Source organism: Vidua chalybeata, chromosome 3 (genome assembly GCF_026979565.1).
Source record: "Vidua chalybeata isolate OUT-0048 chromosome 3, bVidCha1 merged haplotype, whole genome shotgun sequence".
NCBI classification, from domain to species: Eukaryota; Metazoa; Chordata; class Aves; order Passeriformes; family Viduidae; genus Vidua; species Vidua chalybeata.
In genome coordinates, this window is record NC_071532.1 from 88,387,604 (window position 1) to 88,509,499 (window position 121,896).

At 37.4% G+C, this 121,896-nt stretch overlaps 1 protein-coding gene across 1 annotated transcript; it reads right to left on the reverse strand.

Annotated features, from left to right (window-relative positions):
• Window positions 1-32,024: 32,024 nt before the first annotated feature.
• Window positions 32,025-121,368, reverse strand: PRIM2 (DNA primase subunit 2). The gene is made up of 13 exons (XM_053938383.1): window positions 121,137-121,368; window positions 120,370-120,473; window positions 119,977-120,056; window positions 114,536-114,656; window positions 98,924-99,019; window positions 97,942-98,079; window positions 68,719-68,786; window positions 65,631-65,703; window positions 64,517-64,702; window positions 44,727-44,853; window positions 43,811-43,893; window positions 37,115-37,183; window positions 32,025-32,606 (listed from the first exon to the last, which is right to left on the reverse strand). The coding sequence occupies exons 1-13, from the start codon at window positions 121,288-121,290 to the stop codon at window positions 32,379-32,381; spliced, it is 1,527 nt and encodes a 508-aa protein (XP_053794358.1). The 5' UTR covers window positions 121,291-121,368; the 3' UTR covers window positions 32,025-32,378.
• Window positions 121,369-121,896: the final 528 nt, after the last annotated feature.

The following is a 121,896-nucleotide window of genomic DNA, read 5'->3' on the forward strand; positions in this document are numbered from 1 at the left end:
GTTCTCTAACCCTTTTATCACCTTCGTGGTTCTCCTCTGGACTCATTCCAGCAGGTCCACACCCTTCTTATGCTTGGAACCCCAGAGCTGGATGCAGGTGGGGTCTCACCAGAGCAGGGTAGAGGAGCAGAATCACCCCTTCACCCTGCTGGTCATGCTGCTTTTGGTGCAGCCCAGGATACAATTGGCTTTCTGGGCTGCAAGCGCACAGTGCTGAGACATGTCCAGCTTCTTGTCAACCAATACCCCCAAAGTGTTTCTCCTCAGAGCTGCTCTTAATCCATTCACCACCCAGCCTGTACTTGTGCTTGGGATTGCCCCAGCCCAGGCACAAGACCTTGCACTTGTTAGGTCTAACAAGTCTTGCCTTGTTAGACTTCATGAGGTTTGCACAGACCCACATCTCAAACCTGACAAGGTCCCTCTGGATGTCCTCCCTTCCCTCCAGCCTGTCAACCACACCACAACGGCTGGTGCAGTTGGCAAACTTGCTGACGGTCCACTTAATTCCACTGCTCATGTTGCCAATGCAGCAACATTACGTTTTTCATTTGTTCCTTAGCCAATGGTCTCAGATACCTCCACAACTCAGGACTTGAAAAAACACCCCTATGCATTCTTTGCAATCAGACATGAAACAGAGACACAAACTCAGAATTGTCATTTAGCATTGCAGTTTTGGCTCGGACATAGATATTTAATGATTTGGTGGGGTTTCATCTGTCATATCCATTATTGCTGTGCCATTATATCCACAAAGCATTTTCAGATGATCCAATAAACTAAGTAGCAGAAGTTCAGTTAATTACTTGATGCAACCACTGTCCACAGAAGAGGGCAATTTTTGTCCTTGCCATTTCAATCGTTTGAAATAGATATGGAAAATTTGAGATTTTAGCTTCTCATTTTGTTTCTGAAGCAGCAAAGTATCAGCCACAATTAGCTATGTGCAATGTGCCTGAATACAAATGAGAAGGGAAATTTCAAGTGAATCTTATCTATATTGGTGCTACCAGAGAATGCAGTAGTTCAATACCAATATGAACAAGAACAGACAAAATAGAGGCTACCACTGCTTTTCAACAAGGTAAAGTCCACGTAGTTCAATCTTTAAAAAAACCAAAAATTCTACTCAAGTTGTAGTGGCAAGTTGTAACCAATTTGTAGTTAATAGAGATCAATATATATTTATCTACTTCAGCTCTCCACAGATCAAAATTGATGTGAGAACAGTCATTATTAAAAGAGATGTTATGCTGAAAAAAAAAGGATTAGGATTGCAATTTTCAAAGGGCTCTCTGTTTACTTCATAAAACTTGTGCCTGCAAATGTTCATGAGGCTGTGATGTTTTGCACACAAGAGAAGTTTAAAGTAGGATTGGCAGGGCAGGGAAAATTGAGCTGTGAACTGCTTTTCTCTTAATAAGAAAGAGTTATAATAATTTCAGCATGTCCTGCTAGAAATATAGGTAGCAATACACAGACCAAACTGTGCCATGCCCCCTGACAGGGGGTCCTGTAGGGGGTGCCTGCAGTCCCGCTGGGGGAGGCAGGGCAGCCCCAAATCTCAGCCTGATGGACAAGAGATGCATTGAATCTTCTCCCACCTTCCCTCCTCTTTCATTTCCATTTTTAGTTATTAAAGCTTCAGTTTGCTAGGACATCAGCCTGCAGTTTCTCCATAAGTTGCTCTCCCTTCTGCAGCTTGTCCAGAATGGATTAGAACAGAACCAGGGAGGAACAGCTTTCCTGGGCTGCAGCTGGCAGCTGAGCAAAACCACAACTGCTCAGCTGGATTCATGAGCCCTGCATCCCTGAGAGGAAAATGTTCATTGCCAGAGTAATCCAAGGGTCTGAGAAACCAGAGTTTTCCCCAGGCATAGGAGTCTACTACAAGTAAATCAGTTTTCTAATAGCAACCTTTTTCATAAGTTTCAAAACTAAATTTCTCAGTCAAAAACACAAGAGTTTTGCTCTTCTCATAAATATTTTGAGAATTTGCAGGTAAGTCTGGAAAAGTTTACAAATTCCCATTTTTCAGTTCCAATACCTATGACTTGATATGATTTTGTATGTGAGTTTAAACAATGTTTTAAATTTTTTAAGGGAGCCTTAAAAGATGCCTGAATATGCACTCTCCTGGCTAACAAAACCCATATTTGTTGCTATTTTGCATACCTGATTTCTGATGCTGCGGCACAAACTAGTTACATGCTTTGGGAAATAGACACTAACAAAATTTTCTAGTAAGTCTGTGCTGTTCAAAAATGCAAAATAAACTAAAACTCCAGAAGCTTACACAGATTTATTTTCACTTCTCACTAAACTTGACAAAGAATTCCATTTTCTGTAGTGAACCCTGCATACCACCAAATTTTGAAGATCAAAGGTCTACTTTATGGTGGTAGTGCTGCTTGACTGTTTCATTCCTTTGCAAGACTGACTCTAGAGCAATGGAGGCTCTTTACTCACTGGAATAATGGCATTATGTCAGCATGGATGATATTAAACCTTGCCAATAAAAAAGTTTTAATGTATAGAGTGAAATAATCACTGTCCTTGCCTTCATGCCTCTTACCTGGAAACTACGGACATATGACCATGAGAAAAGGGAAATGTAGTGCTCCATATTCCTCTTTCTTATGCACATAATTCATTACATAGCTAAAAGACACCTAAAACTGACCATAACTTCTACAACAAAACTGCAATGCAGGGGAAATGGTCTCATATTAAGAAATGTTCTTCATCTGCCTGAAAGTTTTATTCACTTCAGGGTGGGGTGCCAGCATGTCTCTAACAAAATCTTGTTTCAAAAACAACTCAGCTTCACAGACCAATTCTTCATGAGCAGCATCAAAAGGTTTGTCATGTCTTTGTGATTTACATGAGATTGTCATTTCACAAATGAGAAGATGGGTGTTTCTGACTGTAGCTAACCCAGAGCTCTCTGAGTTAATTCAGACTCATACACACCCTTCATCACTGAAGTTTCCACAGGCTACATCCTTTCTCTGTGCCTTTAATATTCCACAGATCTAAGTAGGGGCTCAACTTGGCACCACAATCCAGACCTTATTTAATTATTCTTTTGTGTTGGGAAAGTCAGAAAAAAATCCACTTCAGTCCTCTCCAGGTGCATCTCCAGGGCAAGAGAAAGAAGAAAATATGCAGGGAAAAATAGGAAATTCACCTGCAATAGGCAAAACTAAATCCAAGTCTGTATACACACAGGAAATGAAACTGTAAGAATTTTACCACTTTTTTATATATTAGCTCTCCAGAGATAAACTGTCCTTTAAAACATGAATTCTGGGTATCACAGTTAACAATGAGAGAATGAAATTCCAATTACTCGCCTTGGACACTATGAGAAGAACTCAGAAAATAAACACATCATTTCTACTGTTCCTAGCAGCCCCACTTATACACAAGAGGCGGAGAGAATTTGTGAAAGAAGGGATCCCCTTCAAGGTCATGTCACCATAATGTTTTGCATTTTTGTTTTCCTTTATCTAGAGGCTATTCCACTTCCAGTCACTGCAGAACAGGGCATGTTGCTACTTAAAAGCAACAATTAAGCTAATACAGCTTTATGACCATGCTCTGGGAACCTGGGAAACAGATAAACAATGACTCAAGAAAAAAAAGCTTTTATCTACTTAATGTAGCAAGTGAGCATATGAACAGAGGCCAACAGGAGTCTCTGATGGAAAGCAACCAACTCTGAACTCTGGTCCAATGCAATGGTCACAAGAGACTTCCATGGGGACTGCAGCATGTTGAAAAACAAATTTAAAAGAGGACATTTCTCACATGGAAGAAAAGCATACAGGAAATATATTTGCCTGTTTGACAGAAATGCAATAATAGAGAAAAAAAGGAGTTCAGCTCCTCAAGATGTAAAGAGAGAACATCATAAAAATTTCCAGATAAAATGTTAAACTGTAAGAAAACTTACCAGAAAAGAATGTTTATGCTTAACTAAGCTAGATGCTACTTTATGTTTTTAGTCAACCTCCGTCTTCATCACACATTAACACACTCACCTGGGAAGAGTATGTGTTTGTCTACTTATAATCATTTCATGGATTAGCTCCAGGACACTTCCCACTGCCAAAAAGGTCCCCAGGGGTTCCTTCTGGCTGAAGAGCCACTGGTGCCTGGGTCACTCAACCCAGCATCACTGGTGACACTGCAAGGATAAGGCCATCCCCTCTTTCCATTAATCCTCCTCCATCCAGGCAGCACAGCCACTCACAGAACTGTACTAGGAAATGGATTAAAGAAATAATCTGGACTGAATTAACCCTCTCAGGTGAGGTAGGAGAAGCAATGGTGTAATGAACTTTACTTCCAATTATCTGTTGAAAACCTTTTCTTCCTATTTTTTCCCACAGTAGAGCTGTAACGAATGCGTAAGCAGTTTGAAAATTAACTTTGCAGATATTATGCTTTTTATGTAGCTTTGCACGTACCTGCTGGGAATTCTGCTGTGGCTATTCTGAGCTGAGTCCATACCAGAAAGGACTATAAAGGAGTGTCTGAAGGAACAAGCTAGAGAAATATGTGTAGTGGAGAAGTCTTCTCATCTTTCAATACAAAAGGTACAACTGCATTGCATTATCTTCTAGTTAGCAACACTTGCTGAATAATCATATTTTAGTGTACCTTATTCTTTTAATATAACTTTTCTAGAGAAATTAAGAGAATGCGTGATTGTAGGCAACTGACCTCATCTGCTCCAGTATATTCCATAAAGTAGCATAATCTATAATCACTGTTTATTATTAACCAGGTTCATTTCTGGACAGTTAGAGCAGAACCCATCCGTTTTTATTCTCCATGGCAGAGGATGAAGCAAACAGGACTGGCAAGAACAGCATCTCTGAATGAGCCACCCCATCTACATTGCACGAGGGAAGCTCCAGTGCTGCCTTGCAGAGTCTGCAGTCCTACACCAGAGCCCTTCCAAAATATTTTTTGCATTTCACCTGTAAACATACGATGTTTTTGAACAGTAGAGAGCAGGAAAAGGGGCAAGAGGAGATTTCTGCTTGGCATGAGAAGAAGTTTTCCCAAGGGCCACCATGCCAGGCCCAGTTACTCCAGAATTGACAGAAATAATTCACAGCTCTCATTCGCTTCTTTCCTTCTCTTATAAATAAGATAACAGGCACATCAGTGCTGGGACACTCCCATCCTACTTAAAACTGCTGGCATCTCATAGCTAAAGACAGGAATCACATGATGAAGTGGGCCATTAAATAAAGCAGATGCTTTTATTGTAGCACATTAACTTCTGTGTTATTCTGGAAAAAATGCTTATCCTTGGGCTGAGTACATGCTCTATTCCTCCAAAGTCAGCCACTGAGCTTAAACCATTTGTCAAGCATTAAGGGAGTCAGATACACAGTATCAGAGGTCATTGACTGCCTCATACCTTCATTTGCTATAATTTTATTTTTTTTAAGCAACCAAATCACTTCTTTACAGTAACCTGCACTTGGTACCTGGCTCCTGTCTCTGTAATGTCATATAGCACTTATGGCATCTGTAGCTGCTCCCAGGGTAATCTGGAAGGTTACCCTCAAGGAACAGTGGTCCTGGTCAAGGAACAGCTTAGGTTTGGGGACTTTGGGTTTTAGGTTTAAAGTAAACATGCTGTTCTTGTATCTGTCATCCCAGATGTTTTTTCCAACACACAGAGAATTCACAGAGCGGGTGGTGCAGAGAGGGGTCTGCGTAATGGGGCTGGTGCTTTTATTTTCCAGAAAAAACACAGAAAACATCTTAAGAAAGACAAGAGATTACAACACAGAAAATATAAAGGGAGATAATGGCGTGCTCACGTTTACACAGCATGCTCAGTGGTAAAATGAGATCCTTTTAGCTTCTAATAAGATGGATGCTTGGAGCTTACCTCTTTGTTCTGCTTGAGGAGACTCTGTTATGCTCAGGTGAATGTTCTTCCACTTAATATGTGCTTTCAGTTTCCAGAAATACAACCTTTAGCATTTCAACTGCTCATATCAAAAGTCATTCTGATGTCAGCATTGCTCAGCATTGTTTCATTGGAAGGGCTGTTTTTCCCCAGTACCGAAATAAATTTTTCATACCAAAGAAAAAAAATAATACAACAAAGGTAGAGAGAAAGTAACTCCACAGAATGGCTGTGCAGTGGGATTCCTCAGACTAACCTTATTAAAAGAATTTTGTATTGGGATGTCCACCCTCTCATTTTTCGGGTTTTTTAGAATGTGCCTCTAGATTTTGGCATTGCAATGGGTCAGACATCCATTGCACCACAGGACCAAGTCACAGATGTGCCACAGTCCAAGGAAGAGACTTAGAAATAAAGGTGCAGCAGCTTCATACACTACAGCAATGCCCTAAAGCCCAGGGGATCCTCATCAGGTGTTGCCAGGGCCACGTGCACATCTCCTTCTCCCTTGGCATGGACTCTACAGAGGCAAATTGGAAAAGCCACTGCCAGGTGAGAACGCAATTCCCCACAACTCTCCTCTTTGCACCAGGGAGGTGTGGGTGGTGAGGAAAAGATTTCCTTGTGAAAGGGAAGAGGATCAACACAGAAAAATAACTGCAGAAGCCAGAAGTCTGGCTTCTTCTAAGCATCAGTTGGCCAGGAACAGATTTCCCTCTCCATTACAGTAATTTGGATTTCACTCTGCCTGCCAGACCCATTTCCTCACTGCAGCATCGCCTCTTGCAGTGCCCAGGCAGAGGACAGGGCGGAATGCCTTGTGCCACCTGTGCTGCCAGCTCATGGCAGAACTTTCCACCAAAAAGTGGAAAATTTCCTGCTCTGTCTTCTCTTACAATAACCTCAGAATAAAACACACTGTTTAAGGTTGTCCAAGCCATCAAGTGTGGAGCTGCCTCGCTGCCTCTCAGTGACACGGGCAACCCAGTCCTATAGGATAGAGGAGTAGATGGGGCTAGGGCAGGGTGGAAAGCAGCTGGCCAGCCCAGGAGCAGCCTTGGAGAGCTTGATGTGGTCTCAGCACAGACAGAGGATAAGGGAGTTGTAGGAAAAGAAAGGGTGCCAGGGCTGCCTCTCTCACCCACAGCCCAGGGGTCAATGCAGCAGCTCTCCAGGCTCTGCCAGGGACAGAGTTTGGAATCAAGGTCATTCTCATAGCCCTGATTTTCTAGGCACACACCTCCTTTACCTATGCATCAAACTATACTTCCTGACCTTTTCTGGCCCCTTTTATTTTGTCTCCAGTAAGTTCATAAATCACACACAATGGGGTACAGGAGGGGTGGAGAAACTGCATGCTCCTCTTCAGTATGCTCCCAGGCTGAGCAGCATTAAGTTAGACAAGTCTGCTTCTCCGGTGTTACTCCTCAGCTGAGGTGGAAGTAACTGAAAACTGTGGGTTAGTACTTTTTAAGCCCTTCTAACAGAAGGGCAGAGTTCCTGGGCTCATACCCTTCCACAGCAAAAAATAATTATACCTTAATCCTCCCAGTTAAATGCCTATTTCTCCCCAATATCAAAAACTTTAGTGACTAACCAGAACCTTAAGCTTACTCCAACTAGGAGATTTAGTAACTGCTACTTTGGACTGTTGAAATATAAATTAAAATCTCTTAGGGCAGTTCTCTAGCAATTTAATTTCAGGCTGTGCAGAGCTGTGGAGGAATGCCAGGAAAAAATCTCCCTCTCTTTGCAGAAAAAAGCATATTAAAATATGGAAGCTGGTTTGCAGTCTACTGTGTTGTCATTCACCACATGCTACCTGTGCTAAATAAAGGGCTGGGAATTGGGCAGTTAACAGTAAGTCTCAAACATCAATGAATTTTACATGCAGTCTTCATGCTTTGTACTGGTACCAGAAACACTTGACTGCATGAGTCCTCAGAGATGGAGCAGAAGAGAACCAGTGCTTTACCCTTGTGGGACACCAACCTAGAGTAAAATGGGTAAGGCTTACTGCAGAAAGGTTATGTGGGTGGGAAGAGAAAATATTTTGTCTAGAGCTGCTGAACTTGTCTAATCCAGGGGCTTGGATTCACTTTATTTTAAGTCTCTCTTCATTGCTGTTTGAGTTCCAAAGGCCCAAAAAAGGCACTCGGGGGGAAAGTTCCAGAATGAGCAGTGCACCCTATTGCTTTACACAGTGCAAAGGATGCACCCATGCAAGGTGAGACTCAGTCCTCACCTGCAACAAGGACCTGGCAGTCCTTCTGCAGCAGAGTTTGTGGTTGCTGAAGACAGCAGGGTCCAGCCCGTGCCCTGCAGCATGCTGGCCAGGTGGCTTCTCCTGTGACAGCTGGGAGAAACTTTGGAGAATCTTGAAAGCAAGATCATTAGATGTGCATTTCACCATTGCCACCTTCAACAGCAAAAATATGTAATCACAATTAGTTTGTCTTACTGTGGTGCAAATTGAATATGCTGGAAGTACAGGGCAAAACAAGTAATCTGATTTATCACAACAGACACCAGTCCCCATTTATAAAAACTTGAACTTGTGCTGTACAGTTGTTCTACAAAAAGCCTCAGTAAGTCACTCGCTATCCAATAGCTACATTGAGTTATCACAGGAGCAGCCATTACTCACAGTGACAGTCTCAGCACAACCAACCCCTGTTGAGAGCAGGAGTTTCTGCCTGTGTGAAGCAGATGAAGCTAATGGATATCCACCTGGCTGAGCCCAGCACTGTGCACAGGGGGACAAATCCAGCACAAGTGCATTTTGCCAACAGCAGTTACTCTCAGCAGGAGAAAACTGACATGTTGCTGCTTTTCTTTAGACAAGCCTGGGTTTTGTTGACTTGGGGGTGGGGGATAGTTTATTTGTTTGTTTTTGTTGAGTGAACAGAGAAGTAAAAATAACTCCTATTTAACAGTCACCAGGCACATCAGACAACATGTGGGGGACAGGAGGTAGGGAGTAACTGTGGCAAGCACATTTCTCTCTCTCTCAGGATTTTTCATAGAGGTGCACAGAGAGAAAGAAAGAGAAAATTTCTATTTCTGCTCCTTGTTTTTCCTATGTGGAATGTGTTTGGAGAATTGTTTACCTGGGGTGATTGCTTGACTGCATTCTGGTGAGGATTGTTTGAGCCTGATGGCCAATCAGATCCACCCGTGTCTGGACTCTCAAGAGAAGGTCACAAGTTGTGAGTTAGATATGGTAGTTAGAACAAGTAGGTATGTAGTTTTAGTATCTTACTTTATATAGTATATTAATGTATCATAGCATAGTTATAATAAAGAAATAATTGAGCCTTCTGAACTGGAGTTGGACATCATCATTTCTTCCCACTGGGTTTGCCTGCATTTTACGATAAGTAACCTTTCAAAAGTGATGAGAGCAAGCTTGGCTTTGATGTGCTCCATCAGACCTGATCTGCCTGGAGCACTGGGGCACAAAGATAACCAAAGGCCTGGCTGTGAAGCCTTCTTTTGGGAAGAAAGGGGCTGTGCCGAGTTCTGGTGCAGGTTAGAAAAGGGGGCTATTCTAATCCAAATCTATAATCTTATTTAATTTACTCCCCAGACCCTCCTATATTATCAAACATCTTGAAAGGTAAGTTTTCTACAGCTGCTACCTGAGGGAGATCAGAATTTATTCCATGACTATGTCTCTTGATTAGGACATATTTCCTGGCTGCAGGCAGACAATGCTGCATTTGAGCTGATCCCAAAGTATTTTTGTTAAAACCTATGACCAAGCCTTACAGTGAAAAGAGATGATTTATTTGCTAACCAAGAATAGTAAAGAAGAAACAAAATGTACACCAGTTATTTTCCTACTGTCGAAGTTGCTTTGTTGTAATTTTATAACTATTTCCTCCTTCTCCTAAAAAAGTAATGGAATCCAGTGTCTGAAAACAGAATATTAATCTTCTGACTTTTTTTACTCCAGTTTTAGGATTTTATATCTTCACTGCTTATTAGGAGGAAGAAAACCCCAGTAAGTAGCTAGTGAGATTGATTTCTAGAAATGTCATTTAATCTCTGGGGGTTTTGCAGCTCATAATACAACACAGCCAGTAGGGAACAGTCACATTTTGTGTTCATTCATCTGAGTAAGGAGAAAAAGTCAGTTTCTAGTGCCATGCATTTAGCAGGGGATTAGATGAATTACTAAGGTCTGAGTCATCAGTCTCTGCACACCCTTCAAGCAGGGAGCTGCATGGCATAATCCTGCACCCCTGCACCCCAGTTTCTGCAGTGCCACCACCCCAGAGCAGCCTCCAGCCATGGCCAGCTTCCACCACTGGTAGCTGCTCCAATCCCATGGTGAGTTCCGCTCCCAAAGAGACAGAAGGAAAGAAGGGGCTGAGAAAGTCCTCCTCACCACAGACACCAAGGAAACATTGCCACTGACAACAAGGAGGAAAATTATGTCTACCTGGACTCTTTTATTTGAAGCTTTGTTTAAAAGGAATACAAGGCAGATGGGGACAGAATAAATCTGCACCAAGAAATGAAGCGGGATAACAAATAAGATGACCACACTGAACTCTGCTCTTCAGGAAGCATAACTACATTCTTTCCTAAGAATATGTCCCTTTAATGATAATACACTGGAAACAGTTCAAAATCACATTAATATGAAAAAAGAAGTTCTTACCTTCAGTTTAAATGACAAAGCTCCCTATGAATGTGAAATCCTTACTATCTCCTTCCCTGGATGCATATATCTAATTTGCAACTACATTATTCTGGGGATTTAAGCTATAAATGACCCCACCTGATGCTGCAGTGCTTTTACCCTCAGAGGGGTGGGAGGGTGAGAAGCAGGATCTCTTCTGAACCACTGCCAAACACCACAGCACAGCAACTTCAGTACCTGATCAGGCAAAACCTCTTTTAAAAGGCAATAATTATTTACACAGACAGTGAAGAGATGAAAGAACAGAGCTCTGTTGAGTGGCACAGACACAAGAAATTACACTATCTCTCTTTGCCTAAAGATGAAGAACAGCCCTTACAGAAACCACAGCAAAACTGCCCAAGTCATCCTCTATCCATCACATCTGCAGCTACCTTTGCAAGGCAGGCAAGATGATGATAAATATGGTGTGAGGGCATTAAAGTGTGTCTTTTTCCTGAACCACAAATAAAGCTGCCTGCAGGATCTGCCTTCCCAGAAATAAATGTCAAGGAGAAATCCAGGGAAAACAAAGGGAGCTGGTTAGTTGAGTGATGCCCACATCACACAACAGACGTGATCCTACAGAATGGACCATGCAGTTCCAATCTGGCACTGTTTACAAACATGATGCAACTGGCATCATTTCAATATTGTTGTAACAGGTGAGAACACATACAGCCCGGGGAGGAAATAGCATTTTTATTGACTGACAGATTGTGATACTACATTACATTGAACATCCCAATAAAAACAGAGTGAGCCTTGCCTAAAATATGGCACTGCATGGTGCAAAGGTTAGCAGTGCAGTGGTCGTTTTATCAAGGTTCAGGTTGTCCTGCAAAGCTTTGCTGGAACAGCTGTGCTGGTTATGAACATTAAATAAATAAGTAAATACAAATCACATCTCAAAGCTTAGCTCTCCTAACCCCTAGAGCAGGTACAGATATGATCTTGTCAGATTAGTTGGGCTGTTGGAGGAAGCAGTGTAACAAAAGCAGAACGTCTCTGTGTATCTGCTGCAGGGCTCAGCAGACACGTGGTGCCAGCACAGCTGCTGCTCCCACAGTCAGCCAGCCCCAGCACAAGCTGCATGCACCTGTGCATGTACACACAGATAATGTGTGTCTGCAGGCACATATCCTCCCTCGAGTCTGGTTACAGCTGTGCCCTTCCAATGTTTCTGGAGCACACACAGTCTTCAGCAGCTGCTGGCAGTGCCAACAGTCACCCCACTGCCACTCCCCTTCAGGCTGCACTTCTGGCCTGCCTAAAACCAGATCAAGGAAGTACAAAACAGATAAAAAGTTCTCAGGCACAAACATGACACCTAAGATTTTTCAGAGATCTGAATTGCATCTCTGCTAATTACACATATAGTTTTTCTTACTCTGACAACTTCATGACTGACATTTCTTTGTCTCAGATTTCTGCACTGATCTTCCACCCCTACAGCAGCCAGTGCTCAAGTATTCATTTGAGTAGCATTACTCATCAAATACCATTGAGAGTAAATGTGTAAATCTTGTTGCATGGCCAAATAAGTCTAGATGGAATTACTTTCTTGTCTTGCAAGATTTCAAAGGTCTCAGGTTTGGCTTTTTTTCATGCACCTGAATGAAAAGTGATTTGGAAAAAAACTAGAGATCACATATTTCACAGAAATTATTACTGTACCAGTCAGAAAATGTATCCCAGATTAGAAATATGTAAATTAAATCCCCCTTTTGATTCTTTCAGAACAGGAATTTCCTTCAAAAACAATTCCCTCTGAGAAAGACATTTTCACAAATAAATTTAAAAGAATAAATTTGGAAGTTTCTTATATTTCTGACAAAAAATTTTTGCTCTCAACTATCAAGAAGAAAAATTATAGCAACTCACATTTGCTATATTTAAAACAAACATCTATATTTAAACTAATCTTTCGCTGAAAGAAGACTCACCCTGATTGCAGACAGAGCTGACCATTCCATCACCTGCCTGTGCTCATGTATGTGTGAAGGTGGATGGCTTAAAACCTGTCCATTCCTGTCCCTAAAACAACAGCACAAGAATGAAGCTCTTAAAAGCCTCAGCCTCCCCTCCCATGCCACTTGTGCTTTCCCTGAATCCAAAATCTCGCTGTTCCTCCCCTGAATGACAATGCTGATGTCAGCTTCTACTGCTGAGCACCTCAGAGCCAGCCTTGACTCCTAACTGGCCAGGCAGACCCTGACTCTGCCAGGAATTTTGCTGAAATACTAATGAATGAAAAATTGGAGATATTTCTCCTGTTTGTTATGTCAGCAGCATGCATGTGGGCCTTGCATATGCTAAGGAGCAATAAAGAAACATCAGAGTATTCACATTTCTGCAAGCTGCTGGTACAGCAAAAGCTTTACAGTCTCTCCTGGATTCATAAATCCAAGGGCCCAGTATCCCTCAAACTCTACCTCACATTTAGACAGACCCAGCACAGCATTTCTTTCATGAAATGCAGATTACACAGAGCCATAAGTAAGACTTCTTGGATGAAGTACAGCTGGAATATATTCCGGGGAAGTAAATATTTCACCATTAATTATGACACTGCTCAGGAACAAGGACAGTGAACATCAATGTTTAGATGACTAAAAAAGCAATATTTATTACACATGGACATCCTTGTTCAGTTATAGCCAGTAACTTCTCCTGAGCTTGGGGCTTTGATAGCAGAGAGTGGGATCAGAAAATAAATCACTGTCTGGGAAGCTGCTCTCTTAAGCAGGATACACTGGTATTTCTTACAGGAGAGAGAAATGCTTTCTTGGCTTCACCTTTGACACAGGTAAGCCTGGAGGGAGCAAACAGCAGAAGGAAAACCCTGCCTCAGGTGTCATGCTGTGCCATGCAGCTCACACTCCATCCAGGGTCACCACTGCTCTTAGTTTTCAGAAGCCTGCACATTCTTGAAGAAACAGTCTGTTTCCATTAATAAAACCCCTACAGTGTGTTGAAAAGATGGAAAGCATAAAACCGTGCATGGAAAAGTTGGGGGGAGGTTACCAAAAGTGGTTTTCAGTCTTTAATTTCTTCCATAGTCTGAGGAAAAGCTAACCCCTCTGCAGGTGCTTCAGCCAGTTCCTTGTTCTTAAAATTCATGGAAATAATAATTTGCAAAAGAGCATTTAAAGGTCACACAGGATTCCAAGCCTTTTTTTAATCACGAGAGAGAAAAACCAACCGATCACAAGAGATAAAGCTAGAAGGAGCCAAAACTCACTGAAGTTTTAAGATATCTCCAGTAGATCTAGAAGGATTTGGTCCAGAGTTTGCCTTGTAGTCTAATCATCCTAAAGGCTGCTGGCAATGACAGAGTACAATTTCTCTTTTTGCATAGTGGAAGTCACATGAATTGATAAATGCTGCCTCTTTTGAAAGCTGGGTGCTTAGTCCCTGGCTCTAATAACACTCTGCAGACTTATGACTGATTAATTGACAGGCATTTGGGATACCTAGGGATAAATATCAACAACCAAGTGAAATGTCAGCGAGTGAGTGAAATATATTGCAAGGCTTGTGTGGATTATGAGAAGCTGTATTATCAAACAAGAAAATGAAGTCAAGGGATAAGCAAGTGTAGAATCAGAGCAAGCAGCAGGATAGTGATAATTAAGTCCAGGGAGATAATTCTGTAAACCTAGATTTAACAGCTTTAGTCAGATGCTCATCTTTTCTTGTATAACCAGTAGGTTTATTCAAAGATCATGTTGGTAATCAACTCAAGTAGAATTGGCAACGTGAGGAGAAAAGGGGTTGTACAGTGAAATGGTTAAGTTGAAGAAAAGCAGAGTTACAGTCTCCCTGCTGCCTGCTAATGATTTAACAACCTCAAATGTGATCCATAGAGGGCTGCAAAAGAAGATGTCTTTTGAAATTCAAGAAGTTCCACATCTGTTATGCTCATTTCCAGACATAATTGGGACCACATTAATATATAAAAAAAACATTTTGTCTGTCACTTTGGGCTCAAGTTGCAATCCTTTTCAGTATGTATATATATATATATATATATATATATACAACACACATACACACACACATATATATCTATCACCAAGTAAGCAATAATGTCCCTTAGGTTAGAATTGTGACCTCAGTGTCACCCCGAAAACAAGCTGTGTTAATTGCCCAGCTGCAGTGCCATGAAAATAAACACATCTATTTATGAGAATTGCCTGTTACTGGTACATACCTGTTACTGGGTGCCCCAGAAGCACCATCTTACTTTGATAATGAGTCTGGCCAGAAAAGAAAACAAAACAAAATGAAATGTTTTATATTTCACCACAGAGTTTTGCCTACCATAAGCATGAGCTGGAGCAACCATGCATGGCTTTGAGAGAGGACAGGAGAAAAGCAATAATAAGCTAATATGATAATTGCTGTGAATATCCAGTTTTAAACCACTATTCCTTGAGGTGCCTGATTTCCCAGCAGTTCCTCGGGCACAATACTGTGTGATCAATGCTCCACACTGCATGTACAAATTAAATGATGGGCTTCCAATTTGCAGCCTCCAAACTCATAAGGAGTCCATGGAGTTAAGATGTCCAAGAAAGGGGATTACAAAAGCATGGTCCTATACTCTCTGTATAGGTTGGAAAGAGAGTTTTTTGGCCCACAATTGCTAGAAATCGAAATTCTCTGAGTAAATTCTTTAAACAGCCTAATGGGAGTGATAACCACAATCACAAGGCATGACCTGGGGTCTCATAAGACCAGCACAATTGACTGACATCAGAGGACCCCTCAACCTTTCTGCTGCAAACACCAAACCAGAACCTGAGAAGCCTTTGCAACAGACATCTTGTTAAAAGGTGTCCCCAAAACTTGCAGTTCCAACAGATGATAATTTCCCTACATCCAAAACTTTTAAATTATAATGATAATAATAATAATGATGATAATTATTATTATTATTATTCAGTCTTTGGGTTTCATAAGCTTAGAATCAAATAGAAAATTGGAAAGAAGCTTCAGTGTAGTGAGAGATTACAACCAGAATTATCATAAATTACAATGAGAATAAATGTGTATTCATTTTAAAAATTGTAAAGTCTGATTTCACATTTAAGCTATTGTTTCATTATGACAGCTTTCAAATACCTATAATTACATGTTAGTTACTATTGTTCAGACCATTTTATATGGACACATAAGGAAAATGCTCAGAAATAAATCCTAGGCACTGACTATTTTTAATAGTGCAATGCTTCTTCTATGGTAATTACTGGGATACAATGCCTATTAACCCATTCAGCATTCCTAGAGGAATTTAAGTCAAAAGCAATCTGATTAAGGTAAGGGCTTCCTATCTCTGCTTTCTCTCCCCCTTCTCTGCTCAAATAAATACAAATGTGTATTAGCTATGCAGAAAATCAATGAAATTATATTAAATTTGCAATTCAGCCAAATGTCCGTAAATTCAACTAATTATTTATATTTTGAGTCTTGTTGATGCTGCAGTTAATGCAAAGCTCAACAGTCCATCTCTCTATTGTAACCAGTACCTGAGGCTTTTACATGTCCATTTCACTAAATTTGAAACATTTTGTGGCCTAGTTAAGTGGCATAGGCAGTTATCTAATTATTTACCAGAAATTGTGAAAAATTGTTTGATCTCCTGAAAGGCACTTGATAAAGTAGCATATATTCAATAGGTGCCAATAGCTTAGTACACATGCTTTATAAATATGTGGGTGTTTGGAAAATCATTACTGGCTGATTTTACATCCCATAAGACTTTTGTGGAAAGTTTTGGTGGTGGCTGGAGAGCAGAAGCTCCTTTCAGACTCCACACAGCAGGCCCTGCTGCAGGAAACTGTGAAAATACCCCAGAAAAATCCATCATTCTCCCTATTCCAGTGGTAAGAAAGCAATTAGCTTGATGTTAGCAAACCTTGACAGGGACAAGGAAAGCCTGCCCAAAGACATTGGGCAACAATTTTCAATCTGTAATATGACAAACATTGGTGCAAATACTTCAAAATTTATTTGAATCCACAAGGAATAGTTCAATACAAAGACCTGCCATCCACAGTTGCTAAACACCCTGCAACATTCATCAGAGGAGTGCAGGTAACAATCTCACTTTTCCTTGGCAGATATCCTGCCTCCCTGAACTCAGCTTTAAAAATGTCAGTGAATTACATGTTACTCATTTCCAGTTTAAAAGTGTCCATTATTAGCAAAAATGACATTTTGGTAGAAAGAGAATCTATTTAATTTTAACCTACAAAATTATTTGCAGGGATTTTAGCAAAGCAATTAGAAGAATTTCTGGACTACAAACACTGTAGTGTGTAATGTGAGATTTCATCTTGACTGATAGACCTGTTAGGATTTCCATCCAAAAATACAGCTGTGTTTCCCTCCTTGCCTTTAATGAATTATATGTGAAATGTTCTTCTTTCCTGTATTTTTTATTTGCACCTTACCCAACTTTAATCCATTTCAATCCCCCTGTTGTCCCACTGAGCACAACAAATGTCTAGCAGGACTGCAGAAAAAGGGAGAAACTGATGCCTACAGGGCTCAGGAGCCACCAAAAAAAAAATGCAAACCAAATTAAACCTCTAAAACTTACCAAGTGCTCATTGGGCAGGGGGGAAGCAAGGTGAACCAATTTTAAGTTCATAAGCAATCATAGAATGGCCTGGGTTGGAAGGGTCCTTAAAGATCTTCTAGTTCCAGCACCCTTGCTGCACTGGGACGCTTTTCACTGGACCAGGTTGCTCCAGCCTGGCTTTTAACATTCCCAGGCATGGGCATCCACAAGTTCTCTGGGCAACCTGTTCTAGTGCCTCACCACCCTCACAGTAAAGAATGTCTCCTTAATATCTAATCTAAACTATTCTCTTTCCCTTTAAAACATTTCCCCATTGTCCTGTTACTATGTGTCCTTTAAAAAGTCTCTGTCCATCTTTTCTGTAGGTTCCCTTCAGATACAGAAGGCCACAAGTAGGTCACCCCAAAGCCTTCATTTTTTTTCCAGGCTGACCACACCTGATTAGCCTTTCCTCACAGGAGAGGTGCTCCAGCCCTCTGATCATCTTGGTGGCCTCCTCTGGACTCACTCCAACAGGTCCATGTCCTCCCAGCTCTGGGATCCCAGAGTTGGATGCAGTGTTCCAGGTCCTTCTGACTGCATGGATGATGCTGCTCCTGATGTGAGTTCAGTCTTCTGTTCTGCTGCTTGCTGTAATAGTCAGTTCAGACACAGCCATGCCAGCTGCACTGGGAGGGAACACAAGCACGGATAAACAGAACATTCAGAATAATTAGATACCCACAACATTGCAAATAATTTAAATAGGGGTTTTCACACTCTGAAGAGTGGGATGGAGCTGTTCATGGCAGATGTTTAGTGGCTGCATCTGAACCTACTATTAAAGCAAACAGCAGAACAGAAGAGTGAACTCAAAGCAGGAGCAGCCTGCATCATCCATGCAGTCAGAAGGAAGATTTCATTTCCTGCCTTATGTATCCCGTGCTGCAGCCCTTACACACAGACCATACCCAGCCCTGATGGCTGAAGAAGAGGTTATGTTGTGACAGAGGAGTGGGAACAGTTCCAGGTGCACTGCTAGAAGTACAAAGATTTGAAGGTAGTATCAAATGACAGATGGAAATCCAGCATTACTGGATCGACATGAAATCCAGAACATGAAAGAATCAGCAACTAGGAGTGTCCCAAACACCCAGAACTTTTAGCATCAGGATGCTAGAGGAGGCTCCCATTAAAATCCAAAGTTATTGTTCAGGTAAAATACACCTTTATGTATCATGTGCCTGAAAAGAGAATTTTCATCATTGCTCACTGTCGTTGCAGGCAGATGAGACAGTCTTCTCCAGCAGTTACACAGGAGGAGATACAATACATGTGCTACAGACTGATGCAAATGGGCCAGAGTGGGGTAAGGAGGGATGGTTTCCTCCTTAGGGTGAGGCAGGTAGGCAATTTGCCACAAATCACCAGGGAAATTCAGGGCCACATCTCAAATTGAACATAAACTGTCCCAGGCTCTGCAGTATGGTTTCTGAATGGCAAGAAAGGAGATCTTCAGTGAGACAGCCCTAAGAGCAGCAGTGGAGCTGTGCCTGCTAAGTCAACATGAATCGGATACATTTATTAGGAAGGGAAAATAAATTAGTGAATAAATTCATTGTTGTCCCAACAAACAAGGGTGTCTCCATAAAAAAACACTCTGCTGCCATATCACAAAGAGATTAGTGAAGCAGAAAAAGATGATGTCAACAGCAAAATCTGTTACTGCAGCTGTACCATTCCAGAGCATTAAACTGCAAACCGGGCATTTGCCCCCTTCCCCACAATTTCCCGGGGAGACCACACTAAGAATACAATGAGCAAAGTCCAGATACAGGCTCAGCCCCACCAAAATTTCATTTAATGAAGAGATGAGAGAGGGGTTTGCAGTCAGCTTGTAAATCTTGAAATATTTGGCCTTAGGCTCATATCTGCCATTAAAATGTGGTAGTTTCTGGTAAGCAGGCAAGACTATGTTCTTCTCATCATAACGTACTGGTCTTCCCACCATCTTCCAGTTCACCAAGGCAAAACCTATTCTACCTATCTCTGACAGCATGTTAACCTTCTCTTTCTGGCAGGATTGCCCAGCTAGTCCCTACTTACCACCCTTCATAATGCAAGCTGGATACTGTACCTGCTTGCACATCCTGAACATGTGACTCCACAGTTTTCATTATTGTCTCTGAAAAACATTCTGTATCCCTTTCCAATGCAGGTAGATAAAACTGTTCTCTCCCTCCAGGCCCTATAATATTTTAATTTTTCAAATCTTTAGTAAAGCAACAAAAATGTGGTATAAGTGACTCTTTTTACTGCTATTTATACCTAAGATATGCCATTTTGTGGTGCATTCATAAGAAATATGTATGCCAGCACAAAGAATTCACCCACAGAACCAAGAAGAACCAAGTTTCACCCACAGTGCATTGTGACAATACATTTATTTTTGGCTGTATTCAGCCACCACCAGTGGCTCACAGTGCATCCTGACAGCTGCCACTGGTGTGTGACCTCCTGTGCAGTCCTTGTCAGTACAGTTTCTTAGCCTATCATTTCACAAAAAAAGAAATTACTATGGAACAGCTCCCAGATGAGCACCTCTCCCTACAACTCAAATTCAAGGGATGAGACAAGAGACAGAACATCTGCCAGAGAAGAGGATATTTTGTATGTTGATCAGCAGCGGAGAGCAAATAAACCATGCTCTGAAAATAGAAAATTGATTTCCTCCAAATCAGGAGAGCATCTATGCTTACCCTGAAAAGGAAAAGCAAGTGACTGACACTGCATTCAAGAGCACCCCCAGTCAAAGGCAAGGTAGCTCCCCAGCCTTGATACTGTTCAGCAGGCAGTGTTCCCTTTCCCACAAAGGCTGAGGTTTCTGGATGATGGAAACACTATCCCTTCAGTGTAGGCATTACTTTAAGGAGAAAAGTAAAAAAAAAAAAAAAAAATTAAAATAAAAATTAAAAAATTGCCTTTCTGACTTTTTTGGTTGGTACCTTTTAGAATCTTGGGTGCTCTGTCCTTGGAACTAAAAGCTCAAATGTGACTGCAGAAACAGATTTTTTTCTTCTTCTTCAGCCTTTTGTCAGGAATAAAAGCATTTGTTTACTGATCTACCCATAGAGAAACAAAGCAATGCTTCAAATACCCATTCCAAATCAGAAACAAAAGATAAAAGCCAAACAAGTGGGCACCTGCTCAGGGTTCATAAATTTCTTTATGCGACTTCATTTCTACAACAAGCTTCTTTTCCTGGAAGTACTATTTAAACCTGGGAAAAAAAATTCTCTACTTGAAAGCAATTCTGGAATGGCAGAAAATAATTAAGTGACCAGAATACTGTTTTGAACATGTTTCAAGTGTTTATCATGAAGTTTTTTGAATGTATTTGACTGGAAGCTCTGGAAATAAAAACTAGGGCTAGAAAGAGCAGAGCAGGAAAGACAATATGCTGGTTGTTTCACTCCAAACACATCTCTTAAGCCTAATACATTAGGGGAACATATCTAGAGTGCAGAAGACAGCTGTCATCATGTCAAAGATGAATAAAATATCAAGGTATACATTTTGGATATTCAAGTATTGAAAAATTGTTTGTCGCTAATTATTAGGCTGCATGTAAAAAGATAAATTAACAGAAAAGGAGTTATCTTATTCCCTATTTATTTTTTTGGCTGGGTAGTATTTTTGTATATTACAGTTAACAGTTTTGTATATTAATTGTTAACAGTTAGTTATGATTGTAAAATAATTACTAAAATATGAGATTCATTTTATATCATCAGTCCAAAATCATTTGCTACAGCACATAAACTAGTATATGAAATTTGCTGAAGCCAGGGTTTCACTCCAGCTATACAATCACAAGACTAGAATACAAAACAGACCATTCAAATACAAAGGCATTTATGAACCTTAACTACCCATATTTAGAGAATACGAGACCGGCGATGCTCAGAACAAGAGGAAGTGTTTACAAAGTATACACAATCCTATTCTTTGGTCAATCTGTAATAACAAAAAAACTTTCTATTTGGGGTATTTCATCCAATCTTCAAGATCTCTCATAGAGGAGTACAATGATAAAACATGGGGTTGGCTTTGGCTTTCACAACACTAAAATCAATCAAGTACCTGTATGCAGTCCAGAGGGATGATAAATTGTGTTTGTCACACCTAAAACCAATTTTCTGGGAAGAAAAAAGAAGTCTAACAATTTAGAGGAGCCTAGATGCCCTATATTTATTCTTTCTCTGAAAGACAGAAGTGAAGACAGAACACATCTCTCCTTTATATATATATTTTTTTTTTTTTTTAAATGAACATTTTTTTAAAATAGTCTTTCTTTTTAGAGCTAGATTTCTTACTACAGCTGAAGCTTCTGCTTGAGGCAGAAGCTATTTGAAATGTTTGAAACAGCAGTCTGGGCTCCATGTAGTGGCCTAGACTATACTTGCCTAGACTATACTTCATAAAATGAAGTTATATTAATCTCAGTATTTATCAGGAAGCATGAAATAGGTTAAAATGCCTTAGATTTTTTATGAAAAACAATATAATGAAAAATCTTTTCTATTATGTCTGCTTAATTTACTACCTCCTTGTACATATATATTCTAGTTACAAGACAATTTTGTTTTCTTTATTGGTAAATATTAGGACAATATGAGATTTTAGATTAAAAAAAAATATGTGCTGTTGTGAGCTCTTAGTTACAGAATTACTTGTTTCCACTAGATCTCCTAGATACATCACTGATCTGTATAATCCTAATAAATATTCAAGCAGGTCAGTCTCAAACACAACTGCTTACCAGGCAGATGATGTTTCTGGAGCTAAGAAAACACAGGAGAGTAATTTTCTCTGCATCATTTCCAGCCACCTTTGGTTATCCCCAGGCAAAATTACCAGGTACACAGAAGCATTCATGCAGGCTTGATATGAGAGGTGAACTTGTGCTCTGAGCACAAGGTGTGCAGTGAGACTCATTAGCTGCGCTGCAACAGTGACCAGACAAGTCTCTGGAGCACTGGGACTGAAAACACAACCTGAAGTCCAGGGTGGAAATAAGCCACATACAAAAAAGACACAAGAAATATGAGAGACACAGAAGAACATCCACGTGCAGAAATATCAAACACAGTAAGACTCTTCTGTTTACAAAAACTAGGAGAGCTAGGTCCTGCTATTTTGAGAAGGTGAAAACAACAGTTAGTTGTTCTTTCTCATCACACAACATAATGATATGATCAGGCACACAACTTTAAAAAAAAGAAACATTTTTTCATATAATACGAAATCACATCATGGAAACACAAGAATGCCAAGATAAAAAGTACAATTTACTTCAAAAAACTACTTTAAGATTCACAGACTACCCACAGACGGATCACTGCCCACCTGTTTTCTTCCTCTACTAAGCATCCAATGATTTGCAGCTGCCAGGGATGAGGTATGGACTAGAAAGTTTTAGGTCTCACTCAGCTTCATCAGGTAGCAAACATTCATTTCAATTCAAATGCTCAGGGAGTAAAAAGCAGCAGCAATAGCAATTTAAGATTTTAAGAAAATTTAAGATTTACCCATCAGAATAAACAATATACAGAATAGGCAATAAGAATATATCAAGCTTGTTATTGCCATTCTATGCTATGAGAATTAGAGCTGGGATTGAGAGATTGCAAGTAACTCCAGTACTCATCACCTGAGTTACAGAGCTACTTTCTAATCAAAGGTCTTCACAAACAGAGGGTATCATGACTAGTTTGTGTGCATAATATTTACTTATTTTTATTTTGACTGAAACAAAGAAAGAAATCCAGCCTTTAGATGCCTTTGTGATCAATCATAAATGCAATTGAGTGCACTAAAGCACAATATATAAAAATAATCTTTATAAATAATTATGAGCTGACACCTAAGAGCTAACATGGCTGAAAATGACAAATTGTTATCTCATGATGTGCATTAGCCCAGTGTCACTCAAAGCCAAAGTATTTTAACTCATATCAAATTAGAACTGCCAGCTACTGTGGACTTTTCTTTCTTGAACAAGGTACAGCTGAAAGGCCTGCCAAGAGAAACCTGCATTTCTTTTGGAGCAATCTACAAACCTTCTACATGTGCCATTAATGTTGGACATGGGAGCACGGCTGCTGTATGTCAAAATGCTGCTGTGGTGGGAGTGCTGCTTTGGAAAACAAATCAGGCTAATAAAAATGTGTAATATTTTTATAAGCTGAAAAAAAATATTACAAAGCTGAATTAAAGAGATTGGACAAGATCAGAAACAAGACCTGGACTGTTCAGTCTCCAAAAGTCCCAGGCAAATAAACAAGTAAAGCTTTCTGAACACTGAGAACAGGAACAATATGATTAAAGGTCTTGTCAGACACAAAAGCATCCTTCTCTCATACATGAGAAACAGGCACATTCCTGTGCCTTTTGTTGTCATTGCAATACCACATCAATAACCCAGAATTAGGAGTAAGAGAGTGAAAACTCGTGTTCATACAAGAGCTTCTGCGTTGTCAGAGATCCTGGAAAAGTTTGTGGACAGCAAGAGAACACAGAGAGTAAGAGAGGCACAGACTTCATCTCAGCAGTTCACCCTTCATCTCAGGGTTATTTTGCATATTATTTGATTTCATGTATTTTCTTACTTTGTATTCATTGATTTAAAATCCTTCCTCACTACCCAACTGCTCATACTGGATAGGCAAGAGGCCAGCAAAAACTATGGACATAATTAGCATCTGTTTTAACACCCCACCTCAAACCTTCAATTTACACAACAACACATACATGGAAAAATATCACTGGTCACAGTCCTTCCCATTTTATATTTTCATCATCTGCCCCTTATATTTGTTACATTCACTCATTACATCATCTCATAATTTAAACTGTAAACTGTTGGGGACAAAAAAATATTCTGTCTTCTATATTCTTGTGCAATGAATGAGACCCTGCCACAATAGCTGCTTTGGAAATTAATACATGTAACAATATTATTATATCCTTCCAACCTTTTTTTTTTTTTTTTTTTTTTTTTCTCTATTTTTTTTTAGGAGTAGCAATGGAAGCTGCTGTCTGGTTTGCACCTCTTTGCATTTTGCACGGTGTGCCCCTTACAGCACACATCTTCCAAGGGAAAAGTGTGTTGTAGCAGCAGCAGAGTGAATGAATTCAATAGGGTTTGTCCTTCAGGGGAAGATGCCTTGGTTTTGCCATGCTCCATGTTTTTGTGGTGCTCTAAAGTCACAGGACAGCAATCCACAGCATGCAGCACTCAGTATTGTGGTAGAGATCACAAAATGGAAATTGTGTTCTTTTGGGAAAAGCAATTTTTCACACTACATCTATTTACCAAAGTGCTGCAACTCAGGTGGCTCATTAGCATTTTAGCAACTTCCAGGTTCCCACAGCCTGATGGAGGAAGAAGGTGGATCCCAGACATTCCTGGTACATATTTTTCCTCTTTCTCATTCGTTGAACACAGAACACACAAAAAGAGACATTGGCAAAATGAATGAATGTCTCCTTTAAGCCAAAGCTATTTCTAAGAGCAAACCTGACAATAAAACCCCATCTGGGGAGTGTTTTCAACTGAAAACCTGCTCAGGGAGTGTACGCACAAAAAAGGTCTCCTGCCTACCAAAAGGAACTGCTTGTGGCATTGAATCACCCCCTTGTTAGTAACAGTGAATAGGAACAGCAGCATTTTCCTGTAACAGTGGAACACCATGCCCTGAAATGATCACTTGGTGCTATTTGGTTTACAGCCACGTTTAAGGTCACAATTCTTTTGATAGTGTGATTCTGTGCTTTCTTCAACGTGAAAATCTATACCGTTTGGGGGGTTTTTGGAGGTATTTGTATTCTAACAACCATGAATATTAAATAAAGTCCCTCAGATGTCACCCACAAGACCTCCAATTTTTCTAGGTACCTGATGGCTGTTGGCACACAGAGCCCATAGCCCACGTCCCATTTACTGTGCAACCAGTTCATCCATGCAGAAAACAAACATATTGATGCTTTTATCCCTCCCTTTTCTATTCCAAAGCCACCCTGTGACCCCAAGGACCACGCTGGACTCCTTTCTGTGCTAACAACTGTTCTGAGTCATGAGCAAAGCAGGACTGATGGCCAATAGAAGCCTTCTTTACACTGGGAAGCGAAGATTTTACCAGTCACTTACAAACACCCCACTGAGACTAGTTCAGAAGTATATCTTTAATTATTAGAGTTCAGTCTTCCACCTGGCAGAACAAATATGCAAAGTAACCCATGGCTTTAATAATTTACCCTCTGCAACCATAGTTTGGTCATACAGCTAATTCATGCTGTAGATTCTGCTCAGTGAAGCACCACAAATTATCCACACAAGGGAAAAAAAAAAAAAAAAAACCACCACTTTCAGGGAGTAGATTTAGGTTAAGCAACATTCAAGGATTTGCATGCAAGACTTTCACCACAGTGAACCATGAAGACATTAACACCATGATGCATTAAATACCCCAAATGCATTTATTTACTTAGAGCACAGAAAAGAGCCAAATTTTCATTCCCAAAACAGACATTCAGCAACTGTTAAAAATTAAGACTCTTCTAAAGTACCCAGGAATAGCATGTGTTGGTGTTGTTTGTTTGATTTTAATTGAAATATTTAGACATTTGGATTTTAAAGGAATGCCAGCAACCTTCAACTTACTGGTTGAAATAAGTCCAAACCAACTTGCTTATCTCCTTATGCAGCTATAAACTGAGCATTCAACTTGTGAATGAGTTTTCACATGAATTCAGCATGTGAGATCTGAGTTTTCTAAGCAGCTGGTCAATGCACACAGTACAGCCCACCTGCCTGTCAGACCCAAATTCCTACCCTCAGATGAAACCAGTCATGAAGTTCAATCTGATACTAGGAATATCAGCCCTGTTGAGACATAAGTTAATACCAATTGCAGAATAAACCTTGGAGTCTATTCACTTCTTTATAATCAATTTAACAGCTTTTAAAAGTGGTCCGTACTAAAGCTTGAGATGCCCTTATTTAGACAATTCTTCCAGATTTATGGACAACATCAGCTATTAGTAATTAAATGTTCTCTATAGTTATGGTGATTAAGAAGAGGAGAACTCTTCTCATTTAACTCTTTTTATTTGGAAGAATAACACTGTTTACAGGAGCACTACCTTCTGTTCTAAGATTTTGTTGTTTCAAGCTACAGAAAGCTTCTCAGGTGATTTTTGTCAGAGAAAATGATTATTGCAGTCACTCTCATTGAAGAAGACTCAGAGAGGTTTAGGTCTACTAACACAAAGGGTACAAAAAGTAACTTATTAGGAATAAACTGCTGGCAATAAGCTCCACTGAATTAAAAAAAATTCAGTAGCAGAATGTAATTTTAAAATGTAGCATTTTTTTTCAGTTCAAATGAAATTAAAACTTCTTTTTAACAATTCCTTCTTATTAAGATTACCACAAAATACTGAATCACTACAGCTGAAGAGTGCAAATGAAATTTTTGAAACGGCATTAAATTCTATTTAGGAAAAAAGCGTTTCTAGAGTTTGCTTCTTGGTGAAAAGATCAACTATCAACTACCCTAGAGAAACTGAATCTAAACTGTGAGCTGAGAGCGCTGGTGGCTAGCATTACTGCAGAGAACTGGGTTTAGTGCTTTAAGTCTACACAGTAGACAATTTAATAAATATTGAACTTACTAAGTTATGAAATAATCATGTGCTAAGAACACTTCTTGCAAAAGTATTACAAGCCTGTTACAGTACAGCTGTTGTTATTCAGACATAAAACCCTTTTAGAGAGAGCACTTTAGCAGAACCAGTTATACAGCTGGATGCCACACAGAGATATGATTTTTCCCTTCCAGATAAGTATTTAAGCACCTTAAGTAAGTGTCACACAGGCAAACTGGCTTAAATAGGTTCCAGCTACCTACAGGAGACAAGTGTCTCTCCTCTGCCATATAATTTGATACATGCTGGGAGCACACATTGCAGTCAAAAAGAGTGAATATCCCATCAAACTTGCTTGACGGCCAATTTAGATATTCCAGCTTGATGGTTGTGCTTCAGATAATTTTGGCCTTCAGGTTGGAAGCAGTTCAGCAGACTGAATATTCTACTATTTTCATTTCTGATAAGGCTACTGAGCTTGGTTTGGTTTTCCCTCACAATCGAAGTCCCATTTACATATGCTCCAAAACAATTCAGAAATCAAAAGAAAAGCTTTGCCTCTAGAACAGGCATAAATATAGTCATAAGGCTTCCTCAGTGTAATTACACCCTGCTGTTTAGAAGAAAATTTACTTAATTTCTTTATTTATCATTTCTTTTGATTGAAGCTTTAGAAGGTCAAAGGAAGGAGTTTATTTCATCTAAAAAAGGTCTTCAGAATTTTCATTGTGTAGGATCTTTTTTCCTAGGTGATGCATGAAAAAAAATTGAATGAAGTTGGATTCTTTAATCCAAAACTAAAAAATCCTGAGGTTTCAAGGTAAGGACTTACATAGCTCATAAGAGGGAGCTTAAACCAAACACAGAGGCAAAAGACATAAAATCTGTGAATATCAGTGATGAATTTAAAAAGGACATTTCAATGTATTTTTTCCATTGCACAATAAATTTGAAATTTTTACAAAACAAAATTATAACAATCTTTAAGTGAATAGTAAAAAAGTGAGAAATATACTTTTTAAGGCTCATTTCTAAACACACCAAGTAGAAATAACCTGGGAAAGGAGTACTGCACTTCTTTCACATATGCTTGCACTCCCCAGATTACTATAGCTGCACTACCAACATATTCGACTATTGTAGCTCTGATTACACACCCTACAAGTGACATGACAAGTATATTTAAATAATTCTTTTTATTTTTCTTATTTGAATGTTGATTCAGATAATTGTACCTGTTATTCTTAATGTACTAAGGTACTGATGAAACTGAGAAGAAGACCATAGGTGAATACCTAAATCCGAGTGAAAAGTTTCCCCAGCTGTAAAAAATTGTATTTCTATTAATGCTAGGTCCTGGAAAAGGAAGTTCTACAACCACTCCTTAGGACATGATAATAGAGAGAAAAACTGCATCACTGTAGATAAAACCACTCTTCAACAGTGCCTCCAGATTTAACTGAGAGACAATGCAAGAAAACCTTCACCTCCTTCCTAAGCCACAGCTGACAAGGATTCTCCTTTTCTTCCATTCAAAGTCATATAGTAACTGCAATTATTACTGATTTTCACCTACAGCATGTTAAGAACTTCACATATTTTTAATTATGCTCCAATACCAAAGATCAGCTCAGAATCAAAGTAATTCAGCAGGTATTTTTCTACAGCCAACCATTTCTCTGAAAACTGTAGCTGGCCAAACCACCGACAATTCGAAGATCTGAACATCGGGTGGGTGAATCACACATTTCTGACTCTTCCATCTCTCTTACACTGCTTCTATATCCCACCCAAAAGCACTACAGTAGCTGCCTGAAGCAAGGACACTTTCAGCTTAGAAGATTAAATTTGTGTTAAGCATAAAAATAAATCCACATGTCACAGACTCTAATGGCCAAAAGGGCCACCCAGGCCATCTACTTGGAACAGCACAACAGAGACCATTACATTTCATCCAGTGCATGCATCCATTTGACTGGTTCAGTCTGAGCAAAGACACTTCAATAAAAATAATTTAGATGAGAAGTTCACTTTATGAGTTTGGCCATTGAGCATAGCAGATTTTCTGTTTGGATAACATCTCCCATGATACAACTCTGATCCTGAGTAGAATGCAATATTCTTCTGAAAAAATAAACATTGTGCCATATCTTCTTCCACTTATACTGATTTCTTTTTCATTACCCCATGTTCACAAACCATCTCAATTAAAGTTTATGATTATATGACAAAACATCCTCAACTTGGCTGAAAACTTTCACCTAGAAACACAGCTTCTCATGATGCTTCCATTGTGGTTGTAACTTTTATTCTAAGAGAAACTGAGAGTTCATACATCTTCCTCTTTTTTTGCAGCCTAATCACCAAGTCCTGCTCTCCCCCAACTGATACACACTGATATCACCTTCAAGTCTCCAGCTACTGATCTACTTTTCACCCTCCCTAACACTCTTCTAAAGTCTTCCAGTACTTCCTCTGTTAAGTTAGTATTTAGGTATTTATTCCTAGTATTTCACTGCTATAATTCATTCTTGACATTATCCCAACCATTTTTATACTTGTTTTTAATCAATTTACCTATATAAACACTTCAGGTTCCTTGTGGGATTGAATTATACCCATTGATCATAACCTTTGTCCAATTCAAACACTGTAAATCCTACAGCATTTGAGGGATTTAGACAAATCTCAGCAAATAAGTGTGTTAAGGGGTGAAAGTCTTTATTTTTCTGCCAACTAGATACCACAGGTTTTGATGTTGAGATAATACCATTACCAAGAGTAGTTCATGAGTACAAGCAGAAAAAAAAGTGATTCTTCTGTGGGTTTTTAAAGGACTTCAAATAGATATCGATTCTAAAATAGGCTATATGTGCTTTAAAAAAAATAAATAACAACTGAAGTATCACAATGTGAAATACACCCAAAAGAACTACTCAGATATGGAAACCTTGAACACATCTTTCCATCTGTAATTCATTGGATTTTCCTGATATGTACTTGGGGGACACAAGGAAAGCATCTCTAACTGCTTGCTATCAGTAAGCTTACCTGAAAGCTCACACACACCACAAACTCCTGGGAGGGATGAGGGGAAGGGGTGAAAATCAAAGCAAAAAAAAAACCCAAAAAAACAAAAGCAAAACAAAACAAAACAAAAAAAAAAAAAAAACTCATGGTTAAGATAAGAACTGTTTAATAACTGAAACAAACATTTTTTAAAATATTATTATAATAATAGTAATGAAAATGACAGAGAGGAAGAAAACCCAAGAGAAAGAAGTGATGCACAATACAACTGCTCACCACACACTAACTGGTAATTGGTGACTCTCAAGTAACTCCCCTCAGTTTACACACTGACCATGACGTTCTGCACTATGGAATATGCCTTTGGCCAGTTTGGGTCAGCTGTCCTAATTGTGCTTCCTCCAGGCTTCTTGTGCAGCTGCTCCCTGGCAGAGCATGGAACACTGGTAAGTCCTTGATTTAGAGTACACCCTGCTCAGCAACATCTAAAACATCCACGTGTCATCAACCTTATTCTCATTCTGAGTCTCATTCTGAGTCTAAAACATAGCACAGTAACAGCTACAGGAAGAAAATTGACTCTATTCCAGCCAAAACCAGGATAAATTACATGGACTTACTACTGTCTGAAATGTTCACCATTTTCAAGGCAATCTCTTAAGTCACCTCTATTTGCTCTGCTTTGGCTCACGCTGCCAACCAGACTGCATGCATGCAAAGTGGGTCCCTTCTGGAAGAAATTCACACAAAGGCACATTCTGCACATTCCTCTACCTGCAACTGACCATTCCAGTTTTGTAAGACAAAAACTAGTCCAAAGTAAACCTCCCAAAACACACAGTGTTTGCACATGCAGTGCACTCAGCATCAGGTGTGCGGCTGCGTGGATCAGCTCCTACGCTGGGTGCAATGATGGTGGTGACAGCTCCCACCATTCCCCTTGCCACTCCTCACCTCAGCAGAGCCTCACTCAGTTTGGGAGCTCCTCAGCCTTCCTTCTGCTGAACACTCAACAGTGACCTCCTCTTCATCATTAGATCTTGAAAGGTGTTGAAGTCAGAGACTGGGTATTGTCTTGGATGCTTGCACTTCACAAGCTTTGAGCCAGCATTCCTTTTGAAACATCCAGCTCCAAACTGAACTGTACATTTGAGATTAGAAGTTGGATGGAAAGAAAACTACTTCCTACATCAGCATGACTGCTGCACAGGGCTATGTTCTGGCATAGTGCAACCCCTCAGAAATGCAACCAAATATTCTTAGTATCTCCTTTACTGAGCCAGAATACTGAAGTGTCTTCTCCAGCACAATTTCAAATTTTAGATGTATGTCTCCTGTGTTTTTTTCAAGTAGCAAAATACAATAATTTGCTTTAAAGATCCACTTAGAAGAATTGATACTTGCAAAGAAATCCATCTGCAATGCTTTACTGCAGAAACACATTTTCAACTTGTAAAACAGGGATTGGAGTTTTGAGGGCCTCTGGTTATTGGTTTATTTGGTAATTGGGTTTGTTGCTATTTTTCACTACGGAATAACTCTATCAGGTGTCCTTTATTTTCAGAATCCTTATTTTCTGACTAAGTATAACTTCAGCAGCACTACTTGGAGCTCCCATCCACCGCACAGTGGTTGCTGCTGGACTGAAAGCAGTTTGTGTGTTAGGCAACCTGAGCTTTGGGAGAATGGGAGGAATTTTGGTGAGCCAAAGCTTCATTCAGATGGTTGTTTAGCTTAGCAGGACACAAGAGGCTCCAACCACACTCAGACATTGAAGAAACTTTAAAAGAAATATATGCTAATAAGCTTTTAGCTTCTTCATGATAGATCAGTTGGTAGAATATCTTTTATTACTTTCTTACATACAGGTGTCTAAACTCTGATTATGTTCTCTTCCAAGTATCAAAACCAGCTCTCTAAATTTAGTGCCAAGGTACAAATTAGGAAGCTGATTTCCCTCAGCTCCTCAGATAGAAGAGACAGACAGACTCCTCCAAAGAGTAATTTTGGTTGTAAGAACTCCTACTTAATTACCATCCCAATATAGCTAAAAAGAAAATACAAAAAACTTCTGCTTTGCAATTTTTTTATTAAGATGATACATAGAAAAGTGATCACAAAAGGGGATAAAAAAATTTGAACTTTTTGAAGAAAACAAAAAAAGGGTAAGTCATACAAATATTACCTAGTAATTATGAAGAAAGTTTCATTTCCCATCCTTAAACACACCCTATCAAACAGTTTCCTAAAGCAATAAGAATAAATACTGGATGCAATTACAGCTTCAATATTTATCTATTGCTTTTTCAGCCTTCTCAAAGCACTAAATGCTTCTGTCTTCAGTGGTGAAGTGCATATTCGTACAGGGACAAATCCAGCTAGAGAAGGGAAATAATAAAAGAAAGAAAAAATAACACAAATAACACAGCTGCTTAGTCTTCAGTGAAGTATGCTTCCAGTCCTTCCAGTTCTGTATCAGCTTTTGCATTTGAAGAGGTGGGAGTAGAACTTGAATTTATGCTTTCCTGACTATTATTTTTTTGTTGAAAGTTTCCCGAGTTATTGAATTCCTTCTTTGGTTCTCTACCACCACTTAACAGCTTCTGACTCTCTGTAAAGTACTGATTAGGATGATTCAAAGAGAATCCAATGTCATCCACCTGCACACAAAAGGAAAGGAACATCAAGTTATTACACTTATTTCTAAAACTCATCTTTTTCATATTCAAAAACAGATTAATTAACAATTTAATAAGTTCCAATTTTGTTGAAGAAAATGTCATTGGTTTGTAAATAATGTTTCAGTAAATGTTAGCATAACACAAATCTACTTTCATCAGAAATTTTCTTCCTTCATTGCAGAAATAAAGTAACTTTGGCATATTCAAACATTATTTCACACTGTCAGTAAAGAAAAATAACACCCCAAAGCATCTAAAAACACATAAGTAAAATGGCATCTCTTTAGAGATGTAGAACTATTGAACCTACACCTTAAAATGGACTTTCACCATCCAAAAGAGGGAGTGAGAGAAGTCTAGAGTGCAAATGAGAGTGAAAAATACTGCTAGAAATTGTAGCAACTGCACAGTATAAATCTAGATCTTAAGTATCAGTGTGAAAATGGAAAAGGGTAGCTTCATGTCTTTCCCTGGTTTCCCCAGAAGGCACAAATGCAATATTTATAAGGGAGCGAGCTAAGACAGAAGCCCCAAAGATCAAATTTATCCTTGCTCCATCAGTGCCACCATCAGCATCCTGACTCTAGATGCACAACCAGTACCTCAGAACATTTAGTCTTCAGTGCAAAAAATACAGAAAACTAGCAGCAGATTTGCATTACTACTTTTTACTTAGCAGATGCATTCTTTCAGCTCTGGAATTGTTTGATAAATGAACATTCGATTAATGCTTATCAAATATTTCAAATCAAGAAAGGTTTCAGCTTTAAAAGGAAGCTATTCTGATGTAATGACCAAGAACCAGAGTTATAACTTTTGTATTTCTTTTGGGAGGCTCAGAAGTTGGAAATGCTTACTTTAAAAGATGCTTTAAAAGGCAACCTGCACCTTTCACCTGCCTGTCAGTTCATGTGAATTCTAGAAGCATTTTTAAAAAAACACTGCTCTTAAAATACATTGGAAGTCTTACCAAACATGGGGTACAACACACCACGGAAGAGTAAGAGTAAATTACCTGTAAATTTCTGCTCCCACTACATTCCTTTCTTCCCTGAAGGGAGTGGCCAATTCAGGCATAATAAGCAACTCTGCACACACACTGAATCTCCTAAGGACATACTGTGGCTAATTTAATATGCCAAACCCCATCAATTTAAATTTCAGCTGCTTGTGAATAATCATAAAGCAGAGGATCAGTGTGTGCTCTAAATGGATCCCTGATTAAATGCATTACCACTGCCGAGCTTAGCTGCATTACAAAATGGTGACATGGATAACAAAATCTAATTGAGATTTTGATTTGGCAAGTGCAGTCAGTGACCTTGCTTGAAAAATCTTAAAAGTAACAGTCCTAGCACTCTAATTTGGCATTCAAACGCATAACAAAAAAAAAAAAAAAAAAAAAAAATCCTAACCCAAAGTCATCACTGAATTTGATTTTAGTCTTATTTGGATGAGTTTCATCCAGCCAACTTTCATCCATGCTCCAATTTTCATTACATGGGAACTAAATTACTTCGTTACATGAAAAAAGGTTAAGAAGAAGTGATATAGTGAAAAACTGGCTTTCCTTTTAGAACCTCTTAATGAGCTCTAGTTTTTTTAACCTTAAAATCTCAGTTCTCTTCAGACCAGTTTAAGAGTCACTGTGTAACTCCTAATTTTATTCTAAACTCTTCTCTCCCCAGCAGTCTGGAAAAAGCTGTAGAAACAGCTTATTGTATGAATGGAGCCTACAACCATATTTTCAGAGATGATTGATGGTATTTGTAAGTTTTAATTTGTGGGTTTTTAAAAGTTATTTACAGGTAGCTAGTTGAAATTGTTGTATGATTCCATGTACCATTTTTTCCTTTTCAAACTTGAATGCTACTTAAATAAAACTCTATCAGATGAAGTTTAGACAACTCTTAATTAAAAGGATTCCATCCATTCAAACCATCAGGTTTTTGTGAGAACCTTAAAAGAAAAGGAGGAAGATTTTTTTATCATCTTCATTTGTGATATAGTGATATAGAAAGAATTCTGTTCTCTGTAATTTTCAACAGGGTACAGTAAGCATTTCTTTGTATAAAAATATTCTACTCTGGCTGGAAATTCACAAGATATTTGAACACAAAAATGGAAGTAGTTTTTTACATTAGACTGCTCATACAACTTTTATGCAAGTTATACAAAGTTTTTAAGTAATACAGATCAAAGCACATTAATTTTAAAAGCCTCATCATTAACTTAGTTGTAAGTTAGCTGAGACTTACTACGAGAAATAGAGAAAGTAGATTTCTCTAACAGCTTTGCCAATGCACTGTTAAATCTATCTGGAATCCACCATACCCATATAAAAATGTATTTTCTGTGCAGTCAAAACTTTAAGCTTTTAACATGCAAAAGCTTTAAAACTTTAAGCTTTTAACCAAGCAAAAAGACCTGGCACTTCAGACACAACTGTATAATCCATCTAAGTAGGTGATACTAACACAAGACTTTTTTTGGATTCAGCACATGTTGCACATACTGACTCTCATACAAACTCCAGTTTAATATTCCTGCTATAGCAAATATTGTTTTGAAAATCCTGAAATAATCATTTTGAAGCTATAACATCTTTGGGCTTTAACCAAGAACTTTTAAAACGGCAGCTGATAATGGCACAGCTGATATTAGAGAAAAAACACGTGGAGCAATCATGCTGCTACAGCTTTCCCTTGGTGCACTTAGTGAAGAGTTAAATAGGCTACGTGTATCTTTAACAAGTCTCTGTTACAAAGTCATTCATAGTCAATCTTACCCACATACACACCATAACTTTTAAGAAGTGCAGGCAACACCAACAGCTCTTCCCAATAAAATTGGTAAAATTTTTACATAATTTAGAATTCTGCATGTGAGCAAGTCCACTACTTCCATGAAAATTTTATTTAAGATTGTTCCCCTACTCAAAGAAGCAATCAGTTATGCTAATTGATTCTTCTGAAATTTCCTTCAATGAAGAACTCTGCTAGTGATATACAGGAAAGCAAAGGTTTGATTGCAAGTAAAGGTCACCTGCTTCAAAGACACATCTTTTACCTCTGCATAGAAAAAAAAAAAAATTAATAAAGCACATAATTGTAGACTAGAAAAATCAGTCCAAGCAGGCTGGTAACAACTTGAGCAGTTAAATTCTGTAATAAAATTGTCATCATAAGCATGTGCCATTCAAACTACAGTGTCTGTGTGTTTTGCTTTCTCTCACTGAAATAATATCAGGAGCAAAGCAGAAAGATGATTGTGAGTGCAAGCAGAAAAGATGTTTATATTACAAAAAAATTGATAAAAAATAATGCTTTTCTGGAATTCCTACAGAAGAAAGACAGCTTTCCTAAAATGCATAGTAGTGATTTATCTTTTGATGAATGTTGACCTTGGGGTCTGTAGTCATCTTGAGAAAATATTATTTCTACTGACATGAGCTTACACAGAGCAAGTGTTACCTAAATTTAAAATTGTATATTATTTTGAATTTCCTTCCAGATTATTAGACCTGTTCTCACATTTTCTAAGACCATAAGACAAAGTGTTCCTCTCAAAATACAGCTGCCAAAACAACACTGAACACAGGCTCAGGGTACACCTTTGCTATACATTCATACATGACTGCTGGAAATATATAAACAGTTCCACTTAAGTCAATTGTGAAAACTGGTAAGAACAAAAAGTCAGTGGTAAATGCCTCTGGGTGAGTCATCTAATCCTCATCCATATCCTTAGTAAGGCTGTTCCATAGTCTGCAGTTAGAAAGAGATGCTTCCATTTTTTGGTTTGTGAAGAGAGGGAGTTTTTTTGATGACAAGGAATCTTGAAGCAGTGCAAAAGCTGGTTCTTTGAATCAAGAAATCACACAGGAGATGAAGTGTGGCCATTTGTTATCTTAAAAATTTTTGGAGAAAATTTTAAGATAACTTTGCTTCCAATTAAGCAAATGGGAAAGATTTGAAAATGTTCATATGTTCATCTTGATTTAAAAAATAATCACACATGACTACAAATGTGAAAAAATACCAAATAAAAATTAACAAAAGGTACCATGAAAATGCTGGGAGATTAAATTAAGAGGTTTTAGATACTTTCCCTTTATTTTTTTAGGTGTATCTAAACTCATCAAACTTGCTCATTGTATTAAAGCCTACAAATTTGATTAAAAGCAGGATATTGAAAAAGCTAAATGACTTGAAATAGGTTAGATTCAACAATATTGACCTTTTCAGGAAGACAGCATAATATTTTGCAACAACTTGTAATATTGAGGGTATTAATAATGTCAGTATATAAATGCAGAAAATTACGAATTAATATTTGAAATTACTGAAAAGATAACTAACAAGGCAAAACAGCTAATGATGGATGGGCAAACTGAAAATAGTCTCTGGGCTTCATTCATGATTTCCAAGGCCTTCCTCAAGACAAAGGAGGTGATAACAGCTGAACAAAGAGTAGGAGCTACTCACATCATGCGTGAGCTCGAAGTACTTCTGACAGGCCAGCTGGTAATGCATGCCCTTCACCAGCTCCAGGACCTGCACGGGGAGAGCAACGAGACAGACTCACAAGCAGCACACATTCAACTTCCTGATGCTTTCAACAAAAAGGTATTCCTTCAGCCTTCTACAACAGCTCATGGACATTTGCAGCACACGAAACCTGTGAGTCCTGCAAATAACTGACAACATTTTAAAATGCCCCGGCTATGTTAAAAACAAGATAAAACCACAGGAAGGTACGCCCAACCCTTAAAATGTAATTTCAATACTCTTAACTTCAAGAATAAGTTGAATCTATAGTTTGGTAATATCATTGTGACAGTTATTGTCAAACTATCATATTGCAACATCTCTTCTATAATTGCTGACATAAATCTAGGAATTCAAGTGGTTGAAGCATGAAGCAATCAAGGACATGATTTGTATTTTTATTTTCCACATTACCAGTTCATGCAGATGCGCAGCAAAATACTACTGTGCTCCCATCAAGAAAATTTAATGCAAATCCTTTAGACAAGTATCTGTGAGAGGGGAATGCTTTTACCTTCAATCAGATTTGTCCTTTTTGAAATGAAGCTATTTCTAGTCAAGCTCAGCAGAAGATGTGAGTGAATAGGCTGTTTTGAACATGTATTAGGAAAATCATGCCATCTTTTGTAAATACAATTTGCTTTCCAATTCTATTTCAGGTAATCTCTTCTGTGCTGCATGAAGTCCCATTCTTATCACCGGAATGCAATGCTGGTTGAAATATTTTAAAGTTTCATTACCTCCTCCCTCCTTTATATAATCAAAATGTATGCTCTCTCTGCTTATCAAACAGAGAAAATTGCTGGAATTAAGAGATAGCCTCAGTGGAAGGAAAAATAGTTTTCAAGAAATGTTAATTTCAAGCCATTTCCCAAGGTTGACCTTTGTGTCAAACACAACAATATACAGCTTAAATCCCTGCTGTACTCATTATCGGATGGTGCCTTGTATTTATTGACAGACATATAAATAAATTACATTTGCTGAATGGATAAAAACAGCAACACACTGCCAGGAAAGTACTTAGCCCCATTATTTCTCTGTAATAGCCCAGCTGATTACATTTCTATCCCTCTTGCCTCCTCCTGTTAAACCTTCTGTAAAACACAAAGGCCAAGGCCAGCTAGGCAATGAAGTCTGAAATCTGCCACTATCTGTATACATACATATATTTCCATTTTTTCTCCTCTCTCCTTGAAACTGACTGGAAAAATTAGTAGTTAAGGATTCAAAAACCTCATCTATTCTAAACATTTCAATTTCATATTGCCTTACCTTTGCTTGTTTGTTCCTTACAATATAATCTATGCCGTACAAAAGAGCCATCTCTATTTTAAAGAAAATGCTAACCATGTTATATGTACATACTTTCTTAAAAAATATTTTCACCTAATATGGAGTAATTATCAGAAGACCTATTTGTCTGTTGGTTAGTTAAAAAAAAATTCACAATATTATATAATGTATATATAACCTGAATTTTCCAGTTGAAATAAGTCAGCTAATTCAATCTAGTTCATAAATACTTACGATTTTCTCAAAATTCTTCTTTATTTAATCAAGATTATATGTAATAGAATGATATAAATAAATAGTTTTCTAAATTTAGTTGTAAATACATTTTAACTCTTAATCGAGGAAACAAACTCAGATACATACAAATTCTTAGTATAAACCCTAAGAGAAAAAACAAGTTGGTATACATGTAAATTTCAACTGGCCACACCATGGGGGACCAGGTTCCCCTTCTGCACATGTGAAAGGGAGGGGGAATAAGGGGCACATTTAACATATTTGAAGAAGAATATCTTTAGTAGATTAACTTGTTTTATGAGGGAAGAAGTTGCTAAGAGGAAACAAAAAAGGTTAAACACTGCAATAGAACAAAGCCCAGCTAGAAAGAAGTCCTCTGTGTGAGAGAAACGAACAATCCTCTATTAAAACAAAACAGATTTACAATCCCTAATAAATATTATCTTTTCTACATTTCTGTCCATAATGAAAGCAAGCTTGCAGCTGTTTTTCCCTAGTATTTCCCAGAAACAGACCTCCACTCAAAGCTTAATTCCCAGCAGCAATCTTTTGCCTCTACGTACAATAAGCCATTGCTTTATTTTGTAAGCAAAGGTACACACTCAAGGACTTTTCCTGTTAGTCCTTATGTGCCTTTTTCTTCACTGCCATCTGCAACTTGCTTTTCTGATGCTGCTCTACTGACTGCTAATGAGGCTGAGATGATGTTTGGCAGATGTATGCAGCCACCTGCTTTTACAGATCCTCAGCACTCAAAGTAAAGATGTTGCATAGCAGGACAGTTGGGGCTCTATAATTATCCACTGTTATTTTCAACTTACTCAAATTGAGTTTGGGTTTGAGTTTTTTTTACATTGCAGAATTAACTTATCATGAAAACCTTTCTACCATAGACTCAGTTATGTGTGATTAATTTCTGACTTTTCCTGGAAACTTACTTTAGCTGCAAGGGAAAATATTTTTACGGACAGCAATAACATAAAACTTTTTAAATATTAGATCAACAGGGAGAGATGGGTTTTTTCACTGTGGTGTTCTTGTGGTGGGTTTTTCTGCAGGTTTGGCAGTTTTTTGTTTGGTGTTTTGACGGGATTTTTTGTCATTCATAGAAACATACAGCCCTATCAGAGGCCTAAGCACAGACTGGCTTATTTATTTCCATCTCTGTGAAGAATCTCCAACCCACCAAAACACTAAATCTGTTGAAGAATATGACACAAAGTTCAGTGAGTGGCTTAATCAAAACCTTTAATTTAACCCAGTTATAGGGAAAAAACATTTTTAAATTAAGAGAAGAATTCTACTAGAAAGAACAAGCCTTCTTCTGAAGTTATCTGCTGTTCATCGACAGAAGTATTTTTCCCTAAAATGCTTTTATTCCTAATAGAAAAGCAAAAAGAACTAGTCTAGACTGTCTGTTTCTCCTGTTTGTAGAACCAGACATTTTTACTACTTTTTGGTTTTGCTATTGTTATTGACATGATCTGGGAAAAAGGTAATTTCTCCAAGAAAACTTTCTGAAACAAATAATAGATACTTTGAAATAACTAATTCAAAGCCTATAATTTCTATCTCTCTATATGTAAGATGTGCAGGCAACACATTACAGTGCATTTAGTACAGCATCACAACAGATGTATTTATGACAGAATCATAAAATGGTTTGAGTTGGAAGGACCTTAAAGATCATCTAGGTCAGACCCACCTGCCATGGATGGAGACACCTTTCAGTAGACCAGATTGCTCAATGTCCCATCCAACTTGGTCTTGAACACTTCCAGGGATAGGACATCTACAACTTCTCTGGACAACCTGTTCTAGTGACTCACCACTCTCACAGTACAGAACTTCTTCCTTATATCTAATCTAAACCTCCCTCTCTTTCAGTTTGAAGTCATTCCCCCTTGTCCTGTCACTACATGCACTTGTTCAATGCCCCATATGTAAAAACATATCTTAACATATACATTAATCTTTATATTCTTCAAATTGATTAGCTGTTATCAAACCTGATTTCACTAGGATTTTACCTAGTTAGCAGTATATCAGAGAGAGAAATAAAAAATTATACACTATAAATTCAAATGCTATGCACTTACACATCCACACATCAGATGCTCAGCTAATGCTTCTTTCTCCAAGAAGCATTTAAAAAAATGAAAGCTACTATGACAAATATAGGCTAACCTAAGGAAAACGTGAAATTAATACAAATTAAGTAGTTCAGTTATTGGAATAAACATCAGGATTACCTCTCTGCTTATGATAACTAGGGAAGACCTGTAAGTCATCTGCTGTATTACTTTGGACAATTACTTCAGAGATACAATCCTAGACAAGATACAGCCTCAGAAAATCTAGACTGGAACAACAGGTTGGATCCAAATACTTCATAGCAAGCAGATTCACATATTCAAATGCTTTGATCCCTTTTTTCATTACTGACAGTACTACAAAATGAATGTAATGAAAGCAGTCTAATGCTCAGACTGACTGTTGAAGTCACGTGAGGTCTGGCAGCATTTGCTCTTTACCATCATCACATCATCTTTCCCTTTTCACACCCAATCTTGTGAAAAAACCCTTTAGGATGGGGTTTGTTCCTACCAAGCAGCAATCAAATGCTTTATCTGTATTGGAAAAACTCAGAAACTCTTATGAACCTTAAAGGAAAGGGTGCATGTCAAGAGTATGGCCAGCCCCAGAAACAGAAGGCTGAGAACAACACTAAAAAACTGAGCATCTGGGGTAAAACCACAGCCATCAGGGCTAGACACCAACCCCCACTGTGGGTTACATAATAGCCATGAGTAACAAGCTTCAAAGACAAGGAAGGGCCTTGTTTGTGGGTTTGGAGGGAAGACATGGGTACTCTAACCAAAAGATGAAAATCCCAGTGGGAGACCAATTCATCAGTGCATAGCTAAATTCAAAAGAGATGTTTGAAAAATTATGTATCATTGCCAGAATTTTGGAACAGAGCAAGAAACGAGCATAAGAGGTCCTGAGCCCCAGAAAAAACATACCATTTATTGAAATACATAGCTGAAAGGTCAAGCTCTGAACCATTCATTAAAAATAGCTATCTATCAGTTCATAAGGGAGCTCTTGTTGGACCTGGAGTTAACAGGAAATCTAAGAGTCAAAGGGTATGGTTTGAGTGAATGCCAGTCTAGTTACATTGAAAGACTGGTAAACTATCCACCCCTAACATCTATTCACAGAGCTAAAGGAAAAAAAAAAAACATTTCTGATACTCAGCAACCATCATCAAGATCAGAGAAGACTCCTAAAAGCCCTGTCTGGACTGAAGGATCCCGACCTGTTCTTAGTCACACAAACATTAATGGACCATGAAAATGGAGCAAAGGAGAGGCAGCAATAATGACAACTTGGAGACTGATGGCAAGCATTTTTCTTCCTCTTCTCCTACTGGATATCTCAAAGACTGTTTAACGTAAAAGACTGATTTCTCAGAAGCCAGCAGCAGCCAACATTTTATTTTACATTATTTTGTTTTATTTTTATTAGGTTTTGCATGGAGGGTGTATCATTTTGGGGTTTCTTTGATTTAACACTAGGAGTGGACACTGAAGAGCCCTTTACCCTAAATGCACTTAAACACCACAAAAGTCATAGACAGGACAACATCCATTTCTGGGCAAAGAAGATGTTGATGGAGACAGTTTTTCTTAGTCACCTTTGCTAAGAAAATATAAGACTGCTAGTGAATCCAAATTCTATTTTACAAAAAAACCCCAAAAAACCCTAAACACACACACACAAAAATAAAATCACAATTCACATTAAATAAGGAACTACAGTAAATATGAAGATGCTGTCTTACTGTGCAAATTCACTGAAGAAATAACCTCTACAAAATACTACCCACACATACAGCAAGGCATCTAAGCCAGTAAATCCTCACCAATCTTTCCAATGATTAGGAGGATAAAAAATCCCAGACCAGCATCAATTCTTGATATATGTAGATATATATATATATAAGGAAAAACAGACAAAGGAAAATAACTCTAGGGCCTGTCAGATACATAGATGCTTACTGATATGAACCAGAAGAAAACAGGGAAAAAAAAAAAAGAAAAAGGAAAAAACACTCCTACAAAAACGTATGAGTATTTCAAGAATTTGTCAATAATTACTATAGTGAACAATAAACTCTTTAAAACTATTTTCTTTTAATTTTTATCTTAATTAGTCCTTCCAAGGCAGACTGCTTTAAGTGGAACTTTCACATTCTTTTCCATCTGGTACTACAGTCTGTTGATGCCTGACAAACAATGGTGACATTCCACATGAACTAAAGACAACAACTGAAAGCAGATTTTTCCTATGGACCTAAAGCAGGTTCCAGCCAGTTAATACACAGAACTGTTTGGTCTCAGCTTAAATCTCACCAGTATCTCTTCTTTCAATGAAAATGATGACATCCTCTTACTGCCTTAAGCTCTTGCTAGAGAATGCAGTGGGAGACACAGTTCTTCAGGACACATCTCAAAGTTCCAATTCCTACATTGTTTTTACTATATAAGATAGATTTTAGATAAATTTAAGTTTACATTATTTAAAAGCTGATAAAATTTTCTGCTTGATTCCATTAGGTGTTTTATGTGCTTTTGTTGTTCAGAGGAAGTTAGCACAACAGATAATGAGGAATGTATGGGTTTTAGAAGTTTATTACAGAAAAGAATTACATTTGTGTACTGACTACACATTAGTCATCCACCAGTCACTGAATAAAATAAGAATAAAAATTAATTCTCTAAAACACAGCCAGATTCATTTAAATTTCTTTTCTAATCACAGTGCAGTAAAACAAAGTATAAAAAAATTCTGGATTGTATCCACTATTGGAATAAACCTCCTCACAATATTAAACAATAAAAAGTGGTGACAATAATCATCACATCAGTAGGAGCATTGCAGCCAGAAAGCCAAAATTCTGGTATAAAACTTATATAAGAAGAAATATTTCACAATACACAGTGACAAATTGCATGCGGCATTCCTACACAAATAGAAAGTAGAATTGAAAAGCAGTGCCTTATTAATGAAAGTGTCAAGCAAAATATGCCTTACCTGAGCTATTCCACTGGGAGGGATCTTGTATGACTGCAGCTTTTGCTTCAGTAGCTCGGGATCACTGTGGCGGAATGGGCACCCTGACAGTAACAAATAAGCAAGCTCACAAACAAGGCTGTTTACTCAGGAGTTAGTGCAGTAAGGCACTCAAGAGACCAGCTAAGCTGTTCCTAATTGTCTAACAGCTTATTAATAGGAAAGTTAATTACCCATATGTACAATTGCCTTCTTTTTCCTCTAAATAATTACTTTACTGCAGAGTTATCAGGGCACCACAGGCTCAAGAGTCACATAAAATATCCCACCATAAACAGGCCACAATTCTTATTCACTGACAGGAAAAGAGTTTAAGTTAGTTCCTTACTAACAATGACAGTGTTGGTACATTTAATAGCTGTAGAAAAAACCCAAGAAAATAAAAGTAATGAGAGTCAACTGGTCATTAAAAGCACAGTCAGCTGTAAAAATATCACCTTATAAGTAACTTAGAAAGTTCCACCAGCTAAGTGGATTTTTTTTGTCCTAGAGTGAGTTTTGAGACACAACGGAATGAATGACTGAGTATCAGCATAACAACAGTGAAGCAAGTGTAGGTTTTCCATGTTTAGTCATACAGTTGTAGGAAAATACCCTAGCAAACTTCAGACTTCCTGTATGACTGAATTCATATCTCAGAACACCTCTAATTGGTCATTTCTTAAAGCATCTGCACATTTAAAGTCTCCTTGAGCTGTATGTCACAACGTATGTAAAAACAGCAGGTATCAAGTCTGATCTAAAGAGAATAGTTTAAGACCACTATGGTCTGGAAATCAAATACACAATTTAAGAGACTACAGGAGGGAATAACTTATCTAGCCAAGAGATTCTGTTGTTTGTAAATGCTTGGGGTTTTTCCCCTTAAGGAACTCACCATGATAATCCCCTTGACTTGGTGGATTGGACATGATAATCTTCATGCAGCTGTATGGGGTATAATCAGTCCTCTTCCCTTCTTTCCCATAGCTGTGGCGAATGCTGTAAGCATATCCTTTGTCAAACTGAGTAAAAACAGAAGAATAAATTCTTACAGATTGGTCAGTAATTCTATCTTCTCTGCAAATAGAAATACTGAATAACAAAATAAATTTTCCAAACATACTCAAACTGAGGCAAATAAAAACCTAGTTGCTTGCTGCTAGCTTTGAGTTTTATATTACACAAACTCACATTTGTACATAAATGTGCTTTACAGACACAACTCAAGAGAAGTGCCTAACTGCACTGATTTAAGGTCTTTTCAGCTGACTCTGTAATGGCTTTAAAGATAAGCTGATATAAGGATCAAAATTTTGGACCCCACAGTATTTGTAAATGGAGAAAACATGGTAATTTAAAATGTCCATCAATTGATTGCCTGATCAGGGGAAAAAACAAATAGAGATTTCTTTACTCAGGTTCTTGTTCTCCCAAAGTATAATGCTACACCTAGCTTTGCTTCAGCACTGAAGTTCAATTTTTCAGATTCTAAAATGATGTATACTTTGCTTGTATAAAAAGGATTTTCTCTTATGTCTACCAATAGACTACCAACTCCTCTAATAAAATGAAATCTTCTAAAGTATATTGATGTAATCTAACAATTTTCTTTACAGCTGAGAACACAGCTATCAATATATCATTTTAGATAAGTCCTGTGGAAACCATTCAATTACATGAGTTCATGTCATTTTTTACGTGGTAATAGGTCACATAAAATCTGTAGAGGAATCAGATTACTTAATATACAGATTTCATTAAATTGTATTAGTTACTATAAGACATCAAGGAACATTTGTTCAAATAACATACTTCAAGTTCTAAAAACCACAAATATGATAAAATAATGAAGCATCATATTTAGAATTACATTTCTTCAGTCTCTCTTTGCCTCAAAAAAGAGCTATGACAATACATAAAAGGAACAACTCTGCTCTTGCTCAATTCAAAATTATAGCATTAATCTCAAATTCTCCATCTAAATAATAGACAATTCCTATAAGAATTTAAGTTTTCTTCTCAAAAACCATTTTAAATTCATTTTTTACTCCGACTCTGGTATTTTACTAATAGAAGACAATGTAATGTACTGAGAAAAATCATTCAAACATACCACTGCTAACACTACTACTCTAAGAATATTCTCATTTCTACTGATAAAAGTAGTTCTCTATTGGGCCTGTGGATGTCTAAATAGTACTTCAGAATATTCATATACCTATGAAATCTCTTGACTGGCCTAAAGATGACAAAAACAAACTAAAAACATAAATGTATTTTTTCCAATGATTTTGAAAATATAGTTAGTTAAAACTCGGTAACATAATATGCAAATATACATGATAAATGTGTATAAAAATATACACAAACTTTGAGAATAAAATTGCACCTGAATCAAACAATAAAAAAGAGAATTCTCCATTAAGATGCTGTTCATAATCAAGTCAATACAAGAAGACTAAAATTCAGCACTCATCCCTAAAAAGGCTTAAGACATCCAAAGCTCTGAACAAACATTGACTAATTAATCCATACTGTGCATTTGACAAAGTGACTTTACTTTAAAAGACTTTTTAAAAAGCAAGAAGGGGAAGAAAAGAGAGAAAATAGCATTTAGTTTTCAGCATAGCCACAGGCAGGATCAAGCAGGTGGGAATACTCCTTCCTATCTAGTCAACCTTTTTGCTCAGGAGATAAAAGAACTGCTTGGTTGAACAGCAAATGAACACCACTTTTTCTAGCAACAGAGTCGGGCTTACCAACTCGACATTAGAAAGAATTCTCTGGCTGTGTGCTCACACTCAGAAGGGCCAGGGAACAGCTCCCCACCCCTTCACAGGGCACCAGCAGCTGCTGGCCAAGTCCTGCTGCTGCTCCTGTTGGAGCTGCAAATGATCTGGCTACTCCTGAGAAACAGCAAAGATCAAATACAAAGATGTCTGCATTTTAATTTCCAATCTCTGCATGAACCTGTTAAACTGAAGATGGAATCTGGGATCCTGTAGCCACCTGTTCTTCTACCCAGAAGCTTTGGAATATTTCCTCCTTTTCAAAAGATGAATTAAAGCACATTTCGTCTTCCTAACAAAGAATATTTGAGCAAGCAATTAAGTTAGATTAATTTTTTTTTCCCAAGGGTAAAGCAAATCACGAGTGCTTCAGGATGTACTGCTTAGTTTCCTAGAAAATTAACACCCGTCTCTAACAGCTCTGTATACTAAAATCTTGAGCTGTACTTTTCACATCACTTGCCTTAATGCCCACAGAAATTACTTTTAGTACCTAACTCATTACTTTATGCTGAGAAGCAGCTCTTGCAGTAAATAGAAACAACAGCTACATAATAACACAACACAGCCTTGGGACAGGTTGGATATTTTCTCACTGCTTTCTTGTAATCCTGTTTGATTCTCTTTTTGCAGTGGCAGATGGCGGAGAATAACACAGCTATGTGGCACCAGTTGGCACATGTGCATTTACACACATCACTGAGAGAGCTCTCTCATCCTTGTGATTCAGCTATTCTTATCATTGATCAAGGAAACAGGATTTTAGCAGGGCCAATATCTGACAGGCTGTGTGGTCATCCTCAGTGGGAAGAAGTCATGAATTGGGTCATTTCATTACAGAAAATGCATCCTGCAGAACAGCCTTCTTGTACACTGGGGAGTAAACTCCATAGTCAGCCTCATTCTTTCCTAATACCATTACTCTAGGATGTGCATAAAGGAAAAAAAAAAAACCAAAAAAAAAAAAAAAAAAACCAAAAAAAAAAAAAAAAAAAAAACCAAAAAAAAAAAAAAAACGAGGAGCAACCTGATTTGCTAGAAAAAGCAACAAGGTAAAATTAGACACGTTTGAAATCTGCAGAAACAAGAAGGCAGAGGGATCTGTTCCTTCCTATTTATTCTAACGGTCCAAATTGAAGTGGTTCAATTAAAATTAATTTAACAAAATAAATTACAGACAGCACATATCATGCATGTAGATGTTTGCAGGATCATTCTAATTGTTTAGTTTTAAACTATTTTGAAGTTTTAAACTATTTTAAACTATTTTAGAGAAACAGCTTAAAAACATGCAAAACTACTATTACCATCTATTCTAACTGCAATCTATTCAAAGGGCATTATGGCAACAACCTGTAAAAGGTCAGGCTCAAATTAAGCGATTCGAAAAATCACCAAAATTTTTGGTGATTTTTGTATATAATTTTGAAGGTCTAATTGAGCCCTGATATGAACTTGCTCAGCAGTAAATGATGCTGCAGGAGCAAGTCCATTTCCCTTGTACTATGCGTGACAGTTCCCACTGAGATGAAACAAACACAAAACAAAAAAATTATTCATAGATAAGCTCGCCATATTCTACACATTCCACCACAGTTGTGCTAAATATCAACAGAAACTGCCAAAGTTACCATGAAACAGTAATACTGAAGCAACACCATTACACTATTGAGATGACCTACTGCTGGTCACACTTGACAGCAAGGATTCTCTCCAACTTTTTAACTGTATGGCCCACATCAGGACTATCTCACTTACTTTGCCTCTATTTAGCTCTCTGAGCTTTCTAAAATCTGCAACACATTTATAATTTACATGTGAGGTGAATGGGCCATGGCTTTGGCAAGGGAGAAAGAGATCAAGAAATGTATCGCATTTAAGCAATGAACTGATTCACACTGAGGCCAAGAAGCTGAGGCAAAGGCAGCCCTAAAATTGTCATTTGGATCTTGGAATGTGTAAGTCTAGGCTTCAGTAGCAGTGTGAATTTTTGATTTAAAAGAAACTGCAAGTCAACTCTCCAAGCTTTAACTTGATCACTAAAGACATCATTTTTTAGGGACTTCTCTTTTTAGGCAGGGCTGTAGGATGCAGGTGATGTCATCAGCAGAGCACTTCCGACCTGGCAAGTGGGCAGTTCTGAGGGTTTATGCTCCAGTGTCTGCTGTAATGAACTGGCACATCCATTGTATCATGCTGAATGTGCTAAAAGTGGTACCGGGTATCCTGGTGACACTGAGGCTTTCTTAGACAACTTTCTCTTCTAAGAAACAAAACTCTGAGTACTGATAAGTGGGACAAAACCAATAGTCCAAAGCCACAACCAAGGAGGCTTGGGAGACAGTTCACTTGGTATAGAAAAGTGTACAGTAGCAAGGAACTTATCTTTTGATTTTATGTGGTACATTCACATGAGTATCAGGGTAATGCAGATTAATTTGTCTAACAAATGTTAGTAAAGACACACGTACTGTACTAGATAGCCTTCACTAGAAGATACAAAAGTTATAAATTATAGTATAAATAACAAGGGATAGGTATAGGTACAGACATCTAAAAGCTATAAATTTGCAACTGTTTATATAGCCTAATACCAGATTCTCATATTCCAGATAGGAAATTCCAGATAGGAAAAGATCCAGATAATAAAAGCTTTTTTCAACAAGTTCTGATCACATAAACGCATACAAGATCTTTAGATATGGAATGAGGATGTACCTCAAAAGGACCATTTAGCACGTGTATGCTCTCCTTTGAAGGAAAATTTTCAACAGACAGAGCAGGAAAGCATGGGCCATGTCTGCCCCATAATTATCAGTTTGATATAACAGAATATACTTTCAAAAGAGAGCTGCAAGAAATGACATTCCCTAGCCACTCCAGTCACTGAGCAATGGGCATCATGTCATTACTGACAGCTACCTTCCTTATATCACTTGCCATATTTGCAGATTAGTATCTGTAAATATAACTAGATGCCCCATAAAATTTGTTATCAAATTTGATATTCAGCATGCATATTAGGATGGAAAATAATTTGCTCAAAGATCTTGCAAGCCCTGGATGCTCAGGTTCACACTTCCACAAAACTTTCATGTTTCAGTCAGAACTACTTTTATATACTCTTGTAAGATTTTATGCATCTATTCTTTACAGTACTGGGAAATTTATTTATTTAAAGTCTATTAACTAAGCAAAATGGTACACTAACTTTAGCTTCTTGGCTGACCACCTGATTAGTTCCAAGTCTGCAAAATTCAAAGTAATGGCTTAACACCTTTTTTTTTAAACAGTCATTGGGTAATTTCCTGTCTAAAATTGTTGACCCTGTGTAGAGAACAGCTTCAGATTCATAAATTTATCACACACAGTCATGTATCTGCTGAAATAATTGGTTCTCTTTCTCATTTATTTCCTAGGCAGTCACTCAAATCATTATTGTTGATACTGCTTAGTTGGCATATCTTTATCCAAGCAACTTTTCTTTTTTTAAGCTCATTCTTAAAATAACCTCAACTTGAGATTATCGTTTTGCAAGCACAGTTGTATTTAGGAGCACAAATAAATGCTTCTCTATCTGCCAACAACAAAAATTTGTCCTAAATTACCATCCTGTAGCCCAATTTCTACCTCTACGATACAGATCAGAGACGTCACCTAAAACCGAGCTGGAAAACTGCTACATTGTGTAGCAGTCAGCACATACCAATTCACAGCAGTATAAAAAACCTTTTCCCCTCCAGTTCCAGGATTATCAAACTACATGAGGCAAGAACCTCTTAGTGCTGGAGATGGTTTTATCTACTACAAGAAAATCAGACATTTTTTCTATCAAACACCTTGTATACTATCCATATGAGCATAAAGTGTGTGGCTGATGAACTAGCTAAAATTTGATACCGTAGGCTTTTATTTTCAGCAGTCTAAGCTTGCCTTCACATAATTTAGCTAAATACACAATTTATGTACACAATTTTTTCACACATTTACATGCACCAAGACCTTGAAAAGGAAAAGTAAAACATAAACCACAGCAGGCTGTCTTCTGCCTCAAGATACTGCATCAAATTATCAGCACAGCACATCTTAAAGCCTCCTCTATAACATGAAGGCTTTATGCCTCCATGTTTGGAGGCACAAGCTTGGTAATCTAAAAAAGATTTTATTAGCTACTTCAAAACATTTTAATATTTCTTTCTGTATCTCAATTATTCTGATGGTTTCAGTTGGGATAAAGTTAATTTTCTTTCCAGTAGCTGGTACAGTGCTATGTTTTGGATTTAGCATGAGAATGATGCTGTTAACACATTGATGTTTTGGCTGCTTATAATTAATGCTTATTCAGAGTCAAGGACTTCTCAGTTTCCCGAGCTCTGCCAGTGAGGACGCGCACCAGAAGCTGGGAAGGAAGAACTGACAGAACAATTAGCTAAGGGATATTCCAGACCACAGAAATCGTGCTCAGTACATAAACTGCTCTAAGCTGTGTGGGTGCTGCTGGTCACTGCTTAGGGACTGGGCGGGGGGGAGGGCATTGCTCAGCACATGGTGAGCAAATTTCCTATGCAACACTTGCGGCTTGTTGGGGGGGACGCTGTGATTTTGGAAGGGTGGGGGAAATAGAGGGAGGGGGTCCTCGCTCTGATTTTCTTTTGATAACTAAAAAAGTTCAACAGAAGTAGAATAGTAGCTAATTGCATCTGCAGAAATAAGATTCCACTCCAAACATCTAAATCCAGACATCTCTCATTATCACTAATGGTGGTCAATGAAATCAGAGGAGTCTGGGGAGCAATTCCATTTCCTCTGGAGGCTCATTAAAAAAATCATTCTCTAGACACTATTGACTATATAGGCTAGATTTCTATTAGTCATAATGGCAGTTTATAATCCAAGTGTAAAGAGAATGTATATTAAGGAGAAAAGAAATTTCTGTATCAAAACTGAGAGAAATCCATACCTACATGTATACCACAGCACTCTGTATTACACACAGATTTACAGAGAGGAGGGAAGAAGACTGGCCAGGGACCCAAAGTCCAAAAACTAATTTCCTACTGCTAGTTCAAGCTCTATCAATTCCCTAAATAAGAATACTCTCATATATAATGTTCTATAATTTTATAGAATTCTATAATATGTTCTATAATTTTATTTCAATTTTACTCTAAGCCTCAGATTTCCAAACATGGCAGCATCACTCAAAGAGATTCAGTGACTGAAAAACTGAAAAAGATCCCTTCAACCAAAGTGACACAGTTATCAAAATTTGATACAACTGTGACAAAACCCCCTGCCTTTTACTGAAATATGGTTAAACCTCTTGGACAAGGATCAGTGACAGAACAAAAGGATATTAAGTCCAAATCACATGTTTCAAGATGTCAGCAAATCCTCAGTATAACTGCAAATTTAAAAAAAATAATTTATTTTCTAGATAAAAAAATAATCAAATAATTCTTAAAATAAAATTACAGGGAGACTGAGTAATGAATAAATTTCCTCAGGCTGATAAGTATTCCTTATGTCTACTCTAGAAACATATACACTTAGCTTTTTTTGAGGCAGTCATAAAAGAATGACAAAAGCAAGGCAATGAAACACGTACCAGTACATGGATAGCTGATGTTTATTAACCCTCTTGAACAGAGTAAACCAGATATTGGAGCTCTCCTAACAGCACAGTTTGGCTCAAGATCACTGGTATTCTCTCTCTAAAAACTCTGCTGTAAAACCAGATCTTTTTACTTATTAATAGGACAATAAAAGACAAAAAACACATTTTAAGATAATGATCAAACAGAAGTGCAGAAAACCAGGTATCAGCCCTTGCTGTCATAATAAAGAGAACTGATTACATACAAAGAGCATTTTATATTCTACCTTATGCAAAGTGCACTATAATCAAGACATATTTCAACTCTAGACTGCAATTACAACAAGAGCCTTTCTGCACTCAACAAAAGAAAGCTTGTTTCAAAAATAAACAAGACTATTTTCCTATCCTTTTATTTTTTTTTTCTGGCTGAAAGATGACTTGACTGCAGAGAAAATGGGAACAGAAGAATAAAGAAGCTCCACTACCAGACTGCTCTGAACTTTCTCAGAACTTCTGTCTCAGAAGAAGTAACACACATCTCATTTTCAGTGCCTGCTGTAAACTTCTAAAAACAGGGAAATAACTGTGGTAACAAAGTACAAGAAGAAGCCCAACTACTGTAATTGATATTTTTAAAAGAAGTTTGTTAGAATTCACTAGTATTGTCCCAGTTCTCATGACCCAAATTCAACTCCATTAAGTACATGAAATTAAAAAAAAAAAAAAAAATGGAATTTAAATAGCAAAACTTGCCATAAAGACCACATGTTTCCACTCCTACATGTACAGCAGGTGACCAAAAGATAAACAGGGAAACAGAAAACAAACAAACAAACAAAAAAATCCAAAACCCACAAAAAACCCTATATTTGAGGACATTTTGGTTTTCCTTCTTTGTAAGTGGACTTAACAGGGGATGCAAGGAGATGTAAAAGCCTAGCACATATCACATTCTATGGAATTCAATTTCACAACTAAATAGCATTGTACATTTCATACAAAATTAGAATCCAACCTTCTTTCAAGAAGTAGTAGCACCACTGAAATACTTGAACCCTATCATCATTTCCCTTTCCTAAATCAAAATATTAAATTTTCAAAACATAAATTGCACATAGAACAAACAATGCATGAAGAGCTCTTCTGTCTTTATTCATGAGATTCAACAGATTTCAAAGACAGAAAGCAGAATGTTAAATCAATTCTGAAAGCAAAAGTACATTTTTATTTACATCGTGCTTATTGTGATATATCAGCAGAGTGCACATTTGATACAATATTCTGCTTTTCTGGATGACTGAATATGAAACACAGCAATGATTTATTGGCTGAGTATAGACTGAATATGACAACTATATGATGCTACAGCAATTACATGGACATTATCAAAAAAAGTATTCAGAATCCTGGGTTTTGTTTTTGAAAACAGTTTATACAATTCCAGGATATCTGAAGGTTTGATAAAATTATTTTAAAGCATTATTTCAACTAAGAGTATCAAGATTTTAAAAATTTATATCAAAACTTTTCTGTTCAAAAAGCACAGGAACGAAACTGGAAGAGACCTGCTGCATCATTCAGCTTGTCCTGGAAGGTAATAAAAAGATGTGGATGAAAAGATTTGCATCTCAAAAACCACTAACCCCTGTCTCAGAACTTGGAGTAAATAGCCAAAGAGCTTAAATACATTACCAAGTGGTGTGTGCAGCAATGTGCAGCAGGCATTTTTCACCAGATGGTTAGAGCTGTATGGTTAAGAAGGTATTCAAAAGTCTGCTAAATGCTCTGTATTTAGTGACACTCAGATACTTCCTTATCCCTAAACTTAAAATTTTATCAGCCACATAGGCAAATCCATCTATTACTTTTCCTAAAATGTTATGGAATGACTTTCTTGCTGCTGCAAGGGCCAATAAAGCAGAAACATCTTCTGACAAGTACAGTCCATCTACACTGATGATGAAGTGCAAGGACTGACAAGTGATTCTAAACTACAAAAGGAATCTTAGAAAATTAAAGGTCTGGCTTCACCATTCATTTTTATACATGCAGTTCTAACAAGACACTACATCAAGGAGTATCTGCAGCAATGTGTGTTGCTGAGAATAAAACAAGTCATAAGAGAGTAGATTCTGATCTAAATTAGTTTTAGTACAGGAAAGATAATTATTGCTTTCACTCTCTTCACTGCAAGAACTTTATCACCAACCAGCTCATACATTAGATTATTAAATGCAGATTTCTGTGTCTAATATGTAACAACAAAAAGTGATCCTCTTTCTTTTTATAGTAGCTAGCACAGTGAAACATCACTAAAACTATGCCAGCACTGTTAATGTCCTGGAAGAGAGATTAAAGCTAGAGCTCTTCTCTACCCCTAAGATAAGCCACAGGCTGAATGTAATTCAGAAGAGGAAAACTGAAAATCAAACATTTTTAACAGGTTAAAAAAAATACTGAACAAATTAAAGCACTTTAAAGTGCATAATTATAGGCAAACGCCAACATAACTTCGGTGTTACAACAAAGACTGCAGAGTTCCAGTTTCAGCTAGAATAATTGGGAAAACTGAAAATGGGGATTGAGTTTGAAGTGAAAGAGCACACATTTTTAATATCATTTACTACTGTGATTCCTCAAATATTTATGGGCACACTATAGCCTTCATATATATTACAGTCTAATACTCTTCAATGTTTTCTAGTACCTTATCTTCAGTTGAGTTTCATTGGAATAACACCAATGAAACAAAAATATGGTGAAAAATAATGGGTCTATACCAGATCCATTTCATTTAAGAAATACTGCTTTAAGACTTTGAATCTATTATGCAAAAACTGGTGCTTTTTTAATTAGAAGTTTCTGTAACAAAAATACTCTCTTAAGAGAAACAGTTATAAAATGAAAGTGAAACAGATTTTTGTCAATATTCCTAAGCTTAGATAACTGTAAGACACTGATATGATGATTTTTGGCTTGAGAAAGGAAAGTTTCAGAGGGAAATACACAGAAATATGGTTGAGTTTAATATGCAACATTAGCTAGAGGGCATAATTAAAACATAATTATGTCCCAAAGACATTTCTTCCTTAGCATCCTTAACTTCACTGATAATCCTGTAAGCACCCTGGGTTTAAAAGGTCAGGCAATACTGCTTAAAATAAATTCTTACAAGTAAAAGGTAAAAAAAGGGTTTGCTTTGTTTTTATGCCTTCTAGTGCTCAGAACTTCCACTGTGTCAGTCAAAAAAGAAATTATATGCAAACTGAAAGAAAGCAGTAACAAGTGAAGTTACAGATTATTCACCTGCTAAAAGGAACCAGCGCAGCACCTACCCTTGGAAGGGGTGTGCAAGTGTATTTATGTATTTATGTTTACATAAAGTTGTAGTTAACAGTACCTTTTCAGTGTTGATTACATATATAGCATATGGGCAGAAATGGTGAAAAAAAATTACTTTCATCTTACTTTCCTGAAATAAGTAGAATATGTAGTCTTATATTCACATCTGATTTTTCATCATCTGACTTCTTATGTATCAACCAGAATTATGATGTGCTTTGTTTACTTGTCTAATTTGGAACCAAAAGTAAAACAAACTATAAGAGAAAAAGCCACAGGAAAAAGTCTGTATTTCTTTGTTTAGTAAAGAGGTTAGAGCAGCAATACCTATAAATGTATTTGTGTGAGAACTGTGAACAATGTAGATGTTACTGGTAAATCTCTTTGCAGCAAAGTCGTAAATTTTTATCCATCAGGAAAGCAGAAATGGTTATCAACTGCTTTGTAAAACTTGTACTATTAATCACATCAGGCAGCAGCATCCACAAATGCAACATGGCATGTTATTTTAATGACAGCAATTCCATACAATTATTTATATCTAAGTCCTAATAAAAATCATTATCTGATGCAAACAACTTTAAACAATTTTGATTTGATCTCACGATGCTTAATTAAATAGGAAAAAAAACAGCTATCTCTAGCTCTGATTAGATGAGCTAATTTTCTGCAGTCTTTCCAGAATCACTGTGTACACAAGACTAAACACAAGTAACACTGACAATGCTAATAGGGACTTCCCTCTAGCCACAGTTATATCTTTACAGGCATTGCTAATCATCTCTATTTCTGGTACAGCAAGTAAGGAATCTTGTCCCAGTTCCTTCCTATGATCTGGCAGAACTTAACAGGACTCTGCAAGAAGTTATTGAAGTATGACCACAAAAACATAGAATAATTTATGTTAGAAAAGACCTTCAAGATTGAGTCCAACCATAAATTTAACACTGCCGAGTCCACCACTAAGCCATGTCCCTAGGTACTCTCCTCCTTGGAATATGATCAAATGCAATCCCTGTGAGCTTGCTTTCTCAGTCCTCTCACTTCAGAATCCATTAGAGATCTCCTTCCTACTGCTGTAGTCAATAGGCACAAATTTGACAAAACCAAACCATGCAGACCAGTGTGTCAGTAATCCACCAACAGGACTCCAATGAGCTTTCAAAATTCCGAAGCACTCCACAAGAAAAGGGAAGAGAATGCTAGCAAGCATAAGCAAATGTGTCCAGGACACACAGGACACGAAGGAAACAGAAGACAAATTCCCACCTGTAAAACATAACTTTAGATAATATATGACAGCAAGAATTTTGCACAGACTTAACAAACATACTGTGATTGCTATAAAGCCAAAAACAACCCAATTTTAATGACAACTGAAGCTTATTTTCATTCAGCTAAAGAAAGGTATTACGATTTTATGATTCTATGATGCTAAACTCCGTGGCCAGATGATAGAGGTTTTTCAAGAAAATCCTACTTGTCAGGCTCAGCTCCAACTATTCATATGGAATCCAATGGTGAAGAACAATAGCTGCCCACAACATAAGTCCCCAGGATTTTCAGCTATTTTAGTCTTACTCCTCACTGCTAATTAGCAAACTACAATAGCCAAAGGAAAATAAAACAAAATCTTTTTCCAGATACAACCAACAAGAATACTACTAATTCAGCTTGACTTTAAATGTAACACCAGTAATCCATGTATTTATAGTCTGATGTCATGCTTTCAATTCTCATGCCTGACTGTATAAATTTTTACTATAAAACAAATTCACTCAAAACACCTCTTCTGCATATTGCTTATTAAAATACAAAGGGACCCCAGACTATCCTCTTCAGCCAGGATCAAGGCAGCTCACTGATCTCAGCAGCCATCTATCTTCATGTGAATATCACCTACAAAAACAGTTATGTCCCATTTGAACAATACACCTCTTCTCCTCCAGGTTGCAATTTGTATGCAAAAAAAAACACCGAGGAAGTTACATGACAGGAGTAGATCTCCTGATATTTGACTCACTGATATTAAGCTGATATCTGGAAACTAACATGAATAATTTTTTAACTTGGTCTTCAATGTATCACTGCCTCAGAGGCTGTTCAATTCCTAACAACCATCTTAACATATAGCTCAGTATCTTGGTTGAATCACTTTGCAGCTATGCACAAAGTTATACTCTGATTTCATAAACTTGGCTTTCTTTTCTTTACCTGGCTCTTTTCTTTAGCCTTTGGGGTTAAAATTCAAATTAAATATTAATTTTTAGTTCAAGCCTACACGCCTAGTATGTAGGCATTGGACCATCTACTTACTGTCTTGAGACCCCTAACAACTGCACATTACTGTATTTTTCTTTGAACTTGCATTGAAAGAAAAGATTTAATGTAAATTAAACGGTACATTTGGGAATAAAAATGAGTCATACAAATGAAAAATGCATTTTCATGTTTCTTCTGACAATTAAATCACTTTAAGCTTGTTATTAAAGAAATTCCAAGAGCTAACTTTGTAGAATATAAAATACATTTTGAAACACACTGTTTGAAACATACAGTTATACTACATAAGTATTGCTATTCAACATAGAATAATGTTATGAATGGGATGCAATTGTGTCAAAACATAATAAAAATTATTCACTCAAAATCTTTAAAGTTCTATTTCACTACAACTAGAGTATGAAATCATAAATTCCAAATAACTGAAGACAAATACAGATAGTAAGTGGTTCTACTGAAGCTAATTTTTACAGTCATTGGTGGAAGGAAAAAAAACTTTGTGATTTTATGGTAAGTTTAACACAAAACCACAATTTAATCAATAATGTGAATATCTAGGCCCCTGACAACCCATGAAAGCAGCAACAACATTCTTTACTATATTAACACTTTGTTACCATGACATAGTCCTCCATGCAGAATTCAGGAAATAAGATCTTACTGCCAAATATGCTGCACTTTTATTACATTTTTGCTTTATATAGCCTAGAAGAGAAAATAACACCTTCTTGAAGTTCTATTTCAGTCTTTATACATCTCAGGGAGAATTCAAGCTGGCCAACTATTTACATTACAGTAGTATTGATGTACAATTTTTTTAAATAGAGATTTTAATCTATATAGAGGTATTTCAATTTTACCTTTATCTCTTAGATGTTAAATATTGTGGCTTCCTGTCCAAAATGTTATTCTAGCCTGCAGATTTGTAAAGTTTAAATAATTAAAGAATAAAAATAGCAGATAATATTCAATTAGGGAATTATAATTAAAAATATGAGAATAAATATCCTTTTCTGATGTATGAATCAAAACTTTCCTAAAGTAGTAGCCAGCAATACCCAATATAAAGGGGACAAGTAAGAAAAAAATCTAAGAGCAAAACAACCCACAAATCTCTAAGAAATGAGAAAGTAAAATACCAAACCCAAATGTAACCAACTGACTAATAGAGAAAATATTCATGAGGAATTGAGCAGGTGGAGGTTGTTTTAAAGAACCACCATATCACCCAAGCATTATAAACTGCACTGGGGATAGTTGTATATGCTTAAAAGCACTGACCTGAAGATTGCCAAGTGCCTACTTTTACTTTCATTTAAATACAAAAGGCTTTTTAAATAATGTAATTGTATAGATTTACAGCACATTAGAGCATAAACACCTCTAATTTACATCTGTACAGTCTATTTGTTTATTCCACACTATCTTGTCTCCCTCTAGTGGCTGGCTCTCACAAACATGAGCTTCTACATGGATTCAGCCCTTCTGCAGGATCACAGGGTAATTCAGGCTGGACAGGACCTCAGGAGGTCCCTAGTCCACACTCCCCATCAAGGAATTTCTGGTTGGCCTTGGTAGAAACATTCATCACCAACTCTTTGCAACCAAGGTAAAGGCTCACTGTTGAATCCAGACTCAAGAACCTCCTAAGATCATTTGGAAAAGAAATCAAAGAGCCAGGAAAATAAAGTCTCTGGAATTATCATTTGGGATGTATCGTCATCCCAAAATTTCAGTGTCTTTTAACAGAGTAGGAACACATATTTCTTTGCATATTGATGCAGTATATGGCCATCACATTATCTGTCCTCAGCTTCATACATGACCACCATGTGTGGAAGAAACATGTAGAATATATCAATGATCAACTGAAGTTCAAAAGCTTGACTGTGAAGGGTTTGCTTCTTTACCAATAACAGACCCCGAGCAAGGCTGAATTTGAGTGAACTTTCCTCTTCCTTCTTCCAGCAAAACATCTCCCATGAGGCTTTCACTAGCAAGAAGGGATGAAGAGGCCTACCTCAGACAACTAGAAAACAACCTGTTCCTTGCCATTTGCAATCAAGTGCAATAGAAAACAACATGGCCTATGAAACTACAGTAAGTTTATCTGAAAGACTGAGTCAGGATGAATAAGAGGCTTTGCCAGCCTGAGTGCCACCACATCTCTAAAGAAAGAGTCCTAGAACACAGGGGCTAAAGAGCCGTAAGAAGTCACAAAAACAAGAAAGTTGTTCTAGCACAAGGATAATTTTGTGAATATAGTAATACTTCAGTTTTGGAGATTTATTGAATAAATAAACCCCTACGTTCTTGACGATTTTAAGATGTGCTTCAGTAGCATATGCAACAATAATTAAAACTAATGCGATATCAAACTGCAGTACCAAAGGAATTGCTTTTCAGCACAGGAGTGTATAACCAGCAACTGTTACTTCTGCACAAAGAGGTAAAAAATCAGAGTACTAGAAGAGGGTATTTTGTACCACCATAACAAATAACTGCTAAAAAAAAAGAACATGTATCACAAGTATATGTAGCAATGGAAAGCAAAAAGTGAGGAGCTGCCTTAAAGCCTTCCATCTGTATAAAAATCTCAGATCCAGGCTATTAACTAAAGAAGTAACTGAATAATACCTTAAAGAAACTGATTCTGCATTCCTTCTTTCCTTTGTCCAAAATACTGCATTATCTTTCAACTCCTCCTTTTTACATTCACAGGTTAATCATTCAAAAATATCTGAAAACAGTAAAAAACTCCACTACAATGATATCTGCTAGAGGACTTTGTTTTCAACTATGAAAGCATTTTATATCTGCACTCTAATTATTTGTCTTGTCATCTTACTACTTTTGTGTATTTTTAAAATCACACTGGAGTTATATCCTCACGCCTTTTTTTTGGGTTTTTTTGCACAAGGTCAGGAGTTACTTTTTAAGCAAGAAAAGTGAAAGAATCTATGGGGATCAGTATCTGTTTAGAGTAATATTACAATTTATAGAAAAAAAAACAGTCTTGAGATAACACCGTAGTTATGAAGCCAACTGGCACAGCCATTCATTCAGGAGTAATGCATCCACTCCTATTTGGCAGTTATCTTTTCATCTGAAAAACAACAATTTACCATTTAGGCACTCTTAACCTAGCCATTTGCAGAGTAATTTTAACTGCTTTGCCTGAATTAGAAAATGTTTTATTTTGCATTCTGCATTTGTCCCTGTTGTGAACACGACCATTCCCTCCCCCACTCCACCAACAGAGCATCTCTACCTTCTTTCTGTGTAGATGTTACCTGATTTTTTTTTCCCCACTGACTACATGATTGCACACTTCATTCATACTTCACAAATTCCTCTCTGAAGGTAAAATATAATTTCTTCAAAGCTTTTCTACAGTGTATTTATCAATGAGGTCTGAGGTATGCCTGAATCAGTTATTCAGAGCACAGGAGGAGCTCTTTTTGGTGCAAATTGTCCATATGCCTATGCTCAGCCTGGAGACCATGCTTAGCCAGTTCACTGCTAATGTGTTCATGGTAACTTCCTTCCTGCTGAAGACTGAAGACTGAAGGTGTGTGCCAAGAACTCTTAGAATTGAAAATTGGTATAGAGCTGCAGCTATTAGAGAAAAAATGAACGAACAATTTTGAAATCATAACCATTTCCAGCAAATTGAACACTCCCTCTTTGCAATATAAGAGTGACTAGGTAATACATCATTAACCTTCATCTTTACGAAGTATCATGCATATATCTTCACAATGCTCCAGTAAAATGTAACAGTTTAATTAATTATCTCCACTCTACAGGAAAGGAACAATGGCATGAATGCCAGAAAATAAAAATGTCAAAAGAAGAAAATAGCAATAAGAATTATATTAATCTTCATTTTTTCAGGACATTAAGCATTGTATGATACTACTGTGAAAAATCACAGGCCACCAACCTCAGTTAGAGACATGAAAAATTAGTTTTCTTTTTTATTCAAGATTAAAGCTGGTTATCTAGAACTTGAACCAAAATTACAAGGAAGTAGCAGCTTGCTTGTGAAAAATGCAGTAACCAAACTCCTTGTTTGATTCACAATATGCTTTCTAACTCTTGAAGCTAAACACAGGATCATAAAACTTCATTTATTTCTAGGGCCTATCAACAGAGATGCTGTAATAGAAAGTCATAACCCTGTGATTGAAAACAGGATCCAAGCTGCATACATGTCTTTGTACATGTGCCTCTACATATTTGACCAAAGCACAAGTAGGTGGAATCAGATGTGTTCTCACAATATTTTTTGAAAACAAAAATAACAACTGTGTGGTTTTATACTGTTATAGTTTCTAATAGTTTAAGTCTTTTAGTTCCTTTAAGCACAGGATATGGCAACTGAAAATTCTGGATTTTCCTGAATTCAGGCAGTGTTGTGGGTTGACCCTGGCTGGATGTCAGGTGCCCATCCAATTCTATCACTTCCCTCCTCAGGTGGACAGGAGTGAGAAAATATAACAAAGGATTCAAGCACACGGAGGGATTACTCATCAGTTACTGTCACAGGCAAAACAGACTTGACTTGGGAAAAGTAATTTATTACCAATCAAATCAGAGGAGGGAAATGAGAAATAAAAACAAATCTTAAAACATCTTCCCCTCATCCAGGTTTGAATGAGTTTTTCTACCTCTTCCCACAGGTGTTGCAGGCTGACAGGAAATGGGAGTTTACCACACATTCCTGCCACTCCTTCCTTCTTGGAAGGGGACTCCTTACACTCTTCCCCTGCTCCAGAGTGAGGTCCCTCCCACAGGAAACAGTCCTCCATGAACTTCTCCAATGCTGAATCTTCCCACATGCTGCAGTTGTTCACAAACTGCTCCAGCATAGTCCCTTCTGTAGCATGCAGTCCTTCAGGAACAGCCTGCTCTGGTGTGAGTCCCTGTGGGGTCACAAATCCTGCCAGCAAACCTGCTCCAGAGTGGGCTCCTTTCTCCATGGGACCAGAAGTCCTGCCAGGAGCCTGGTCCAGCATGGGCTTCCTACTGGGTCCCAGCCTACTTCAGGCTCTGCTCTGGGATGAGGTCCTCCATGGGCTGCAGGTGGATCTCTGCATCCTCCATGGCCCTCCATGGGCTGCAGGGACACAGCTGCCTCACCATGCAGGGGAATCTCAGCTCTGGCAGCCGGTGCACCTCCTCCTCCTCCTTTTGCACTGATCTTGGTGTCTGCAGAGCTGTTCCTCTCACATATTCTCACTCTCCTTTCACTGGCTGAACCTGATATTGTGAGTTTTTTACACCCCCTTTTCTTGAATGTGTTATCCCAGAGGTACTACCCACCACTGCTGATGGGCTCAGCCCTGGCCACAGGACTCTGTCTTGGAGCCAGTTGTCTTTAGTTCTGTCAGACAATGGGGGAAGCTTCTGGCAGCTTCTCACATGACCTAACCCTCTAGCCCCATTCACTGCCAAAACCTGGCTACATAAACCCAGTACAACTAGTAATTAATTGGTATTCCACTGTAAAATTTACTGCCATTCTTCAGAGATGTTCTTGAGACCTTTGTAAAAAATGCATTTTGAAGGTTTTTTTAACAAACTACCTATCTTCTTTTAAATCGTATTACATTTAAGGAACTAGATAAACAGAGGTTTAGATACTCATTCAAATCACATTTTAAAATCCCCTTCTCCTTCCCAAAAAATTTGTAGACAAGTTGATCTATCTTCTGGGTCTCGAAAGAGGCATATGTACCATAATTCATTTTAGCCAACTTTATTTTTTGCCCTGTATCTTCTATAAATAGCCATGGCCCACTACCTACCTAAGGTAATGAAACATTGTCTACAAGCACTCCAAAAATACTTCATGGTACTCTGGAAGGCTGAGATCTCACAGTACTAAATATGAAGTATCACACTCCACACAAAACTGAGATAAGGCCTGAAACTCTGCTCTAACACATACCACAGGCCAGGCAGAGAAGGATGAGAGAAGAAGCCTGCTTCATGCTAGATGAGCTGTTCAAGATAAGAAGCAGTCCACAATCCTCCAAAAATTAGACATTACATCTTTCTCACCCACAATACTCCCAAAAATACTGGCAAGAGTGAGACCAATGACTAATATGTCAGTAATACCTCCCATTGCACTGAATAGTACTTTCTCACTATTTCCTTGAATATATTCTTCTGTCTTCTGTCCCCAGTTTGTTCTTGCATTCTTCAACTGTAAATTTGCTAAGGAAAGACTACTTCACACAGAGCTGTCCAACTAATATTTTTTTTTATTAAACAACAAAAAAGTCTAACCTTGTCTTTCAGACAGTATTGGGCTTGGTGAATCTGCTTGGGGAATTAATTTAGATAAATCGTACCTGTACTTTGTAAAGGACACTGGTTTCCTAGTAATTTACTGGTAAGGTTTTTCTAGTCCACATTTATGAAAGCATCCTTATGGCTTGCTTTTTTTACCCATAGTTCAGATCAATAACCAACAAAATGACTAAAACTATAAGCAAAGAGTAAAAAAACCCAAAACCCTCCCACCTTTAAAATGCATTACTCTACTTTTTGCCCAATTTTCTACTTCAAAAAAGCATCTATACAAATCTGTAGCACAACGTCCACATTATCTACATCCCCTCATTTACATATTGAGATACTTTTCATTAGCTGAATTACCTTATCTGCATCCACTTTTCCTCTGATAAATTCTTTCTTCCAGAATTCCAGTGCCTGTTCCAGAGTCAGGCCGATGCCTTTCAGGAAGAGTCCATACTGCATCCGGCCTCCGTGCCGCAGGTGGTGGCTGTCACGGAGGGCTCTGTGCAGCTGCCGCATGCACAGAGGGAATGACTTCACAGAGAGCTGACAGGAGAAGAATTTCTGTTTAAGGCATACTGATCATTTAATTTGTAGGATTTGTGTTTACTGCAATTATTAATTAGCTCCATTTGAAAATGCCAATGGCTGGAAGAAAAGGTAGGCATGTACAGAGAGCCTTGGGACTGAATTCATAACACAAGTGAGTCCACAAACTAACCAATTCAACAACCATCTCAAGAACAAAGTCCAGGGGACAGAGTAATACAGCTGGTACTATCAGACTGTCTCCAGCTACAAAGTTACAAGGTTTAATTGTTGTCAGGAAAAATATACCCACACTTGCATTACAATATTCCTTGACTCTTCTTTATTTTAGCATCTGGAATGGCAAAACGACCTTTTATAGAGTTTTGGGGGATGGGGAAGGGAAGGGGATTTTACTTCACTGACAGAGAAACACTATCATGGTTAAGAGGGATGCTGAAAACACACGATTCCTAAAATTCAGATAAAGGAGTTATAATATGTTTTGAATGGACTGTTACTTCCATTTTGTTTACTTCCTTGTTTTCAAAACCCTTCCTGGAAGTCAAAAATCAAAAAACCCAGCATTGGAAAGACTAATACTGCAACACAGTAATCATAAACTAAACATCATGGTTTGCAAGATTGTTAAATTAGAAAATTTTGTTGTATTCTGCTTATAATTATGCTACGTATTTGTGAAAGTGTACAAAATTGAACAGCAAATTAAGCATTTCACTGCAACTTCACTCTGAGTCTGAATCCTTATTAGATGCATTTTCAACTAATTCTGCTCTGTCTTGAACTTCAATGCAATTTCATTCAACAGTTACAAAGCAAATATGAATGAAAAGAAGATAAAGGTTTTATATTTAGTTTGTACATAGAGTACTTAAATTTAAAAAGTTCTATTTCAACATCCTATATAACTCCAGAAACAACTTACAGCATCGATTTGCTCCAGAGAAATTTTTCCAGTGTTCTTTTGGACGCTGTAATCTGGGCCAACATAAGAATGGCTGAAAAAGAAAGCAAACACTATGGCATCATTTAAAGCAGTTCCAAAATATTTTTAAGTTTAGAAATTTTGAAAGAAAATAATTTATCAATTATAGGCTGCAAATATTTCATATCAGACAAAAACAAGAAACCAAGTAATTAGGACTCATAAAGCCAACATTAGAGCAAACATAGCAAAGAAACCCTCTTTCCCTTTATCTGAAGGGAGAGGTGAGGGATCATATAGGATTTAGATCATCTAGTCCAACCACTGCTCAAAATGGTGTTTGCTACAGCAGGTTGCTTAGATCTCATAAAGCTGGGGTTTGAGCACATCCAACGACAGATTCTAACCTTCTGAGCAGCCTGTTCCAATGTTCAACCACTCTGCCAAGAAAAAAGTGTTTTCTTAAGTTTAGGCAGAATTTCCAGAGACTGTATATCATTCTCTGCCCATTGCCTCCTGGCCTATCACTGGATATCACTGAGAAAACTCTCACTTTTTTTTACTCCTCCTTATCAGACACCTATTTACATGCACTGATAAAATGCACACACACACTTCCTGCAATTTATCTCCTCCAGGCTGAACAACCTCAGTTTTCTCAGTCTCTTGTCATACGTACTGGGGAGCCCAGGATTGGACACAGCCCTGCAGATGTGGTCTCACCAATGCTGAGTAGAGTGGAAGGATCATCTCCCCTGACCTGCTGCAAGTGCCCTTCCTAATGCCATGCAAGGGGACTGTTGGCTGTCTTTGCTTCACAGGTACCGTGGTGGCTCACAGCTTGCTGTCCAGCAGGACCACAAGGTCCTCTTCTGCACTCACAGCCATTCAGCCCTCAGCTTACACTGGCACATGGGGCAATCCTCTCCAACTGCACACCCTGCTGTTTCCCTTTGTTGGACTTCACAGGGTTCCTGGCAGCCCTTTTCTCCCTCCTGCCAAGTCCATCTGAAAGGCAGAGCACCCATCTGGTGCAAACCATTCTCCCCAGTTTCATATCATGTGACACTCACTGCATACACACTCAATTCCATCACCCATAGGCAATAAAGGCAATAAAGTAGAAGCTGAAGAATATAGGACCCTAGGTACTCCTCTAGGGATTACTGTATTAACAGATTGTTTTCATCACACAAAAGGGATAAATAATTTAAAGTATTTAAACCATGTGTGTCTATTATTAATTTTACTATAGAAGCAACAGAATTCCCTTTGGTCACCTATCTGTTCACTGCCAGAGGTTGTTTTTCAAGTTGCAAGGTCTGACATATTTTGTTTATAATTTTAAAGTAACTTCCAAATAGACAACTTGGAAGTATTTGTATCATTTTTTCAGTTGGTGACAAAACAAACTGGAAACAGTCCCTCCATTTTCAAAAAAGCAAAATAGAAGTGATTTACCAGCTCTATAACATATATTCCCCGAGGTAACATAACAATGTACAAAAATAGCAGTTGGCATAAATGTGGGGTATAGTATCCCTGTTGAAGAACTTTCTTTTGGAACGTTTCCTTTTTCCATATTAAAAAAAAAAAAAAAAAAAAAAGCACAGACGGTACTGATCATGATACTGAAGGACTGTTCCACTTACATGGAACAGAGCATACATCCAAAAAACATTTTCAATTTCTCAGTAATTACTCCTAGAGAGCACAGTTTATAAAAAGCTAACTTAATTGATCTTGATCTTCAAATTAAGAAAGGTATACCACTGAGGCATATTTTTACAACCCCAGTAATACGTAGGGTAATAAAATCATGGAAGGTTATTGGCATTCAGAAGTAACCCCAGCTATGTAACAGTAACAATAACATTGCAATTCTTGTTTTCATTCATTGCTTTTGAACGAAGTTCAATCATATGTAAATAAGCAGAGATACAATGAAAGGTATTTTTCATATTCTGATTTACACTAAAAACAACAAAACATAAAACTCTTCCTATATAATAGAAATAATGAGCCTTTTAAAAATCAAAATAAAATGTCAGCGTTTGAGAACAGACAGCTCAAGCAGTACAGCACCATAGAAAATAAGAAGCATGATCTGCAAACAAGATCTGCATCCCAATTACCCATGCAGTGCTGCCATGATGGAGCCTCAACACTTCCACTTCTAATTCATCCAACATCATTTCAATGATCTTAATGCTAAGATGTATGTGTTCAGAAACAGCTTTCATTGCTGACATTCAATATTTAAGTAAATTTCTATCCTTAGAGACATTAAAAATTCTACAAAAACAAACACCTGAGCAACGTGATCTAACCAGATCTACATTGAGCACGGGCTAGATTAAATCATCTCCAGAGGTTCACTTCAAGCTAAATTATTCCATGATTCTAAACCAGCTCTCTCTAATTGTTCGGACCTTGTCCTCCTGCATATGACCAGAGTAAGAAAAGTCTCCCATATAAAGTGGTAAAAAGCAATCATATATATATATATATATGTAAGAAACAGACCATAGTTCTTTACTTACCTTCTTCTACAAATAAAGTAGAAAGCTTATATCTATGTATACACTTAGATATAGCTATACACACACACACACAGCTAAGAGGGAGACAAGCTATTTATTCTAATGGTTCACACTTTCAGCAATCTACATAGGTCTACTAAAAGAACATATTAGTACTCCATTTATCAATGACAGCAAAATCTTCCAAAAAGAGCAGGGAGCATAGAATATTTGCAACAAGGAAGGCCCATGCTCTGAGCACTGTGATTTGGAATCTGTTTTGTTCATAAAATAGCTTAACAACTTTGCACTTGCTATTAAAAAAAAAAAACAACCTTTATAAAAGCTACAACTATTTTTTGTTATTTAGAAGCAACACTAGTTCTATAAACTATGTTCCATGTAATTTATAAAGCTTTTGTTAAGTTGAAGAATTACTTTTGGGGTTTTTTTCAAAGCCAATCACACAGATGAGGTCTGTAAAAAACCTGTACCTAATGCATTCTACCAAAACAATTACTTTAATCTGTATGAAGGAATATAGTCATGCTTTCATTTTATACTACCTGAGATGATTAAGCAGAGGTTGAAGTCTCTCATCGGACTGTATGGAAGGTAGTGATCGTGCTGTCAGCTGGAAGAAAAAAGGAGTACAATTAATAAAATATGAACTGATATTAATAAAATAAAACTGATAGCACAAGGCAGGAATTATGTTAGAAGTCACACTGCATTGTTACAACTTTATACAACATTGGGTAAGACATCATTTCTCCTATTAAAAATAACTAAGCACAGCCTTCCAGAATCTGAAGCTAGCAGAAATATTTACAAGTTAACAAACAGTGAAAAGTCATTTTTCTAAAATTACAATGCAATTAGAATTAAATAGCAAGACATTATTGAAAGTGGTATACGTTTTTCCAAACATATTTGAACTAGAAGTGATCTTGTGCCTAGACAGCCTTCTACCAATGTAAATATAATTCATGAAGCCATATTATATATAATTTACATTTGTATAAAAGCAATTTACATAGTATTTAGCACTATGTGACTTTTATATAAACATGCCTCTGTGTATACTGTTTTCTTTTAAATGAGCATAACCTATTTTGCAATTTGATTGTTCTAAAATATTTTTTTTTCTTCTAACTCATATGACTAGTTAAAACATTCAACTTTTCCTGCAAAAATAAACACAGCAATCTATATGTCACATTATTGTACAATATTAGCTAACTGGTGTATTAACTAAAATAACTAGAAATATATATGTATTAAATTTGCTCAGTATCTGTATATAAGGTGGCTACCTTCACCTATAAAAGTTACAAACATAGCACTTTGGATAATTCTGACATACATCTATCTCAAAATACTGAACATAAACACGTATTTCATGATTCTGTGGCTGCAATGATTCTTAAGCTGTATTTTGAAAACTAGCTTTGAACAAAGTAGAAATTTCAAGGTATTTCACACTGTATAAATAGGCATCAAGTTCTGAAGTATTTTATAGGTAACTCAAAAATAGCATGAAGTATTAATTAATTTAATTATTATACATACTAATTAAAAATATGTAACTCCTGAAAGACCACCCATTTGTTACATCCATTTCACAACCTTGGCTGCTGGGCAGAAGTCAGACTGGGATCAAATTTGAAACTCGCACCTCAAGCTCACAGCACCATCGACCAAATAAATGAGAGGAGGTTCGCAGGAGCTGTCTGCCAAAGGAAGGCTGAAGCCACTGAGCACAGGGCCAGCAGGGAAGGAGGAAGGGCCATTTCTGCTGCTGAGGGAGCCCTGGACTGCAGCAGTCACTGTCTCACAGCACAGCTCTTCTCAGCCCCAGGTAACCCAAAGGTACTCAGCCCATCTGACTGCTGCAGAAAACTTTAACCTGGCACTCTCAGCAACCCATTCATCCTCCTTTTAAGGAAGGCAGCTGTCTTGGCAGTTACAGCATGATCCACATTCCCTTGTTTTATGGAGATAGATTGAGATGCATATGATACACTAAAACTTATATAAACTCTGCATTTATTCAAAAGTTTCTTTTTATTAGAAAAAAACACTCATTTTCCTACTACTGAGTTTTAAAGGTCAATATATGCATTGTTCTATATTCACATCCCCTATTAAAGTAACCCTCTAACTTTGTTTTAAACACAACCAGAAAATCAGAAGTTATTTCTGAAAAGAATTTGGAAGCCTTCTAAACACCTAATTTCTAACAAAGTTATCAGAACAAAGACTGAACCACCTGAAATACCATATATTTATTTCTCCATTATTAACTTAAGAGATACAGAAAACAGTATTTGTGTGCACACTCAAACACATAGGTATAATTTTACATAAGATAAGCATTTTTCTCTGTGCAGTGCTTGAAATATTGCATTTAATCAGAAAAAAGCATGCATTTATAACAGGATGTTTATAGTCTGACTGGATAATGATGTAAGCAGCAAAAAAAAAAAAAAAAGTAACATTACAAACCTGAAAAGTATCAACATTATTATCAAAGTTATATATACAATAAACTACATTTCTGTGTGAGCACTATCAAATAACAGAAACACTCGTTTAAAACTAATTTAGGAGAGTTGTAGTAATTGAGGCAGAACCAAAACCTAGTGATCTTTAACCAAGATTTTGCTTGACACTGCAATGAAAGAATATAGAAGAGGTGGCCTATGCTTGGCAGTTTAAGGATTCACCATTAAAGGGCAAAAAAACAATCCCTTGAAGTCAAAGGAGAATCCACAGGGCCAATATTTTCCTGAATCTGCAAATCTTAGGAGCAAAATTACTCCCCATTTTCCTCTATTATGTTGCCTGAACAAGGTAATATTCTCTACAAACCACGGTATTGTGAGAATAAAATCTAACACTTTTCAAATCTTAGAACAAACACTTTGTCCAGTTATTTCGAATGTTTCATTTCAGGAAGATGTGGTATCCTCATGACACTGCTCTTTTATATCTAACACTAAGGATAGCTTTCCTTAAACATAGTTGAGGAGCCCTCATCAAAATATTTGAACAATTTTAATTGAAAGAGCACATTTTCCTTCAACTTATATTGTAACATCCAGAACTGCCCCCAGCACTTGAAGTGGGGCTGGCCCAGGCAGAGCAGAGTGGGACAATTCCCTCCCTTGCCCGCTGGCCATGCTGGGCCTGATGCCCCCAGGACAGGGTTGTCCCTCCTGGCTGCCAGGGCACTGCTGGCTCAGATTTATTTGCCTTTCCATCATCCAGGACCTCCAAGTCCCATTCCACAGCGCTGCTCTCCAGCCTCTCGTTCCCCAGTCTATGCACACAACCAGGGTTGCTCCATCCCAGGTGCAGAATCTGGCACTTTCCCTTGTTAAAGTATACCATACAGTTGGTGACTGCCCAGCCCACTAATCTGTCAAGGTCTCTCTGCAGGGCCTGTGCCCAACTTACTGCCTGACCTATGTGTGCCCAACTCATGCACTATGGGCTATTTGTTCCCATTAAATGCATCACCCAGTTGAGTATGAGCCTGCACAGTAGCAAAGTGCAAGAGGGAAAGAAGGTAGAAGCTTCCTTCCATAAAAATGGAAAAAAGGATATGAGTAAAATATGACATCACAGTAGTACCTGCAGCAGTAACTCATCTAAAGGAATGGTATACAGTTAGAAATTATCTTTAGTGGATTGAAATAAAATTATCTTTTGCTCTACTAATCAAGCACTACTTTACCTACTCAGGTCTTTCTCTTGAACTTTTTGAAACAGACACTGCCTTTAGCAATAGCTATTTAACATTAATAAGCACTACACTTGTTCCAACTAACTCATTAGTACTAGACAAACTTTATTCAAAGATTTGTTTGGCCAGCATTTTAAGATGTTTTCTGAATGTAACCAATCTAACAGAATATCAGATTTTATGTAACCAAACCATTTATGGTTTTTTAATTGACTATACTGTAGCCATGACGTATCTGAAAGTCAGAATAACAGATCCCAGCTTTCTCCCTTCACCAGGAATAACTGAGAAACAAAAGAAGACAGTAAGATGCTTTCTGTAAAAGTTTTGATATTAATTCAGGATTTTTTTCCTTAACCCTAGTTAATCTACATTAGCTATCCTTCTGGATTCTGGAATATACATTTGATGAAAAGAAAAAACAGTCTTCAGGACATGCTACAAAAGCCTTTGGGAAGCTTTCCACTCTCATTCCCATTTTAAGATAGAGAACAGGTTAAAAATAATGCTGTAGAAGTATTTTAGTTCTACTCAAAGACTGTGTCATAGCATTCACTATATTGTTAGGGATATGCTACACACATCTCAGAGTACTCTTCACATATTTATAGGATCAACATAGACTCATAGGATGGTTTGGGCTGGAAGGGGCCTTAAAGCTCATCTAGTTCCAAACTCCCTGTCATGGACAGTGATACCTTTCACTAGACCAGAGCCCCATCCAGCCTAGTCTTGAACATGAATTCTGCAAATATCCAGCAAGATTACGATAAATAGCAGGCCTTTAAGCCTCAGTTCCACTTACACAGAGTCCATGAGTCCATATATAAGACCATGCCTTTATATAAAAATGGAAACTCTACCATACAATGACATTTGAAACATAAATCCTTTATATAAAATCTCATTCCCACTGCAATCTGCCTTCAGCAACAAAACAAAAAAATAGTTTTCATGTACATTTTATTCTAGAATTCAGCCTAAACAGAGGACGTAATAGTCGCAAAAGACTTCTTAATGCATTTCTCTCTGATTAGAAGCATTGTTGATGAATATAAACTCTAAAATGCTAAAACAAAATTTGAATTCTAGCTGGCTATTCTTTAAAATGTAGTATTAAAGGTTATGAATTCTCCAGTAAGGCATTTTAATGCACCAGGCACCAAAATACTTGCTTTAGATTAAATTTCAGACTCAATGTTTATAGAGTCCAATAGAAAGGTTTTGTACTTCTGAAAAAGCCTTAATATTAATTTGGCTTGCCTTTATTTCTTTTCTAAAAGACATTTCAGAATTATATTACCTGGTCTGTATGATTTTGCACTAAGAAGTCATGAGTTGTATATATTGCCAGAACCCAAGAATTCAAGTTAATTACGCTCCAGACAAACACCTTCAACATCCAACTAAGCTGCAGGCTGTCTCATACCAAGAGAAACTGATTGATTTTGAAACATCAGCTATGGTGCTAATGTTGTTAGAAAATGTCACAATGCAAATGCTATGCAGCTGGGGAACCTGGAATGAGAGAGCAGTGTTTGCATGCCAGTATGCTGCTGTACCTAGACAGTTGACATTTTAATACTGATCAATTTTCTTTTGAAAAAAGTTGGGGTTTAACCTTTCACAGCATCTTACAAATTTCAAGCACGGTACAAAATTAATAAGTAATTTTTGCCAAGGCTTCTTCAGCTATTAAAAGTTATTTCAGCAGCACTTACACTGAAATATGCTCAATAAAAACTACACCAAACAATTAATGTTACATTTATTCCACAACACACAACCTATTTAACAGCAAATAACATTCTTCAAAACTAACAAAACTATGCAAAAATGCATAAAGCATTTAGATTATTTCCATCTAGTACCACCAAATTTATGAAAGAAAGGAAATAAATAATACAGAGTAGCATTACTGGGCTTCTAGTACAAATGTAACAATCACATGGAACACTAAGTGGCCTTCTATGTTTAAGGAAAGCAAATCAAAAGCAGCAACTAACTTATTTAAAAAACAAAAAAACAAAAGAAATAAAGTTATATTATTAGCACTCTCATTTTCTTTTTGGACTCTGAAAGGTAGGGCACAATAGTTATCAATGTTGCTTAGATGCTGTGTCTAAACATTTAAAACCTATATACGAGTATAATAAAATATAAATTATGTTGTAAAATATACATTCTAAATTATAAATATTACATATATAATGTCTTCTTTTCATTTTGCCAGTTAATTCAAGCTGCCAGATTACAAATTTTCTATAAGAGAAGAAACATATTAAGAGTTGTGCAAAGTGTCCTTGCTAGCATGTCCTAGATATTTACCTAATACTTTAAGAACTCTGAAAAAACTCAAAGTCCACTAATTTCAGCTCAGCATTTGTCAAATGCACTCAGAATAATAATGTTTTCCTGAGGCACTTGCTTCTGAAAGTAATTGATTTCTTTATCCCATTTGGAAATGTCTAGGCTCTCATTTTCACACTGAGGTATAAATAACACCTGGATTAGAGTCCTTTAAAGCAAAATTTTTCAATCATTAAACCTTGTTTAATTGCCAAACGAACTGTTGCTGGGTCTTGCAGCATTATTACTTGTGCATATAATCATTTCACTTGCATTTGAGGGTGACAGCATGTAAATGAACTTATCTCTTGTACTTTTTTGCATACTAAAATAAAGCTGAAGTTGACAGTTATGAATATGCTCATTAGATATTTTCCCCCAAAAATAAGTTATTGATTCCATCTTTCTTACAATAGTGCATAGTGTGTTTCAGGCTTTAATTATATGTAGATTGAAAAAGACATTTAAGAAGCTACCCTGTCAGCAAAATCCAAATCTTCTGTTAAATAATACTGCTTATCATAGATGTTCTCACACGTTCTTCAGTGATTTTATCAACTGTTTCACCACTGACTCGGCCTTTATAGAGAGCTTTCTCAACATTTAATCTAGTCCTGAGTCCTTTTTTTGTATCAACTTCCAGATACCTAGTTATTTTCAAACCAAACAAACAGTGTACTGGAACACTCACCTTTGCAGCAAGCATGGAAAATGAGATTGTTTCTTTTATTTCACCATGAACTTCTGATTCATGCAAACAGTTCTTCATCTCTTCATTACTGCTTACTATTCTTTGGCTGCATGCAGATCTTTTATTTCTTGTTCTGGCATTATTTATGAACAGTTTGTAGCCTTTCCAGTCCTTCTCCCAGGTTCTCAGACTAAATGGTGATTCCAGTACTCTAAAGTAACCTGGAATGTATTCCTCAGTTCAACTATACAATGATACTTTAATTAACCTGCATCCATGGAGCTGATGTGGGAGAAGGTAACTCAGAGAGCAGTGATTTCCCCAGGGTCTTAATCTCATGATTTTAAAGTTTCACACGCACAAACCCTGCCTCTTGCACTTCATTTGTGAGAAGCAAATTAAGAAAGCCAAAATCTCTTCTTAAAATCTCTTCTTGGTAGCAGCTACTGGCTAGTATCACACAAGAAGCAATTGGTTAGAATGGGTGAAAGATTATTATTTGAAGACCCTCAAAGTCACTGTCACAAACCATGGCAGGTGTTTCCCATCACAGACCTCATCAGTCTAGCACTGTGCTCCAGAATGCTTTAAGAACAACCACACTAGCAAAAGTTCTCCAATCCTGAAGACTATATCATCAAAGAGACAAGACACAACCCTCTATATATCCATCCAATATACTTGATTAAAAGCTCATTTTCCATAGTCATCATTAGTACTATAGGGCTTCATCAATGTAGGCCTTCATAAAAACCTTCAGTTAAAAACTGATGTTTTATCTTTCCAAACCCTACTTAACTAAAGCCTTATGCACTACAAGAAATAAATGTCTGCTACTGTATAAAAATCAGGTACTATAAATCAGTTTTATTACAGAGCTTCAGAAGAGATATTTAGATTTTATTAGTAATAGGATTTTACTACTGGGAATCAATTATCCGTCCAAGTTCTAGGTTCCTCTCTAAAAGAGAGATGGACATACCAGAGAAAGACCTGCACAGGGCCACACAGATGAAGGGACTGGAGCATCTGCTATGAGGAACGACTGAGACTGGGAGAGCTGGAACTGCTCAGCATGGAGGAAAGAAGGTTCTGGAGGATTCTACCAATGCATATAAATACCTGAATGGAGGGTGCAAATAGGACAGAGCCAGGCTCTTTCCATGGGTGACCAGTGACAGGACCACATGAAATGTGGACAACAAACTGAAACACAGGAGATCCCATCTGAACAGCAAAAAACACTGTTTGTATTATGTTTTGTGCATTTGGTTTTCAACAACTGTGATTCACAAGGTGTCCAAGGTTTGAATGCACCTCTGAAGATCATCTGGTCCAAGCCCTCAGATCGAGCAGGGTCATCTAGAACTCTTTGACCAGGACTGTCCAGGCAGGGCTTCAATATCTCCAAGGATGGAGACTCTGCCATCTCCCTGGGTAACCTGCTGAAAACCAAATACATAATACAGCCCATAATACAGTACCAAATATTTCTAAATTACTAAGCCTTCCTATTTTGCATATAAAAGCTTCCATTCCTCTCTCTCTCTCTAGTTACTCATGGTTTTCCTAACAAATTCTAACAAGATTGTGAAGTCCTTTTTCAGCAAGATGAAATGAAGGGATTTTTTGGAAACAAGACCATTTTACTCTTAGATTTCCTTCAACAAAACAGTATTAAAAAAGATCTTAAAAATCACTTGTTCTAAAAGACCAGGAATACTTACTGAAGTTGACTCTTATCAAGGCTGTGCTCTTATTCAGTCCTTAAACAGTAAGATAGACACACTAACATCTAAGGAAAAAGGATACTATTGCAAAACATTTTTCTGTGTTTAATGATTTTCTCAAATCTCCATATATTTACTTTTTTTCCCTTGACAAATTTACTATACAATTTCAAATAAGTTTAAATAATCCTTAGGAGTTCCATACCTGATCTTTAGTAAAAAACAACATAGAAAAGATTTCATTACAACATCCTGCATGACATCAATCTCTTACTTTGAAAATTCAGAAGGCAGCATTTGAATTTCAATTGTTTAATTCTCTCAATATGTGGTACTGCTTGAAAATAATCGTTTTGTTGCTAAACCTTGGGAAAATATTCATCTTTTAAAAGTAAAATGTATTTGGAACACTTGCTCATTTGCACACATTTTAAAATATTGATTATCTTTTATTAAGAAGCAAAATCAAATCTTGCCAGCCTTTGACAGAGTTTTAAGCCCCAGTTTCCCATATGTTCAAGTACCAGTGATTACATTCTTATCTTTAGTGAGTAGAGCTGAAAACATGACAGGCACTCAAATTTCATACAGCTAAAACCCAGCATTAATCTGAGCCTACTTATCATCATTTTCCAACATTTTACTTCATCAACTCTCAATTGCCAGTAGCATCGACACTTCTCAGACATGAGTAAGAGTTAATGTTTAAGGCTTTTTTTCCAAAACAGAAAAGGACACTTGTTTAAAGGAAAACTACAAGCAACTCCAACAACATGCAATGCTCTAATATTTTTTTTTAATTATTATTAGCATTTACAATTATTACAAATATTTTACTTCTGAATAAACAAATATACTCTGACATAAGAACACTTCCCCCAGGAGTAAATTTCACAAAGCAGAAAATCAAGTCTTCAAAACAGCTGCTTATTTATAAAAGATAAATATTGCTGCCTTAGAACTTAACTATGGAAGTGGGCCCTCCATTTGGCCCTTATGAAGGCCTGTGGCTCACACAGCCAGGCTGCCCATGTACTCCTCATACACACACACTGTGCAAACACTGCTGGCCATCTCAAGAACTCCACACACACAAAAACAGGCACCAAAGACTATGGAGTCCAGCAACCAAAAGTACAGGATTGAAAGATATAAGTTGTTTGAATCCAGATAAATGTGCAAAGGAAAACCAACCCAAATAAATGCTATATCAGGTACTGCAAGTGCATTTCAGAAGGTGAGGTAAGCTACCTTACAATAATGCCTTCAAATACAGGAAGTACTAAAAAGGAGTTTTTATGAAGAATGTACTCTCCAAACATTAGTCTTGGAACAAATCTGGCATCCATTTTCTGAAGCAAGAACATATTGTTAAGCAAAACCTGTTACCAAATATCCTTTGTATTCTTGTATCATTTTAACATTCTTCAAACCACAGTTTATGATCCATTGGGAGCCATGAACATATACAATGGTATTGGTCAAGTGTCTGGCAAGAGTGCAGAAGTTTGGTTTCTCCTAAGTTACACCAGTTCAGCACCCTCAGGGTGGAGAAATAGTGGATGTAATTACTACTGGCAGAGGATCAGAGGCTGTAATCAGTAGTTCAAGTATTTATATTAGCCAAGGAACTCTCGCTGCTAGCATCAAATCTGTTTCACTATGGCTGCTGAGTAATTATAAAGCCCTAAAGGATCTCTAAGCTGCTCACAATTACTTGCAGCACGCTCTCATAACAGAAAATAACCCATATAGAGAAAGCATACATAAAGTACATAAAAAGCTACTTTCTACATACTTCAGCTAAGCCATTGTTAAATATGGTATATAAAATGAATCAAAAGTTAGAAGTTACTAGATCCAAATACATATCATACCAGTCACGTTCTGAGTAGTTTATCAACATAGCAACAGCAAAAAAAAATTAAAACATCACTTACCAATGAAAGTCAGCTTATTAATTTTTTTGCAGATTGGTTTGGCATAACCCTTGAACACCAAAATGGCTCCAAAGCCCTCGCTAAACTGGGACCAGGTGCACTGACACTTTTTTTATATATACTCATTAGCTACTTTCGTATTTCTTGAAACAGTGTTTACGAGTCCTACTAAACATACTCCCTACAGCACTCAGCATGTCGCATCATCCTTATGACCATAAAAACACCAAACCTGTACAGTTCTTTAATTTTGCTTTTTACAACACTTTCTGTAATGGTTACTGAAAGCCCGTTGTCCATTTTGCACAAGAAAATTAGCTTCCTTACACACAACTTGTGACTTTACCATGACTAAGCCTGTACAGAATACTCAAGCAGGAGGAAAATTATCTGGGACAATAAGGTTACCAAGGTTGGGAAAATCATATTGTTTTCATCTATGTGCAAGAGATAATGGAAAAGGTTAGGAAAAAGCAGAAAACAGTTCCCACAAAATGCCAGAGCAATCACAGTCACTCCTCAGCCTATACAGAATATTGTTTTAGAAAGCAAAGTTAAATGAGAAATTATTTATCTAAAATATTATCTCTTTTCTTTAAGGTCAATTCACTAAGTCAAAATAGAAGAACATATGCAACAAAACATCCTTATTTTTCTTTATTCAAACTTACTGCTCCTAATGCCTTCAAGAAGTGACAGAAACAACTGTGTATTGTCCAAGTGTGCTTGAAAGTGTCTCTCAGAAGATAGGAATTAGACTACATTTGTCCAGCTCTAGCTCTTTAGATGACACCAGTATACACTGGTAAAATGAGGAAAGCAGAGATGAGTGGTGTAAGCTTGCCTGAAAAATAACATCTGCCTGGTTCTAATGGTTTAGGCACAGGCAGGACAAAAACAAGAAGAATGCATGAACTCAACACAGCTTTGCATTCTTGCATTTGAGGCAAAATGCAAACCAGTGACAGCACCTCAGGTAACAACAGCAGGTGGGCTTCAGATATAGAGAAGGTCAAAGAGACAACATCACCAAGGAGGCCACTGACAGCTTATGCCAAGTGCCTAAATTAGAATGCAACAAATAAATAAAAAATAATAGCCCTGAATAGCAGGAGGTGACTCACCCCTGAATACTGAACACTGCAAAAGGCTGGCCCCAAGAGGGAACTACTACACATAGAAGCCAAGCCACCAGCCAAGACCTGACCTTTGCTGGGAGTGCCCTGCTCAGAGTCCATGGTACCAACCACAGCTTGACAAGAGGAAATTTGTTGATTTAACTCTCTTTACTTCAGAGAATGTGAGAGCTGGTCATAGAACCATTTGGTGCATGGACCTTGGCTAAGCACCAAACTCCCACCCAGCCATTCACATACTTCCCCTCCTCAACAAGAAGGTGGGAGAAAATAGATCTGTAAGTCCATGGATTACTTATCAATTGCCATTATGAGCAAAACAGACTCAACGTGGGGAAATGCTCATGTATTGACAACAAAGATAGATTTGGGTGGTGGAAAACAAAGACAAAAAAAACCAAAACGCAACCTTGTTGTGACCCTCCTCTTCTCCCCAAGCTCACTTTCACTCCTGTATTCCCAGTTTCATTCCCCAGCCCTACCAAGTGGTATAGGGTAAAAGGAAAATGAAGAGAGTAAATCAAAACAAGGTGTAGTGTTTTAAGAGATTGCAATGTTCTCAACTGTGTGCTCTAAAAGACATACTAAATTGTCCTGCAGATTTTTCAATTGTCTTTTTTTTGTTTTTAATTAGCCAATTATTTATCTTTTACTATATTTTTCAATGATATATTCAATATATGAACAAAAGGTACAGAAAATTTACTACCAGTGAAGCAGTATTAAAGATGACCGGCTCTTCTGTAATATCTATCAAGAAGCTGTTTTCTGCCAAGTAAGGCCAAATACCTCTTATTTTCAGAAAAAGCCACTTCAGCTCTGTCTCTGACATCCATTGCCACTTCAGTTGTTCTTCACTGAATGTTATATCTATAAAATACTCCAGATGAAGAAGGCAATGCGTACATGGACTATATAATTTTGTTTGCCTGAGACAGTCTGAAACTTGGATAAAGACAAGGATCACAATTTTCACCAAACTAGGCCCCTTTATCTACGGCAGAAAGTGATATTGCATGGCAGCATTTGCCTTGCTCTTGAGCTGACCATTGCTAAAGCACTTTTTAACAGTGTGAAGCTACCACGGGCCATTTCAATAATATTACCACTATGGAAATACAACTGGATAGTAAGACATGCCAACCTTGCACCAAACAAGCATCAAAGGGACCAAAAGAGATCAGAGAGATCAAAAGCAACATGCAAGGAAAGCACAGAATTCCATCAGGACTTCTGGGTAGAAACAGGTGATAGAACACAAGTTATACCAGGCTAAACAGTCAAGTCTAGATTTAAAATAAATTTAAATTTAAAATAAAAACCAAGAAAATCTCCATAAAACATCATTACTTAACTCAAATATTACATTTCAAATCCTAAAAACATCACAGCAAAGATGTTTAAATAGCATGCTTAATTTTTGCATATCACCAAATAATCAGAAACAAGATTCTGTCAATTTCCACATGTGTTTTCAATAATAATGCAACTATTTTTCATACAGTCCTAATGGTTAACCAAGTACACTTAAACACACCCACAAAAACAAAACAAGCAAACAAAACCCCCTCCACTCAAAACAAAAGAAGTTTTACATAACAGTCTATTATCCACAAAAAACCCACCAGGAATCTCTATCAAAACCCCATAAACTTTAAGTTCACAGAATGAACTGGGTAGGAATGGTTGTTTTAAATAGTCTGTTTAGATTTAATATTCTTTATGTGTTCCTGTGAATTTTTAATGACTTAGTTGATATAACAAAGACTGAGTAAATCCTCACCTTTTTTTGAGAAAAGTACACAGCACTGATGGGTAATGTGAAAAGGTAAAATAAGCCAACAAAAACATAAACCATTCTCACCATTCACCTTGGTTCATTAATGAGGCAAATCCTGTTTAAGGAATGACACATCCAGAACTTCAACATTCAAACACTAAGTGAATACGTCTTCTCCATAATGACTGACCACAGCAGTGACACCTATCTTCTACTTTAATTAACAGTGTACTAAATTCAGTGACAACACTGATAGGTCTGTTTTATTTTCCTAAAATTACATATTCTTTTGATTTGTGTTTTAAATAATAAAACACAAAAATACTATATTTGTGTATATATACACCTATAAATTAAAAACTCTATTAGTTAGTCATTACAAGCATTTAAATGCACTGTAAGATATACCAACAAATAGCAATTAACTTTTTTTGTAAGAAAAATATAATTTATTAGGACTAGCTTGAGAAACTCAGAATACCTGTTTTAACTCATACAGTGTAGTTTTAAGGTTGGTTTAGAAGCACTTCATATACCAAAAATCTTTTACTTCATCTTGCAGATAGATAAAATCTTTCTAAAAGGAAAAGTAAGTAAGTTTACCTGACACTGTCCTTCTCCATTACAGACCTGCAGTTTCATGGGTCTGTGGTCAGCAAGAGGCATCAAAAAATCTTTACAAGTGCTCAAAGTATCTGTGCTCAAAGCTTCAGCTATCTGTGTTTTTTTTAAACAGATGCCTGTTTTTAAACACTTGTCGGGCCTTCTCATTTAATGCTACAAAACCAGGTCATAAGAGTTGATTAAACTATTTTTTTAATTAAACACAGTACACAAGTGTATACAGCACTACTATTCTGACTGAAACTTCCCAAACAAGGGTTAAAATGGCAAGTCCAGGAAAACACAGAAAAGAATTTTTATTGTGAAGGTACCACTTAAAAGGGTTAGGATTTATAAAGTCAGACCTCTACTACTCAGGAAGTACTGTGCCTCTTATCAGTTTTATTATTTTGAGAAAGACCATTGCAAACTGCAGGAGGAAATGCTGTTACAAGAGAAAAACAGCAAAACTGAGCTATATAGGAATCATTGCTTACAGGCAAATTATGTCAGAAAATGTGTCAAATATTTTTCAAAGGTATTTTATTGCTTTTTCTTGCTACAAGAGCAGACAACTGCAGAAGCATTCCAAACTGATATTTTTTTTTTTACTCAAGCCTCTATTTCTTCATTGGTTTACCAGCTAGAACATAGACAGTGACAGGATTTCAGCTTGTTCCTGAAGTGTGAAACAACCTAAATTTATATTGCCATTTAAATCAGGTAGACATGAGCTGAAGTAGAAGCAAATCTGAACTATGTTTGCACTATATTTAAGTTCACATGCAGAAAAGCCATATTATGCAGAATGATTTTCAGAATGTACATGCCTCCACATGTGCTAAACACACACACAGCTTTCACTAGAGATACCACCACAAGTCCTAAGGATAAAATCATCACGTTAGCATGGTACTCTGCTGCTACTTTCATCTATTTCTCAGTCATAGGTTACACAGATATGTTGTGGAAGGTAATAGAGCCAAATGTCACTAATTTTGTTACCTCTGCAGTAAGCTGCACAGTTACCAGCTAGTCTAACTATTTTTTAAGGTTGTGGCTCTACAAAGAGTAAGTAACATGGTTTGTTTATTTACTTTTTTGGCAGCGTATAGTAGAATTGTGGTTTGGTTTTTTTAAGCTTGCTGAAGAATTGGATTTGTTGCCAGGCAGGGAACACACAACTCAACATAAGCTAGATCTGACAATGAAGAGAATTCAACTAGAACACAAATCTGGGAGGAATAAGATTGTAAGATGCTACATCCTCCCCTTGAAAAGTTTAAGACATAACTTTGAGATTTTAGCTAAAATCTGGAATATATATTTTCTACAAGGAACCTGACATGCAATTTCATAGCTGACAAGAATAAAAATCTGTGACAGAATCCCTGTGCCACTATGGCTCCAGAGTACCAGGAACAGGCTGTGCTCTTCTTAAAATATTGAATGCAGGACAATGCTGTAAATATCCAACTAGTAAAACAGTATCTACAGAGATCCAATACACAACATTTGCAATAAAAGTTCAAACACAGAGATCTTAAGCTAGACTATTAAGGTTAGATGTGATGAATATAACCACATCGAGGCAAAAAACAACACTCTAAATTCAGGATGACTGCTACAGCCAGTTGTCCACTGATGATGATACATCTGCAGTATTTCACATTATAGAGGACTTGATGGAAATGCTCAAGCAATGACCTCAGAAAGCTGAAAAGACAGGCAAACAGAAGCAGTTTTCGAAACAAATGAGTAACCAGTTAATGAGCAACAGTTTTCTGCTTTTTTGGTAAATCCAGATAGCATTATTTTCCAGGGTCAACACTAGCTGTTAAAAAATATTCAAAGAGAAAGAACAACACATCTTTTAAAGATGACAAAAACCTTTTAACTTAGGTTATTAAAAAAGGAACATATGTCTATTTAGTAAAAATACAATGACATCAGAAAGAAAATTAACTAAAACACTACGGAAAGAAAATAAGAACAAGGAATTGACCATAGAAACCAATGGTAAGCAGTCTCAACAATAATAAACAAGAAAAATGTAATTGCTCATTTATGGTCAGATACTTGGTTTAGTTGATGCTAAGTCTTATGGAATGAAGTCTACTGACTGCAAGATTAACTAATATAGTCCTAACACCACGGACAAAACAGAATATTACCTAGGACACTGAAAACTTTGAATGCACTAGATGTGAAAGATCGAGCTACAGACGACAAATACCCAGCGGCTCCGGGAACGCCGTCCCAGCGCGCCCGTTCGGCGCTCCCGCCGCGCCCTCTGCCGGCCGCGCCCGGGACGTGCAGCCGCAGCCTCGCCCCGCGCTGCTCCCGCAGGGAAAACGCAGAGCATCCCACAGGGAAAACGCAGAGCTTCCCGCAGGGAAAACGCAGAGCATCCCACAGGGAAAACGCAGAGCTTCCCGCAGAGAAAACGCACAGCATCCCGCAGGGAAAACGCAGAGCTTCCCGCAGGGAAAACGCAGAGCTTCCGCTGGGAAAACGCAGAGCATCCCGCAGGGAAAACGCACAGCATCCCGCAGGGAAAACGCACAGCATCCCGCAGGGAAAACGCAGAGCATCCCGCAGGGAAAACGCAGAGCTTCCCGCAGGGAAAACGCACAGCATCCCGCAGGGAAAACGCACAGCATCCCGCAGGGAAAATGCTTGGGCAGGTACTGCCCACGAAACTGAGGAAGCCACTCCAAACTCCACACTCGGTGGGTAAAATGTCCACTTGGATCATATGACATAAGGTGTGGAACTGCAGCAACATGGAGAGAAAACTCATACAAAGAATTTGATTTTTAGTAATTTGCCTGAGCTTGCTTTTCTGAAAGTTTCCTTAAATTTGAGCCCAACACAGAAAACAGTGCACTCATTTTAAAGAGCTGAATAAAGACTTCAGGAGGCAAAGAAATCTAACTTGAAAACTGATAGAATTATCCAAAAGTGTTTTTAAATTCCCAAGCTTTGAATCCTGCAAATACAGGAAACTTTTGAGTCCAACTATGCAGTCACTGACATTTAATTGCTATAGCATTTCCATGTAATATTTAAAGTGCATAGTTTAATTATGTTTGCTAAGTGACAGGACATAGTAAACAAAAAAAAAAAAAGTATTACATATTGACTTTCCAAATTTCCAAAAGTAAACAGGAATCAATTAGATCTTATGTATTTTAGCTTCTAAGAGTAATGCCACAAATTAGAGACAAATACAAGTTTGAGAGCAATTCTAGCCTCATATTTTTCACTCATCTTTACTGATAAATATCCAGACATTTACACCTTATAAAGATTATTTAAGGAAGCAAAGAACTACCAAGCAGTCAAAAAGGATTCAGTAAGAGATCTACCAAGAAATGTCCTCTAAAGCCAAGTCTCTGAAACCTGACAGGATGTACCTGAGGGTACTGAGAGCTGAAGTTATGAACCCACTGCCTACCTTTGCTGGAAGGCTACTCTAATTAGGAGAGGCTCCTGATGACTTAAAGGCAAGTCCTCCAATCCATCTTCTGATGGAGCAATAGGGATGAGTGGGGAACAAGGCAGTCTCACTCTAGACCCTGGGAAAGTCACAGAGCTTAGAATTCTTGAAATGCACTTTTAATTTGTTTTTAACCAACATGGCTCCCTTCTGTCACAAAAACAAGTACATCTGTGAGTAAGGAACAGTGGATGTCATTTGCTTTGGTTTTGACAAGACTTTTGATACTGGATCCCTGTATTTAAGCTGCAACTTTATAGTCCAGGTTAAATTAGATGGCTGAAAAGCTGTTGGAAGGTTAAAGTGATGCTAACCAGCTCACTGCTCACTGTAAAATGCAAGCAGCTAAGGATTCTCTTTACAGTAAACCTGAGTAAGCCAAGCCTGGACTGTTCTACACTGCATGTGTTGCCTGGGCTTGTGTTGTGCCAACCGTATTCCTTGGCTGCAGGAGAAATTCAGGTGACTAATTGTACTTGAAATTCACCAAGCACAACTGAGAAGTCCTGTACCTATGACAGAATGGTACAGGATGATGGCCAACTCACTGGAGAACAGCTCTTCCAGAAAAGAGCTGAAAATCTGGTAAGCAGGAGGTTCAACTTTGGTAGTAAAGACAGGTAGAAAAAACCAAAAGGGTAGAATTTTACAGAACTTGCCCCAGTTTATCAACATCTTTCTTGTGCTGTGAGCCCCCAAACTAGATGTAATATTCTAGATGTGGTCTATTAAGTGTAAAGTAAAGGAGGAAGTAGTTCTCTCTACCTATCTGCTACACGTCTGTCGATACAGCCCAAGATACTGTTGACCACCTCTGCTGCCAGGGCACTTTGCTGGCATACACTGAAACTACTGTTTGCTTAGATGAACTACACTCAATCCAAACTGCAACACTTGTACTAAAAGTTTAAGCAACAGCATCACATAATCCACTGTGGTTGCTTTTGCTATGCTATTTAAGTGGCTGAAGGAGCACATATCAGTGACCAGGGAAAATCTTGGTGACTGTGACTTAGATTTCAATAGTGCTACCCAACATTCCGGAAAAAAACACCTAAGGAAAAAGTTGAAGAATTAATCCTGAGCTCAGAGTAATCACTTGTTAGATGAGAGTATGTTACCATTTGCTATACAAAGTATTACGTTTCTGTGGTGAGCCACATCTTAAAAATTTAAAAAAAAAAAAAAAAAAAAAAAAAAAAAAAAAAAAAAAAGAGCAACACACACAAAACCAAAAGCAGCTTCTTTTCCTGAGACGTTTTCTGTGGCTTCTAGACAGTGTCACAAAGGCAAAGGATGTTATGAAAGAAAATAAAATGGATTTCTTTTTTTCAAATATCTCATATCCTTCTCCTGCTCATAACAGCATTCATGCCTGGGGAAAAGTTATCCACCTGAAAGAAGTGCTCACAAGGACCCTCACACAGCAGTTCTGGCAGAGCACCCTGCACCGAGCAGGACAGGAGCTTTCATTCTCCACTACTCCACATCTACTTCTTAATCCCTCAGCAGCAGAGCAAGGTTTATGCTCATGCCCTGTATGATGTAGTCTCCCTTGCACCAACTGAATCCAAATATCCTAAATCCATGCCTGAAAAATTTCTACTCTCTTAAGAGCTGAGTATTAAGTTGTGGACTTCATTTCATAAGAATTACCCATTGTCTAGGAGCCATTATAAATTCCCGAAGTCACAGATCTAAACACGGTGCTGGTTTTAAAAACATGTAGCTTGGAAAATTTTTTTATTATTGCCTCTCTAATTATTAGTTCAGTCATCTCTGTTCTTATTGCAGGCTCTAACAGCAATTATCCTATAACATAAGAAAAATACATAGATGAATAGAAGTGTCTAATAGTCTTCCACTAGAATGGGCACTAATGATGAAAACCAGGTATTATACTCCAGCCTAAATTTTGACAAAAGCACCATCACTAGATGATTCACTGCACTGCCCTCTTCATTCCTCCTGAAATTACTTAAGATCAAAAGTGCAAATGGATTTGCTGTTTAAAACTGGTTAGTCTAAAATTGGCTAGTTGTACTATGAGTGATAAAAGCACTGACAGGGAAGAAATAAAGAAAATCAAGATGCCTGCTCACCAAAGCCTTCTGTTTCTTAGACAGGAACATCAGAGAACATACCAAATTTAAAAGCAGATTCACCCCAAGATTTTCATTTGTTTCATAGCAACAATCTAGAGAAAGAATTTCAGTAAAGTTTAGAATCATATTTCAAAAGAAATAGTATAATTTGCCTTTGAAATCACACTTATTAAAGTAGCTAACATAGCAAAATGCATTGTGCAACAGATAAGAGACTGATTTTAAATTTAAATATATGCTAAATTAGTTCATAGCTCTTATTTTTTCATTTACATCCTACTATTACATTTCTTTTATTTACTTGCTCATGCAATATGAGCTATCATCAACTTTTATTGAAAAACAAGTATTTGCTTTCTGTCAACAAGGGGTGTCACATGCCTAGCATTCTACAGTACTGCCTGGGAGACTCAACTCTTCCAAAAATTTCTTTAAAAGCCTGTCATCTGGAGTAAGAAGTGATTAATAGTTTTATTCATTCACTGTGACAACTGCTGGCATTCTACTCATTTTGAAAAAATGTAATTTTACATTTCCACCATCCCCAAAGAAAATTCTCCTGATTCACACTTCAGTTTTAAAGAGAGAGGGTGGGGGGCAATGTGTTGGGATTTCCATATTTTTAAATTTTATTTTTTCAGTCTATAAATCAAAAGGATGGAGTAAAAAGAAACATAAATAATGTTTCTTTTTAAGAAATCCGGTAACAGAACAACCTTCACCTCACTTTGCCATCGTAGCTCCAAAAAAAAAAAAAAAACCAGGGAAAATGCATTGGTTTTTCTGTTACTTAAAGCTCTAAGCAGTAGATCCAAATTTAATCCTTTTTTTTTTCATGTGTACATACATAACAAAGGCTGCAGTCATTAATAAACCAGGTCATTTTGCTTAACTTGCAACAGATGGTAATAAAAAGACCTTTGCTTTCTGATATTTGTTCAAGAATACAGATTATTTAAATTAAACACCAATCCTTACAAACAGAGAAACACTAGTATTTACATGAAAAGGAATTTGTTTGCATAAATACAGGAAAAAAAATGACAGCCAAAAAGATCTTTCACAAGCTACATGTAAATTGAAACTGAGTATCTTCATTGGTCTGTTTTTCCCTGATACTTCATCTTATTTTCTGCCCTTCTACAACTCAGACACTGGATAGCTAACTCAGTGTCCCTGCAAAAATCTACAAAGCACATGCAAGATTTGACAAAATTTCACATAGAACTGGAGACTTCCAAATACATCATCACCTTCCAAAATCCATTTTTATAACAAACTATCTCTATTATAGTACTTTACTGTCTCCTCCCTCACACAGATATCATCAGATCAATGAGATGACAGAAAACATTTATGTATGTTGACACTACCAAACGTACATAACTCATGTAGGACCTCTGGAATAATCCAACAGGAAATCCAATCAAAAGAAACCCCAAGTCAGTGATTACGCTACTTTAAAACATCCCTGCAGTCAAAACACTCAGGGATACAGCAGTACACTCCTGAGGCAGTAGGTCAATGGCCACTAGAAGGGAAGTGATGATGCAGTAGGAGCCTGGCAGCAGAGCAGTGCAGAGGCACCTGATGCTTTCCTGGAGACAAGTCACTGTCCAAGTAGGGACCTGCTTCTTTTCAAGCCAGAGGTGCAAAATGAAGCCACAGCTGGGAAGGGAGGGGGGCAGGATTCCAGTGCTACTATAGCCAAGTTAAACTACTCCAGCTCGTATTTGCAGCCTAATTAAATCAAGTTTCTAATATTTCAGGAATATTTTCTGTTGTACAAATTCTGTTCAAATATACAGCCTCTGAAATATACCCTACCTTCCTATTATTTGGAAAAAGTTATTCTGAAAAATAATAATTTACAAAAACTACTAAAAAGTCCACTTCCTCTATAGCATTGGTATGCAAATTAGCAATTAATTGAAGAAGTAATACATTAACAGATAAAATATACTTTGGGAAACTGCAGTCAAATGGAAATTCATACAATGAGGCCACCCAGAAATTAGCTGCAGCAACACTGACAGTGACAAGCATTTCTAAAAATATTCACTTCATCTATATTTGAAGTCTGAAAATAAATATTCAGTAAGTTCAAAAATCATATTGCTGCTTTTTTCTTAGAAGAGTTCAAAACACTTGAGTTGTGTAATCAGTAAAATTAGTGGAGCTTTTTAAAATTAGTTTACAGTAGAATTTCTTTTAAACACATCTTGGCAAAGGCATTGCTGAGATAAAACTTGTGCATACTTTATTCTGACACTCACTGCTTTAAGAAGTGCTCCAACCTCTTAAAAGATTGTATAAATTAATCTGCCAAGACCTGAGATGACTACCAGGTGTTCAATTTATTTCAAGTCTGATTTTGATCTACTGACAGTCATTTCCAATTTTTCCTTCTGACTGAAAACAGGATTAAAAATTTAGCCCTTCCCCAAAGGTCAGCCAATCTTTATCATTAGTAGGAATGGCAACAAACATGTTAATGTCACATGTGCAATGTACATTCCTTGGCTTAGGACATCATAACACTTTACTAAGGAGAACAGCCATTCTCCATATTTTATTGCAAAATGTGTGGAAAAAAATCACGTAATTGGAGAAGTAGTCATCACAATTTTTGGTGATTCAACCCATTTCTTTTTGCCTGCTCCATAAACTTGCTAAGTCAGAGTACAGTGGATGAAATTAACTCCAGACAGATACTGCTACAGCTATCACCTATATCTACTGCTATAGCCAATGGCTGTGAGAAAATAATCAGGAAAAATGCAAATTTGTAATGCAGTGTCAGCCTGAGATACAGACTTTTGTTTACTCACCGACTGCATATACCATTACAGTTCTTTCTCACTGACTAAAGTGCATCATTTGCAAATTATGGTTACCAGCATATTAATAAATGACATTTAATAGGTGCCATATTAACTGACAAGTTTTCAGGTTATCACATCTAACACAGAAATAAAACTGCACTTGCAACCAATATATTCAACTCCAATTTTTTTCTGAAATTTGGGGAACAACTTACTTAGACAAGCCTTCCACAAGCTTCAAATACTGCAAATCTTGTTTTGTTAGCTTGACTATTATGAAAAAATCAATGTGGATTTGAAGATTGAAGCATTTTCATACAAATCAAACCAGACAGGACTATTTAGAGAGCACAGCAAATGTTTATGCTGCAAATTTTGTACATAACAAATTCTTACACTTGGTATAAAAGATGCAAGAAGACAAGAGAATAAAATAGAAAGAAGTAATACTGAATACAGTCAAATTTCATTTAGCCTCCTAACATTATTTGTAATTACTTTGTGCTAGCAATCTATGTGGTCTCTAGAAGGAACACATGTACTTCAATTAGCAGAGGAGATAAAACACTGAAGGATGTATTTTAGAAAATAGCAATGGGACAATGGCCAAAAAACAGCCACAAAGCAAAGTCCAGTAACAAGTCCACATGCGAGCTTCAGTCTTCTCTTGACACACACACACTCTCTAAACAATTTCCCTGAATATCACTCAAATATCACCATTTTATTCAGTTGACCTGTGCCTTAGGCAATGACCTTGTAATACTCAGAAACCAAGACCAGCTGCTGCTCTGCAAAATTCTCACTGCAAACTTCACCTGAGAGATTCAGAGGACAAAGTCGCTGAAATCACGTTTTACCTTACACTGCCTAAGTTATTACCTTACTAACCTTGTGTGTGCATATTATAAAAATCATCCATTTATGTTACAGTGAATTACTTTAAGTTAACACAGGGAACACAACACCTGAAATGAATTTCAAGTGACAAGACCATCATCAATCATACTTTCTCAACATTAATGCCACCACATAAAGCCTTCTGCTCTACTGCTTAAAAATGTAGGTGTTTTAGGAAGAAAATGTTTCACAGATGGTGCTATGTATACTGATACTTTTCTGAATTAGGAGGTTCTTTGTAACTATAGCATAAGTCAACCAAAATAGGATATTTGTTTGACTAATATTTCATTTTAAAGGACAAATCATTACAAATATTAGTAATGCAACTTATTTGATTCCCATTTCTAACTGTTTAAAAGACTACATATCAAATCAGGAAAGGAATCAAGAAAAAATATACAAAATTAGACAACACCAGTGACGTCTTCCTTTTCCAGTGAGTCCCCAAAACCCAACAACTTTATTTGTAGACATTTTTTTCAGATTACACAAGATAATAATTTAAAGTAAAAAAGTGCTGGTATTAAATTAGGAAGAAAAACGCTCTATCAAGACTGTATGTATTAATATTGGAATCAATTTCTTATGGCACCAATTAGTTCTATTTCTAGCTTATATTTTAATTTGCAAACAGTAAGATGTTATATGATGTTCTGACAGAGTTTTCACAAAAGCAACTTTTTTGCAGTAATTCAGAGACCACCCAAGTTATTACTTCAATTGCTAGACAAAAAAGGGGCAGTATTTAAAAACAAGTATGATAAATCTATGGCTCAGTTATGCTAGCATAGATAATTACAAATCTTTGTAAAATAAAACTCTTCAACACACTATAAAAGCACTCACACAGCAGGAATATTTACACATTCTCAAGCATCAGCTTACAGCTTTAAAATATATTGTTCAAAAACCACTAAAACTTTAGGACAAAGCATTTTCTGAATGTAACGTTCATTAAGGTAAATCGACAAAGATTCAATCTATTTGATTCAAACACTACTGGGAGGCATTCCAGAGTCAGGCTTTTCAGTATCTAGGATCCCCACATCTTGAATTAATCAGAGAAAGAGCCCAGGAAATACAGATGCTAACATGGCTGTGTGGGCTGGAACCAGAGTGCTGAGCCTCCTTTCCTCCAGTATCCAAGCTCAGCAGAACTACAAGCCTCACAACAAAATATTAGAAGAACAGCCACGGATAACTCACCCCAACCTAAGGGCCAAATTCCCACACAGATGCTGATAAAGACAGGGGTTGATAAACAATTACCACTGCAAGTGAAACAGACCCAGTGAGGGAAATAAATGTAATTTACTGTCAATTAGACTCAGGTAGTGAGGAGCAGAGACAAATGAGGCTGGCAAGGCCTTTGCTTCCCTGTCTCATCAGCTGCACTGTGCCCGTTCACCCGAGATTCCCACACCTCCCCCAGGGCAGCAGGGACAGCTGTGACTGGTCCAGAACAGCTCCTCTCCACACCTCCTGCCTGCTCAGGATCCCCCCTGCTCTGGATGGGTTTTCTCCCATGGGATGCAATCATTCAGGAAAACAAAAATGCTTAAGCATGGGTTCTTCACAGGCTGTGGTTCCTTCAGGACTCTCCACCTGCTTCAGTGTGGGTTTCTTCTTCCATCCTGTGTCCGTGTGTCAGCTGCTTCTTCCATCCTCTCCTCCTTTTGTCTCACTTCAGATTTCTCTGGAGCAATCCTTTTATGCAGTACTGAGACCAATACAGCTCTGATATAGGTCTGTGATTAGTGTCTGAGCCATGACACTAAGCTGAATCTTCTGATTTTTTTTTTAATCAAAATTTAAAACTACTTTCCTCAAATATGAGATGCATAATTTTGTACGTTAGTGTAAACGCAGTGAAACCCTCATGAATAAAACATTAATCAAACTTGTATGAATTTAAATTGTGTGATATTATAAAACAATTGTTGAGCTAACATTACAGCTCACATGTTACAGAAAATGTTTAAGCTTTCTACAGTTTAATCAACATTAATGGCACAAGGAAATTATTTACTATCAAATGGGTCAGAAAATACGTAAAGAAGGCCTTTGCAGTATTGATTTCAAACATAAAATTAACATCTTCAGTTGTACTTGGAACTGCCAAGAAGGCTTGACTAATATCAACTCCTCTTATTATAAAGCTTCAAGAAATAGCCACAGTTGGGATACCAAACTTGTTTTTAAATGATGAAAGAGAACATCTGAATGCTTCATGGGCTTGACTAGTAAGTGATTAAAGTGTAACTGACTGAACTGAATTTCTGCCAGTGTCAACATAAAACTTTTTTAAAAAGTCAGTACTATGAATTATTTACTGTTCTTCCAAAGCTCAGTGTCAACACATCAATTCACTCTCATTCTGTTCCTCCCTTACAACCCCAAATAGAATCACTCTAATATGCAGGATGGTGACATACATCTGCAGTGTAGTGAGCACTGTAACAAGGCTAGGCAACCACCCAAATTATTCAATGCTTAGGAGACCTAGGAAGAGCATCTTTAGCACAAGCACATTCCCATAAGGTGTACAGTTTCAGAGCACCTTGGAAAAGACAGGGCAGGCCATCATATATCATTCCTACCTAGACATAACTCCTTCCAAAAACCCGTGCATGTGACTACTTAGAGTAGCACTAAACAAACTCCATGAAGCAAAACATGGATCAAGTACAAATAATCAATAATACTGCACAAACAACCCATACTGGAATAGTATGGTGCTGCTACATTGAAAAATGGCGCTACTGAGAGCTGTAAGAAACTACATGCCTGAAAAACCATCTCCCCAATTTCTATAACCAGGGTATTTTGTCCATTAGAAGTATACAACAGACTGTCAACACAAGAAGTATTGCCCAAAGTCACAGAACCACAGAATCAATTACTCTACAAAAGACCTGTGAGATTATCAAGTCTAACCTATGACCAAACACCGCTTCATCAAACAGACCATGGCATCAAGTGCCATGTTCAGTCTTTCCTTAAACACCTCCAGGGACAGTGACTCCACAATCTCCCTGGGTAGCCCACTCCAATACCTAATCACCCCTTCAGTGAAGAAATTCCTCCTACTATCCAACCTGAACCTCCCCTCGTGCAGCTTGAGGCTATGTCTTCTTGTCCTGTCACAAATCACCTGGAAGCAGAGGTCAACCTTGCTACAGCCTCCTTTCAGGCAGCTCTAGGTAACAATAAGGTTTCCCCTGAGCTTCTGTTTCTTCAGGTTAAACAACCCCAGCTCCCTCAGCCACTCCTCATGGGATTTGCGCTGCAGACCCTTCACAGGCTCTGTTGCCCTTGTGTGGACACACCTCAATGTCCTCCTTGAACTGAGAGGCCCAGAACTGGACACAGGACTTGAGGTGTGGCCTCACCAGTGCTTGTGTACAGAGGGACAATGCCTGCCCTGGGCCTGCTGGCCACACTATTGCTGATACAGGCCAGCATGGCATTGGCCCTCATGGCCATCTGGGCACACACTGGATCATGTTCAGCTGCTGTCAGCCAGGACCCCCAGGGCTTTTGTGCAGGGCAGCTTTCCAGCCACTCTGCCCCCAGCCTGTGGCACTGCCTGGGATTGTTGTGACCCAAGTGTAGGATCCAGCACCTGGCTTTGTTGAACCTCATACCACTCATCTCCACCCATCTATCCAGCCTGCCCAGATCCAGATCTGCAGAGCCTCCGTAGGAAGGCGTGATTCCAGCAGATCACACTCCAAACCAGCTTGATGCCATTAATGAATTTACAAAGAGTATACTTAATTCCTTCATCTAGATCATCAGTAAAGGTGTTAAACAGGACTGGGCCCAATACTGAGCCCTGGAGAACACCACTAGTGACCAGACACCAACTGAATGTGGTTCCATTCACCACCACAGTTGGGACCTGGCCATCCAGACAATTTTTAAGCCAGTGACATCAAAATATCTAACAAAAGATACAATTTTTTAACCTAATTTTACAAACGCCTTCTTTAGAAATAGCATACGCCTAATTCAGATGATCACACCATTACAGTCTTAAAAGTCTCAAATTCTAATACAAGGATTGTCCACTAGAAAATGCTGAGAACAAAGTGTGAACACCCAGATGCTGCAAAACCACTAAAACATACTCCCAGAAGAACATACAAGTAATGCTTACCAAAGTGGTAATGTTATCAGATATATTCATTAAGAGACAAATAATAAAACAGGTGATGATGTTCAAGGCTTTATTACTTCTTAATTAAGTCTGGCCATGATGCACAACTTCTGTGCGAAGTCGTGAAGACCTCTGTATCACCAGAGTGCCTGAAATTAAACACATTTCTCTTGGCTGATTTCTCCTTTGCAGCAGAGACAAAAAAGCATCCATGTCCTAAAAAAGCACAGCTAAACCAGGTGTACTTGCAGAACTTGGGCCTAGAGCAAACAGTATTTCAACAACTACTTTTCACAAACAATACTTGAATTGTGCTATTGTGTCATAACTTCTGCCTCTTCCGTCCAGACATGGCTGAGGACAATTGTTAAGATTATCCTCTGGATTTATATATACACAATCTTTTATTTAAAAGAGTATTTTTACCGTTTCACTGATATGTAACTGATGTTTATAGCTTTGTTTCAGTGTAAAGTACACTAAGTATTCAGCTACCAAGTATCACACTTCAGTTAAGCCTCTGGTATAACAGAGTAACATTAGACTAACCTCTGTAAAACATATTGGAACTTTAGCCTTCATTTCCAAAGACTCAATCCCCAGCATCTCTCAGCAGTGCACTGTGCTGGCTAAAATTAGCTGAAACTGTTTACTAAATACAGCTTCTTAAACTAAATTAATAATCAAAACCCCCCAAGTTCAATTAGAAACTTTGGAATAGGACAGAAATCACTAATCTTTTATCCTTTACAAAGAAAACATGGTGAACTTCAATAAACAAAGCTTATCTATTAAAAGACTAATGTGAACCCAAAGCACCACAATAACTTCAAATACAGCAGTTCTGTAGAAGGTAGTTTTCCTAGATCATAAGTGTCCAAATTTCTAAACCATGACTACAAAGTGTCACATAAAGAAGTATTTCTTTCCTAAAAAGCAGTTATTGGCTTTAAGAAGGCAATCCAGGTGAAGTGAATAATATGTGAGACAGTGTATGTGTTCTCAGATTTCTCTTCAAACTAAGTCAGGGCCTACTCATTGCAGTTCTTACTGTTTTTCAGACTTCTCAGCTATTCACACAAGACACAAATTTCAGAAGTTTACAAAGCTTCTCAAAAGTATTTTGAATAGATGCAGATAATGTGCATATTTAGCCACATTTCTGTGGAATATATTCTTTCTTTTTAAATCTCACAGAAGTGTTATCAGCTTTCAGCAAAAACATTATGCATCAACTCAAATACAAGCCTCTCTACTTGCAGTTCTGTTAGAGTTCCAATGAAAATGTTCATGTAAGACTCACAATTTTCACTGTACATTAAATAATTCCACAGACTCCAGTTATATTCCAATTAAGACTGCACTATGCTAATTTCCTAATTTGATAAAGGAATGCATTTTTGCTTTCCACTGTTTGTTTACTAAATGTTCGTGGTCAGCCTTGGCATTAATGTAACATAACAATACAAGGCTTTGAAAACATTTTTGAAAAGCAATCCAATCTGCCTTCATGTTATTCAATGCTGCATTTTCTAGGACTAAAATTTTGTGTATTAGACATGATCACCCATTTTTAAACCCTCTGAAGAGTCTCAGAGATATTGTAAAACAAACAATTCCTGAGCTGATCAAATTACTAACAGAGGACATTCACATACAGTGTTTACCACAGATGTCCTAACTAGGTATGATAACTCAAATGTTCATACAACAAAAACTTTACCTTTGCCTGACATATTCTGGCTTATCCTCATTTGAGTTCATAGAATATTCAGTGTTAAAAGGGACCCACAGGGACCTTCAAGCCCAGCTCTTAAGTGTGTGACCTGTTCAGAGACTGAATGATGACTAATGACCTCGGCATTATTAGCACCATGCTCTAACCAAGTGAGCTAAGCTCAGTTCTTACCAACAGAACATAGAATAAAAATCCACAACTATTTCACTTGTTCCAACAAAAAACTGTTGCAAAATGTTGTGGGAGAAGAGACAGATACCAGTAGAAAAAACAGTTGCATGCATGGGGCTGACATGTTGAATGAAAGGGCATGTTACTATCTCTGTGTGAAACAATTGCTAAAATCCTCTAGCACAAATTCCTTTAGAATGCATGTTATATGCTACATACCATTTGAAATTAATGGACACTCAGCTCACAATCAATGTTTTTTAGTGCTACCAGTACTTGTAGTAAGGTTTCTGGTATTCTTCAGATGGAAGCATATACATTTTAAACCCAAAAAGGCTATTGTCCAGGAGTGTCACCAAACAATACAACAAGAGTAGTAAAAATCAGACTTCATCTGACTTACCGCCAGTGCTTTAGACAATTTTGTTCTATAGTTATTCAAAACAATCACATCAATCTCCTTAAATGGCACATAGGCAAAGCCATCTTTAATAAATACTCTTCTGGTTCTAAATAAATCCACAGCATCTGCGAGTCCAACCTGAGAAGGAAGAAAAACCCACATTGTGGAATAGCAAAATAACACAGTAACAGTAATGTTTACAGCCCTAAGATTCAAGATGGCCCAGTAAAGCTTTAAGTCATTTTCTGTCTTTTAACATTGTCTCCAGACAAAACTCAAAGACTGTGAAATTAAATCTTGACTTAGGAATAGCTAATCATTATTTTGGTGGGAAAATATTGCTTGCTTACAGAAAGTCATGCAACTAGGCAAAATAAGGTACTTCAAAGTTTGTATCTACAAGTATTGATCCAATTACATAGCTTTGCATCACTTACTGGTTTGATATTTCAAAATGGATTTCTGTTTCAAACGTCTGGGAATATTTGATTCCCATAAGCTACATACAAAAGGTTTTGCAAGCTGATCTGAAACCCAGTGAGCTTCACTCCAAAGAATCAGTGGGCCACATTACGAATTTTTTCCTCTCCCCTTGCTCTCTTACAAAACAAATTTCTCACTAATACAATCAGACCAAACCCAATTTCAGCAATAGATATTTGACAATGTCTCCATCCTGAACAATCTGACAGCCAGGTAAATTAAGTCATTTGTCTGGGAAACATTAAAACTTAAGATCATTTTTGTGGCAGAAGTAGGGGATGGCAGAAAAGGACAGAAGACATTAATAGTAGTTTGAAGCTTCCTTCATTTTCCCAGTCACTCTCTCCACCCTGATACTCACATGAAGTAGAGGAACTCTCATTAGTCTTTTAGACACTTGGATTTACTGTGACTATTAGGTAAACTTAAAATTAGTAACTTTGCATTTAACTGAGAGAGAATGAATGCAGATCTGTGGGACTCAGCAATTTTTACTTACCTTATAGAACATTTGTTCTTTTACTTTAGGCAGATTGAAGCCAGGGGTTGACACACTCAGCTCATTAGCCAATTCATTTTTCAGGTCTTCACCAATCTAAAATTAAGAATTTGTTTTACAACTGTTGAAATACTTTAGGATAAGGCTTTTTTATTTTATTAGCGTGAGCTAAAATATTACTTAACCTGTAATATTATCAGTTTAGTTGAAAAGAGAAAAAGAGCTACATATGCACTAAGTGATCACTAAAAATTAATTAAGCAGAAACCAGCAAAACACTAGTGGTCAATAGTGTTAAGCAACCTTCCCTCTGAAGTAGAAGGGCAGATTTTAAACTACAATAATTTTAAGCATTAACAAGAACTGCAAAACACACTTTTTAGAAGTCAGCTTCTCTAAAATAAAACTCATGACAATCTTTGCTTGTCTCTAGATATGCATTAAAACAAAGCAAGATGAATAAATGGCAATTAGTAAGGACTTAACTTCATCAGATATTAACAAAAGGAACAGTTTCAGCCTACTTTTAAATACAGATTTAACAAAATTATACCTAACTATATATAACTATATTCAGGAATTTAACTTTCCTTTTTCTAAGGAGTGAGAACAATGGTATCTTTACTGTCCTCTAAGTGTTAGAGCTTTTGCAGTTCTTGAAACAAGCAGGTAAAGCAGCAATGCTCTAATTAAACAACTTAAAGTATTTTAAAATCACAATATTACATTTCCTAATAAAAAACTTAAATAGTGCATACGCATAAATACACATCATACAATCACAGAATACACTTAACTGGAAGGGACCCATCAGGACCATGAAGTTCACTTCCTGGCCCTGCACAGGACACCCCAAGAGTGACCCCATGTGCCCGAGAGCATTGTCCAAACACCTCCTGGACTCTGTCAGGCTGGTGCTGTGACCATTGCCCTGGGGAGCTGTTCCAGTGCCCAGCACCCTCTGGGTGAAGAACCTTTTTCTAATATCTAATTTACACCTCCTGCTACAGCTTCAGGCCATTCCCCTGGGTCCTGTCACTGGTCACCACAGAGAACAGATCAGTGTCTGCCCCTCCTGTTCCCCTCATGAGGAAGTTGCAGACCCCAATGAGGTCTCCCCTCAGTCTCATCCAGGCTGAGCAGACCAAGTGTCCTCAGCCACTCCTCATACGGCTTCACCTCCAGACCTTTCACCGTCCTCCTCACCCTCCTTCAGACACTCTCTAATAACTTTAGATCTTTCTTATATTGTGGCACCCAAATCCACACACATTTGCATAACATGCTTTTGATGAAATATAAAGGGAGTAGTCCCTGACTGAAAGGATTTTAAATGTTAAGGAAGGCAGAGCACCTTCTCAAAACACAGATGGACAGAAGTGTCACCAAAGCATAACACATTGTGTGACATTGCTCTCCATGAACTGGATGTGTGCTCCAACACCTACAGTGAGCTATACAAGGCTGCAGTCAAGGTAGTTTTTAGAAACTAGTCAGGAACCAAGCCCATGCCATCACATGCAATAGATGTGCAGAGTCCAAATGCAAGATGAAGTCACCCAATGTCTTTTCTCTCCATGGGAAGGGATGTGCTTAAGCAGTTTTATTCTCTGAATGGGGCAGAATATCTAATTTATTGACCAACACTGATATACAGTTAAATGGGCATTTCACCAAAACTTCTTTCCTTCTCAATTGAAAAACCCAAGAAAACAAGAAAACCCACTTCTCTTGGAAGTCATTGAAAGGACCATTTAATTTCAAACTTGGAGAAGCAGCTTAGTGAAAAACAGTGATTTGATATATGCATATGAAATAGCCAAGGCAGCAATGCTGAAAAGGCTTATGGTTACCCTGTCTGCATCTTGATGTAATCTGTAGTACTCTTTCAGGGAAACCAGCTTTAAAAAATAATAATGAAGATACCAGCAAGGCAGAAGAATGTAGCTTTGAAGAGAGAGGAAATACACAACAGCATTATATTTCTGAATGTAAAAATGTAAAGCTCAGCAGCCTGTAAAGAAAGCATTCTTCTTTAACAAAGTAACTGTATCAAAACAATTAAATGTGTTTGTGTAAATGAAACAAGAAAATACTTTCTATAAAATACTCTCATTAACAATCTTATTCTTGTTAGACTTTGAAAAATTCCTGCTTTTCATATCACACTGAAACTATATACAAATTTCACACAGTGGTACCAAAACTCCAGATGATCTATTTCTTGTCTAAGTAAGTATAAACCTAAGTCACTGCATCAGCCTGCAAGCCTGCTTTTCAGCTACCAGAGACCTGAGTTTTCATTTTAATTCCAAAATAGTGGCTTCCATTTTCAAATATAACAGTTTTATGCATTCTTAGTAGATATCCCTTAGGAGAGGCTGTCCACCATGCCATTCCAAACCCTGACTGTGTAAATACACTAAGCAAATAAAAACAGTACAGCATGTTGTTTAGCAATGGTGGTTACAATTCCACTATTTCTTCTAGGATATCTTACTAAAAATAGCTCCATCAAACCAAGCCAAGGACAGAGCGGAGTTTTTGTCCAGAGAGATATTAAAGGAGTCCAGAAACTGTTTTACAGACAGGCCAGCAATATTGAGGGGAGAACAAGAAGAGGGAATGGCAAAGATTCCATCTTTATTTGTTCTTCCAAAACAAATCAGCTTCATTTCATCAACAAAACCATTTTTTTCCAGTATTAGACTTTATTTCAAGGGGGATTTATTCCAAACTTCACAAGCTGTCTACATCCTTCTTTATTAGTAATTTGACCATATCAATTTTGTACAGATACAGTGACAGTCATTTTAGATTTTCTTGCATGTCACTAGCAAACAATTTAACACTGTTAGGGTAAAAGTGATCCTGGTGAACCCTCACACAAAACAGGCTAATGGGCCATGACTAAAGATTTAGATAAGACTGTGGACAGTGTGACCAAGAAAACAGTTTTATCAGAAATTTTGTTTTTTAAACTAACACAAATATTATTGCAAAATACTATTTATTATCTACATAAATGATACACATAAAGCTGTTAAATAATTTACTTCTTACAGGCTCAAGTATCTTATAAGTTAGGCAAACATTCAGCAGCCCCACAAACACTTTGCTCCTTGCCTTTTCATCAAATTCACATTGCCTTCATGTTTTCAGCTAACAGAAAGAAAGAGGAAGAAGAAACAAGGATAATCCTAGCCCCTACCTAAAGCTGGAAAATTACTCCAGAATGCATTCAAAAATAACACTAGCTTCCCTAAAGACTGGAACATGAAAAATAACCTTCCATTGGCATTAATGATTTCACCATTTTCACATCAAATTGACTGAAGTTGCAATGCAAAGAAATACACTCATAGAAATACTACTCATAGTCTGAAGTCTCAAGCTTTCAGTTAGGCCATGCCTGTATCACTGCATCCAGAACATCATGAACATGTATCCCAATTTTTCTTGGTTCACAGAAGCTAGAAAAACTTATTTTTATTGGTTTTTTTTGAGGGTTTTAATCATTTAAATAAGAGTACTACAGTTTGTATATTTAATAATTTCATCCTAAAATAGCACCTGCAAATACACATTCCAGTAATCATTAAAAAATTAGATACAATTAAATACAGCTTTTAGAATTCTGAGATTGGAAAGATAAACAGGTTGCTTAACTTCTGACAGAACTCTGTGATTTCACCATATAAAATACTGTTGCTCAAAATAGTAAAAAAAAAAAAAATAGAATTCTTCTGAGGGTCTCACCTGGTCATCATCTGACCCTCCACATGAAACTGATTAAACTCACCTCACAGAAAAGAATTCACTAGTTTTGCCTTTTTCACTTGTAGCCAGTTTAGTAAGCTGCTTATCACTATGTCAGACTTTGCTTGGCACAAGCAAAGAACACCAGGAAAAGGATCTGCCCTTTTCAGTGACATGGGTCAGGTAGCATAGTTTGAAACAATTCAACAATTAATTGTAAATTCCTGAAACTTAGGAAAAATAAAGATAGAAAAAGAGAGGAAGGAAAAGAAGCAAGCACTCAGGACAAGTTCCATTATTTCTAGATTTCTTGTTTTCTACATGCAGTTTATTCATTGACTTTTAATCACAGAACTGTCCTGGAAACACAAAGACACATAAATTTAGATTAAAATATTAATAATTTAATATGCAGGGCTTGGCTAAACAAACACAGTCAGTGAGGTAGTCCAAAAACTTCAAAATAAATTTGATATTACTACTCTGTTTTAATGAAGAGATAAAGATGCATGCACACATTATACTGCTATATATGTGTGCAACTATTTAGTTGTACTGTTTCTCCAAGTAAGGAACAAGAACTCCATGCACAAAGTCCTCTCCTTTTCCAGGACTGAGCTTCTGGTATGTATGTGCACATGCCACTGGTGTCCTTAGAAAATGAACTCCCTAAAATTTGCTTTAGTCAAGAGAGCACCTGGTACTCAAGTGGCACAACACCCTTCCCAAAAACAAGTGGTGTCAATCTATACTTTGCTGAATTGCAACTCTATTATTTTTTCTGCTTCATGCCTAATTTCCTAATCAATCTTCTTCACTGCCACACATCACACTACAAACTAAGCTAGCACTAGAATACCAAAGTATTAACCTAGACACCATTAAATTTGAGAATATAAAGTGCAATCAGCCAGTTAATTAATTGCTTGATTAGCAAAGGACACCATTCCCAGCTCTCCTACCAATTAAAAGGATGAAGAGCCTTAAAGAAAACATTCCAGAGGCTTGTAAATCTGTCATTCACAAACCTGATGATTATCAATTTCATTTTGGCCAAGCACAAATTAATTAATAAGAAAATTATACTACATACTAATACTACAACTTTATATCTTAGCTGAAGTTCAGCTTGCTGGCATACCTAAAAATATAAAGGGCATCACTTGGAATTATATATTCTTATTCATCAATTAAAACATTGCTTGGGTTTGTTTTTTTTTTCAGAGTCAAGAGTGGGCACAGAAAGAACATTTTATGATCTGCCTCACTATGCAGCTAATGCATGGTTACCACAATCACAGAGAAAAACTCAGTGATACAGATTTGTCATTCCTGACAAACATTTCTCTATATGCCTTTAAAGGAAAGCTGAACAAAACAATTACCACAGAATTACCTAGAAACACTACCACATACAAGTTAGAGTCACACATGACTGAAGAGCTAACAGAAAAATAATAAGAGCTTCCAATAGATACATCAACAAGTTTTCTTTCATTTACAAATCAGGATAGTAACATCAGAAGCAATTTTAAAGAAACTTGTTAACAAATGTTTCTCTAGATTAAATCACAGGATTAGCCAGGAAGAGTGTTTCAAAGTTGGCAGACCATTTTCTGAAACTTATCCCAAACAGCTTGTCCAAAACAGCAGATAGTAAATTCTACTTGCAGAGCAGTGATATCCTGCAGAAACCATTCCATCAGCTTTTATGCTGCTGTATTAAGGAACAATAGAAACATTTCCAAAGCTATTGCATTCACTGCTATGTAAAAAATAAATTCATTTTTCAAACATTTTGAACCTCAACCACTACAAAAGAACGTAACACCTTAATTATTAAAAAAAAAAAAAAAACAAACAGTCTTCTTGTACAACATATTGGTATCCTTTTTAAAAATAAACTATTGTTTTCTCAGTTTTCTCTTTTCTCATTCCCCAAAAGGATCTCTGAAATATTAGAGAAAAGAGGAGACACTTGATGACACCTTTCTGCTTGTCTATACCAAGTTTCTTCCAAGAATCGAAAATTACTAACTGCTAAGAACTGAAAATCTGTAAGGATGAGGTTAGGATTTGCTATTTTTTCTCCTTTTCTAAGCCTTTAGATAAATGGAAGTCAAGTATGACCTGGTCAACTACTGAGTGCTAGAGCACATTATCACACAAGTAGTGTGGTTCCCCTTCCCACTTCTTCTACCTTAAGCTGAGGAGCCTGGTGTACAAGATCCTATTTTCCACTACATTTTTGGCACAGCTGTCATTTCAATTTTATTTCAGAAATTCCAGAGTTACAGCAGAACATCTGCCTCAGGATTCAGACTCAGAGTCCAAATGTTGTCTAGCTGCTTTCCGCTAGATTAAGAGGAAGAATGTTTTTATTCATCATATCTTTACTGCAGCCTTTTCTACAACTTTTATTTCAAAGTACATAACTTTTTCAAAGCAGTTAGAGAATATACTTCATCCAGAAAGTACATATATAGTAGCGAGTACAGAAGGATTCAGCCTTACAGTGGACTGCAAAGTTCCTATTTAATTATGAATTACACAAAGCCATTTAGTAAGAATCATAGAGCCCCAGTGCTCTAAAGGGACCTAAGTAACTGCATATTTTGTGGTGTAGTTTGACTTTACTTCCACAAGTCAATTTTAAGCAATAAGGAAGACCTTCTAAGGGTCCATTTAGATTTCTGCAGATAATCAGCATCTGCTTCTAATCAAACTGAGATGATTGCCAAATTAAAATTTTAATTAGCATTTTGCATCATTTACAAACTGTTCTTCATTAAATTTAGGAAGGTGAAAAAGGACATGCCTAGTAGCTATATATTCTTTAATCATATCTATTACTCAAATCTACAATTTCATAGAATATCACCAACACCATATGTGCAAATAAATACATGCAACTAGAATTACTGCAGCAAAACACACCAGCTTTCTCCATAACTAGTAACAAAGTAATGCTTACAGCTCAAGGATGCATTAGAGAAAAGAGCCCCCCATACATCCTGTCAGTGCACAAAAAAAAAAAAACAAGAAAAAAAAATCAAGCTTTATTTTAAAGGTTTGTGAGAGACTATTACCACTTATTTTAAGCTTAAATATTTTAATCGAACCTCATCTACCCATCCCTCAAAATGTTAGCTCACTAGAATACCCAGGCTTCTGGGCAGTCAACCCAATTACTTTTAGATGAGAATAACTCACTACATTTGTTAAAGCACTAATAAGTGCTTTAACAAACAGTTTCACTGTCTTATTTAACAAACTCTAGCTCTTAAAAAACCACCCTACTCCTAAACCTTTCCACATACAATTTTGTGTCTGTTATGACTCTAGGCATGGGGTTAAATGACAGAAAACATACTTTTGGCAGTAAGGCACATTTCTCACTTAGGCATGGATCTGTTACACCTTTTGCTGTCAACTGTAAGATAAGCGTCACTGGTTTTCAAGCAAAGGGACAAATAGAAGATTTAAGTAGTGGAAAAGTAAGATACAATTCAGAACCATTTCCTTAGCAAATGTAAACTATAACCTACTTGCATAGCTATTGTCTTAGCTTGGCATAAGTTTCCACACAGTAATGTAGACTCCAGATAGTTTCTAGTTTTCCCCATCCTGTTTGGGAAAGGAAGAAATAATATTTGATGCCCCTAAAATAAAAAGCCATAAACCCTATCAGAAGAACATTCTGGATTAAACACCTGTTCCAAAATGGATACTTATAGTCACAGCCCTTTAATGGTCAGAAATGATACTGAGTATTCTCTCAAATGTATCTGTCCTTAATAGGGACACCAACTAGTCCCCATCCTCATTAATCCACATCTGACTGTAGGATCTTCTGTACCAAATAAAGGCAGTCATAAAGCATTTTTTCCAAGGAGCTGAACTACGAATATTTATACAACTGCCCTACTACCAAGATAAATGTTTTTGAAGAAAGCACAATAGTGATATCAGAAAGTCTCTCATAGGACTACTCTGATCATAAAAATGGAAATTAAAGAAGTTTAATTTCTACTGCTTAAAGCAGCTAAAAAAGCACTTCAACTGTATCATCAAAGAGCTATTGTGGAAAAAAATTCCATCGCTAATCCATTTTGCTCTTTCCATTTTATTTTGCAGCTCTTATTCCTTCCTCTCAAATGCCTGCAGATGCAGTGAAGACCTTTAGCTCCCCCAGCTGACTATTCCCATCTGCCATTCCTTCCCCATTACTATGATCCAAAGCATTTCTTAAAATAATGTGCTTTATAACAGCATCTAAAAATTAGGACATCTGATTCTGCAATAACTGTCTGTTAACCAAAAAATAAGGCATCTAAACTAGAAGTTATTTAAAAGGTCATAATATTTTTTAAATTCCAAAAGGCTATTCAGAAGTAAGAAAGTTCAATTTAAACATGATTTTTTTTCTGCTCTGTGGAGTGAAAACAGCAACACAGATGTATTCAAGATTTAATATGCTACACTTAGAAGTTTCTTTCTTTTGCACAATGCAGAAAGATGATAGTGAACAGAAGCATTGCAGGAAATATAAATCCAATCATACAACATCATTACACCACATATTAAGACATGATAATGCCTATTAATTTTCATTTCTTCTGGGAGCAACAAAGAGTTACTAACAATCTGAAGATAAACCAGAATATTCAAAACAATGACCAGAATAACACCAAAAAATAAATTCAGAATTAAATTTTGCATTCTACTCCACTCCATATTCCAGTATGTAAGTCAAATTCCTGGAAAGGTAAAGCAACAAATCAAAGCATCCAATAGTACTTAGGAAAAAACACAAGACAGGCAGTTATGCACCTGTGTCAAAAAAACCCAACTGTGTTAAGCTGATTTCACAGCCTGTATCACAGTGCACAGACACAGGGGAATAAAAAAAATCAGGTGTCATATTGTGTCAAACACCCTTGAAGTCACCAGAAGACACTTTCACATGCAAATGACCAAATAGTTCCACTGAATCTTCTATAGCCTGGGTTCAAAACCCATTGGAAAAGACATGTGTAAAAAAATTTAACTCAAAATAGAAGGATGTCTTAAGTCAAGTTTCACAACCAAAGTAAAACTTAATACTTCAGTTCCTAACCTGTATATTAAAAAAGAAGCAGATCACATATTAAAATGCCATAAGGCTGGGGGCACTGCAAGAGCTCTAGAGAACAGGATCAGAGAAGAAAATCTGATCTAAAATTGAAGGCTGTAAAAATGGCAAAGGACACTCACAGAAAATTACAAAACATCACACAAAGAAAGACTTAAAGAAGAAACAAGAAAGTATCATGACAGATAGAAGGCAAATATGAAGAGAAGGAAAAAACAAACAAACAGGAAAAAAAGCCCTACCTTTCTCAACTAGTGGATAGAACAAGAAGAAATAGGTTTGACATTATTTTTAAAAAGTTGTAAGTAAAGCAGCAGAATGATGATCACCACTGTGAGACTTGAATATACAGATGCAGGGAACTTTGCAAGCAAAGCTGTGACATTTTCATGGACAAGGCAAATGGAACTACTGTTATCTTCAAAATTCTGTTGTAGGTGTTGAAAGGGAAAAAAAAACACCCCAAAAAAAAAAAAAAAAAAAAAAAACCACAAAAAAACCCACACAACACCCCACACACAGCACTTTGAAAGTAACCACAGAAAATTCTGGCCACCTGAGGAGACCCTAAGACCATCCCCAGAGAGAAAAAGTGTGACTAGTTAAGGTGAACAGGCTTTTGGGCAAGTTTTTACAAGAACGGAACCAGAAGTTCATTAGATGCTGCAAATCAGCACAAGATGTATCACAGACCTACAGCTGCAGATGCTAAAAGGATAAATCTTCCATTTGCTGTCTACGAACAAGTGGTCGGTCTTGGAGATTTAAAATTATGCGAGGCAAATCAGACAAAAGGCTTAAACTTAGATTGAGGGCTTCAAAGGAGATATTTCTAACAGTGTCAAGAACAGCTTTGTAGTTGAAGTCCAAGTATCAGTTAGCTGTAAAACCATTTATTTTATATAATTCCTTCATATCTTGAACAACTTACTTTGAGATTAAAATATTTTCTTCAATGACTATAATATTTAAAATATTCACAAATTTCCCTTTAAAAATCTTTAAATCTGTTAGCACCTTTTACTGCTAGAAACTGTCAGGCATCACTGATGTAATTACTCACTTTTAGTAAGATTTTAATACTTTAATCTCCTAAATTGATGTAAATCTCGACTGCACACCTGTGTTTGCATATTCTCTTTGATGGGCTCTGTCACCTTAAATGTCAGTATTTACTCCTCTAGAGTCCTGTTTAAGGATTTCTGATGCTCCCTATGTGACTGACTTTGCACATAGACTATTTAATATGCCTTGAGTGCTGAAAATTACATGCCATACATAAAAAGCTTCCATATTTATCTGGATGATGAGAGTACTGTCCCTTAAACACCTTTATCTTTCCCTTTTTTTTTTTTAATATTTAAAGTATAGAACAGACTAAAAACATTCTGAAATACCTTCAGAACCATTCCATGATTCTCCTTTTACTGTGATAGAAAACCAATCAATGCATCAGGGGAAAATACTCTTAAAGCACAGATTTATTCTTGCTTTCCTTTTATCCTGATCCTTTCTCGACATTTTATTCAATATCATGCACTCCACCTCTTGCTCAAGCTGGCATACATTGGTAGGTATAAACAATAATATTTCAGAGTACTGTAAAATTTTGAGCACCCAAGTAACGTTCCACCAGGCTGGGCAGCACCAGCCCAGGCATCTCCCACACTTGTCAAAGAAGACTGGCCAAAGCTGTTCCTACACGTGATTAAAATGCAATCTACATGTCAGTAGTTCCAAAAAGTATCTCAAATACAGACTCGAATCAAGCTTCATTTTTTTTCCCCAGAAATCCAGGTCTCAGAGGCTTCTTACAGAATACTTAAGATGGACTAACTTAATCCAGTGACAACTTTGTAAAAACTTTCCAAGGAAGAACTTAATAACCTTCAAATTTCCATGATTTATATTAAATTCAGAGAGGCTTATTTTCACAAACATTGTAAAAATTTTGAATTGTAATAATCCTATCCATGTTCAGGCATATTCATCACACTGAAGTCATCATGTTTAGCCTGAATATCACAAAGTTTACAGCCTTCCTTTTTCAAGTGAAGGGCATCTTTATAATCAGGTAAAACTCCCCAGAGCAGGCATTTACTAACTGTAATAAACACTGTGCTACATATTTTGTTCCATCAGCAATACAAATGCCAACCACTAGATATAAGAAATCCTATTAAAAATGAAAACATTAGTTTTCCTTAAATTCCAGTTCTATTTTTAATTACAGAAAGCTCTTGCTCTTTGATTAAAAATTTCTTTAACCATGAGATGAGAACTACTATCATATCAAACTCTCTACAGCTGACTAGCACATAAAAGCTTTGGAAATTTGGTATTTTTTTCTTCTAGTTGTTAACAATTTCACTCTTTCCAAAATTTGCTAAATAAGATCTTTTTATTAAGTATTCAAAGACCTTAAACATGGAAAGATCCTAACAACTTCTAAAGTATTATCCATAACTGGGATTGAACATTTCTCAATTCTATAAAGCAATAATTCTCATCCACAAATCACAAAATCTCAGAAATTAGTCAGCAAAACACCTGCAAAATATATATGCAAGTACCACTTTCTCATGTATGCAAGCAAATAAGAAAAGTTAAGAGGTGACAGTTATTGAATTCTCAATTTTAGGTTCACTTTATTGGTGCTGTAAAAGACAACTGTGACAAAACCATACAAGACAATCAATTTATTCCTCCTCCCCACAGAAGAGTTGACTCTTTTAATAAATACTGAGAATCACTTCTTACAGTGGTTCTTAGAATTGTTAACATTGCTATGCCAGACTACACCAAGGTCAAGCTTTAGCAGCTCTGACCTTTCTCAGATTACAGTTCTGAAACCAGAACTGTATCTAGAAAATGCAAGGCACCTCTCTTCGGTTAAAGAAATTTAACTATAAGTTTCTTAGTGCATCATAAGCAATTGAAAGATAAGAAATAAAATTTCTATCCATTTACCCATATAGAAAATGGATTGTAACATCAGAACTTACTTCCTTTTTCTGAAAACCATCTTTTTTTCTTACAGGTAGAGCACAAAGTTTGATTTCCGTCTTGTTTTATGCACAGTAAGGCATGAAAACACTAACTTCTAACAGGGAAGCGTGAGGAGGATAGTTCTTCCTAATTTCCTTTTCAAAGGAAGTGTCTCCTTTTACAAATGGAACACTGAGTAAAGTAATACTGCTTTTAGAGTGGCCTTACTTTTGTAGAGGCCTCTACCTACTCCATAGCATCTAGACCTGTTTCAAATACATATGGAATTCATTAGTAATATTCAAATGTTTTATACATGATAGTGCAAGGAAGGATTAGTTTTGCCTAAATTCCCATGAAAATTGGAAGTAGGGGGTGAAAGAAGAAGCAGGCAAGTAGATTTTCAATGAAATTATGCTTTTTTGCCTCAACAGGAGTAAGAAAGTAATACCTTCTTAATCATTTTGACATATTGAAGGTTCATACAGTAGCACGGAATCAAGACATACTCCTAGCTATTTCCAGCAGCCTGCAAACATTAATTTATTCTTACAAGCCCAAATGCCAGAACTGTGACAGGAGAATATGAGGCTGGGGAATAAGCAACAAAAATACAGCTCCACAAACACACCTTTCACTGAAAGGTCTGTTAAACCAGGGAATGGCATTTCTAAGAGTCTCTCAAAGACACAGGAAAGCCTCTGTTACTCTTAACATTGCATAAATCATGTTTTACCAACATGCACTGACACCAGATATTTCAGTCCAGCAACACATAATGTACATCAGCCACATACCTTAGAATATTTAAGTTATTCTAATAAGCAGTATTTTAAGAGAAAGGCTTTCTCTGTGGAGTGATGATTGCATGTTAATTTTTATTCACTCAATTTTACAGTGAGAGCTACAGGCAAAGGTGGACTTTCTCAAACAACAAAACAGTTCATAGCTGCAGTGCAAAATACTATTAATATCATTAATGAAGACACTGCAATAGACATTTTCCTTTAACCAACTCAGACAAACAAAACAGTATATAACAGCAGGGACTCTTTTGTAATATCCCTAACACACCAACAGTTGTTTGTCTAAACAAATTTTGCATTTTCAAGGTTTTTCATCAAAAGAAATAGAATGAGTTTAAGTCAAAAGGGAAGAAGTTTTGAATCTAGAGTTATAATGATAAAACAACAACTGTGGAATGAGGGCATTTACAGAATTTTGGACAACTTATATTCTGCATTCTCTATAGCACGTACTTAATGGGCAAAAATCAAATTGTCTATTAAAAGAAAATAGGATCATTTACATGTATGTGCATGTATAAAGTCTAAGTTACAATGAAACTTATATAATTGTACATAATTTCTTTTAAAATCATAAACAATAAATAATCCTTATATAAATACTACTTAACCACAATTTGTAGCTACTGTATTTAACACCAGCTTCTAATTTTGTGTTATTTAAGCTCACTCATGGTCTTGGTTATACACCTATAGCTCCAGTAACTCATATAATTTGCACAAACAAGAAGAGTCAAAATGGTTTTTAGCATGCACAAACATGCGCATGTCCCCATGGTGACAGTAACACAGAAAGCTACATTTTTGAACAATCCACACAGGATTTTCACACTTGGATTATTAAATGTTAACTATGTCCTCAACAGCTATCATAGGCATTCACTGAATGCACTTATTTTTCATTTCCACATAGTTTTCCAGAAGTCACTGTTCACAAAGGGAACAATGCACAAAGTCTGCAGGTCACTGTAGTTTCCTGTGGTTTCTATAGCAAGAAGCCGCATCTTAAAAGTAGTTAGAAGATTGTAAAGGTTCTAGAGCAACATTTATGAATAAAAACATATTTTGGCCACAATTATTTTTCAATTTTTCAAGTCAACAATGTGATGAGAACAGACTGCACATAGAATTCATGTAAGAATCAAACGCAGCAGCCATTGCTTTTCTTATTACTGAAACATTTAGGGTGAATTATCACACAATTCACCAAGAAAGCAAGATATTACTAACATCAGTGTTATTTGGCCCAGATGGCCAGATAAGACCTTATCTGAAGAACCCAAACAATGCTCTTATCTGAAGAACACAAATTTGGGACCTCATAAGATGCAACCCAGAGTCCTGACAGACTTAGATGATGTAGTTGCCAAGCCGCTTCCTGTGGTATTTGAAAAGTCATGGCAGTCAGAAGTCCCATGTAAATGGAAAAAGGCAAACATTGTACCCATCTTTAAAAAGCTTAGAGAAAACCCTGTCAACAACCAACCAGTCAGCCTCACCTCTGTGCCTGGAAAGATCATGGGACAGATCCTCCTGGAAGCTGTGCTATGGCACATGGATAACAGGAAAGCGATTTGGGACAGCCAGCATGGCTTCATCAAGGGCAAGTCCTGCCTGACCAAACTAGTGGCCTTCTATGATGGAGTGACTACATCAGCAGACAAGGGAAGGGCTACAGATGACATTTATCTGCATTTCTGTAAAGCTTTGACACAGTCCCCCACAACATCCATCTCTCCAAACTGGAAAGAAATGGATGCAATGGGAGAACCATCAGATGGATAAGGAATTGGCTGGACATCTACATTCAAAGGGTAGTGGTCAATGGTCAACTAAAACACAGGAAGTTTCAACTCTACATGAGGAAGATCTTCATGCTGAGCGCTGCAGACCACTAGAACAGGCTGCCAGGAAGGTTGTGGAGTCTCCCTCTCTGGAGACATTCAAAACTCACCTGGTTCCTGTGTAACCTGCTCTAGGTGACTCTGCCTTGGCAGGGTGATTGGACTGGATGATCTCCAGAGGTTCCTTCTAACCCTAACAGTTCTGTGATCCTGCCCCTCTGCTTCACTCTGGTGAGACCCCACCTTCAGTGCTGCATCCAGCTCTGGGGTCCTCAGCACAGGAAGGACATGGACCTGTTGGAATGATTCCAGGGGAGGGACACGATGATGAGAGGCATAGAACACCTCTTATGTTAGGAAAGACTGGGAGAATTGGAGTTGTTCAGCCTGGAAAAGAGAAGGCTTTGGAGTGACCTAATTGTGGCCTCCAGTACTTGAAGGAAGCCTACAAAATGGAAAGAGACTTTTTACAAGGGCCATGTGGTCACAGGACAAAGGGGAATGGCTTCAAACTGAAGGAGAGTAGGTTTAGATTAGAAGTAAATTTAGAGTAGGAAAAAATTCTTTACTGTGAGGGCAGCGATGTCCTGGAATAGGCTGCCCAGAGGAGCCATGGATGTCCCATTGCTGGAAGTGTTCAAGGCAAGGTTGGATGGGATTCTGAACAACCTGGTCTACTGGAAAGTGTCCCTGCCCACAGCAGGGAGCTGGAACTAGATGATATTTAAGGTCCCTTCCAACCCAAACCATTCTATGACCTATGATCTAATTCACCTGAAATTTTGATTCAAAAATACTGATCAGCTTTAGTAAACCTTGTTAACTTACCTGTGTAATTACATATTTTTTCAGCTGTGTTTGTAGACTGAAGCAGACTGAGCTTCTCTTGTTATAGCACAAAATTACATCACTTAATCCTCACACACACTATTCCCCAAGTTTAGAAGTTCTGTATGGTTAGTTTTTTTAAAACCATAACTGCATGTTCTATTTTTTAAATATGATTGCTAAAACTATCTTAATGAGAATTTTAAAAAACAACAGACATGTGCAACATAAATACAGAAAGTAACATACTTACAGCTTCAAATGATAAGTTAACGTGTTCCAGGAATTTCTGCATTAAACTTTCAGTTAGTTCATTGAAGCGATATCGGAAGAGATCCATTTCTTGTTGAAGAAACCAACGCCTGAGATCCTCACTACAAAAAAAAATATATATATATTAAAAAAAAAATCTGAATCTACATTATTTCTTTGCTTGAAAACTAGACTGCAAACCTAGTGAACACAACGGTAGTGCTGACTTTGGCATGTGACCCACACACACTTGGAAGTGAAGGTAGGAAACCTTCAGTAATGCACACTCCATCAGGAAAGACTTGTGGAGAGACAATACTTTTTATTTGTTTTGGATAAAGATAATTATAGGTAACTTTCTCCCTTGATATTTAAAGGACAAGTTTTTTTCTACAACACGGCACAATATTTCTTCACTGTACAATTAACATCACAATAAATGTAATGAGGCAAATACATTTTGAAGGCTACTTCTTTTAATTCTCACTTTTGGTGTATCTCCAGCTGAAGAAATATGCATATATCTCAGTAAATATGACGACAGTGCATTCTATTCTAGGCAACAAGTAGCCTGCAAACAGGCAAAATGAAAATATATGGCAATGAAGTTGGGTGAGGAACACAAATAGAACATCTAACTCTTGACAAAAGAGAAAAAGGCGTTTAGCAACTGCAGATGAACAAATAGAAGAACAAACAGGAACACAGCGACAGGAGTCAGAAGACATAAAACAACACTGAAGCCAATCCAAGTACTTTAAGTACTCATGGAACTCTTCACATCCTAGTGCTCAGATTCCCAGGCATCAGCACATTACTGAAAGCTACAGCAAGTAGGTACCAGAGTGCCAGTAAAAAAAGCTACCCCACGTGTGCAAGCACAGAATGCAGATGATGCTGGTATCTCTCTACCACAAGGCACTCTCTTCATCTGTTCTCTGAGAGCTACCCTGTGGGCCACTGCCATTGGAATTCACAGAGCACAGAAATACTGCAGTCTTATATATGTTCTCTTTACAATATTTAAGCATCTTTTTCCATAGGGAATATGTGAATCACAACAGAGTTGTTTGTGGTTTTGTAGATAAAACCTCTGCTTGAAATATGGCTTGAAGAAAAGTAATTATTACATAAAATAGCCAAACAGAAAGGCTGCTAAGGTGCTTTGTGAAATATAATCCTGTGGACAGTCTCAGTACTTGGGATGTAATAATCATCAGTGCAACTTAAAATGGAAGTTAATGCTCTAATGACTGATCTGTTGCAGTTCTGTGACCATCTTGGACTGCAGTTAAATCCTGGGATGTTACAATTTTTTACATTTTCCTTGATTTACAGCACATTTGTTTCTGGGGGGAACCAAACAAAACAACACCACACATGCATACATAAAAAATAAACAAACCACAAACATGATTATATACAATTTCTTTGGAAGCCAGCCAGTCTGTTGTTCCTTTCCTTCAGGAAAGCAGATCAAAGGTTGTAACCCCACCTCTCCACTTAAGTTACCATAACAAGAAAATACTCTTACACACACACACCTATGTGGATTCTTCCTACAGCTGACAAAAAAGCTGACAAGCTGATCTCATGCTACTGTATATGTCCAGCAAATACTTTTAAACTGACTTTCCTAAGATCATCATCATTAGGGCATTATACATCACTTCTAAAGCCAAACCATATTTTATACTCATTATTCACATGAAAAAAACTGTACACTCTCATCTCAAACTCATACTAAGGAATAATATTTATTATCAAAACCCCACCCTTAACTGAAAAGCAATGTCACTGTCATTAGATAGCTTCAGCAGCAGCTTGGTTGGTTAAGGGAGTAGCAGGTCATTGAAGTGTAGATGTTAAGAATATCTCCTCATTTTTTGCCACTTTAACTCTCTGGTGTGCAGGTTACTTATCAGTTTAAACCAGCTCACATATTCCAAACTTTAAAAATAATATAAGAAAACAGTCTCTTTCATATAGAGAACAGCACTTGAGGGGCTGGGGTTGGAATAGAAATACTCTTCACTCCAAGGAGGAAAAAAAATCAGCGTAATTGTTAGGAAGCATGAACATATAAGTACTTTATGGAAGGCATGCAAATGCTTGTAAATCTGGAATTTAAGACTAGTAGCTCCCATTCCACAATTAATACAAGAGTTCCAACAACTTAACACTGATTTATGAAAACTCTGGGCATGGGCCAGATCACTGCTTTACTAGGCAACCAACACCAATGGATTACTCAGAATTTAAGTTTTAAAGACTAGACAGCGAGGGGAACATGGGTGCAGATAACACACAAAAGGAAATGCTACTCAACGTAAAGAGGGAGCTATTTTGCCAGAGAAGTCTAATTTATGATTTAGAAAAAAAATGTCAAGGAGTAGTGAACAGGCCTTGCTAAGTCTAAAATAGAATTTATGTCCTTGTTATGTGACACAGATGCAAATCAAACAAAAAAAAAACTTTAAAACGGCACAAAAGGATATTTGACAGTTTCCTGGATAAAAGGAATTCCTGCTGTCAGAGCAGAGGTAAAATTTATTTCTTCCATCTTAAGAAAGTGAAAATTATGCCCCTGTGACTTTCAAGGTTCTTCATAGCTGATTTGCTGAAATGACAAGAGATGCAGTAGACAAAAACAAAAATGCACACTCCCATCCACATGCAAATAAAATTATCTTTACATCTACATGTGCCATGAAAGCAAATGAAACAAGATTATTCTATTTCCTGGTCTCGACAGATCTAAGTGACATTAGAAGAGGTGTGATAGAAGGGTATGGATGAGAGTGTAAATACCCTGTCATATGGAAATAAGCTTTAAAGTCTTGGATTTCAGAAAGCAGAAGAACAAAAGTCAAGAGATGATGACTACCTTATAAATTTAACTGACCAGAATGGTGGAGCTGGTCACTTCAGAACACATGAAAACCCAATCAAAACAATCCAATTTACAAGTGAGGACTGATAGAGACTAGAAAAGAAAAATCAATATAAACTTTTACCCCTGGATGGCACTGTTGGCCAACTGAAAATGCAGGAAAATGTAAACACAAGTACACACTCAGGAACTGAATTCAACCTAGCTTGCAGTTATGTCTATTTAAGTGCACTTTTTCAATCACTTCTACTTTAACAACTTTCTTCAGTTAACCTAATGATTTGTGCCATGCTTATTTTTCTGACCTAGCATGATAAAACCTTGAAGTACTGTATGTTCTAGTTGCCTCCCCAGTTTTATCTTTTGAGAACTTGCCAGTTGTAGATGATAGAAATATCCCCACAGTAGTTGCTTTTCAAGAGAGAATAGAGAAGAGTGGGTTACAGGCCCACCTCATAGCTCTTAGAATGCTATTTTCCATGTTATGGGTAAGCACTAAATCCACCTTTTCAAAGTGCAAGTAGAAACTGACCAAAAGCCGCATTATCAAAATGCAGCAAATACGTAAAAATGGGAACACAAAATGGCATCTGCAAGTTGTCTAAAAAAGTGTCCCAGAGCTCTATTCAAAACTCCTCCTATAAAGATGTCTTTCCCCCAAGATTACAAAGCCAGCTCTTTCCTGCTGATTCTGTGGCCCAAAATTGCTTGCATTCATCTCTGCACAGCGGTTCACCATTAACAAGCTGCTCATTTCTGCCCTGCCTATAACCTAATATTTAATATACTTCCCTGAAACACAGGGTTTCAATAGTACCTGCATTTATTTACTAAGCAAAAACTTCAGTCAAATTCTCACCTTCCACAAGAGCAGAATTTTCATTAATTATCAACACCCTCAAACATCTCATCTCCGACAAAAAAACTAATGATCTAAATAATAACAAAATGTTTAAAGTAAAGTTTTGGCTTTGGAATTAAGCCAAATTGATTATTCAAAATGCCACTAACACAAACCACTATGCTTTCAGGGGCTTTTTAGACCCCGGACTACTTAAGGATACTACCTTTTAGGGGGTTTTGGCAAACTTACAACTCATGTAAAGAAAGATATTGTCAAAATCAGCAGGAATAGTATGATTTAGGGTGTTTATAAAAAAACAACACCCAGGGGCACTAGAAAGAAGGCAATATTACACTTATTATTCACAATCACAAATTATACATGTAGAATACAAAGGGATATACAGAGTTGCAATTCTGTTATTCAATCTGTTCCCTTCTTTCAGGATTTCAATCTACACTATTAGAGTCACTGCAGTGAAGGCTGGTATTAATCTCCACATCCACAAGTTATTCCTCATGGAACATGCATCATGGATCTAGCAGGCTCATTGATCACACACATTGACCAACTGTCCTCAGCACAGCCCAGATGTCTTTTGAAAGGACAACAGGATGGGACGTGAATGATCTGGAAGATTTCAGGGTGTTTAAAAGTCACCCAGAGCCCATCACGGTGAGATTTCATCCATCTAGAGGCAGGCTTTTGGGACCTTTGCTACTTCCTACTCTGATCAGATGTTCTGCAGCAAGAAGCCAAAGCCATTTCAAAGAAAAGCCCCATCCATTCCAGCTCAATATCCCAGCTTAGACCACAATCCCTCCTACTCACCTTCCCTGTCTGTTTTTGCTTAGAAATCTGTATCTATAGCAGCACTTCAGTCATGTCAGCTATCACAGTATCATAATATGCATTCTATCACAGTCACTTAATTAAAATGAAGTGTATTGCAGCCTTAAGTGCAATTGAGTCAGCAATTCAACACACTTCATATCTGCCAGTTTTAATTCAAAAAAAGACCACAGTGATAAGAAGTAAAGAGTTCACACAAAAGTATAACAAAACAATTTGCAGACATGAAGCACTAACAATCTAATTTCATCCAAAAACTACAGGAGAAACAAAAGAATGTGTTTTACAGGATCAAGATTTTGCTTGAAATTTCATAAAACAAAAAAATTGCAGTGCAACCAGCCACAGCAATGAATATGGACAAAAAAAACAGAGGCAGTAGATGAAACCTCAAACTCAGATAATACTTTTAGTCAATCAGAAACAGTGCTCTCAATACAGTAATATAAAGCCTATTTAGATAGTCAGGTCTTTGGTCAGTTATCAACAGTTAGCATATACAGAAGTTAAACTATGCTATCAATCACTGCAAATGCCTGACAAACAGTTAATACTGACGTGCATTCATTTAGGAAAAAGTGATCGAGAGACTCAAATCAATTGCATGTGTTTAAAAGCCGAAAGCTTGTAAATTTTTTAGTTATCACAAAATCCAGATCTTAATTGATTACACATATCCCTTTTCATCACAGTTGAGATCAGATTCCTAGCAAAAAATCCTCTTTGAGCCTACTTCTCTCTTTAGAAGCCATGCAAGTCTAATGCATCTGTAATGTCTATAAAAAAGCACTGCAATATCTGTATACATTTAAAATTAATCATAAGAGTACAGCATAATCCAAAAAGTACTTACGACTGGCAGTAGGCAAGGCGGAGTATGAAATGAGAGATATGATCTTTCCTTCTTGCCTCATAATCATCCTCAGCCAAAGCCTGCAGAACATATTCTTATTATTTCTGAGAAATAATCTCTCCTAGATTAAAAATTCACAATCAATTTACCATTGCTGTTCAACAATGTATTAACAGTCATCTTTTAGACAATAAATGCCAACTTTTTGAGGAAGGTGGTTACCCTAAAGAAAAACTTCAAAGAAAACCTTTCCAAGAAAAACTACACCTCTGACAAAATGACAGAACTGCAGTTTTAGAAATAGCATTTCATCACTTCTACTTTTATTCATTATTCTTGAATGGTATAAAGAAAATAAGTATAAGGGAGTTCTATGTCTTGATCTTTACTCACTCTGTAGGGAAACTTCAGTTTCCGGAGCTCAGCCTCCAGTTTAACTTTGTATACATCAGAACTTCTTACATAGCTCACACCGAGATTTTCAATTACTTTAAGCACTGGGCAAAAAAAGAAAAAAGTCCATCTTAGAGACAACATGCTGAAATCAAACTAAACGTATGATGGCTTGGGAAAGGCACAAACTGGGGTAAGGCCACAGGAATTGCTTTTAGTGGCATGAGGAGCAAAAGGGTGAGGAATATGGAGGATAAAGTGTGGCCCGTGAGTCCTGAACAGCTGCCCCAATTCTGGGATCCACACTATCAACAAGGAACGGGAGACAGCTAACTCTGATGGACCAGTCTCAGAACACTGCTTTCAACTCCAACAAAACTTGGATCCAGTTTTCAGGACTTCAGGGGAATCCCTGGCTGCCAGCCACAATGACCTGAAATGCAATACTGAGACACCAAATATGTCACAACATCTACAGAATGTGAAAGGTGCTCATAAGCCCTGCCCCGTGTAAACCAAAACTACACAATCCCGACAGCTACAATAAACGCCCATTGTGAAATCTCTCTCAGCTCTCCGAAACGCCCAAAGCAACGCGTTTTCCTTTACCGGGAGCAGCCAGCCCAGCTCCCGTTTATGCCAGGCGAACAGAGCATCCAGGCCTGCCAGAAACACACACAGCCATGACAGGAAGGATTCAAAGCATCGAGGGAGGGGAGGGACGGGAGGAAGGAGAAGGGGGGAGGAGGGAGGGAAACGCAACTCACGCCTCAGGCGATCGATGGCAAAGCTCTCAAACTCCACCAGGGAGATGCTTTCCGTGGGGGGCTCCAGGTAAAACTGCAGGCTGTGAGGGTACTGCTCCCTCCTGTCTCCAGCCAGCCGCGCATGCCTCTGCCTCGCTCGACTGGAGAACTCCATCTCCCTGGCCCCGGGGCTGCCTCTGTCCCCGTCCCGACCGCCCGAGCACCGCTCCCGCCGCTCTGCCCGACGCGACCCGGGGGACCCCGACCTGATCCCGCCCGGCCCCGCGCCCCGGCTTCCCGCGCTCCGCCAGCCCCGCCCACTTCCGCATAGGGCCGCGCCTACCGGGCGGCCATTGGCTGCTGCAGCGATGTGGGCGGGGCGTGTGGGCCGGTGCCCACACCCGGCATGGCGGCCGCGGCACAGCCCGGTGCCCACACCCGGCATGGCGGCCACGGCACGACCTGGGAGATCCTGGCAGGTGTCCACACCTGGCACGGCCCGTTCGGCACTGGCACATTCTCCGCTGTTCTACAGTTTTATAATTTTGTCACTTTTCCAAGAGAACTGCAGGATTTGCTATTTTTGCCGCTGTGTTGGCAACTTTGCCGCAGCTGAGGGTATGTTGTTTTATGCCCCTGCCACAAAATGCTACTTGCCAATTTTTCCCTAAAAGTTGTTTAATCATCTTGCAAGAAGTTCGGAGCGCAAAAGGGTGGGAAATCAGAACTGGCATACAGTTTGTGCCAGCAAAGTGAGGAAAATCAGTAGTTTAGCAACGAA

Bases quoted from the DNA above. Each gene is read 5' to 3' on its own strand.
- PRIM2 (XM_053938383.1), bottom strand. From the start codon at position 121,290: ATGGAGTTCTCCAGTCGAGCGAGGCAGAGGCATGCGCGGCTGGCTGGA. The intron at 98,080-98,923 runs GTAAGTAAAAAT...CTTCCTTCTCAG, and splicing joins AAGAACAAATGTTCTATAAG to GTTGGACTCGCAGATGCTGT. The intron at 65,704-68,718 runs GTAGTATAAAAT...TTTCTTTTTCAG, and splicing joins CCTCTGCTTAATCATCTCAG to CCATTCTTATGTTGGCCCAG.